The sequence below is a fragment of the Anopheles coluzzii genome, chromosome 3 (assembly GCF_943734685.1).
Source record: "Anopheles coluzzii chromosome 3, AcolN3, whole genome shotgun sequence".
Taxonomy (NCBI): Eukaryota; Metazoa; Arthropoda; class Insecta; order Diptera; family Culicidae; genus Anopheles; species Anopheles coluzzii.
In genome coordinates, this window is record NC_064671.1 from 50,371,547 (window position 1) to 50,493,442 (window position 121,896).

The 121,896-nt window shown below is 39.6% G+C and overlaps 13 protein-coding genes across 16 annotated transcripts in view; 6 read left to right on the forward strand and 7 right to left on the reverse strand.

Moving 5' to 3' along the window:
• Positions 1-21,748, forward strand: part of LOC120957194 (neurogenic locus protein delta) — a 27,876-nt gene extending 6,128 nt beyond the window's left edge. Inside the window, exons 2-6 of the mRNA XM_040379259.2 lie at positions 5,177-5,482; positions 14,815-14,878; positions 15,176-15,424; positions 15,881-15,935; positions 16,278-21,748. Of these exons, the coding sequence (XP_040235193.2) occupies positions 5,177-5,482; positions 14,815-14,878; positions 15,176-15,424; positions 15,881-15,935; positions 16,278-18,618 (3,015 nt within the window). The 3' untranslated portion in view covers positions 18,619-21,748. The remainder of the gene's footprint in view (positions 1-5,176; positions 5,483-14,814; positions 14,879-15,175; positions 15,425-15,880; positions 15,936-16,277) is intronic.
• Positions 21,749-25,140: 3,392 nt separating this feature from the next.
• Positions 25,141-50,369, forward strand: LOC120958020 (protein unc-79 homolog). Its single transcript, XM_040380557.2, has 28 exons — positions 25,141-25,642; positions 25,826-25,945; positions 27,999-28,331; positions 28,868-29,376; positions 29,476-30,601; positions 30,665-30,807; positions 30,879-31,007; positions 31,079-31,174; positions 31,307-31,439; positions 32,371-32,418; positions 33,096-33,175; positions 34,283-34,400; positions 34,490-34,838; positions 35,346-35,518; positions 35,585-36,145; positions 36,285-36,356; positions 36,518-36,663; positions 36,913-37,725; positions 37,864-38,410; positions 46,487-46,890; positions 46,967-47,320; positions 47,439-47,617; positions 47,748-47,902; positions 47,966-48,297; positions 48,359-48,745; positions 48,813-48,991; positions 49,066-49,489; positions 49,559-50,369. The coding sequence occupies exons 1-28, from the start codon at positions 25,588-25,590 to the stop codon at positions 49,850-49,852; spliced, it is 8,259 nt and encodes a 2,752-aa protein (XP_040236491.2). The 5' UTR covers positions 25,141-25,587; the 3' UTR covers positions 49,853-50,369.
• A 51-nt stretch (positions 50,370-50,420) lies between these two features.
• LOC120958025 (probable glutamine--tRNA ligase) lies at positions 50,421-53,085 on the reverse strand. Its single transcript, XM_040380562.2, has 2 exons — positions 51,441-53,085; positions 50,421-51,364 (listed from the first exon to the last, which is right to left on the reverse strand). Exons 1-2 carry the CDS (start codon positions 52,948-52,950, stop codon positions 50,556-50,558), a joined length of 2,319 nt encoding a protein of 772 aa, XP_040236496.1. The 5' UTR covers positions 52,951-53,085; the 3' UTR covers positions 50,421-50,555.
• A 645-nt stretch (positions 53,086-53,730) lies between these two features.
• LOC120958027 (28S ribosomal protein S9, mitochondrial) lies at positions 53,731-70,450 on the forward strand. The gene is made up of 7 exons (XM_040380564.2): positions 53,731-53,915; positions 53,994-54,380; positions 54,448-54,536; positions 54,612-54,856; positions 54,937-55,052; positions 70,026-70,188; positions 70,272-70,450. Exons 1-7 carry the CDS (start codon positions 53,847-53,849, stop codon positions 70,361-70,363), a joined length of 1,161 nt encoding a protein of 386 aa, XP_040236498.2. The 5' UTR covers positions 53,731-53,846; the 3' UTR covers positions 70,364-70,450.
• LOC120958022 (transient receptor potential channel pyrexia-like) lies at positions 60,992-70,018 on the reverse strand. Its single transcript, XM_040380558.2, has 3 exons — positions 66,899-70,018; positions 65,235-65,779; positions 60,992-65,054 (listed from the first exon to the last, which is right to left on the reverse strand). The coding sequence occupies exons 2-3, from the start codon at positions 65,384-65,386 to the stop codon at positions 61,826-61,828; spliced, it is 3,381 nt and encodes a 1,126-aa protein (XP_040236492.1). The 5' UTR covers positions 65,387-65,779; positions 66,899-70,018; the 3' UTR covers positions 60,992-61,825.
• Positions 70,451-73,494: 3,044 nt separating the features above from the next.
• LOC120958026 (nitric oxide-associated protein 1) lies at positions 73,495-75,973 on the forward strand. The gene is made up of 2 exons (XM_040380563.2): positions 73,495-74,228; positions 74,379-75,973. The coding sequence occupies exons 1-2, from the start codon at positions 73,557-73,559 to the stop codon at positions 75,798-75,800; spliced, it is 2,094 nt and encodes a 697-aa protein (XP_040236497.2). The 5' UTR covers positions 73,495-73,556; the 3' UTR covers positions 75,801-75,973.
• A 673-nt stretch (positions 75,974-76,646) lies between these two features.
• Positions 76,647-80,786, reverse strand: LOC120958023 (ionotropic receptor 25a). Its single transcript, XM_040380559.2, has 10 exons — positions 80,529-80,786; positions 80,272-80,421; positions 79,939-80,144; positions 79,547-79,811; positions 79,231-79,468; positions 78,785-79,145; positions 78,118-78,710; positions 77,809-77,994; positions 77,402-77,731; positions 76,647-77,338 (listed from the first exon to the last, which is right to left on the reverse strand). The coding sequence occupies exons 1-10, from the start codon at positions 80,632-80,634 to the stop codon at positions 76,933-76,935; spliced, it is 2,841 nt and encodes a 946-aa protein (XP_040236493.2). The 5' UTR covers positions 80,635-80,786; the 3' UTR covers positions 76,647-76,932.
• Positions 80,787-81,183: 397 nt separating this feature from the next.
• On the reverse strand, positions 81,184-85,161 carry LOC120958024 (phosphatidylinositol 3-kinase catalytic subunit type 3). Its single transcript, XM_040380560.2, has 14 exons — positions 84,976-85,161; positions 84,713-84,901; positions 84,477-84,636; positions 84,264-84,413; positions 83,968-84,090; positions 83,794-83,889; positions 83,640-83,725; positions 83,304-83,567; positions 83,146-83,248; positions 82,980-83,079; positions 82,689-82,922; positions 82,334-82,616; positions 81,797-82,155; positions 81,184-81,711 (listed from the first exon to the last, which is right to left on the reverse strand). The coding sequence occupies exons 1-14, from the start codon at positions 85,035-85,037 to the stop codon at positions 81,266-81,268; spliced, it is 2,655 nt and encodes an 884-aa protein (XP_040236494.2). The 5' UTR covers positions 85,038-85,161; the 3' UTR covers positions 81,184-81,265.
• Positions 85,162-91,936: 6,775 nt separating this feature from the next.
• Positions 91,937-95,008, reverse strand: LOC120960032 (PP2C-like domain-containing protein CG9801). Its single transcript, XM_040383906.2, has 5 exons — positions 94,458-95,008; positions 93,825-94,390; positions 93,641-93,724; positions 93,361-93,576; positions 91,937-93,289 (listed from the first exon to the last, which is right to left on the reverse strand). The coding sequence occupies exons 1-5, from the start codon at positions 94,589-94,591 to the stop codon at positions 92,322-92,324; spliced, it is 1,968 nt and encodes a 655-aa protein (XP_040239840.2). The 5' UTR covers positions 94,592-95,008; the 3' UTR covers positions 91,937-92,321.
• Positions 95,009-95,130: 122 nt separating this feature from the next.
• On the forward strand, positions 95,131-98,396 carry LOC120960031 (myotubularin-related protein 10-B). Its single transcript, XM_040383905.2, has 9 exons — positions 95,131-95,474; positions 95,588-95,639; positions 95,714-95,862; positions 95,930-96,082; positions 96,157-96,281; positions 96,355-96,589; positions 96,672-96,902; positions 96,995-97,717; positions 97,791-98,396. Exons 1-9 carry the CDS (start codon positions 95,412-95,414, stop codon positions 98,208-98,210), a joined length of 2,151 nt encoding a protein of 716 aa, XP_040239839.2. The 5' UTR covers positions 95,131-95,411; the 3' UTR covers positions 98,211-98,396.
• Positions 98,312-103,880, reverse strand: LOC120960033 (pyruvate dehydrogenase (acetyl-transferring) kinase, mitochondrial). 3 transcript variants are annotated; one of them, XM_040383910.2, is made up of 8 exons: positions 103,497-103,880; positions 102,557-102,764; positions 102,277-102,467; positions 102,030-102,191; positions 101,481-101,777; positions 101,298-101,407; positions 101,125-101,223; positions 98,312-98,864 (listed from the first exon to the last, which is right to left on the reverse strand). In XM_040383910.2, exons 1-8 carry the CDS (start codon positions 103,597-103,599, stop codon positions 98,790-98,792), a joined length of 1,245 nt encoding a protein of 414 aa, XP_040239844.1. In that variant the 5' UTR covers positions 103,600-103,880; the 3' UTR covers positions 98,312-98,789. The 3 variants fall into 3 exon arrangements, with proteins under 3 accessions (XP_040239844.1, XP_040239845.1, XP_049466507.1); XM_040383911.2 differs by lacking the exon at positions 98,312-98,864 and adding an exon at positions 100,281-100,619 and having other exon boundaries at positions 103,497-103,878; XM_049610550.1 differs by lacking the exon at positions 98,312-98,864 and having other exon boundaries at positions 100,281-101,223; positions 103,497-103,879.
• A 293-nt stretch (positions 103,881-104,173) lies between these two features.
• On the forward strand, positions 104,174-104,990 carry LOC120960035 (succinate dehydrogenase assembly factor 3, mitochondrial). Of its 2 annotated transcripts, none has more exons than XM_040383914.2 (4): positions 104,174-104,332; positions 104,415-104,524; positions 104,605-104,776; positions 104,879-104,990. In XM_040383914.2, the coding sequence occupies exons 1-3, from the start codon at positions 104,275-104,277 to the stop codon at positions 104,758-104,760; spliced, it is 324 nt and encodes a 107-aa protein (XP_040239848.2). In that variant the 5' UTR covers positions 104,174-104,274; the 3' UTR covers positions 104,761-104,776; positions 104,879-104,990. The 2 variants fall into 2 exon arrangements, with proteins under 2 accessions (XP_040239848.2, XP_040239849.2); XM_040383915.2 differs by having other exon boundaries at positions 104,909-104,990.
• LOC120960034 (dihydrofolate reductase) lies at positions 104,507-106,464 on the reverse strand. The gene is made up of 2 exons (XM_040383912.2): positions 105,358-106,464; positions 104,507-105,288 (listed from the first exon to the last, which is right to left on the reverse strand). The coding sequence occupies exons 1-2, from the start codon at positions 105,438-105,440 to the stop codon at positions 104,808-104,810; spliced, it is 564 nt and encodes a 187-aa protein (XP_040239846.2). The 5' UTR covers positions 105,441-106,464; the 3' UTR covers positions 104,507-104,807.
• Positions 106,465-121,896: the final 15,432 nt, after the last annotated feature.

Sequence of the window (121,896 nt, forward strand, 5' to 3'; positions counted from 1 at the left end):
GCTAGTGTTGGTGCCTAAGGAATTTCTAATATCTATTGCCATCTACTCATTTGGTTGGGCGTATTACCCTTCTTTTTGCTGCAATTTTCCTAACAAAACAAAAATACATTGTTGCATGTGGAAGAAGCAATACAGAGACTCGCTAGACAAAACGATGGTGAAAGATTGGACAAAAAAGCCAGTAAAATCGGTCGGTAGAGAGTTGCATGTGTGAGGTAAAAAGGAAGAAGATAGTATGCGCCGGGTGTGTGTGTTGCTGCAATGCACTACCAACCTGGCAAAATAGGTTTGCAGTTTCTTCGGGCTGTTGCGAACGATGCAAAGGATTATGATGAGCATGTAAATTCAACTCGAGAGCTTTCGTCGAGTTCGAACACAAACACACACAAACATAAATATTCGCTAGACGACCCCCAAGTGGGACCGGTTCTTCCCTTCACTGGCGGCACCAGATTGTGAATTCCATAGCCCCTCGTTCGCTTAGGAATGAATCATCATTTCAAACGTATCCGTTTACGTACTTTATGGCTGCATCACGATGACGATTCTTATCGAAACAGTGCTATTATTCGAATGCAACTACTTATTGTAGTTAGTTCTAATCTCTGAGGTCATATAATAAAGCATCAAGCTAGCAACTTGATGATAGTGTCAAAGTGTCAAAAACGTGTATTGTAAGCAGCCTTTGACAGTTTATTTTGCAGAGTTCCAGTGTGAATTTTCCTAAAAGTTAGCTTCTCGAAATTTTGGATTTAAAACAACTTAACCATCGTTCAATACGCGTTTTTAATATTCAATGTTCGCGGAAAAAGAAAAACAACTGGTTTGATATGTTTTCCGGTAGCAAATACGGAATGTGGTAACAAAAAAAAACAAAAAAAAAGTTAAATTTCAACAAAACACCTTTTGAACCCTGAAGAATTAATAGACAGAGGTAAACAAGCACCGGGTAGCGTGTAGAATTCGCAGAGAATAGGTAGTTATTCAAGTACAGATTAATAGAACGAAATTGATCAAGCATTGATCGTCACATCAAAAGGAAGAAAAAAAAACGTATAACCAGCGCGCGTCCTAAGATCTCAGGCTTTCCTTCATTGAGTGGTTGTTAATGGTAGGAGCCATGTACAACACTTTGGTTGATTGTGTTGCTGCTTCGGGAGGATGCTCTGAAAGGCGAGAGAAGAAGGTGTGTCTTGTGGGTGACTGTGCAAGAACTACTGCTCGGGGCGTCCAGTATGTATTAGTCGGCAGTGTTTTGGTGTTGAGTCTCGATTATACTCAAGCGAAGAGGAAACACCAGAAGAGAAAAGGATGGTGTTAAGTGTGGTCAATCCAAAAGGGAAGGTGTAACAGAAGGTATGCTCCCCAAGAGCCGATGGTTGATTGCGATCGACAAAATTGATTGTATTAAAGAAGATGGTATCTATAGTTTCTGTAGGAAAAGGGTGAGAGAGGGGGCGAAGAATGTGTTTGCGCACATGTGTATTTGTGAGAGAAACAGAGAAATGGCGAGGAAGTGATTTTGTGTACGTTGCTTGCATACTGTTTGTGATACAAATAATTTGGCTCTTAGCGGCGTGCAGTTCGAATAGCAAACTAAACGTGGGGAAAGTTGGGAGCAAGTTGTGAAAATTCGTCTGTTGCTTCTGCCAAATCCATCCGACAAAATAGCAAGCGGAAGGGGAAAAAAACACCGTGAAACAAGCGTACAGAATCGCATTTAAAATAAAATGAAAATACCAATGAACGGCGGAAAACCCCCGCTGCTGCTTCGCCCTTAAGTAGATGTAACAATTCACGTTGCTTTTAGGGCCTTGCCATCCAGCGGAGCCACAGCCTACTATCGAATAGGAGCGGCAGGCAGGGCATGCATGTGCGTGGGAAGATGTGGGGAGTCGCTCGCTTTTTGTCGTCTCCCTTTTTTCAGCCCTCCCTCGCTAGAGTTTCGTTTACCCAGAGGTGGTGGAAGAATAGAAGTGAGAGAATGCTGGAGTGATGGTTTTGGACTATTGATGGAATTGCCATTAATGCGCCTATTGAAATGAAGAGGTTTGTTAACCGACTTGTGCTGAACCGGTAAATTTGATCAGTAAACTCATCAGACAGCGATCGGGCGAAGAGAGATCGACGGCAGAGTGAACAGATAAATGAGGAGAAGGGCGCAGAAGAGCATATGATCATTTATGCTGGGTGGGCGAACGATGTGGATCAAGGAAAATCAACTGTTAGTGTTAATTTTTTATTTTTGTTTCTCATTCCCCCTGGTCTCGCTATTGATGTGGTTGATATTATTACTTGCTTTGTTTTCTTCCTTTGTTGTGTGTTTACACTTGTAGTGAGAAAAGATTAAGGCATAAAAAAGGTAAAGAAATAACCTTCGTTGCTCGACCCCTTTCACCACTCCAGTTTCTGGTGTGAGAAGCGGAGATGGGCCTTTGGCTACTGAAGAAGCAAACTTTTCTTACCGGTTCGCGTAATCATTCATTTGCCAGATTTCATTCCTTATTCATTTGGCTGTTCGGACGTTTGTTTTTTTAATGTGCTACTGAGGATTGCTCCTCGCTCACGTCACCCGCCAGGAGAAGCTAAGGTCTAACCTGGAATCTTACCTTACTAAAACCGTGCATTCCCACCTTCGGAACACAGATTTTCCTATATTCTTCCCTTGCTCCTTCACCATTCTCTTATGGTGTCGTGTTTATTTATCGAAACTATCTTCTTTACCTTCTAACGTCGTCACTGCGGGAGTGCGCTCTTGGTTGAGTGGAATATTGTCTCTGTGTGTATTAGGAAGATTGAAAATCAGGATCACCAAGCGCTTGATGATGAAACATTATTCATTCTTTATCGTTTGATTGAAAGATTTCTGTAATTGTAAGATAATGCTTACATCCGGAGAGCATTTACATTCAGCATGCATACATTCATACAATGACCATATTAGCTATTAAGTTAGAATGTGTAGTTGGAGTGGAACAATTTATTTGTGTAATTGACTGCGTATAAAGCTACAGCATCAATTAGACACGGTTATTACCATTGTCATTGTCATTGTTTTTATTACTTTGGGTTTGGCTGAAATACCTACTTAATTAAAATTATCAAAATAAATTTGCCATACTTACAAGTTTGAGGATGCAAAAAAATAAGAAACTATTTTATATATATATATATATATATATATAAACAAGTATATACATATGTATATGTATATGTATACATATATGTATAATTCAACCACTTGAAGCGCACATCAGTTCAAACCAACACTAGCGCACACCAGCTGTTGTTTGCCGTTTCGTAGATAGTTTTTTGGTTCAGCTCCTTTTTTGTGTACTTCCGGTTGCTTGTTTTGCACCGGATGGTGGTGAAAAGCTGTTGCTGTTTCTGCTGGTGATGGTGATTTAGTTTTATGCCAGATGCATGCGTATTTTAGGGACAGACACAAACACACACACCCAGTGTTCTGCAGGTAGTCTCTGTGCTTGCCGGGAAATAAGATACAGGAACACACACACTTTCGAAACGGTCGCACAGAAAACAGGAAATCTGCCACTTCCGGTCTACCCTGTTCGTGTCCTTTAAGAACAGAAGACCATGAGCACGCGAAAGGAAGGATTCGGGCTTTTTTGTTTGTACAGGTAGAGAGGTATTAAAAAATAATGTTAAGCTGGATTTTTTTAATGGAATAATTTATGAAACGATGTGATTATTAATCACACTCAATTGCGGGATAACTTTGTAAAGAAATTGATCGGCTATTTTTTTATAAACAAATAAAAATAAATCTTATATAATATTTATAGTTTCTTTGTAATTTACATACCAGACAAAAACAAATATGTTCAATTAGTGCAAATATTAATTAAGTTAAGAAATAATTGAGTGTTTGATTGTTACTATGCAACCCTGGAAATGCAGATTCCTGTGGAGGATATTACCTGATTTATTGTGCAATGGAAAAATTGACATTCTAAATTACTTTTAGTTATTACATTACAGCGTTTACATCAAATAGTTACTATTTTGTAATGAAGATGCAATTTGTGTGTAATTAAATGATACAAAATCCCTTTATTATTCTATTGGTGCATTCTTATTTTCGTAATTATTCGATTCTATTCTTCTACAATAAAATACTCCCAAACCTCGAAGGAACCCTTTCGTTTGCTTGTGCACATAAACTTGCAAATATCACAACATAAAAAATAAACCATGTTCTCCGTTTATCGTTGTGCTCACTTTGCTTTGCTGTAGCTGTTTGTAGAGCTTATGCCCGTACCTTGGAATTTACCTTTTGTCCGGTTTAATATGGAACATTCTCATTCGCGGTCGTTTTGGATTTAATTTGGTAGTTTTATTATCTGACAGTAATTGGGATCCACCTAAAAGCGGACGACGGTGAGGTTTAGTTCGATCCTTATCATTACCAGTGCAGCTTAAAGTGTTTATGGTTTTCTCATGACGGTAATTTGCCGTGGCATCTTTTGATTTCTTGTTTTGCTGGATAGTTTTTGTTTTAGCTAGGCTATCAACTCGAAGCTCTTTTTTAAACTTTTCCATTCCTGCTTTTCTATTTTATATAAAATATGAACATGTATAAACGTATGTTGTGAACATATTCTGTTTAAATGCTATTTCCTAATATCAGGTGGCTTAAATAAGATTAGAAACATTGTTTATATTTCTTTTCACTGAGTAGGTGTATGTGAAAGTAGTAGTTGTACGATGTACGATGGTATTGTCCTTTTGATGGTCGTTATGTATCAGCTTGAATGATTAAATCAAGAGAACTTTTTTGTCGCATGTCTTTGAAGTGAAACGTGTGTGTATGTCATTACAACGAGTTCCAATGTGCAGGAGAGAAGTCAAATGTGGCATTTGCTTGCCTCTTCATGTGATGACGGTGCTTGCTGTTGCTGCCGAGGTTCGGATTGCTTCACAATTACTAACGAGTATTACGACCTTTTACACATATGCTCCTTTTATTGTATGCTTCAATTTTATGTTCCTATCTGCATACATGATTCACTCGCTGTTCACTTTGTGGTGATGCTTTTGCGTGAATATATTGCATCTGAAATTTGGTCTTTAATTATATCCTAGCCCTTTTCTTTGTTTCCCATTTTCCATTATTTATCTCTCTCTCTCTCTCTCTCTCTATGTTTTTCCATAGGTTGCCGGATCGGGGCTGTTTGAGCTGGAGCTACGCTACTTTCAAAACGAAAAAAGTATCGACCACAATGAAAAATGCTGCTCCGAAAAGGCGGATGCGCAGGGCCGCTGCATCGGTACCTGTAAAACCAGGTTTCGGGCTTGCTTGAAGCACTACCAGGCCACGATCGATACAACCTCGCCCTGCACTTTCGGTGACGTCATAACGCCTGTACTGGAAGGAACGACACTGAACTTTACAGCGATCTCGGGCGCAAAGGAAGGCTTCACAAATCCGATACGATTTCCGTTTGAGTTCGGTTGGCCGGTAAGTGGTTTTTGAGCTTATTTACAAGTGTTGTTATGTTTTATGATGTTTTTTTTGCATTTAGTGTTGCAGTGCAATTATGGGGATTAGTTTAGCAACATTATATTAACAAATATTATTGAAAATTTTACCGAACCAATGCAATGCATTAATTGTATACGTGAGATGATTGTGGCTTTCACACTTCTCGGACATCTAATTATTCATATGCATTACATCAGATATATACCAACTTTGAGGCTATGTGGACAGTTATTTACGTCGCGTATATGAACGTCTTCACACATGAGAATACTACTTCGCTATGCTGATGTAAAAAATCTTGCCGATATCTAAAAAAACATGGAACAAAGACATTTAATAATTGCTGCCACTGGAAGTACTAATATTTATAAGTAATAACTATCATTATTTATTTTCAGTACCATATTAGCCAATATTGGCAAGCAACCTGTCAATTTTATTACAGAATAAAGACTTTCAGTGCTCCTCATACAATTTACGTTGTTTACTTTTATGCATGCTTTTACAATAATTTCTAATAAGGCACCGATCTGATTTTTTGCATAAGCATAACTAAAGTGTATTCTCATCTTTGTGTGAAGAAAGTATTCTGATATGTGGTTTAAGGAACTGTCCAGAAAGCTTCTAATTCAGAAGATGAGTGAAAATATGACGTGTCCTACTTTGAGATGCCGCCACTGTATACCCAGAAGAAGGGAGAAAGAAGTGGTGAATCTGTCTTTTTTGTCATTTTTCATAAAAAAGACTCACACCAGCTGCTTCCTCCCGAAAATTGAGATCGACACCCGGTAGGATGTGTTTCGACTGTTTCCTAGCTGAGTATATTATTTTCGTAGCATGTTCAATCTGTTTCCATCAGGCCCATCAGGACATGATGTTATTGGTTTCGTTGTTGTTTTTTTCATATATTGCCGGAATTGAATAGTGGAACATGTGAAATAAAAAAATAATTATTTTGTGTTGTTTGATACAGTTTTTATACTGTATTTTGCCGTCTCAAGTGTAGATGCAATTTCAGCAAGCACAGTGGATTGTAGTTAACATTTTACACACCAACAACACGGCTGCCAATTGTTAATGGTACATTAATCCCGTAAGCCGAATCTCACCAGGGTTTCTGTAAGCGCCTACCAAATCAACATTTTGCACATCACGAGCAAGTGAGTAGGTACCGCATTGTTTTGTTTTGATATTCTGACTGACAGATCGATTTGACAGAATGAATTGCTGCATTTTCAGTAATGTTTACTAATATCCAGTGTTGTTTTACTAATATCCAGTGAAACGATTAATTTGACACTTATTTTATTGATTTGATATAGTAAAATGTGTATTACTGAAACGCATTCAGTAAATTATTTTGCTGAAAGTCAGTAAAAACATGGCATTCATGCTGAAAACCTGTAAAATATTCTATTACTGAACCTTTACTGAAGCCGAATGAGAAAATTTGCTGTGTAGGCTCAATACCTGCCGGTAGTTTGATGCGTAGCCTTGTATGAAGTGATTGTAGGGATTGAGTTGCTGAAAATATATCGAGGATCACGACAATCATGATATAATATCAGGTGGCAAGTCTCAAAATCTCATGAAAACTAGATATAATCTAAATTTCCCTCATTGGCTGAAATATAGCTGAAGAAATGACAATTCATTTGTTTCATTTGGGTAACGCTACTCACGCATTTGAAGTTCTACGTTGCATACCTTGGAAATGCTCGATGCAATGCAATGTTTTCTTTGGCTAAGCGACTTTTGTCGTTACACAATTCAATACGCACCCCAACTTAGTAGTCAACCTGCTTCCTCTCAAAGGTTTGTGTGACGGTGTACCCGAGTCTGGGAAATTGTATTTAAAGGTAAATCAAGTGCAGTGTTGGTTGCTAAGACAGTTGCGAGACTCATTTGGGACATGCCGGTGTGTTGTGTAGTGTATGGAAATGCATAAAACACCCAACACAACGATGCGCAGCAGTCGTTCGTTCTGCCCAACTGCTGCACGAGAAGTGTAAGCAGCAAAATGGTGTATCATGTCTGCAGAATGAGAGAGTACACAATGCGCGAAGCGGGAAAGGTCGATCTTAAAATGCGCCATGTGGCAACACAAATACACAAAAAAACTGCTGGGAATAACAAGCGACATAAAAAAACAAAATAAAAATGAAAAAATCCCAAAAAGCACAAGCCTTGTAATAGGGAGAAAATACACAGCGAGAGACACGCATAACGTAGCGGTTGGCGGCGGACTAGTCGTCTGGTTCGTTTGCTCCCAGGCAGTCGCCAAGCAGGACGCAAGGGCCAGGGTACGTCTTGTGTTCTTCACTTTGTTGGGAACATCTGCTATTCAGGTTTTCGAAGCGTCGTTCGTGGTATGTTATACCGTGTGCGGTGTGCCTACGGCTACTGCCAAATGTTCGTCGACATTTACGTTGGTTTAAAGCAGAGGTGGCAAACTTTTTTTTCATATAGATAAGCACCACACTGACATGTGACATGGAAAAGCGTGCACAGTTCAGATTTCGAATCTGTACTTTTTTAGAATAGGTTTCTATCACATACCATTACTTACTACCGTAGTTTGTTGAAATTATGTAAAATAAAAAATAATAAACAGGAAAACACACAGCAATATTAAGCAATTTGCATAAATTTTGTAGGAAAAGAGCGCAACACATGGTTATGCATCTATTCACACTGCTAGAATTTTAATATGTCCGTGCAAATTGCTCTGAAACTCCCAAGACCCGAGACAATCTCGTATGGTATGGTGGTGGCGTGTCGTATGGCACCTTCTGGCGAACGATGCCAGATTCATAAAAAAATGCATACTTTGTACACTAGTGAACGTATGTGTTGGAGTATTGGATATTTATTTTAAACATCATCGACTAATCATATAAAAGTGATTTTTTACTTTGTTCATGGTTTGAAAACATTTTGTTATGCATATAACACGAATATCCATACCATACTGGAAAGAATAAGGACTGCCAGAAAAATAAGCTGACGCCTTTTGATAGACAAATTACGAGTGCGCTTGAAAATGTCCTGTTGATAATAAAACACATAGAGTGTGGAATTTTGTCACCCAACTATCGAGAGTTTAATTAAAAAGCGTTAAACTATTGAATTCTGACTATTTAAATATTCGTACTAGTGCAGTCCTAGGATTGTTATTTCTTCATCATTATAAACTTGTTTGATCTTCCAGGTATGTGTGACTATTTGCACCAATACCGATATATTTGCTGCCTCTATCAAAAAGTTGGTTTCCTTGGCAACGTTAATGTGATCGTGTGCCCTGAGCACACGACATACGATGAGTTGATTTCACTCAAGCCGGACGCACAATGTTGGTATTGTAGTCTATACTGGTATTGATAGCATCCAGGTTCTTCATTGGCGCACCCCATAAAACGTTCGTTTGTACCTTGGGTTGCAAGGAAGGGAAAGTAGTGTTGAAATTACGGTGGCATCGCGCCTGTTGCAGCTGCTCGTCGTACGATGTCCTCTGTGGCGACGTATATATGTACCCTTCTAGGTATTCTTTAAAATGAAAACAAAAATGCACTTATTTAGAAGATTACAATTCGGTGGTATAATTCTAGTACATATTTTAATGCAAACTTATTGCAGCAAATTCAATTTTGCTGAGTGTAACACTACCCGCGATTTGCCAAAAGTTTATTTTTATCACTAATCACAATAATTTATTTAAAGTACAGATTTGAAATATTTGAGATAAAATTATCAATAGTTTTATATGTTTTTTCGTAAGAGAAAATAATGTATAATATGTGCATATTTGGCTCTTTAAATATGTTTGCACGAAAAAGCGTGTGATCAGATATGACAACGACGGGGTTTCTCGAAAGTCACCTCCCTGTGTGATGTTCGGGCACTTATGCGACATTCTCCTTTAAAACCTAGCATGCCGTTTGCGGTACAAAGAAGAATGTGATCGGAATGTTTGTTTCCTTGATTTGCTAAAGTATTAAGTATTTAAGTATTAAAGTATTAAAGTATTAAGTATTTAATGATTAGTATGCATAATCTTCGCATTATTTATATTGTATTATCCTTCGATGCTTGCTTGATGCGGTGAAATTCATCTTTTAGCCAAGTAAAACAGGCGGTCCCGTGGTACATTCGTCGATTCGCACGATTTAACAACATGCCCGTCGTGGGTTCAAAATTCATATGATCCGTCCCCCCATAGCAAGGACCAGCTGCGTGGTACTAAATACTGGGTTTACCACTCCAATAAACAACTGTCTGCTTTGTCGTGGTTTTCATTATTTTTTATATTTCTCTATTGATCGAAAAGAAGATGATTTTTCTAGATTCAACATAAGCAACTTTCGTCTCGTAAATCCATTACTAGACTGATCTAACTTTCATCGATATTTTTCCTTTGTACCTTTACCTGTGTCTACTATATTGTTTTCCTCATTCGTTTCAACCATCTCATTATCTATGCCTACTATTTGTTTTGACCTCTTTTTTTAAACCTTATCCAAATTATATTAAACAATTTCAAACATATAGTTCAACTCACTCTCATTCCCAACACGCTTGTTGGATATACCAAAACGGATGTTTTCTAATTAGTTAGCAACTATGTATGATTTTATGTGGCTCGCCAAAACAATTTTGTTAAAAATGTTACCCGCAGATCGAAAAAGTTTGTTCTACTTATGAAATAGTGTTGCAAAAGGCATCCTTGTTTTACATTAGCAATACGGCTTGGCCGTTGTGAAGGAAACCAGTATAATCGTATCTTTAGTATGTATTTAGTATTCATCTGCAGAATATGTTTATTTTATTGATTCATAATCTATACAAATTCTGGTGATATGAAAGGGGGAAAATAAAGGTGTTGAACGATAGTCTATAGTCGCAGTATATATATATTTATTTATTAAATATTCTATTATGTATTTATCAGTTTCTTATGTTTGTTGCAGTATTAACAATATTAATATTATGTTCTACTGGAATGTATGGTTTATACTGCATTTTGCTTGAATAAAACGAATGTGTTTCAATCCGTTTTGTTTTTATTTTTTCAAACAAAACAAAGCGTGCCGAATCTGACAGTTGTGCAATCGAAGATGACAATTGTGTTATTATTGGAATTGGACAGATAAGCTTACACCATCTGACGTGTGATCAAGTGGTGGACAGCGTTGTCTATTCAAAAAAGATAATTGTTATAAACAAGTGGAAAGTTGTTTATTGGACTAGTAACCCTTGTAAGTCTCGATAGTCTGTATAGGCGGCATGTCTGCGTATGTCGTTACGCCAACAAGAAATCAGATAAAACAGGATTTATTTAGTATATAGTAATGGAATGCATCATGCACTCGGTGAAATGTTTCAAGTGCAGAGGACAATTTTTCAGAACATCGGTGGATTTTGTGAAAAAGAACCCCGCGTGATGTTTTATTAGTTTGGAGCAATAAAACACATGTTTTCAGAAAATAGTAATTGTATATTTGACGCTGTGTGTTTTTTGAACCTTTGTTTTACGTTCCCATTTTGAATAAAGAATGATTGCATTCAAATGCAGAAGGTTAAAAACAGAAAAAACAGGTGATGATTTTGTTGTTCATTTGCATAAATTGCAAAAATAAATGAAATATGGACCAGGCCATTCTTGTGGAATAAAAAATTAAAAAAAGGCAAACACTTTAATTTTTGTTAAGTTACTAATTGTTGTTACTGTAAGAAGAACGGAACATTTTGCTTTCGTATGTCGGAAGTGTTATTTGATGTAGGGAACGGTCCGTGTTTAGTTACTGAAATATAGCGATGTACTATGGAAAATGAAATCAGAGAGAGACAAGCACGAGTTCTGAACATAATGAATTCTTCGCTGTGAAATGAAAAGCCAAGAAATGGATGTACGACTGTTACAATCTCGTCCGGACTTGCGTGCTGCCACAGCCAAGTCGATCAGGTGCAAGGTGCAAACGGCAGCACACGAATGGGCTACAATTACAGCAGCGTCTGAAAAGCGAGCAGTACCAAGCGAGCATTGTAAAAAAGGTAGACAAGACTGCAAAAAAAACAACCAAAACAAATCACCAACAACAAGTAGACAACTGCAACGTCGGCACTGTGTGGCGACATATATTCGATGGAGTGACAACGATGACGACAGGCTGCTTGCGGTCCATCTGTCGCCACCGTCGGCATTGGATTCCAGTCCAAACGGATAAAGGGTTGCTGGCAGCACGGAGGAGGAAAGCCGATGGTCTGGTTGGAGAGGGCGAGTGGGAGAAGATGGAAGATTTCCAGTGGACCAGAATGGTAATTGAAAACAGCAACAGTAACAATAAAAAATCCAATCTCTTTTCCTGTCTAGCACAGGTGAGCAGCAGCGATTTTTTGTTATTGTTGGAGAGAAACAAAAGATGAGATAGAACCAACGAATTGCAAAAATCAGCCACCCATCAAAGTAAGCCATCCGAGCAAAAGAAGAACTAAAACAGCGTTGAGTCGTTCATCAAAGTAACCATCCATCCAGGCAGACCGGTGTGCGCGGCACACGCAGGAAGACGCAGCCAAAGGCAGCCAACCAGCATAATCTAATTGAGCTCGAACCAACCGCTGGCAGCCGTCGGCGTTCCGTAGTCGGTCGGGGTCGTGTTGGATGGAGCCAGATGGAAAAGTTTATTTTTACACTCGTATATACATACACAGTTATGTTGTATGTGTGCGACGTACAAAACATATACAGAGGACGCGAGAGAGAGAGAGAGAGGATCGAGGTTTTGCGTTGTTTGATATTATTTTTCGTCCCCCTTTTTCGGCCAATTCCACACTCTGCACTTCTTTGAGCTTCCCATCCACCCAACATAGTATCATCTTCCATTCTCCGTCACCTTGGAAATGTTACCGCTCCGCATGATTCCTTCGGCACTATCTTTTTCGTTTCCTCTGTTGGCGCTGCTGGCTACAGATTGACAGTGTTAGTGTATATTTAGTTAGGGAACGGACCTTTTTTTTTGTATGTAATTTACCTACGCTCTTTAACTATCCTTACCAGAGCCAGATGTCACGCGCCACATCAACGAACGCATCCACCCATTTTGGATATACCTATCGTGGGCACTGGCATACCTTTTGAATATGTGTACGGGTCATGTTTAAAGGAGCGAACATCATGGGGAAGATTGAACGCAATCAAAATGTAAAAGAACACCTGGGATTTATAATGAACATGTTATTCATAAACATGAAGAAAGAATCGATACATGATTACCGTGCTTACTTCGTATCAATATTTTAGTGAAGGTTATCACTGAGACAAGCTTTATTGCATATCTTAATTTATAGCTTTATACATAAAATGATTTCATTCTATGCTCTTCGTTGGCAATTATAGTTGTCATAGATGCATTTCACACCTCGTTCGAATTCATTGAGTTGTACTGTTGCAAAAATTCACACAACAATTTTGATTATTAATATTTTAAATCAAAAAGTGACGATAATATTTTATAAAATGTTTGTAATTGCTTTGAGTTTGTTCAAACGAAAAACGTTGCGTAATGTATAATCACGTTATTCACTCAAATACGTAAAGTGTGCTTATGAGAATTTAAAATACTTTACTACATTTTTCATTTCTTATATTAAGATATGATATACCTAGGATTGTATAGTCGATGCTCTCATGAGCAATTTTAATATATTTTTTGTATTATTTTTGTATAAAATGTTGTTGGAACTTCTTAGAATAGTATTGTATGATTAAAAATACAATATTGTATCTATTAGGATCGTTCTAATTAGCGTGCGATCCTTAATCAGTATGTATCTGAGTGTATCTGATTCAGATTCGTGAATCTGAATAAATTATCGAAATGAAATGAATCGGAATCTCGGATGAAAAGATGTATACTTCTCAGAGATTGATGAATCTCGTAAGGTTCATTAATCTCAAAGATTCATATACCTTGACCCTCTTCTTCTTCTTTGTGTAACGACTTATGCGGCCATGAAGGCCTATAAGGCATTCGAGACTTATAATAAAGTTCTACGCAATCGGATCACACATCAGTCAATGAAAGGGGGGGGGGGGGGTGTCCATGCAAATTTAGATCCCACGACAGGCATGTTGTTAAGTCGTGCCGAATTGACGATTGTACCACGGGACCCCGTCCCGAAATTTAATATCTTAAAAATCATTCATCTCAAAAATATCATAACGTTTCATTGATTCATGAACGTTTGGAGTTTCGATTCGAGAATTGAATCACTCATCGCCGAAGATTCGCTAGAATGAATCTCTACAAATGATTCATGAAGCACAACACTAATCTCGATGCATTCAGTTTTCATTTTGTGTGTTATAAGGAATGTGCAAAATCAAACAACAATGATGTTCCCGTTAACTGCCATTATATTCCGGTACTGTCACAAAGAGCAGGGTTTTCGCTAAATGTGTTAAAATTAATGTTTGATTTATATAAACCCCGATGAACGTAGCGTTTAGTTTTTCTGTTCAGCTTGTATGGAATAAGCAGAAGTTTTCTTGTTCGTATAAATATTACGCTACTGAGAAACATTCACTATTTTCGTTGTATTTGGTTTCACAGTTTTGTGATAATTTCATAGGTTGATGTAGTTTTTTTTCCAATAAGCTTGTTGCAAATGCAGTGTCAAACCATTATTTGGGGCGAAACATGGCAGCTCCTGTAAAGCTAGTCTTATTCTGCAAAACAGGTCTACTATGGAACATACCAACGGGTTACGGGGTCGCAAGTGTAACCCACTATACGCATACCTTAAGTTTGCTGCTTCCTCTCGCACGAAGGTGCGACGCGGAGTATAGTGCATTTGCAAAATACGGCACATGGAATTTGCCAAACCTCCGTCATTCGTTAGCATGTGCCGGCTACCAAACATTCCATAGAACGTGGGAGAAGAAGTACGGCCGGTTGGTGTACTAGCAAGTGTATTGTGACTTGTTCGCAAAAAGCTACAACGAAGCAAGTTCCAAACGACCTTCAGTGGAAGTGGCCGGCTAGTAGGACGCGCGGTATGTGACCTGGTGGCGGTGGATTTTTAAGCCAGTTTGTCAAATGTTTCGTAAGGGGTTTTGTTAATTGTGTAGCATGTCTCGTCGATACAGAAACGGGGGACCGTTTTACAGCGTTCACGGAGGTACAGCAACCACATGGCCAATAAGGGGGTTAAACAAGGGAACGAATGTTACTTAGTGGTGTTGTTGTCTCTAAGGTTTCTACAAAAATGTATCACTGAACTTAATCCATAATTTTTCTTTCTTCTTTCAGGGATACTTTACACTTATCATAGAAGCGTGGCATGATACAAATGAAACAACTACTCGATCTCCAGGTAAATACTTACATTAGCTTTCGTTAGACTTATTTAATGTAGCGTGGAACCAATTTTTAATTGGTTAATTTCCATTCATTCGAAGCTTCATTTCGGGAGTATTGATGGTTTCTTCCATAACACACGCATGTATCCGCTTCAGGTTAAGGTTGATGTCGTTATTTGATGTAAAAGTTCACAACAACAACAACAAAAAATAATTGAGAGAAAAACAACTTCCACAAAAAGCGGGCTGTTTTGATATGATGCTACTCTTTATAAACTAATAATTATGCATTTCTTTTCTCTGCGTAACAGGCACCCTCATTTCCCGTCTCTCAATTCAACGTATACTGGAAGTTTCGGCCGACTGGATGGAAGACAGTTACAACTCATCGCACACGATGATACGGTATGCGTTCCGGGTGACGTGCGATCCGAACTACTACGGTGCAGGCTGTGCCAATTTGTGCCGCAAGCGGGACGATCAATTTGGCCATTACACCTGCTCACCGATCGGTGAACGTGTTTGTCTGTCCGGCTGGCTGGGAGAATACTGTACCGTTGGTAAGTGCTTTAGTGAAGGGGCACGCGCGTTTAAAGTATAAACCACCGGTTTAAGACATCGCTGCGGGTATTGGGCTAAGAAAATGGGTTTCCCTTTCTCCTTCTTGCACGAGGGGTATCACATAATATTGCTTAGAGAGAATGTAATATACTCGTACAATTTCATAAAATGGCGATTCTATAAATGAGAATCTGATCGAAGATTTTTGGGGGGTTAAACAGAAAGTCACAATTTTTAGAAACAGCAAGATCAAATCAAAAGGATGAAGCATATGCCATCGTTTTTAATGAGACATGATAAAACTTTTATGCACAAATTGTATTGAATAGAATGGCATGGATGTATTTTAATCGTATGTTGTTGTGTTTCTCTTAAAGAAGTTCGCAAAAAATGATCGAGAGATAGAACAAAAAGATTTATCGGTTATTTATATTTTTTTTATTTCATCCATACAGCTCAATGCACTCCGGGATGCCTTCACGGACACTGCAACAAGCCGAACGAATGCATGTAAGTATTGCAACTTGCACCATATCACGACACGCTCACAAAGCATATATTTCTTTACCTTTGCCTTATGTCACCTTCACCTGCAAATACCCTCCTCCTCCTCGTACTCTTTGCCATTTTCCACCTTCTCCTCTTCCCGATACTCCTCCCATTTCTCAGTCACGGGGCGTCGAATGCATGCAAGCTCTGTGTGCAATTAATGTACCCTTCATCTGCGCACTCCCGTCCTCCTCTTTCGTTTGTTCGCTACTGCTGGCATTTTTAATGAGCAATGAGAAGTTTTTTTTTTAATATTTATCTTGCTTTCTCTCTTATATTTCGTTTGTTTGCTACGCTTCTTAGTTGCCAATCGGGATGGAAAGGTCCGCTGTGCGACGAATGTGAACCGTATCCTGGCTGCCTGCACGGTACATGCAAAAAACCCTGGGAGTGCATTTGCAAAGAAGGCTGGGGAGGGCTGTTTTGCAATCAGGATCTAAACTACTGTACCAACCACAAGCCATGCCTGAACGGGGGCACCTGCTTCAATACGGGACAAGGTTTATACACGTGCCAGTGCCGTCCGGGATATAAGGGTACCGAGTGTGAACTGAGCATCACGAGCTGCTCCGATCACCCTTGTTTGCATGGAGCCACCTGCACCTCAACAGTGGATGGCGAAACATCGATGGACGCTGACGGCCGCAAATATCAGTGCCATTGTGCGAAGGGCTGGATGGGGCGGCACTGCGAACGGGAGGCTATAACATGCGCGGAAAAACCTTGTCATCAAGGAACGTGCGTTGATGTAACGCCTTCCTCATCTTCATCGTCATCGACATCAGCTAACTTCCGCTGTGACTGCCCACCCGGATATAGCGGGACAGCGTGCGAGATCAAATCTGGCGAATGCTATTCCAACTACTGTGCCAATGGTGGTACCTGTCACGTGGCAGGATCATCTTCATCATCCTCCGCATCATCATCCATCATGGCTTCTTCGCAATCATCGGCATCATCCTCGTTATCGGCGCTTTTCGGATCGGGAAATAGCAACAATAATAATGACGGAGGGATTGGAATGCTAATGTGCCTCTGTCCGGATGGATTTGTTGGTGATCGCTGCGAGGAAAATGTAGACGATTGCGTCGGCAACCTGTGCTTGAATGGGGGCACGTGTGTCGATGCAGACAATCACTTTAAATGCCAGTGTGTGCCCGGATTCATAGGAACACACTGCGAGGAAAAGGTGGATCTCTGCCTCACAAAACCCTGCGCGAATGGTGGCATTTGTACGAATCTTGAAAACGATTACCGCTGCCAGTGCCGCGCAGGCTTCACCGGTAAGGATTGCAGCGCGGACGTGGACGAATGCCACTCTGCCCCGTGTCGGAACGGTGGCACGTGTATCAACAGGGTGAACAGCTACCAATGTGTTTGTGCTGGTGGCTATCGTGGACACTCCTGCGAGGAAGAATCCGCTACCGTCATCCAACGTGATGCGGACATAGAAGGGAGTGAATTTCATCATCACCACCATCATCCGCAACAGCAACAACGGCACAGTGGAGGAGAAGGAGTTGACTCCAGCAGTCGCACCGCGGATGGGTTGAGCAGTGGTCAAATCGTTTTAATAGCGATGTTCTCCATTTCAACACCACTGTTGGCGTTCATTGCGACTACGATCGTTATCTGTCTCAAGCGCAAGCGCCAACGGGAACAAGAAAAGGATGATGCGGAAGCGAGAAAACAGAATGAACAAAATGCTTCCCACAATCTTTCCGCATCCTCACATCACCATCATCATCACCTGCAACAGCAGCAGCAACATCAGCAACAGCAACAGCTTCACCATCAACAGTCGTCGTCGTCGTCGTCCACGTCTTCCGGTGCTCTGCTCCATTCATCTTCGCAACAGCAACAACAACAACAATACCATAATGGATTTCACAACCATCTCCAGTCCTCAGGCCAGAAGCGGAATAGTAGCAATACACTTTCAAACTTTGACAGTTCGCATCATATGATTAAAAACACGTGGGATAAGAGCATCAACAACATGCCGTCACCACCAACAACTGCAAGTGGAAGCGGCGTCAGTAGCAGTGGAGGTGGCGGAACCGGTGGTTGCAGTGCTGGTGGAGTTGGTGGAAGTGTCGGGTCCGCAGCACTTTTGCTCAGTGGAGCAAATATGGACGATAATGGCTGCCTCATTGCTTCGGCGGCGGCGGTAGGTAGCAATGGCGCTGGAAGTACTGGAATGGGTGGCGTCAGTGGTGCAGCTGGTGCATTATTGTATTTAAGCACTTCCGATGATGGACCGACGATGGCGTCCTGCTCGACATTACAACGTGCCAAATCACAGAAGCAGCTCAATACAGATCCCTCACTGTTGTTACAGCAGCAGCAACAGCATCAAAATCATCATCATAGTGTGATATTATCACAAACGTCGGCTTCATCTCTACATCCGTCAGCAAGCGCGGCATCGGTAGGAGGGGGCACTGTATTATCGTCGCCAGTGGTATCCTCTACGGGTACACCCTGTTCCAATGGAAGTGGGAAGGATATGTTTGACAAACGCATATCGGTTCTATCCGAATCGGGGAGATTATGTCATCCTCGGTGGAACGGTGCAACTTCAGCTGGCGTAGTGGGAGGCAGTCCTTCGGTTGTAGGACCTTGTAGTCCACCACACATTTAACCACTATCGCTTTGTTACACTGTAGGACGCAGTCAACAGCCGTTCTATTTAAGTTCATTTCAACCAAAAGAGATCTAGAAAAGATCAAAAACACATACATACACACACGCACATATATCTTTATGTATATATTTACATATATATCTGTGTGTGTATTTACACACTTGAGTTACTGAAAATATGGGTGTCCGGATCTCAGATACCAATCATGCTTTAAAGACAAAGGACAAAGTGTATAGTATGATTGATTTTATGTCTTTTGCAATCGTAGTATATGACAAGATCAGCCTTCGGGTATGATCAGACGTGACATATCTGCACGAATATTGTCCTATGGTTTCCTAGTTATTGATCTTAGGATTTTTATTACTTTTATTTCTTTTTGTCAAATGCTATATTGTGTGAGGATTTTTTTGGTACTTTTTAACAGTCACTAACTTTGAACAAATGATATTCTTTCATGCTTTCATCGCTCAACGCAAAATATTTGTTTGTTTTTCCATCACCGAAATATTCAATAGAACCGTTGCATAATTATGCAATACCGTTTTTTTCGCAGCGGTGATTTTAATTACAATAAAGTGGGAAATAACTATGACTTTATTGCAATGCTGTTAATGCGGCACTGAGTGATGATATTGTGTGTGTTAAAAACTACAATTATTTAAGTGAAGTTCCTAAACAAAAAAACACGCACTTTTAAAACATAAAAATTCACATTTTAATATTATGTGAAATTACCGTAAAATCTGATAAATTTTTCATCAAATATGTGTATTGGTATATTGTTGCAAATTGCTATTAAAAAATAATGGCAACATTATAAGCAAGAGCGTAATAAAGCTCTAATTTGAATGCAATCAACTAGGGCATACATTTTTGGTTCTCTGTGACACGGCACATCTTTCTTTTCTTTTTTAGTTCGCTCCAATTGGCCAGTAAGTACTTAATGGAGCGAAATCCTTTAACATACATTGTTGTTGCTTTTGTTATTCCTCACAGTTATACAAAAACAGTTAACTATTAGGTTTATTTTCACACCGTCATGGTACAAGAGTTTTGTTAGAACAACTCGTCATGATGATTAATAATAATTATAGTTATGTAATTCAGGTTTATGCCGTCAGTGTTTGTGTGTGTTTTTGTATAGAATGGAACAAAAAGAGCGCGAATTTAGTAGAAGTATTACAATCAAGCTATCTTGATTTGCTTCATCGTCGTATTAGCTTATCTCGATATTTTGCCATGCAACGTGTTATATTAAAACATTTAGAGAAATATCATACAACTTTATACAAAAGAACATAACCATTGATGTTTTCTCTCTATGTTATTCCATGTGTGTCTATTTAAAGATTATCTCTCCCGTTCTGTCTCCCTCTTCCTATCTCTCTATCCCTCTCTCTGTCTCTGTTTGAAACTTACTTTTGTTAAATGAATAGTTATTATCCACCAATTACCAATTTCTACACGAAATGTGAAGCAAGGCTAAAACTGAAGTTTTGTTGCTTTTGTGATTTTACCATTCACATCGTATCGTTTTGTAAACCAGAAAAGATTTTGATGTGAATCATTGAATACATGACAGCACGGTATTTATTGGATGTAAATGCACAATTGTTGTTATTTTTGATGTGCCGTTCATTAATTAATGTACGGCATAAAAACAATTTCCTAAAGAAACAAACATAGATCATTAGTTTTGCAACATCCACAACAATGTAAAAAAAACCCCTCTGATATCAAACGCGGCCACATAGCATTGAGCTGGCTTTATCTAACTCTCATGATCAGACTGGGCACCAAAGCAACAAAAGTTCTTTCAAATGAATTCATCAGTATCATCAACATATCTTTCTTTTTCCTTTTTACACAACTGTAGGATGCTTCAATACGTAAACTTTTGTACTATTAACTTAAAAAAAGTTACACCACCTTTGGTAAATAGTAAGTACCAGGAGTCCACTATGCTTTTTTGTGGCAAAAAATGTGATACAGTATAGTATATAGATAACCATTTAAAGAGAAAATGAGAGGTAATAATAATAATAATAATTACAATAATGTTTCATACGATGAAAATCAAAGGGAAAGTAACAAATTGCGTCATGTGCGACTTTCTCTTATTATACTTAAAGTTTTGAAACAACTAAGCAAGCATTCGTAAAAGGAAGAATGGAACCAAGACTAAGTCAATTATTAAGAACACTCTGAGAATGAAACTATCCTACGCTAGGAGTGGACAATGCATGGCAGACTTGAAAAGAAAACTTAATAACAATTACTAATGCCCATCTCTCCAGTTAATGCCTAAGCCAATAATCCATGTAGAACAGCCAACAGTAAATAGCATTACATCGTTATAAGGCAACGAAATGACTGAACAGAAATTGTACATGTTAGCGGATATTATTATATTACTATATTGACAGGAGATGAACAAGTTATTGATTATTTGACCGATTAAGAAAATAGATGGTAATATTATACAGAGAAAAAAAACATGTAATATTTTTCGAGGGGTGCAACCATTTTTGAACGCTTATTCTATTGAAGAGCGTACGTAATTTCATTGCCCTGCATCATAACGCGAAGATTGGAATTGGCTCTTCATTCTGTACATGGAGAAAATGTATTTGTATCTATTTATTTATCGCACTTGCTTCCAAGTGCGTATTCCGCAAGGAGTGAATGTGAAAGATCAGCAATGGTTTGGGTTGTGTACCATTTGAATCAACATCTTCTTTGTATATTATTAGAACGCGTGAAATAAAATACTATATATACTTAAATATATATATATTTAACGTGTCAAAAATACGAAACGAAGATTGTACAAAATAGGTGTTTGAAACCAAAACAGTCAACCACGCCAAGCAAGGGTGCATTTTTCCGTGTCCTTCAATCGATGTATTGATCAAGAGCAGTGTACAGTAGCGGATTTTTATATTAGTTCGTAAACTAAAATGTAACATAGAGGAATAATGTTATAGGAAAAATGTAATCAAACGATTGAAGTGTAAATTGTAAGAACAAAAGGTCGGATGGATGGCTACACAGTGTTCATGCTGATATTTTGTATTAAGATCTTATTATAATAAAATAATGAAACAAATTGACTTTAATCGAACACTGAATGATTTCAACTGATGTTGTATGTACTGGTCCGAAAATCAATGGTTTATTTTTCCAATTTACAGCGGCAACATACTGAACGAAATAATAGGTTTGTAAATCCCGAACTGATAAGCGAAATTGTAATGTTTTTTCAGCGAGTGCATCCTTATGCGCTCAAAACATTGGAGACGAAATGTGAATTTTGTAATTTAAACTACTACATTTTATTTTCGTTTCATCCGGCTGTCCATATATCTATGCTGTTGAGAAATGACGGTTCAATACAAAAGTGCATTGTGTGTTCAGTAGGATATTTGAAAAAAAAGTTCTCACTGCACAGTGTCATACTAAGAAAGGTACTGACACATATTTTGCCGAACATAATGAACTTTTAGAAACCCACTACCCCATAGGCCACCACATTGACTGTGCAAAATTAGATTTATCAAAAGTTTTTGACAGAACCTGGCGACATACAATTCTTGAACAGCTCAAAATGTGGGGTTTTGGAGGACGCATTGAAGCGTATCTTCAAAGTTTCCTTTCAAATCGCACTTTTAAAGTTTTAATTTTAACTCCATCTTCTGACCTGCGTGTCCATAAGGAGTGGTGTTCCTCAGAGTGCCATTTTCTCTCCCACTCTTTTCCTGATTAGTGTAGAATCCCTCTTCCGCCCTATGCCTAGTAACATTAAAGGTTTCATGTATGCTGATTATATAGTTCTTGTCTCAGCATCTAACAACAGAACTGAATCACGCACAACTTTACAAGAAGGAGTTAATATAGTACAGAAATGGTCACGTTGGACAAGTTACACAATTTCACACTTCAAATCCAAAATACTTCACATCTGCAATAATACAATAACTTAGTAATAACAAACACACGCACACCCGATGTCCTAGGAGTGACTTTTGATCGTCACTTAACATTTAAAGCACATACTACATGGCTCATAAGAGAAGCGACGAACCGTATTAATCTTTTGAGAATGTTTGGAACCGGTCAACTTCGTGCCTCCCGTCAAACACAACTTCAAATCATCAATAGCTGGTTTCTACCAAAACTACTCTACGGCATCGAAATAGTCTCCCGGCAACGGGAAAATTTCCAAAAACAAATTGTACAACTCTACCATACCGCCATCCGCTGTGCTACTGGGGCTTTCGTCACGAGCCCCATAGCATCACTTCTGTGTGAAAGCGGTCTTCAACCTTTCGACCACATCATAACCGACAAGATAGTAGCAGCTGCAGGATGAATGATGGAGATCAAGGTCGATGCCCTTATCCAATGGGCAAACACTGATTTCACCACGCTAACACAACAAACACTCCCCTCAGTCACCAAACTCATCCAAATCGGTAGTCGCCCTGGATTTAGACTGGACCATCAAAAATCAGTTTCGGGCTGGTATAGTGTCAATAGTAGTTCAATAGTGTCATTTTGAATTAGTCAACTTGTTCAGCAAAAATACCATAACCACCATCTGATATTCACTGACGGATCAGTACAAAACGGTTCCACTGGCTGTGGAATCTACTCTAGCATCGACAATAGCGCCATCCGACTACCACAGACCATACCGCAATCTTCACCGCAGAAGCTTCTTTTCTATTTCGCGTAACGTCCTACGCGGACATGCTGCTGGCCTATATAGGCTTTCGAGGCTTAATTCATTACCACGTGTAGCCGGATAGTCACAATCCTTGCTACAGGAGGACGGTCCATTGTGGGCTTGAACCCATGACGGGCATGTTATTGAGTCGTTCGTGTTGACGACTGTACCAGGGGACCGCCCCTATACTGGATGCTACAACCCCTATTTAATAAACCGCAAGGGATTGAAATGCAGTGGAGCGCCGTTTATCCGGGCTCATCGGGACTCGTCATCGCCCGCATTCTCGACTAATACGGATAATGAATCAAAGTATATATTTTATCACAAATCCCTGAATTTTTTGAAATTTAAATTATGTTTCGATAAAAATTAGTAAGTTTTTATTAACTTCAAGTTTATCCAAAGAGAAAATTCTAAATTTGTTATGCATTATAGCATTTTTTGTTATGGCAATGTGCTCTAGTAACCGCTTTTTCAAATATCGTACTACGCACGCAATGTCATCTTTGTATTGAACAACACGAATAAACGGACAGCCGGATAAAAGGTACCCGTATAAACGGCGCTCCACCGTATACTTGGAAACGATTTGTTTTCATGAAGCCGATTCTAGAGCCGATACCAGCAACTGATTCCGTACCTACTAATCAGAAACAATTCCACTAAAATTCGGAGCTAGTCGCAATCGATTCTGACCAAAACTTCATTTTTCTCATCACTAGAATCGTGAAGCCAAGATCGATGCCATTCGACGATATTCGATGAGAAATCCATACATTTGTTTCACGGCAAATATTTTTAAGCGACGTGTGGGTGCGTGAAAAATTTGCCATTTTTTTCGAATATCATCGCTTGTTAATTTAGGCTTCACAACATGAAATTGTCATGGTATGTCTGGGCGCACGGACAATGGAATAAAGCGCTTAATAAAAATAACAAAAAACGATTAACAACATTTGAAACAAAATTAAATTGCTTCTGATAAAGCTAATATTTAAAATAAAAAATAGAGTAAAAAATGTAAAAAATGGCAGCAAAATAAAACACATTTTATTTTATTATACTTATCATATTTTTTTTAATGGAAAGTAGATTTAGACAAAATAGTAATTTGGAAATTTGTTTAACGCATTATCAATCAAATTTATAAAGTCGTGCATTTCTGAATCCTTGTCTGACTCATATAAACATAGCTTAATGGCATATAGTATGGTACATGCAATTGAAACATCTCCATAGTTATTTTCATCTCCGAAATTTGCTAATAAAAATGCAAATTGTCACTCCTCCAACACATTGAAATTGGACCATATTCGCGTTATGCGCTGTGTAAACAAAACACAAAGAGAGTGTACATATTGAAGTATTTTTGTGTGGGTGTCCATGGTATGCAACAGGTTGTAATATTGGGTTGAGAAAAAAAATCTGAGCGTTATCTCAGCTGATGCAAAATGGCTTACCTGAATACGTTTGTCGTCTACGTTCAAAAACATAAAATAAAAAATATACAATACTATATAATATAATAAAATAAATTATAATATTATAACATTCTTACTGTCTTTGTCGAACTTTGAGGTGTAATGATATTCCCCGCCATTCCAATGCATTTCGCAATAGATGCACATGATACACAACTACATACAAATCCCCATCTGGGAATGTGTACATTTTCCAGCATTCGTTTTCCAAATGCCATGTGCGCATGACTGATTGGAAGAAAAGTACAACTGACAGATAACTGGCCATACCTAACAAATTCTGTCAGTAAACAGTTTGGAGATTTTTCACATCCACAGTTTTGTGCGAGAGCTGTCCGTGTTCACAAGACAATCTGTATTTGGGTTGCAAAGGACATAAAAAAAAGAAAAAAAAATACAGACTGCAGGCCCTTTACGTAATCGCAATCAGAAAGGAATCGTGAAACTATAAATGGTGCAAACTTATGGCCACTTTTCATTTATGATAGTGCAGTTAGTTCCCATCGCTTGGATGTGATGTGATTCCGATACTGTGCAAACCTCCAATGGGAGGAATTATGTGGTAATACAGTAAACATGTGTAGGGAGTGGTCGAATCACTGAGTATTATGCTACTATGGCGTTGGTTTAGTTAATTTCGACCTCGGATCTGGAGAGCTCTGGTGCGGCTGGATGTGCTGTGTACAGTGAAGCAGAAGAATTTCTATTGTGTTTTGATATTTGTACACAGAATAGCGAAAATCTGTCCTAATGACGGGGAGCTTTCGGATACAACTAATCAATATGAATACCCGAAATGCAGCTTGTAAGTGCGAGGGAAAAGGAAGAGTTTGCTTTATTTATAGAAGGGAGACACACAAACGCTTCCGTATTATGATTGAGTTTGTACTTGGAAGTGGAAATGTGGATAAATAGATTCCATGATCTTAGTTAGCCATGATCGGACTCAACGAGGAATCATTAACTGACTTCTACTTTTTTTATTTAGTTCAAGCAAAGTTGCGGTGTCTACACGATTTCCACGTCCGACTGTTGGCAAACCAAGCACCGGGACCAACCGGATCGGAAGTTGCCAACACTATCAAATACTTTTCCCAAACTTTACTAAGTAAGTGTTCCTGATAGTTATCTTTTTTTTATAGATATGAAAATAATAGAATATGTAGTAGGCTATGAGTACCAAACAGTGGATTTTGCCTCAGCAGAATTTCGCTTCCTAAGCATAGTAGCCTATGCCTTCTTTTGTAATAAATCAGTTCATAGTTAACCACCAAACGAGCAAGTTGGCTTTTATTTGCTCTCCGTTTGAACTGTAACAGAATATTTGAAATGAAATAATTTATAAGGATTGTACACTAAAAAAACTATCTAACACAGTAGAGCGCTGTTCATCTGTTCAGTACCTTTTATCCTGTTGTTTGTTTATCCATGCTGTCAGAGTCAACAGTACAATAAGAAGGTGACGTGGTGTGCTGAAAGGACGATTAATTAAAACAATTGTCAGACCAAAAGACAAACACTATAATTCAGGACAAATTTAAGTCATTTTGCTTACACAAACTTGAAATCTGTAAATATGTTTCCCATTGTTGTTTTGCATACAAAATCGTCCAACAAATAATTTCCCATAAAAACAATCAATGGGAAGTGCCCAAATTGTGTTTAAATAAGTTTTTAATATTAAAACATTTACTTTACTAAACATAAGTCAATGAATATCAGTATAGAATGCTCGTTTGTAACAAATATTTATTTCAGGCCACCCTAAATCAGACACCTACCTCTTTGCTCTGTATTACACCTGATATGTACCGCATTTTTTGAGGATACTTGTACAGTTCTTTAAACCCCGTATCGGAATATAGTCTTCATATTAGTCTTCGATTAGTATACTCTTCGATACTATTTGTTTCTGGTGCACAAAGAAAAAAAGCACACCAGTATCTGAAAAATTTGTGAAAAACTAAGCATAGTCATTTTGTTTATTTTTAAAAGCTAAAGTAAGAGTTCTAAATGGTACTTACACTAAATAACTAAATTTAATCAATTTCAGCACCATCATATTAGCTAACATTGTGGAGCTTACATGGACATTATGCTAAGGAATGGAGCCATTCCGACTTTCATTCGACGTAATAAATCTCATGCCATTTTCGACATGTAGGCATGGTTTTACGAGATTTTTCAAGTTATTATTGGCCATAGCTAAGTAATGCTCACACACAACGACGTGTGAAGCAATTTGTCCGATAAATAGTCTAAAGAAAGGTCCAGATCCAGGTTGAAAATATGAGGTACTTTAGGTGACCGTCACTGTTCATGAATGAAGAGAAGCTACAGGAAAACATTGATGAGGTTTTATTTGCATCTTATTTGATAGTATATGCAATATGCAAAGAAGTACGTGAAGTTAAATATCTTTTCAAAATTCAGATGTCTGGATTTGATTAAATGTGCCTTGTATTCGATCAATTACAGAAACTCATTTCGTTTTTTTTGTAACATTTGTCACAAATTAGTATACAGGATGCAAGAATGAAAGAAGAACATTATTTCAGACAATTTGTATAATTTACAGGGTTTCCCACGATTTATTGGTTGGTTCCCACGATTTATTGGTGCGTTCCCACGATTTTTTGGTCATTTCCCATAATTTTTTGGTAGCAACCCACGATTTATTGGTCGGTTCCCAAATATTATTGGTCGGTTCCCAAATATTATTGGTCGTTTCCCAAATATTATTGGTCGGTATTATATTATATTATATTTGGGAACCGACCAATAATATTTGGGAAACGACCAATAATATTTGGGAACCGACCAATAATATTTGGGAACCGACCAATAAATCGTGGGTTGCTACCAAAAAATTATGGGAAATGACCAAAAAATCGTGGGAACGCACCAATAAATCGTGGGAACCAACCAATAAATCGTGGGAAACCCTGTATAGATATTCTGAGTTTTATAGAAATTCTAAAAATTTAAATTTAAGATTAGGTTAGAAGTAAAAAGATTTGTGCATTTTCATCAAACATAATGAATCATTTCTCACTGTACAAATTAGCAGTGGGTGAAATTCTTATCTAGTTTTTCGTTAATCATTTAGTAATAAACTGCAAAAAACTCACGAAGCATTGATTTACTTTATTCTATTACAGCCGTATTGAAAGATGTTCCCTGTTCACCGTTGGAAATGATCAAAGACCCATCATTGGATCAAATTCGCATGTCCAGCTATCCTAACCTGGAGTATCAAAACCTCTACAATGCACTTACCATGCTATTAGATGTGGCGTCCAACATCCAGTCTGGGTTGCACCTTTTTGGAAAGGCGTTTCTTCAGTGTTTGGGATGCATACTGCCATTTCTTGATAGAGATCTTATCGATAATCTTCCCTATCTAACTGCATCTAGCATATCTGTCCTGCCACCATCGCTGCACCAGGATATCATCAACTATCTCTGTTACTATATTCTTCCGTTTACCATCAGTAAGTACGGTATTTAATGTCCATGATTTGCTTCGTTCTACAATGCGCGTGGTCATGAAGATAGCACAACCGCGTTTTTCTAGCACACTCTAGAAATATGGTACAGATTTTTTACCGAAGCTATGTTGTGCTAACTTTGCAAGGCCATTCCAGAGGAAGGAAGTGGACATGTTTCTTTCAGCTACCCAACAATGAAATGTTTAGCTGTACAGTGTACATTGCAAAACATTGTTCTTGTCACAAAAAGCTAATTTAAGCCGACGGAAAGTAAAACCTGTCGCTGACCAAGCTCTGTTAAAAAAAACACTTGTTTTCTGGTGATGAAAAAAAGGAAAAATTAAACAAGCGTTTGCATTGCATTGCTAATAGGATGTGTTAAAATTGTTTGTTTTTTTTTTGTATAAAGATACGTTTTTATTAGTTTTTGCTATTCAAAATTTGTATGGCTTTATGTTCGTTAAGTATTTCAATACAGTTTTCAATATGTTTGTCATCTTTATTTTCGCCCCTCGAAATCAACGCATCGTAATGCGCAGCGCGCCAAAGTGACGACGATCAGGAATGCCACGCGTGCCAATCGGTATCGGCCGTCATAATGCTAGTGTTCCAGTACTCCACCAATCCAGCACACCACTGTCAGCTACTGGAATGTTTGATGCGATTGAAGCACAACGTCGCCAAAGACCTTCTGTGTGTGATTGGGTATGGAACGGCGATGTCGCGCGCGTCTGCCGCCAAGCTGCTCTTTTACTACTGGCCCGCCTTCGATCCGAACCTGTTCGATCGGAAGGGTCTGCTCTGCAAGTTCACCAACGATCTGGTGCCATTCGTCTGCCAGCGAGAATCGTGCCCGAACGCGGGCAATGCAGAGGCTGTGAAAGTGTGCTACGATCACTGCATCAGCATTCTGTACGCGTCGGATGCGCCACCGCCACTGTATCTGTGCATCGAGTGCGCCAACGAGATACATCGCGATCATCGGAATCTTACTTTCGGCGACATTTTACATCCGATGCAGCAGGTATCGATGGTGTGCGAGAACAAAGTAAGTAAAACGTGCTGCAAGCCGTTCAAAGCCGTACCATTAATTAGTGAGTAATCTTCACAATAATTATTTCTCTTCACTTTGAAATTGAAATTTTAGAATTGCCGCTCGCACGAAAAATCGGCTGTATCGATCTGCTTTTCAAACGAGTGTGCCAGCTACAATGGCAACCACCCAATACGTTACTGTCTGCAGTGTCACGGCAATCGGCACAATAGCCGCCGGGGCATCGATCACATCGTTCATCGGAGCCTGCCACCGATGATGATGATGGATGCCGAGATGCAAACGTATCTGGTGGAGTCTGTAATCAGTCTTCTGCGCGAAGCGAAACCCCTTAACGTGGACTTTCGCAAGGACTCGTCAATGATGGAAACAAAAGGCAATGCTTCCGGCCAGAATGGAGGTGGTGAGCAACAGGTCGACTATTTGACGCTCGAGGAGCGCCAACTGCTTGGACGGTACGGCATATGGCTGCTGGTGGGGCGCTGTACACCAACGGTCGATACGCCGGTGGAAATTTTGGGCCGACTGTTGTCAATGCTCTTCCACTGGTTCCACGTGACTGCATACTCATACGATGGGCAAACTGAGAGTACGCTGGAAAAGCTGAAGCAAGATCACATATGCAGCTGGCTGAAGGAAGTGCGCATCAACCACTACAAAGAGTTTATTGATTGCTTGCTACCCCATCCACCCGAGTACTCCCGCGTCGGAGGACACTGGGATTCGTTAGCTTCGCGAACGTCCCATCTGAAGGAGGGTCTACAGCGGTTGATTTGTTTGATACCGTACGAAATCATTACGCAGGAGATCTGGGACACGGTAATGCCGCACTGGATGGAAGCAATTACGAACGATGTCCCGGAAAAGGAGCTGATCGAGCTGAAGATCGTACTGAACAAGATACTGGATGCGGAAATGTCACCGCTCGGGTTTGACGCTAGAGCTATGTACAATTTCGTAGCAATACGGTTCGAGAAGACGACAGCCAAGGTGCAGCAGCAGGCGCTCTATTGGTTGCAGAATTTGACCAAGTTGGAGATTGTCATTCCGTTACCGCAGCTCTTTGCGATGTTTGGCGACGGCGTACGTATCATGAAGCATGGAGTACAGGCAGAAATAAACAAATCCAAAGATTCCAGTCGTGGTGGATCGAGCGGTGGCAGCGGTACCAAATTCGCCAAAGAAAGAGAGTTGCAACCACCTAGACGTAGTTCCATTTGTAAGTTTAATAGAATAAAAAAACACTACATGATCGATGTGCCATAATTTTCGTCCTCTTCAGCTCCCGTGGTCGAGGATGAATCTGGCAACACATCGGCTATTTCTGACGACGAAGTGCCCATGAGCAAGTGCATGGAGTTTTCGACCGATGCTGAACACAATCTCACATGTTGTGTACTGATGTTAGATATTCTGTTGCGACAGGTGAGCGCTTGCGCCACACATGGTTATACATTTTTTTAAAATTCGTCTTTTTCTCTGCTTTCTGATTTTAGATGGAGCTTCAGGAAATTGAGATGCATTCGGGCATCTACACGACCGTGGCCGAAAACGTTTGCCGTTTGCTAAAGTGCATGGTAACAGCTGCTAATGTGGGCATGGGCAATCACAGCTGCCGGCTGATGGTAGGTTCTGTTTTGAATATTCGAAAACTGTCTTACAATAGAGTATCTATTTTGTTGCATTCGTGTTAAAGGATTGCGCATACTGCGAAACTTCTGTCATGTGGCATCAGCTTTCGACCAAGCTGGTTCAATATCTAGCACCGGTAAATCCTGTTAACCCGCCCGATGTAAGTATCACGTGCTTCGATGTGTGTGTATGTGTGTGTAGCTGCTTATTAACGCTAAACCGGCCGGCTGTACGGCTGTAGTGTTGGAGATTTCATTTTAAAACGTTTCGATACTTTCCATCTGCTTCACAGCCTCCGATGCAGATGGTGATAGATGATGAAAAAACGCGCAAGAGCCCACCAGAATTGGAAAAGGAAGCTAAATCAAACGAACGTGACATGTCTCTATCGATGGCGCCTTTACATATACCGCTTGGGCCATTAGGTAAGGGTTTATAGATGTCCAATGTATTTACCTTTTTTTAGTTATATTTATTCTTTTTACCTCCATTTACTTCCACACAAAGCTGTTTTTTTGAAACGTTTATGTTTGTACCATAATAGTTTTCAGCCTGCAGTATTGTTCCATTTATTGGAACAAATGGGCAAATTTGTACAATGGTTGAAATAGTGAAATATATAAATGTGTAACCAAACTGCGCTGCTTGCAGTTTGGAGCGGCACATGCATTTGCACACATTTTCACACTTTAGGAACATTTTTGTTCGATACATAGTTTCCTTGTAAATTTAGAGGACCGATCTCTGCTTTCCGCATACTTTGGTACGCCTTTGTAGATGAAGTGATCGAATTTTCTTCATAGAAACTACAACTGACGAATTCTAAACATTAGTTAAGGCACAATGTATTGCTCAAATGTAGAGGTCTACGCTACAACCGCTTTGATTAAAATGATGAGAAATTATTTTTACGTAATAAAATTTAAGCAAAAATTATGTGTAATTTAATATATTAAAGTATATTAAAGCCTGATCTCCAAGTCAATGAAGCGATTACATGAATCCTATCCATTCCATTCAAGTAGTTCTTTTTTACATATAGTGAAATGTGGCCAAAATGTAAACAAAACTGCCCTTAAAATAACATAAATCAAACGTCTTGACTAGTTGTGTTTAGAAACAATAAAATATTCACGATATCGTTCATTCATTCCTAATGTACATGTGTATATGTCTCTTTTTCGTTTTTTTTATATCAACCGACACACCAAAAAAATCATACTAAAACATTACAAACGCGTCTTATCAACACGTACACTTCACAACAACAACAAAAAATTAAACAATATCAAAACAATACAAACATGTACAAAACAAAATACTTCAATTCCAAAAACCAAACCGAAAAAATAAAAGTCATGCCTTCTATTCTTGATGATGCCGGAAAAGTCATTATAATGGCAGGTGAATGTCTTCCATAATTTCTGAACTTTGCTATGCATTTAATTCGTTATTCAATGCCTTTACAATTCAAACGTTTAAACTATTTTATAGGTCGATTTGTATTGCAACTATATTACCGATACATTAAATTGTGTGTCCATCATAAAGGAGTTTATTGTATGGCAAAGAGAGCCTAGTTAATGTTAAATAATTATGGGTTAAATAATTATGCTTATATTTTTTGGCCATTGTGTTGTGTTTGTAGTAGTGTAGTGTTCGGTTTCAAAACATGTAGCACAATCGTTTTGTTGTCAGGGGTTTCGAAATTGAAATTCTCGAATTCTCGCTATTGTTTGTTGATAAAAGAGAGTCAACTATATTTTACCCTACACTACTATTTAGCGATATTTGTTCACAATTAGTATTCGCATAGACAAACGCTGTCTGGTAGTAATAATATGCATGCAACAGTAGGTAGCGTTAACCGGCTCTGGATGCAAGTGTTTGAGCCGTTATTAGAAACATTTCTCGCTTCGCTAGCTTTTAAAGCGCACTGAGAAAAAATTTAGCTTGCAGGACCGCTGACAAATAAAATTGAACCAATTAATAATCTTTTCTTTGTATGTTTCTTTCCATTTTTTTCTTCCTGTTTCTCTGTTCCGATTGTGTGCGTTGATTATCGAAACACTAACATTTAGGTCCAGTACCGGTAGCAGTTCCACAGCCGGAACCTCACTCGGTTGGTGGTGTATTAGTACATATGCCGCATGTTTGTTCTGTATGTATTATATTAACTGTCTTCTATCTTCTCTAATGCAATCATCATCACAGTGTATAAAAAAACACACACACAAACACAACTAGCACATCTGTCGATCGATATGAGACAAAAAGTAGAGTATAATCGTTTGTTAGCGAGAAAATATTATTTGTTTTTGCTCAATTCATTAAAGGGTGGTGTATTAACGATGTTTTCGATTAGATGGACTTTTTTATGATGTTTTTACCATGCTAATTAATGCATACCTGCATAGGGAGGTGAAATGAACAAGAATTGAATTTGCGATTATCTATTTTTAGGCAAAAATATTTCGTTCCCACCACACATTTTGCATTGTTTTGTTACTTGTGGTGGTAAAGTGGTATTCACTACCGGCTCCCATTGCCGTGGCCCACATTGTACCATATGTTTCGATCGACATTATTTCAATCACAACTCTATATCTATAAAAATCTCGTGTTATTATCTATAAAATTCTGAAAAGTTATATTCTGAAAATTGATGAAAATACTAAATGTACTATAACTGCTAAACTTATACAAACTGTGCATGATCTTAACTTAATGGAAGGTCTCTTACTTGTTTGATAAAATAGAAAATATTGAATGCTGTGAATCATTCATTGGTGTTTTTTTATCATATATTTATGTTCATTCACCGAGAACAGCGTTTAAACGCTCGTCTAAAGTTAATACAAAGTTTGCTTCATTTATACCGTTCCACTGTCTCTCTTTAGTCGTTTCGTTATTTCTGTTGTTTTATTCCAAATCATTTTTGTTTATCTCTTTTGCGTCACCTCTTTGTGGCTAATTGTGTCATTTTAATTTCTGTGTTTTTTTCACTTCTGTGTACGTGATGTGTGAAACTTGTTGCGTATAATACCATAACTAAGATCAAGTTAAAACTATGACACAATCAAGCATGTGTCTGTGAGCGAGGAGTGAAAACGAGGTGTTAAATATATTTGAAACACATGTATCTAATCATGATGCAAATAATTGGTACGAAGTATATGTGTGTGTATATATATTTAAATATATATACACACATATAACACGCTCGCTACATGGATTAAGATCGTTTACGACTTTTTATTGTGTTTAGATCATGACCGCCACGGTGGAAACAGTCTCGGAACAATTAGACCTGGCTGCAATAATGCCTTCGGAAAAGGTGGTACCGGCGGTGGCACGATCTGTTACGTTGTCCGAAGCCGACGTCGGTAAGTATAGATTGTACCTTCTCGTACCTGTCTAGCAGTCGAAAACATAAATAATTGCTAACATTGTTTTACCACTGGTCTGGGTCTAGCTACTGCTACGGTGCAGATTGCGAAACCGAATGTGATTGGCGAAAGCAGCTCTGAAGGTGGCGGCCTTGATTCGGAAAATCTGGACGGATCCCATCCATTCGATGGAGACGAGGAGTTTTGGCACACATCGGTTGGAAAGTTCAAGTTTTCCATCGACACCCTGCCTCAGTCTTTACAGTTCATCTATCAACTGTTGAAGGAAATCCCAAACATCGACAAAGCTGATATACTGTACTACGTACTGCAATGCCTGAACGTGATGGTCCTGCATGGCGATGCTTTCGTAAAGGCCGCTCGAGATAATCGGGGATTCTTCATTTGGTGTCAAGAGAATATGCTAATCAAAAAGTACGTATCTGCTGTACAACTTCTTTTTCTTACGATTTATTGCAACATTCTGTACACAGGGGGCGGAATACGCAAACTAAGCGGCCGCGTGGTGCCCCGAGGTCTTGTAGGGCCCCGAAAAAAGGGACATTTCCCCGCTCACAAGTAAATTTGCTTCTCAATCCTTCTTTGGTTTAGAATTCCTTTAGGGCCACCGTTAAGGGCCTTCGCTCGTATTAATGTGCCATTTATTTATGCAGACTTTAACCATTTTTCATAATGTACAAGTTTGGATGATTGATAATGTGAGGTTTGGAAAAAAGCACACACTAAGAGACAAGACTTCTTGTTGATTTCGAGGAAAAAAATGTTATGGAACGGTTGTAAAAGATGATCTTTAAGGATGCTTTTCTAACATTTATCCGTTACTGTAATCTACGTCAAAATGCTGTTTAAAAAATTGGCTAATAGAAGACGAACAATACTAACTCAAAAAAGCATTTGCTTGAATTGTTTATATACTTAAAGCTTGTGGGACCTGTGCACCGCTGCTCAGTCGCACATTTGCCAAGTAACTGTGCCAACTTTGCTGCACTGCATCACGCTTCCGATGGGGTCAGATGTATTTTGGAAAGTAATTCAGGAAGCATTTCATGACGCCGATTGGAGAGTTCGGTTTGAGGCGGTAGAGCGTGTTACTGGTACGTTACAGAAAGGTGTACTTAAACATTAAAAAAGAAGGAGTAAATTCAATGCATGTTTTGCAGTGATCACTCGATTCATGGACAGCACTCCGCTTCGGGCCGAGGTCAGCCTACAAACATCGCTAGCCACTGCGTTTTGCCATCTAATTGCGGCGTGCGACGATATCAACGTGCACGTGGCTCAACGTGCAACCTTATACCTTGGAACCATCCACGATTATGCCATCCAAGCACTGCTGTATTGTCTTGAAAGTCAGTTTGACAAGTTCATCGTAGACCGGCCTGTGGTGTTGCAATCGATCTATCAGCTACACAATTCGCTATCCGACCGCAAGGTACTCACGTGGGATTTTTTCTTAAACCGCTTCGATACGCTATTTGTGGAGGCGCAAGTAAATCTGGAACGGGCGGGAGACATTTCGTATTTACGCGATCTGCGAAACAGTGAAAATGGGAGCGAGATCCTTTCCACGAAGATAAACAAGGCCCGGGAAGCGTTGAGTCAGTCCGACACGACCGGAAGCATGTCAAAAACGCTAAGCGCTTCCTTTGGTACTAAATGGCCCTACAAGCGTACGATGTCCGCGCCAGCAACAATAATACCGCGCCAGGAATCAAAAATCGGTACGTTTGATTATTTTTTGGTTGCATTTACTGCTGTGCATCTTTGCACCCGTTTCGGTGTTGGCGCCAAGATTGTATCCACTTCATTACTAAAAGCATTCACTTTCCTGTCACGTTCCTGTCGTCGCTTCATTTACAGAAAAAGAAAAAGTGTACAGCCGCCAAGTGTCTGCACCGATTTTGAAGAGGAAAAGCTCTCGTTTTGGGCTAGGTAAGGGATCGCGTGGAAGCGCAACCATGGGCGGAAGTGGTAACACGTGAACTGTACTCGTTTATACCACTTCCGATACACCTTTCCGTCTTCATCTGTAACCGTTTCCTGGTTGTGTGTTCGCTGACTAAAATCCTTCCACTGTCGTTGGTCTTTTGCAGATGGACACGTTCATTCGATCAGCGGTCAAAATGAAGATTTTCACATGGGAAGCCTATATCGAGTGATCGATCTAGAAGAAGCGGACAAGGAAACGATCCACCTGCTTGTCTTCCTTCTGATGCAGTTCATGTCCCGGCCTGATCTGGTGAGCATGCGTTCAGTGTTATAGTGCATGCTAAAATATCGTCGTTCTTATTGATTCTGCTTTAGCCGTTTCTTTCTGTTTTCTTTTTTCAATCGTTTTTAATTCTGGCACATGACTTCCTAACTCGATACCCTTTTTTTGTTGTTTCTTGATTCCCTTTCGCCGCATTCGGAACTCGGATTTCATACCCGATGATAAACACACTCACACACCACACCGCGTGTATACGTATATACGGACTGAACGCAGGCTTATCCCACGGATGAGAAACCACTGTTCAAAATTCAGTCCATCGTGCTCCGGCACCTGTATCTTCTTTTAGGCTACAATCAGGGGGAAAAGTTCTTCCATGTGTCGCCTGCCCGCCTGCGCTGCTCATCCGTATTCAACGCATTTATGGCCAATCTCCCGCAGGTGCTTGATCAGAACCATCAAATGGGTTGGCTGCTACTGCCAACCGTTATCCAGCTGCTGCTCTACGCTCCGAATCAGGCAAACGGAGGCTTCCTGCCGCCAGGAACGGCTAGCGGTGCAGATCAAAATCACCACAATAATGTCGTAACGTACAATTTTTCCATCTGGTATCTAGAGCCGCATGTGCGACGGAACTGGCTGATGTCGTTACTGGTCATTTTGTACAAGTACCAGTATAATCAGGCTTCCATGGCCGATCAGGTGCAGAATTTGATTCGCCTTGTTATCAATTCGCTGGATGCACAGTTTCACAAATGTCGTCGTATTCCGACCACCATCATTATGGATTACTCTGCAACACGCTTACGCAATCAAAGTCAACCTTCGCTCGGCGCCACCTCGGAGCTGGGAGATGAAAAACGGACAACAAACGATAGCAGCCCACCGTACAGCCCGCTGCAAACTGCGACACTTTCATTGTATGGATGTGAGGAATCTTCCAAAGGACGCTCATCCAGAGGTAAGGGTGCCGGTGGTAGCAAGGCACGCAAGCATGCTGAGGTCGATGGAGACGACACAGAATCAGAGCTGGTCGTCATACCGGAGAGCGATGTGAGCGACAGCACAATTCAGGAGAGCAGTGTTCAGGTGCGTATGGGTCCTTCGTATTACCCTGATAGTCATGTAGATTTTAAGGTTTTTTTGTTGCTGTGGGATTCACTTGAAGGATACATAGTTTACCAATATTGTAAACAGGTATTCAAAAACGTACTCTCTTTTCCCCAGGGATCGCTAGAGGATACGGCTAGCAATGACGATGATTCCAATGTATTAAAACCTGATACGGCAGGAAAGATGAAGGAAGGTCTCGCTAGTCTTAGTCGAACAAACTTGTCCATAATTTGCGGAGCTCCAAAAATCGCCCCAGTGGCACAAACATCGCTGCCGACAAAATCGAAGAAATCTCAGCAACCTACTTTGTCGCTTGAACAAACAGATGCGGCAGGTAGCAGTAATGCCAACAGTAAGGATACTGAGGGAAAGGGTCCCACTGGTAATAAGACGGAAAAACCGGAGAAAACAAGCAGCAATATTTTCCGTATGCCGTCAGCCTTTCAAATGAACTCTCAAAAATGTTCCGTTCAGGAGGGCGTTCGTATGATGGTTACATCATCTATGCTAGGCCAACCGAAAGCACAAGCAATTTTAAATCCCTTTGCTAATGTGCAGAAAGCAATCGTCGTTACACAAAGCACCACCAGCAACGCTAGCAGTGTACCGAATGGAGCAAAGGATGTAACCTCAAAAACAAGCCAATCGTGTGCTAAACAAGGTAAGAAATGATAAACTGCATTAATATTAGTAGTGAAGCATTACAGGGTTGTCTAATTGCATAAATAACGTTTGCCATTAGGCGAAAGGCCATGGGAGTGACAAAATGCTGACAAATTTTTCAAATCGTGAGCTTTTGTCACTTGAGCTTTTGTCAAAATTTTGTAACCTGGAGTAGCCAGGAAATAAAGTTGACAAAATTGATAAAATGCATGTTTCTAATTGATTTATATACCTATTTAGTATTTCTTAAACAAAATATCGATGATATTCAGATGTTTGAGCTTTTTGTCGTTCTTGTGTATATTTTTGGTGCGGCCACGAGAAAAGCTCATTTTTGAAGATGACAAGCAATTTTGACAAAGTTGAAAACTTTTTCAATATTTTGTCACCTCCGTGGCCACGCGCTAATTGATCTCAACACCTTTGATTTCGATGTTACAGGGTTTTCCAATTGAATAAATAACATGTGCCATAACATTCCGGTTGACTCCGGAGCTGATTCCAGAGTTGACTCCAGAGCCGATTCCGGAGTTGCCTCCGGAGCCGATTCCTAAATCGGCTCCGGAATCGATTCCGCGATCAGAATCGGCTCCGGAATCGGAATTGTCCTGGGAATCGATAACGGAATCATAATTGACTCCAGAATTAGAATTAGCTCCGGAATGTGAATTAGTTCTTGAATTGAAAAAAGAAGTTTTAGAAGCAAAATCAGTCCAGGAATCTCCATGAGAATGGATCTTTTACAAGTAAATTTTGTTTTTTTGCGGTTATCAATATGTAGTATGATTGGACCCAAACGCCTAATTTTATGGCGGTGCAGAAACTGACACCGTTTGGAAGCCGATTATAATTTAGGAGCCAATTACTATTCGAGAGCCGATTTCGATTTTGGAATCGATTCCGATTCCGGAATCAATTCTGGAGCCAATTCCGATTCCGGAGCCGATTCCGGAATCGATTCCGGAAACTGATTCCGGACCTACTATCCTCAACGAACATTTTAAATCTTATCATTGCGATGATACGATATTGCTACAGTTATTGCATTAAGTCTTCCTTTTTCACCTGACTGTCGTGTATGAACTAAGAATTGCCCAATTTACAACTATAGTCTTAACAGAGTTCTGTAGGTGGGCCCTTTCAGCCTTCAGTGAGTTTTGTTATAGTCTTACAAAACTCACTGAAGGCTGAAAGGGCCCATCTACAGAACTCTGTTAAGACTATAGTTGTACATTGGACAATCCTTGAAACAATTTGTACTGATTTGACATTTGATCTGTAAATTTAGAAAACCGCGTAACTCCGAATCTGCGTATGTCGAGAACCGCGTATCTCGGGAACAGACTGTATTGATATGGATACGTTCATGAGATGGTAATGAAGCATCGAATATGAAGTCATGATAACGGTCTTGATATTTTTCTGTGCAAATAGCTCGCGTATGAGCAGAAATCCATGCCAAGAAAATTTAACTGTTGAAATACATTATAATAATGTGAAAAATATCAAAGCACCTCGATAATATGCATCTTTTGAGTTAAAAATAAATTATGTATAAAAAAAACTGTTTGGAATGCCCACAATTTGCACCAAAAGCTTTGTTATAATAAACATGACGTGAAAAGCGTTTTAAAAAATGCCATTTTTCAATTTGTATGTAAACTATGAATTTGTTTATCAAAATATCAACACGATTGACACATATTGGACACACAAATCAACAATCATATCAATAAAAATGGACTCCATTGAATTAAGATCAGAAGGACTTTCTTGATCACAAGTTCAGACCATTTGTAGTGCAATATGTGTGGCTAAGATCGATGTAAACAGCATATAGCTTTGGGAAGCGCTTGTGCAGTCTATCAAGTTTTAAGACTCTCCGCGCACAGGCAGTCAGTTTGAGATACGCATATTTCATAATCGCGGATTTCTCAGTTTTATCCCTTTATTAGATTATTAGAATTAGACAGATATTTAATAATCTTTAAAAGGGGATAAATCCACCCACTGCAAGGAACAGGAAAAGAAAAATAAATATTTTATGGTTCAAAACCGTAAAATACAACTCACGAAGAAGTTAGAAATTCTCGGCTATTTCAGGCTATTTCAGGAATAAGCGTATTTCAGGAACAACCCGTATAGTAAGTTCCATGTTCCCTTCATCCAAGACTTCATATGCATTTAATAAGATCAATTGATCCTGATGCCTTAGTCTCAAATAACAAGTCTTTAAACCGCGTAAAAAAGTCAGATTGGCAAGTCGGATTCGTTCGGACTGTCAGGATAGGACTATGCCCATCCTACATCTATCGAGTTCTCATTTAAAGAGTTTAGATATGTCCCCCTGCCCAAGGTAAGGCCTCTAAACTCCAACGTTTCCAGTAAGGGAAACCTCCTAAAGGTTTCTATGATCGCCTGGACGATCAAGTGTCGAAAAGTCCGCTCGAACGAAGTTTTAATCCACCTCGGCTCATGTCAGTAAAAACTGACCTACCGCGACGGTACTCGAAGTACAGTTGTACGATCATCGCATTACAGTGCTTAAGAATACATTTACAGGTTGATTAAAGTCAGCCATCAAAACTCCAATTTTAGTTTTAACAGACAGTCTTATAAGCGTCTTCAGAACGTTTTAAAGGTTTAACAACTGTAAAAAATGTTAAGCATCTTCAAAAGACATGTTAAAAGTATATGGCTTAGTACACTCATAATAAAGAATACTTTAAGATATGTTTAAGTGTAAAAGGTATGGAAATGTTTCTTGGGTCCGGAATCGATTCCAGAAAACTGCGCAGGTAGACGAAATCGTTTCCGACAAAAACTTCATTTTTCCCATCACTAGTTTGGTGATAATCAATTAATCCACGTAGTAAATCTAATAAGACGTAATGGGTAAATATATTTCTTTCCTGCTGCTAATACCATACCTTAAATTTATTCGTATGCAATGAAGAGATTCGTGTTCTTTTAAAATATCCCAATTTCAACTTCGCAAAAAATTAAACAGCAATTAGTTACAAGAGTAAAGTATCGTTACTAAAGCACCAGTTTAGTACGTTTCTTCTTTTTCTTTGGTCCTACAACTGTTGTCGGTCAAGGCCTGCCTATATCACTAATGGGCTGGATGATGGGCACTAATGGACTTATTGATTACCATAGCAGGATGGTTAGTCCTACATATGGAACACTTGGCCAATAAAATTATTGAAATTATTAAATTAAATTATTAAAAATAATTATAAATTATAAAATAATGATAATTATATTGATGAAGATAATAATCATAATAATGATAATAATCATAATAATAGGTGAGAGCACAGGCTACAAAACTCCTGGGCGTCCATGAAAAACCTCCATGGGGGGATAATATCCTAGGCAATCAAGTGAAAGCTATTTAGCTTTTATTTTTGGAGGAAATGCCAGGGCAAAAACCCGTATGCCTCCGGGAAAGAAGGCTAACGCCAATAATGGTGACACGATCTATGAGAAATAGGACCATGTGATTCCCCGAGGAAGGAGCCCCTACTGGAGCTGGGCCTGGGACGGGGGACAGAGCAATCGTCCAGCGGCTAGAAGATGAAATGGTGCAAGAGCGACTTTTCAGTCAACGGGCTCAGCCCGTACCACGAACGCAAAACAGAAACAGCAGCACTATAAATCACCAAGCCAATGCTGCACCTGCTAATGTTGCTGTGGCTGATAGACTACAGTCACTCACTTTGGCAGGATGCCGACGGCAGCGAATTATGTGGACGAGAGAGATGAACCATTACGTGATTTGTTGCTACTATGTTTGCACGAGGATGGAGACGGACATTTGTATATTTTTTATATTAATTGAAATGATCGACGGACCTCATACGCCCACTCGATATATGTAGGAGTACGATAGGAATATAACATATATTCTTCTTCTTTTTGGCTCAACAACCGTTGTCGGTCAAGGCCTGCCTATACCACTTGTGGGGGGGCTTGGCTTTCAGTGACTTATGGATTACCCCCCATAGCAGGATAGTCAATCCTACGTATGGCGGCACGGTCTATTTGGGGCTTGAACCCATGACGGGCATGTTGTTAGAGTCGCACGAGTTGACGACTGTACTACGAGACCGGCTCACATATATAACCGGCTCATAACATATACAGTCACACGCTTTACACAAAAATAACAAGGACGCTAAAGATTCAGGCGAGATGCGCGAAGCAAATTAATGCGACTGAACACATTTGCTATCGTCATGCCGGGCTCATACGCATCAGAAGCCGCATTCAGAGCAATACATTGTTGGAATAGTTTATAGAGGCTTTGGCTCCAACGGAGTTCTTTCACCTATAAAGAGAAGAAAGATCAGAGCAAGACATGACCGAATAATATGGTAACGCCTGAGCAACTGGAGTTGATCAAGCTGAAGGTGCGGAGGGAATTTGGAGAGGCAAGCTCGCGCAAGTCGAGTAGCATTTCTGTTGGGCTTAACACTATTGACCAAAATACATCAAGTGCGAGTGAAGATCGTGATTTGGATGAACCCAACGCTCCAGGATTGTCAGTGGATACCCAACACAGTTCCATGGCAAAGACCCCTTGTCTCGTCACCGACTACCAAAACTGCATAATTCTTACCGCCTGAAAACTGCAATAAGCATCATAAACCAAGATGTCCTACCTCAGTATTTGGATAGCGTGGAGAACATTGAGGATCTGCAGTTAATTGTGTAGTCGGTTGCGGTGGCTGTTGTTCGAACGCTAGGATTGCGGACCTATCCGCAATGAGACAGCGAAGGTCGAGCATGCTCCAAGGCTGAAAAGCCCGCCTGGATGCGACGTCTGGAAAACCGGATCAACCGGATCAAAATTCCTGCCAAGTATAGACCAATTACCTGTCTTTCTAACTTAAACAAAGTGCTGTCATCAGTGATAACGCAGAAAGTGCAAGATCATTGCGATATCAACAACGTAATGACCGAAGAACAGAAAGGATGTCGAAAAACACGCAAGGCTGCTAAGACTAGGTCATCATTGATACAGTCATAATTGGTCAGGCAGCCAAGAAGCAAAGAAATCGAAGTATGGTATACATCGATGACAAGAAGGCGTATGATTCAGTACCCCATTCATACCTGTAGGTAGCAGTTCAATGTCATCAAGCTGATGCAGCACGCGATGGGTATGTGGAGTACATCTCTACACGTTACCGACGGAAAAGTTGTACTACGGTCAAGATCTCTCAATATCAGGAGGGGTATTTTCCAAGGCGACACCTTTAGTACGCTGTGGTTTTGTCTAGCTATGAACCCGCTTAGCAGAACACTCAACCAGCAATGCAACTTTGGGTATTTACTCAAAAGTGAAGAAATAAGCACGAGAATCACCCACACCTTCTTTATGGATGACTTGAAGCTGTTCGCAGAAACAGTACAGAAGATGCACCACCTGTTGAAGACCGTGCAGGGATTCAGCAACGACATTAAAATGGAATTTGGTATCGGTAAATGTCGATCAATTCATCTACACCGAGGTCAAGTATTGGGTGCCGATAGCTTCCGTGCCAACGAACAAGAGGAAATCCGCCACATGGTTCAAGGTGAAACTTACAAGTTCCTCGGTTTCCTGCAGCTGAGGCGTATTCACCATACAGCAATCAAGAAGGAGCTGCTGGACAAGTTCTTACATCGTGTTAGCTGTATCCTGAAGAGCTTCTTGTCAGCCGGCAACAGGGTGAAAACAATATACACATTTGCGGTGCCTTTGTTGACCTACGGCTTTGGGGTGGTGAAATGGTCTAAGACTGACTTGGAAGCGTTGGAGCGAACAATTCGTGTGGCTTCCACTAAGCACCGAATGCGTCACCCAAAAGCGTCCGTCGAGAGAGTAACCCTGCCACGAAAAATAGGAGGGATAGGCATCATTGACATTCAGGCACTTAGTGTTTCTCAGATCCATCAGCTGCGAAGTTACTTCGTGGCAAGCCAAGACCGACATGAACTATACCGCACTGTGTGTAAAGCAGATCACGGATTCAGTGCCCTGCATCTAGCGCAGCAAGATTACCAACTGAATTGCAACATTAACAATGTGGATGAAAAAGTCGCAACGTGGCAACAGAAGGAGCCCCCCCCCCCCCCCCAGAACAGAAGGAGGCCCCCATCAATTAGACGTGGAACATATCGACAAAGTGTCGTCTAACACTTGGCTTGTGAGGGGTGACCTTTTCTCGGAGACAGAAGGTTTCATGGTAGTCATCCAAGACCGAGTAATTGCGACGAGGTATATATTGCGTGACAGGGCCGGTCTGGTGGTACAGTCGTCAACTCGTACGACGTAACAACATGCCCGTCATGGGTTCAAGCCGCGAATAGACCGTGCATACGTAGGACTGACTATCCTGCTATGGTAACAATAAGTCACTGAAAGCCAAGCTCACTCCACTAGTGGGTACTGGCAGGCCTTGATCGACAGCGGTTGTTGTGCCAAAGAAGAAGAAGAAGATAAATTGCGTGAAGACGTGGAGGACCGGTGCAGAATGTGCAACTCAGGAGGAGAATCGATCGAGGATGTCATTGCCGGCTGTCCCGTGCTAGCTGGATCAGCGTACCTCGATCGCCACAACGACGTTTTCAAAATTGTGCACCAGCAGCTTGCACTGAGGTACAAGTTGGTAGAGCAATTTTGACCCTACTACCGATATCTCCCAGATCAAGTCTTGGAAAATGATTGCATAAAGCTGTATTGGGATCGCGAAATTATAACGGACATCCTCATCCGTGCCAATAGGCCAGACATCTTAGTCTACGAGAAAAGAAAGAAACGAGCGACCATCGACATCGACATTGCTGTAACGTTAGACCATAATGTTCAGACAACATTTTCCACCAAGGTGATGAAGTATCATGATCTGGCAGAGGAGTTGAAGCAGACGTGGTATCTGGAGGATATCCGCATTGTTCCGGTAATCATCTCGGCGACCGGAATTGTACCTATGGCCCTCTTACGTTCCCTGGACGAGCCAGGATTCAGAAGGCGGTGATTCTTCGAACATGTAGCACTTTAAGAAGGTTCCTGAATCCCTATAACTAACATCCGGTGCAAACTCATTAACATTAAGAAAAGAGAGAGGAGAAATGAGAATGAGATTCATTCACCTTTGGCATTTGAATAGCCCGGGGTAGGTGAAAAGTTCCCAGCATATTGCTGAGAAGTGACAAAATTCGGATAATAATAATAATAATAATAATAATAATAATAATAATAATATGCATAATAATATTAATGCTTTCGTTGAGAGAGCCGTATTAGCTATTGTATTATCGTCAACTTGTACGAATGAACAGCATGGCCGTCATGGGTATGGGTAAGCTCCGTATCTGTTGCTGTGCCAAATAAGAAGAATAACGAAAGGATTGAGGAGTCTTAAATTTCATGAAGTAGAGTTTTGCACGATACGTGAAACCAGCAATAATTCGATATATTGACAAAATTACTTCTATTTTTGTAGTCTAAAATAACAGTATAACTTTAATACTTCCATGGACGTGATGGTTGAAGTATTTTGCTTGAGGCAGAGGCACTGTTGGTTTAACCATTCGTATGAACCCGCCTTGAGCTGTAAATGAAAAAAAAGCAGTGCTATACATAATTCCGATTGCGTCAACTCTTTGTTCTTGCTAAAGTATCAAAAATATAAGTAAAATCATTTAACGAGCGCTAATGAAATGCAATGCAGTGAACACACGCATAACGAGTTTAATCTGTTCCAGAGACTCACATATTATATTTATATGAGAAGGAAAATAGATGGTTACATATGCCAAGTCAATGTTATGATTTGAGAATGAAGGGATTTTATTATCACTTTTAAAGCGTGAAAAAGAGTCAAATCAATGTATGAAATAATTAAAAAAAAGAAATGAAACCAGAACTGAATGGATGTTGCTGGTTGCTGGACGACATTTTACTCGTAAAATTTAACACCTGAGCAGTAATTAGATTTGATTATGAAGCAAAACTTTCTCTTAGAGAATACTCTTAAAGGCCCATTGCAATTACAAAAATATGTTTCTCTTTTTTTAGCAGATGAATCTCTAGGTTGCAGGAAGACAACAAACACAACGAACACAAAGTTTGATTCTGAACAAACGAGCCGTGCACCTGGTACAGATCCTCACACATTCAAGTTATCTTGCGAACGATCCAGTGCTACATGTGTACAACCAACGGATATTAATGAGCGCAAATCTCCGGTGTATGATGCTCTAGCAGAAGCGACTAAAACATCAAGCTGCCCTGTTTCCGCTGTTCCCGCTGGATTAGGTAAAAGCTACCTACAACAGATACCAATTCCAACGCCGGAACGATTGTTACCTATCGGGCAGTATGCAACAGAGAGCGTAAGCACTATTGTGGAAAGAGTACGGGAAGGATTGGCGATTCCAGAAGGAACAAGCTCCAATGAAACCACTGATGATCGATCCGATGTAAGTAAATGTTGTGTAACAAACAGCACAACAGCATGTTAGCCTTATTAATTATGATCTTCCTTTCGCGTATTAGAGTGCTGCCAGCTGTTGTCACACACGAGATATATCGTCGTCATCTCCAAGAAAGCTAACGAAGCAGAGTGCCCTAGAATCTCCACCCCAGGCCCTGGATAATGAGAATGGGCCTGCAGGAACTAGTATCAGCAATCCTTATGCTTCGCACGGTTTGCCAGAAAGAGAATTAATGACTTCGGATGGCATTAATAAAGAGATCCAACCACCCCAGAAACATTCTAAAAGAACAAAAGTGTTTAGTGACGGTTCGAAGGACACACGTGTAAAGTATGCTGGCTCCTGGGCTCCTGACACTAAGGATGATGGATCAGAAATTGATGATCCTGAGAGCTCATCGTGTCCGGAAAAATCAGTAAGTAGATATACAAAATAGGCAGATTAAAGATCCAATCCTACAAACATGGTTAAGTTACAAAATTGGAACATGCTGTATTTATACTTACACCTTCTACTGCTTCTTACATTTGCAGAGTAATCTGCGGATTGGTGATGAGTGTATCTGTCACCGCTGTACAGAATGTGGAGCGGTGAAAGAGGAGTATACAGATGAAGAAATGGGCATAATGTTAATCGTGCTTGGTACCTTTATCCACCGGGAACCTTCTCTAGGAGCACCGTTCTTACCGGAAATACTAACTATCGTCTCAAGGTACGTTACATGCATTTTGTGTACAATTAATAGCCTTCGAGCATTAGCTCTGCTTTGACAGAGGAGGAATTATGTTCGTGTTTTGCAACTGTGTTACGCAACGATATTATTGTATGTTTTTATCTTCCAGAATTTCTTTACACCCAACATTTCCGTGGCGTTGTGAAAGCTTAACTCATTTGCCAGGTGGTTCACAATCAGTTGCACACCAGTTCATTCGATGTGTACTGCATCAGCTTGCTCCTAATGGCGTATTTTATCAAGTTTTTTTAACCCAGAAAGATGGTAAGTATGCATTTTCGCGAACAGTCTAAACCTGCCTACATTCAACTTATCGATTTGGCACAGAAACAACTCGTAAGCGATTCTATCGAAGCGTGTCCAACAGTTTGAACGATTTCTCCGAGCTGAACCCAACAAGCCCAATACAAATGCTTGCCGAAACGCTGAATGCAAAGAAAACACTCCCAACGGATCTATTGCCCGTGATCTTCCGCAATCTAGCCGAGTATTTACAGTGTGTTCCGATAGACTGTATAGCAGGCAGCGTATGGTTACCAGTAATACAAGCTCTGGACAGTTTGCTTCGCCGGGTTATATTGATACTAGGTAGTATCAGTGGTTCCGAGCATCTGCTTGACATAATCGTAGCCGTACTAAAAGTACCCCAACTGTCTAAGGTAAGGTCATTCGGGAATACCAAAGATCAATCAATACAAAAACTACCGTAACATTTTTCAGAGCATTTTGGAACCATTTTCTAAAATCATAAGCTACGCCATACAAAATCTTCAATTGACGCAGAGAGTACTCGTTGAAATTTGCAGCTTGAGTGGACGAGCTTTTGCCAAAGAGCGTGATAAGCTGTACCTTGGACGGCAAATCGTTTTTGATCTAGTGCAAGCACTCAAGTTCAAAATCAACGTACCGGATAACAATCTGCTGCTTTTGGTAGGATTTCTACTACAAGACGCTGGTGGAATTCTGCCACCAGGTATTATCGGAGACATTTCTACCGGCGAATCGTTTGTTCATGCGAACTGCAATATTTCTGAATGCATGAGACAACCCTATCTTAACGATATTCTAGAGTTCTTGGCCGATTTTCATACACTGAGTAAAATTAAGGTAAACGTTTGTTTTTTAATTCCATCATTTAATTATGTCTCATTAGCATGAAACGTAATAATTTTAGAATTTGAAAGCGTCAAGCACCACACCTGGCTTGTGCGAAGACACAATAGGTGGAGTACTAAAGGGTGCAATCGCACAGTATCTTGCACTTGAGATGTCGCGTGGCAATTCAAAGGATAGCCGAACCGTTTCAAAATATCTACCATGGTTGAATAATGCGCCATCATCTTTACAGCAAGGGTAAGAATAGTTATATATACTATTTTATATACTGAAAAAATTAAGTGCATTGACCTGTTTGTTGTTCCACACAGTCCAAAAGAATTCACAGAGTGCGTTGGTCACATGCGTTTGCTCTCCTGGCTACTGATGGGTTCACTAACGCACACAGCATTGATCGTGCGCCGTATAGGGGCTGGTACAACAGCACCGCATCAAACTCACTTGCGGAACAGTGCCCTCATTATCCAACCCGTGCCACAAGAAGCCAGTTGTCATATTGCCGATCATGTGCAAGTAATTTTTGCTGGATTTGCAGAACAGTCAAAGACGTCTGTGCTACACATGTCGTCATTGTTTCATGCTTTTACTTTGTGCCAATTGTGGACGGTTTATCTTGAGCAGGTGGCAAGTTTGGCAGCAATTTCATCGGAAGCATATAATACCACTCTCAGTGTTCTATTTGAATTTTGGGCAAAAGTCACTCCATGCATCTTGCAACTAGTGTCGCACTCGAAGGTAAACGAATATTAATCAATGAACGAACACTTTGATCAACTCACTTGCTCATATCTCTCCTATACACAGCTATCAGAGAGCGTAAACCTTCATTTCTTGGGTCTTCTGGAATCTCTGAAGGAAACTAGATCCACGATACTGGCGAAATTGCTGCCGCTCTGGACACCGGTACTTTCGTCTAACACGCAACTGTCCGGTACGCTGCACGTGCGCTTGCAAAACTGTCGCGATGCCGTTCCTAATATTGAGGAACAGGATTTCCACGCATCGGAAGCTCTACTGAAATGGCTACAGCGTCTTCAGTTTAAAATGGGCCAAATAGAACTGCAATCATCTACGGCCACTCAATTCTATTCCATTTAAGGGTATTTTGTTAGTTTGTTTGTATTCATCATATCTTGCTTGCCTAATGGTAGACTTATGTTCCCACATAAACAAATAGTGAGTTTATGCGATATCCGTATCCGGGAGGGAATCGATCCACCTCCGTACTAATATAATGTATTTACAATTGCGTTGCCAATTAAACCACTAATAATTCACGAAAATGTGTACAATTAGAACAGGCCAGCTTGGATATGTTTGTTATTTTTTTCCCTTCGATAGAGTGCTGCCATTCTAATGATATTCTACCGTAATAGTACGCATGGCAGATATTACAAAATGTTAATCTTAAACTTGAACAGAAATTCCGAAACGGAAAAGCGGTGTTGGAAATATAATTCATTCATTAGCATAATTGTCTATGTCACGTGATTGGAAAATTGGTAGTAAACCAATGTCGATATTGTACAACTTGCAAACGATATTAACAAATAAACAATGTGCTGATGAAAGTTTGCAAATGCTTACCATTAAAAACTGACGCTTGTAATATTCATCACTATAATTAATTATTATGCAGAGGGCAAAAAAAACTCCACTCCAAGAATCACTTCACGAACATTTTTCTTTTCTTTCTATTATTGTAGCATTTACCACATGCAAACATCTCCATAACTGGTTTAATATTTCCTCCAATCGTATCATAATGACTGCAAGATTGAAACGGGCTTGATTTGTCAATCTAAATATTTTTACCAGTATCTTCTTTAAGCGTGACGGTACGATTGAAAACAAGCTGGCCGTTTCTGCTATCCGGATCCACGGAGAAGTAACCAATGCGTTCGAATTGATATTTATCGTACACTTTACTGTTCATGACATGTGCATCGACATAGCCGCACTGTGAACGAATCGTGTCCGAAGCACAGTCGCTCAAAAACCCATTGGGAACATCGTTACTGTCTTCTGGGTTCTTGTGCATAAACAGCTTCTCATACAAACGTACCTCTACTGGACAGGGTTTAGCTACCCAGTGTACATACGCTTTAGGTTTTTCGGTTGCAGTACACGGTTCTATGCGACATACTAGTTCCTCGACGGTGCCCGATTTTCGAACAACACTTTCTACTCTAAGCATGGAACCAATGTATTTCAGTCCAACCGGCTGTCCTGGCGTTAGTCGACGGAAAGATTTGTCAGCATTTTCCATGAAATCGGTTCGCTCTATATATACAACACGATCGAACCAAATCATGTGCTCGCCTTTCTCCGGCACGTTTGGAAAATTGGGCACTGATAGTTGAATTGGCCCGTCATGCGGATAATCAAGTATAGTAATCTTCAGAGGTTCTAGTACTGCCATTGTACGTGATGCTGCTAGATTCAATACATCTCTGGCAGACGCTTCCAGTGCAGCAGGGTCAATGGACGTTTGGGCACCGGTGAGACCCATCTGGGCACAAAAATTGTTGATTGCTTCGGCTGGATAACCCTTGCGTCGCAAAGCAGACAGGGTGAATAATCTAGGATCATCCCAGTCGTTAACAATATCTGAAAAAAAAAAAAACAAATGACCATGTCATACACATTATTTACACGTCGTTGTACATCGAATATTTAGTCTTACTTTCAGTGATCAGCTTGTTAATTTTGCGCTTAGAAACTACGGTGTAGTTAACATTAAGCCGCGCATATTCCCATTGCACTGGGCAGTATATATTGAGTGCATTACAGAGCCAATAATACGACGATCTTCTCGATTGGAACTCCTTGGTGCAAAGCGAATGGGTGATATCCTCCAGACTATCGCACAAACAATGTGTGTAGTCGTACGTCGGATAGATGCACCACTTTGTTCCGGTCCGATGGTGTGGAATAAACTTGATCCGGTAGGCTACCGGGTCCATTTTTCCCTCCTCCAGCGTGATTTTCATGCGTAATGTTGCCGCACCTTCATCAATTTTCCCATTTTTCATGTCTTCGAACAGCTGCAGGCTTTCCTCGATTGGACGATTACGCCACTTGGATGGTTCGGTTGTAAATCCCTTCATTTGATCAGCAGTTTGATGACACACGTAAGCCATATCTTTTCTTATGAGCTGCACAGCAAATTCGTACAACTGTTGGAAGTAGTCCGAAGAGTAAGTAATTTTGAATGGCTTATAACCGAGCCATTCGACAATGTCGCGTATGCCTTTAACAAATTTTTCCTCTTCCTTCTCGGGATTGGTGTCATCGTAACGAAGGAAGCAGATGCCATCGTTCGCTGCCGCGTAAGCAAAGTTGATGTTGATAGCTTTAGCGTGGCCAATGTGCAGAATTCCATTCGGCTCAGGAGGGAAGCGGGTACGCACTTTGCCACCAGTTCGCTGTACATGTTCCTTCAAGAGACGTTCCGTATCGGGTGTAATAATATACCCATCAGTTTTGAAATTTTCGCCTGGACGATGGAAATCGACATTACGCATCAGATCAACCATCGTTCGAGGGCCTTCTGGTCGATTATTAGCATTGACGGCTGATGGTTCAACGACAGAGGTTGCTTTGGGTGCAGTATCTGAGGCTGGGGTTTCCCGACGTTTTTTACCCACTTTCTCGCCATCGGCATCCGTTTTGGGGCCAAGTAAATCAAACATTTGCACATCCACCTCACTTTTAAGGGCTTTACCATCCACCCATGGCAAAGCACTTCGAATTTCGCTCAACAATTTTCCGACATTAAAACGATAACGTTGGTCGACGATATCGCTACGATATTTGGCAACGGTTATTTCAACCGCCCGCTCGATTTCTTCCGGTGTCACAACTACTCCCACACCGCAAGCCGCATCGAAAGTAGCTTCGTCAATAGTGGCTTTCGTCACGTTAGCCAGAACATATTCCAGTGCGGTGTCAACACGTAGACTAGTGTCCAAACTGTTATCCAAAATTTTTCTCACTATAAGTTCCAAATGGTGAGCCGTCTGCGGTTTTATCTTTGAGCATGCCTGAAATATCAGCGGTTTTTGTGCTGAACTTAACTCCACACCCGGCGGGACGTAAGAGAAGGCACGTGTAATTGTGCTAGTAAGGGTTGCGTTTTTAAGCGTTTCCTTGATTTTTTGCTCATTTAGACCGAGAGAAACGAGATGTTCCATCGTGGTACACTAATGTTTTAGCTGAAAATAAGATTTATGTATAAATCTGGATTGTTAATTAAAACTAAAACAAAAGGAGAAATTTTGCTAGCGCGAACACGTATGATGAAATAAGTGACAGTGAACGGTATTACCTTTTCTATACGGCACTGCGAAAATCGAAAACCGAAGACATTTTCAGGGTGGCCAGATTAACTGAAACACTGATCATAGGGGAACGCTGATTTTGACGCTCGCTCGAATAACACGGATCATGAGTCGTAGTATATATTTTATCACAAATTTCTGATTTTTGTTTGAAATTTAAATTATGTTTTGGTAAAGCCTAGCCAGTTTTTAGTAACTTCATGTTTTTCCATAAGAATGGGGCCTTTCACGATTCTAGTCAACTTTTTGTATGGAGTTTGAATCAATTGCGGGGGGGGGGCGTCAATGAGGGACCCCAGAATTTTTTTATGCTCGTGGTGGGTATCTCTGCGAGCAAGATTGCAGGTGAGGCAGATATGACAACTGAAATGTTATACGAGAGTACCGCGGCCGAGAAAACCTCGCGTCGTGTATTTTCGGCCTTATATTAACTGCACTTTCATGTTGTACAAAGAAAGCTTATAATTTAAAAAATGTGCTGATTGATTATTGATTTTTCCGTACGCCTTCCCGCACGCCCGTAGGAGCGATTACCGCTACCTAAACGGCGTTCCACTGTAGTTTATCACGCGACTTTCACAAACACAATAGTTGCACGGTTGTGGAGAGATGGTGCTATGCGTTGTGTAGCCGTGAACTGTGCATGAATAAACGTCAACTATCGGAAAATAACAACAAACCAGCAACACAACGTGCACCGGCTGCAAAATACCTGTTATTTAATAACTTTACAGCTTAAACTGAGCGAGATGTTTTCAATTGTAATTCGCGGACTGCGATCTACGCTTCCACGGCAATCTTTGATTATTAATACTTCGGTAAGTACACCAATCATGTTTCGAATAAAGGTCGGAACAGACGTAATATGTGGACAATTTGTTACATTACATTCGCAGTCTCATTTTCATCTTTCGAGTGTTAATAAGGCCGAAGATGTGGAAAGTGTTCAAAAGGCTAAAATAAGTAAAGCAATGAAGGCTTATTTAGAACGAGCCAAAGAATATGAAAGTTGTATGGAAACTGCACGACTAGAGTACAAGCTTGGTAAAAGACATCTTGCCAACATGATGGGAGCAGACGTGGAATCCTTTACCCAAGAAGACATCGACCAGGCGGTGCAATATTTGTTTCCGTCAGGCCTGTATGATCCGGCAGCACGGCCGACAATGAAACCTCCGGAAGAATTTATTCCTAGAAAAAAGGGCGCTGAATTCGATGAAACTGGTCGACCATTCCATCCTTTATTTTACACGGGGCGTCCGAACTTCTTTCAATTGCTGTTTGTAAGTCTTACGGCCACTGTAATGGATTTCGTAAAACAATGCAATGATTTTAATGCATATTTTCTAGGATGTGGTTGAAAATATTAACAAATTGAACGCACTAGAGGATTCAACCCGAATGAAAGGCAAATCTTTGGATTCAGTGGGAAAGAAAATGTAAGTAACAAAGTAATTGTTTGAATACAAGTGAGTAAATGAGTAAATATAATACAAGCTTCTTTTATATCACAGAGACACCACCGGATCTGAATGGTTACCAAAAGAATTGCTGGAAAAGAAAATTGTGGAAACAATTTCCGACATTGAGTACGACAATTTCATCAGTGCAATGAATCGCCTCGAAGCTCATCCACTGTCTGATCGTGTGAAAGATTTTGTGTTTGAATATAGAAAACCACTAATTTCGAAACTCGACAACGATACCATCCCTGTACCGCAACACGACGAAGATGGGCGGCAGTGTGTGACAATATATGGTATATATATATATATTTTCAGTTTCCGTTTGTTCTAATGGATAGCTAATTCAAGTAATACACACATTCCATTCCTGTAGAATGCTTGCGTAAAACAGCACGCGGGGATGTGACGCTTAAATTTCCAGGAACTGGGAAAATTGAAGTGAACGGACAAGACCTTCGCAGCGTAGGAAATACACAACAACGCGAACAGGTAAGTGGTGTTTTTTTTAAATTTTAATTAATTAATTAATTAATTGCAGGATGGGTCAAATGCAGAATACGCTAGAAATGTTGAGCAAAGCATTTTACTTTTTGTTGGCCGCGAGCAATGAAAAATAGTCATTCTTTATATCGTACATAGAGTAAGTGTTCGGTAACTGGATGCTTTTTAACTGAAATGTTTTTTTAACTGGATGTTCGCTAACTGGGATGGATCCCAGTTAAAAATCACTTAAACGTCGTCTTTAACGGCGAATGGAAAAAGAAAAACCATGAGAATGGTTTTTATTTGATTCCATTGATGGTTATAATTTTCATTTCAGTTAACGAACATCGTCCCCGAACTGGAAAGTAAAAATATCCCAGTTAGAGAGCGGTACTCGTTCCGACGCAATGCGTTACGATTTTCCCAAAATGTATGGGATTTGACAGACCTATGCGTTAACAACGCATGACGCAGCGTCAAAGTAGAAAAATTTCTATTTCGACGCACGTCGTGATGTGTCTGTCAACACGATTTAACCATATCGAGTGAAAATCGATATATTTTCATGTTAAATTGTTTCCATCGCAGTTTTGCGTGTAACTGGACTACTAAATAATTTTATAAACAAAAAAAACAAAAGCGACTTCCTCTTTCTGTCTCCGACTGACCCTGGTTACATTGATATACAGTTCGAACTCACTGGTTGAACTTCGATTCCCTGCCAACTATTGAATTTGTGCTTTTTAGTTGGCTCGTTTTTTCTTACAAAAAGTTTCTGAAAATTTTCTCGACAAGCCATGAGATTTTTGTGAACTTTTCAAAAACTGGGATTCGCATACAAACGTATGTTTTTTATTTGAATTGTAAGCCAACTATCGAGCGTTCAACTAAAAATCCTGCCAACTAAAAAGCGTTCAACTATTGAATTCTGACTGTACTTTTTTTGGAACCTTGCAGAAACAGTATTTGGCTGATTAAGGCCATAGAGCGTTTGACCTAGGTTATATAATACGCTGATGACTACCCGAAATAGTCGATGGGTCAATAATATCTGATATTAAATAATTTTGTATCATATAAGCTAATATTGGAAAATTACGAGGTTACAATTTTGCTTCGAAATGAAGACTGTCCGACTTTCAGTGGACCGTATACATTTTACAGGCGGTCCCCGAGATACACGGTTAATGGGGTCCGAAAACGGCCGCAAAATACCGCGTATCTCGAATTTCCGCGTAAGTCGAATCTCGTGATTTCCAGCTAAAATATCATAAATTTTCGTGTAATTTTGCAAGTAGGGGGCGGTTTTAGTCACTTTATGAATTACAGGCGGTCCCCGAGATACACGGTATCTCTTATACGCGGATTCGGAGATACACGGTTTTCTAAATTTGACAATTCTTTGAGCAAATTGTACTGATTTGACACATCAATTGCAAATTGCCAAATAATTTCCGTTTTGATCGAATGTTCAAAACTATTTCAAATGGTTTAAAACAGTTATAGTCAGTCAGAATCATATCAAATAATTCATAAAGTGACTAAAACCGCCCCCTACTTGCAAAATTACACGAAAATTTGTGATATTTTAGCTGGAAATCACGAGATTCGACTTACGCGGAAATTCGAGATACGCGGTATTTTGCGGCCGTTTTCGGTCCCCATTAACCGTGTATCTCGGGGACCGCCTGTATTTGATATGATTCTGACTGAATATAACTGTTTTAAACCTTTTGAAATAGTTTTGAACATTCGATCGAAACGGAAATTATTTGGCAATTTACAATTGATGTGTCAAATCAGTACAATTTGCTCAAAGAACTTTCAAATTTAGAAAACCGCGTATCTCCGAATCCGCGTATAAGAGGTACCGTGTATCTCGGGGACCGCCTGTATACATTTTATCACATTTATGATTGGTGTTTCGAGATTTTAAAAGATATCGGTCTGATTTTTTGCATGTGCATAGCTAAAGAGTGTCTTCGAAGACGTAAGAAGAAAGTTTTCCGATAAGTGGTTTAGGGAACTGTCCATGGTGCTGCAAAGTCAGATAAAAGGTTAAAAACATGAGGTGTCTGACTTTAGGTGGACGCCACTATACGTGTCCTGCGTTAGGTCCGCCACTGTGAGTCCGAATATATAAAAATATCGTGGCAATATTTTTACAAAAAAGTTACTGCAACAAATAACCTTCTTTAAGGTGTAGCCGGTCATGCCGGCCTATATAGGGTTTCGAGACTTATTAAGAACCACGAAGCCGGATAGTCAATATTTGCTTAGGGCTACGGCTCATACGAGGTTTGAACCTATGACGGGCATGTTACTAAGTCGTCCGAGTTAACAATAATACTGCGGGACGTCTTTGTCTTTAGGTTATGGTCTGCATGGGTATCGTCCTAGGGTGAGTTCAAAGTAGTGAAGATTATTTTCGAAGTCCTTGAAAAAGTTGTGAATTTATTTTTTGTTGTGAAAACTGTTGTGAATTCCTAGAAAAATTTTCCCGAAAAAGACGTATTGGCGTAAAAGAAAATGTCAAGTGTAGCTAAGGTGGGAATTAATCAATTTGCTGGAGAAGGTTACGATCTGTGGAAGTTTCGTGTTGAAACTCAGATGACAGCCCATGGTTTGAAGGAGATGTTGAAAGACGATGAGCCAAAGGATGCAACGCAGCGAGCAGTTGAAAAGACATTTGCGAAGCAAGGATTCGCGTGTCAAAACTACGTGCGAAGATCGCTTGCTGTGTTGAAGCTGTCGGAAGGAACGCTACTTATGGATCATTTTCGAGTGTTTGATCAGTTAATCCGCCAGTTGAAATAGGCTGGAGCAACTGTATCAGAAACGGACGTGATAAGTTAGCTGTTCATGTCATTGCTGTATTCATATGATGTTGTGACGACTGCATAGGAAAACATTGAGGAAAACCAGTTGAAGTTGGACATAGTGAAGGCACGGTTATTGGCTGAGGAACAAAAGCGATCCGGAAGTGAAAATGGCGTTAGTGTGGATTCTGAAGCAGGGTTTGCAGCAAAGTCCACAAAAGAAAAAATCATGTTTTAAGGAAAACGTTTTTTTGTGCGGCCATTTAGGGCACAATAAATTTGCATGTCCTAAGAACAGAAGCAAACTTGATAAAGCTCAGGTTGCAACTGTACCGGTTGACAGAGAGGTTGTTTTGATGTCAACTCGAGGAGGAATACCCAGATCAAAGAAGCCATCGGAAATTGAATGGATTTTGGATTCGGGAGCGAGTCGTCATATGGCGTGTGATGAAGAAATTTTTCACGAAACAAGCTAGTTTGATGTACCAGTGGTAATCGATAGTGCCAAGAATTGTGAAAAACTTCTCAGAACAAAAGCAGGTACCGTGAAAGGGAAAGTTCACGTGAATGGAAATGTGTTGATGCTATCGCTGGGACATGTGTTGTTGGTGAAAAATTTGAAATACAACTTGATGTCATTGTCCCATTTGTTGAAATCCGGAGTGAAGGTAGACTTCATGCCAGACCGAGCTATGTTGTTCAAGAACGGAGAACAAATAGGAGAAGCAAAACTGCGAGGAAGTCTGTATTTTTTTAAAAAAGAGCTGTGTAACACCTGAAGCGGCTATGTTTGCAAAGGATGTTACTGGTGAATTGGAATTGGATAAAGTTTTCGAATATTTCAAAGTATATGAGGCAATGCCAACTGCGAAATTTGGATCAAAGATTGAAAACTTGAGTTGCGACTTAGGTAGAGAATATTTTTCAAATGAGCAGCATGCATACTACAGACAGCAAGGAATACAAGTTGAATCGACCGTTGGCTACACACCACAACACAATGGAGTTGCAGAAAGATTCAACAGAACAATTGTGTAGAAAATGAGAGCTATGTTAATTGAATCTGGAGCTCCCAAGGTGATGTGGGGAGAAGCTGTACTGACGGCGGTGTACGTCACAAACCGAAGCCCAACCGAAGCTCTGACGAGAGACAGTACTCCTGCTGAATACTGCCATGACGAGAAACCGGACGTAAAAAAATTGAAGGTTTTTGGTTATCTATGCAAACCGCCATCTACGCATGCCACTACGATTGAATGCGTACAACCATGGTTGAATCGCGTTTCACTACGGTTGAATCATGTGTCATTACGACCGAATCGTGTGCCGCTACCATTGGATTTCTGAAAGGTAGAGCATAGTAAACTGTTTGTTTACGTTTGCAAACTGCTTCCTTCTTCGTCGATGGCAATTCGTTTGTAAAATTCTAATAAAAGTTAATTATTCACTGATTACATGTAAAATCCTTGTTTTCAAGTAATATTCGGTGTTCCATGTTAATGGTAAAATCCTTGTTTTCAATAATTCGTGGTTTTTACCTGTAATCAATGAACAATTACCATTAGAATTGTCCAAAAAAAATTCCATGGGCGAAGAAAGAAACAGCTTTCAAACGTAAACAAACAGTTTGCTATGTCCTACCCAAGATCTATTACCGCGCGGCTACATGAGGTGAAATATACAGCGAAATGAACTATTTGACAGGTGAAATATCTGACAGGTACAGCTAAAGGGTTGGGAGAGACACAACATCCGCTTTCGAAATTCTATTAAAAATAATATCTTCTCAAGCAGAACATTCCCTAATTGGAAGAAATTATAATCTGTTGACTGAAAATTGAAGAAATACTCAATATTGAAGTTATTTAATGGATTTAATTACGATTTTGTACACGTTATTTGTTTGCATTGCACATCAGCTGGTTGCTGTGATGCGTTATCCGTCAGATATTTCGCCTGTCAAATAGTTCATTTCGCTGTATATTTCACCTCATGTAGCCGCGCGGTTAAGGAGAACAGGTCGATGCAAAGCCCGTTGCTAGGTTGCCATTTTCAGGTCGCTTTTGACAGTTTCATGAAAAAGTGTTTACAAACAAACGGGTAATAGTTAACGCGGAAAAGTGGACGAATTTACTATTAGGAAGATTATATTGGTTAAATTTCTTGTGGTCAATCACTTCTGGAGAATTAAGGAGGCGTAATTGCAGTCTACTCTGTGTTCAGAAACGTTGATAATCTTTTTGATTGTTTGCCATTCCGTGACCACAAACCACTACCGTTTTCAACGGTCCTGCTGGGAAAACGAAAAGTTTAACATGTTCCAACTGGGTAAAAGAAGTCCTATTTACTTTCAATGAAACACTGAGAGTAAAATGAAACATCCAATCGACACACACTGATACAATATGCATACCATCCTTTACTTATAACCCGGCGACGAATGATAAATGAGATCCATGGATTCAATCAGCCATGTAATATTCTAATTAGATTCTATTTCTTATAATATTCTAAAAGGAAATGAGTGCAAAATGCTGAACAAAACTACCATTCGCTCCATAGCAACGTCCATCGCTAAACATAAACAATGTTCACTTTAACTGTCAAAATTTTCCCATGGCTTTCTGTCATTTTACTCTAAACGCTTCGACCTGTTCTCTTTCAAGGACCTTGGTCCTACCTTTCAGAAATCAAATGGTAGCGGCACACGATTCGATCGTAGTCGAACGCGATTCAACCATGGTTTGCACACATTCGATCGTAGTGGTATGCGATTGGAAGCAGGCGCTTTGTGATTCAATGCAAACGGCACGAGATTTGAACGTAGCTGGAAACAGGTGTATTTTTGGGAACCCTGCGCGTGGGGATAACATTGGTTTAAAGGATTTCTAAACGGTAAAAATAAGTGTTAAGGATACACGTTCATAATATCGCCATTTTCGAGTCTACAGAAGAATTGTGTCATGGAAATGGAAAACTGTTTGCGAATCTTTTTTTTTTGGTTCAGCTAAGACATTAGTAGGCATTTGAGACTGAACATGTACTGTGTGCGGGCTGGTTATTTATATTAATTTATACAAACTTTCCACAAATTTCGGAAAACAATTGAATGAACAATATCTTAAATGAGTATTCTACGATGCATTATATGCACGATGTTTTTTATTGCAATCACATTTGATTTTATTAAAATACGATACCCTGGTATAGTGCCTTAGGCCCGTGGCAGTACCCATCTGATGCGATTTTATCGGACGTTGCTGTCACATGCTATTTCGGTTCATATTGCGATTATTTGTATAATTCCAATTGTTTCACTATTATACAAAAATTAATTTCATGTTGTTCCTACATAATTACATTGCCAGATAAAATCGGATGCGACGATCCGACGAATTAAAAAATAAAATTATTCCGTCGTACGACGAAATCGCACGTCCTACATTATCTGTTAAATCCCATATAAAATCTGACTGGCCTTCCGATAAATTCACATCCGACGAAGCAATGCCATGGACCTTAATGACAATAAAATCGAAAAAAAAAGAAATGATAAACCGTTTTCGATAAAGGTTGGTCAATCGTTCAACATGAAAACATTTAACAAAGAATGCTAATGTTATTAATAATTTTGACAATAATTTGATGCAGAACAGGTATGACAGTGTAGTTATTATCTGTTCTATTATTTGTGGTAATGATGATACTATTTGTGATTAAAAATTTAAAAACTGAGTTACACTGCTATAGCTATCTACTACATTCTATGGAAAATCACATCTAAATGACGTCACTGCGGATACTGTATAAACGAACGCAATTGCGTCTACGTTTTAGCTTATAAAAAAAATCAAAGAAAGTCCCCTTCAGGTTAGAGAGTAGCGCCATACAACACTATATAGCAGATGCACCTTATATTGGACGGTGTGAAGATGACGTTATCACCACATTTAATCGGTATTATAATTGATTCGATTGAATGTTGTGTGTTTGACTTTTGCTTAGTAATTCGAGCACCTGCCGCAGCATCTGCTGATTCTCCTCGATTGTTGATCGTAGTTCTGCAATCTCTGTTGCAATGTTACCAATATAGTCATTATGTTCGTCTAACTTATTGGTGAGACCATACAGCGTTGGTGTGTCATAGACGTATCCAAACTTTGTTGTATGATCATTATTTGTGCTGGCTACTCCCATTCCTGTGTGAGCAGCTCGGCGACAGTTGGATACATTACAGCTACTATCTGTGCGTTTGTACGTTTTTGACTGCATCCCATTCACTATTAGTGCGTTTTTTTGAGGATCGTAAGACACATCACGACGTAGTGTTGAGAAACTCTTTCTGACATAGTGTTTTTTCTGCTTCGCTACCTCATATGCGGCCATCATGATATCCCGGGGAAGTCTTGTTTCGCCGGGATTGAGAGGTTTGACGCTTAACACAACACGGTAAGCTTGTGGCGAGACCAGCGCCGTGTAGTAAAGTAAATTGCGCAGCCAGTTTGGTAGCCAACCATTAAAAAGAGCAGATTCGATGTAGGAAATCAGTTTCGTTTGCCGGACTAATTTTGACAGACCGGCCGTTTTTTTCAATCCTTGTATATCGTGCACAGCTATACCAATGAGCAAGTTCATCAGAATGACTGTGACAAACAATAAAAACAGCACAAAAGTAATCTGAGCGCTAATTTCAAGAAGAAACGGTGGATCCTTGCCATCAGGATCATTGATCAGCAATTCAAGGTCTTGTTCCCCCGTCATCATCACTAGTACAGTGATAAATCCCATGAAAGGATTAGCAAACGAAGAAGAAGATGGAAAGATGACACAAAAGCTGATTGTGAAGCCAATCAACATACATGAATAGGCCATGAAAAGTTTGGCAAATTCAACCTGCACTTTGGTATACATGGCGACATACGCACCGAAAACGGGTAACTGACCTATCATAAGCATCAGATTCGTCCAACCAAGCAGTACTGCAAAGGCTCCTACATGATTCTGCCAAGTGTAGGTCCTTTTAGTGTAGATGTAAGAGATAACAAATACGCTCAGTATGATGAACCATTCGATCGCATTTTCTGTTTGTGTTACGTAATGTTTTAACGAAGTATAGCCAGTGATGCCATAGATCTTACGACAAATTTCAATTGCTGTGATTGCCACTAGAACCATCCATTGCATCTCAATTACGAATGGGTTATTGCGTAGCATATCTCCAAAGATGGATTGTTTTTGACAAAGCTCCTGTTCCTGAATAGTTTCCTTCATGTCCTTGCTGCCGTTATAGCAATTATGCGCTAGTGCTGTGAGCACGTACAGTGTTAGAAAGAGCACAAATGTGAAACAGAAAAGCAATCGCGCGATATAGTATTTGCGTATTTTGTTCCACTTAATGTAGAGAAAAGCTGAGCAGAGCGGATGTTGCAAAAATTCCTTTTGTCCATCGTCCACAAATGTATTTAGATAGCTAATTTCCCTTGGGTGGCAATGTTGCAGGATACTGCGAAAATCTAGTTCTAATTCCACCTCCCGGCTGGATGAATCCTGGGAGTGTGTCAGAGTGATAGCAGCATCAAGTTTGCATTGTATGACTCCTAGAGATGCCGGAGTTTTACGACTTATAATGTTGAGAGCGCTAGTTCCCTTCCTGGATTTCATTGTGACATCCGCACCGTGGTAAAGCAATGTTTCTACGCAAGGACCTAGTGCATCTAATGCCGCAAGATGCAGTGCGGTAAATCCGTACACATCGCGCTGGTTGACATTAGCACCCCATGCAATTAGTGTCTCAATCATTTCGACGGCAGTATCGGATTTGCTGACTGCAGCGTGTAGTGGCGTACGTTGATCGAAATCGGCCATATTCGGATCACATCCACCAAGTTTTAGTAGGGCCTCGACACAATCTGCACTTCCACTGCGAGCTGCCAAATGTAGCGGCGTAAAACCACGATGATTACGAGCGCGGACGTCCGCGCCTCGTGCTAGCAGTTGGGTAACGCAGTCCAAATTACCCTCGTCTGCGGCAAGGTGCAACGCAGTCATCTGCTTATCCCCTTGCTGAATACGGATGTTGGGATCGGCATTCGGACACTCTAGCAATGCAGCAAGACACTGGGTGTGGCCGAGGTCGGCGGCAAGATGGATTGGGTTCGTTCCATTACGTTCTAGTGCGTTTACATTTGAACCGTGGGCTATGAAGAATCGAAGACAGTCGATAGCATTTGAACGTACGGCACAGTGAAGCAACGATTCTTCACAGTGTTGCTTGTTGGTTGGCACGTCAATGCGAGCACCATTTTTAATTAGAAGCTCAGCGGTAGCTAATGAATTACCGAATGCGGCACAGTGTAATGGAGTGTACCATTTAGGTTGCATATTAACGTCTAGTCCATGCTGAATCAGAAATGCGCAACATTCAGTACACCCACTGAAAGATGCGAGATGGAGCGCTGTTAAACCATTACTGTCGCAAAAGTTGATATCGGCACCGAGTCGGACACACTGATCAAGTAGATGAAACTTTCGTAGAAATGCCGCCCACAGAAAGCAGATATTTTTTTCAAGCTGTTGTCCTCCAACGCTGACACTGTTGTTAGTGGGAAAGGTTGTAGTTGAGGTATTCGTTGCTGGCCCTGATGTTGCGAGTGTTGCTGTTCCATTCAGCAGATGCTCGACTGCCGCACAATCAAGTGTGAGGTCGAGTTCGAAACTTTCAAGCAATGCCACTCGACCACCTGCAAGCCGCATCTGCTCTGTGAGCGATATACGGATGATGTCATTACAGAGTTGGGCACTGGATTCGGAGTAACTTTCGTCGTAGCTATCGTATAGATTCGGTGCGCCCTCGGCAGGAGGGGATGGTCCTACTTCCATGTATTCATAACAGTCAACGTGCGATTTACGACCGTTAGGTTGACCTGTTCCACTATGTGATGCAGTTGTTTTGGTGTTAGTATTTGTGGTGGTGGTAAAGCTTCCATTTACTGTTGCTGCAGACACGTTATGATTGTCTGCTGATGAGCGTCTGATTCCAGCAGTCACATCGCTTATGTTATTTTGTATGTTAGCAGTCTTGGTGCTATTCTCATTACGAGGCCCATTCTCATTCATAAGCGTCTCCGATAATGCTGCTTCTGGATCTATCGGTTGCTCTCCAGTATCCTTTTTCAATGTAGCGTTGAATCTAAAATTCAGAATAAGTAGATTGCTTAACAGCCTGTCTGAGCTACACATTTGCAATGTTTGAATCAATGGGATATTAACTTAAACTCTAAAAAAAGTTGCTAAAACTGTTTTTAATTATTTCAAATAATCATCATTTCTTATACTTTTTAATAAGAAAAGCTCTACGGAAATCACTAACCTGCTACTCAAACGGGGAAACTTAATGGAACCATTCTCAATGCAGCTTATCGTTCGAAATATTCTAGGCGGCCGTACTGGTGGCGTCGATGGTGGTGGAAGGGGTGATGGTGCTGTTGTACTATCACTATCTTTAAAGCCATAATTGTCCATTTTGTTCGTCTGCCAAGAGCTGGTAGCCAGAAGTTGGTGGGCCGGATGATACTTTGTTGATGTTTAATGTGGTTTGTTTAATCAGTTAGTTCAATTTGTTGAGCTCTATTGTTTCGAGAGACGTTATTGTTGCGCTTGGCAGCTTTAAATGGTGATCGTGCAATGGCGTTAGAACTAGAATAGTGCGGTTGTAACATTTCATTCTATCCGTTCCATCTAAAGCTTGCGTGTAGTAGAGGTGTTTGAAGCTGTTTTTGTAGCTGTGTTTTGTATTTTATTTTCAATCCCCTGTGACCAGCTCAATCTGATTTTTACGGGATGATGTCGCGAGAGGTGGACAGCTATTGATCGAATCGCGCTTACTTGCTAGAGGGATAATGATCTGCACTATATCTGAAATGTAGTGACGAAAAAGAGATACAAGGCTTATTTATAAAGGAGCGAAAGAGAGGAGGTTTATAGTTGCGGATATACATAAAACTCGATTCAAAAAAGAAAACAAAATAATGGACAGGGTGGGAGATATAACGGAAGAGCCGACCAATCTTGATTTTGTGTTGACTTGTATTTGAAACGAGTTTTTACACACACAAAAACCTCGCTTTGGTTCGTTGCTACAGTCGGGCATCTAAAGCATCGTCATTCAACAAAAATGTTTTTCGCTTACCCGAACCAAAAAGTTTCTCCGTACTAAATGTTCGATGGAACTCGGTGAAATAAAAAAAAAACAACTGTACATTCAAAACCATATTAATAAATATGGACTACATAAATATATGTATAAATGGACATACAAAAACAATACTATATATATTATATTATTATATATATCATATATATTATACTGGGAAAAAAGGTTTTATTTGAAAAAACACAAATTTCCAAGCTCTATTTTATATTATCAATTTGTGAGTGAGGCTATTCAAAATATGTACATTATAATGAAGGTGACGGTGTATGGGTCCGGGATATATGACAATAGTAGCAAAACATGTGTTGCATCTTTGTTACCATGCAAAAAAGCATTATAATTGATAACCGGTAATACAAGAAAGAAAAGCTTTTAGTTTTACATTTTGAATTGGGTTTTGGCAAATAATTGCACTGGGATGAACTGTGAAAAACGTATGCAACTCAATACCAATGTTTGATTATCACGCCTCTTGTTGTGGGAACCGTCATAAAAAAGCAACGATAAAATTTATGTATTATGAGGGGATCAACAATGGAAACAATCTATTTCGTTTGTGCAGCTTGTGGATGTAGAAAATAAGCGGCGGCAAGGCACGGAACTAAATCACGATCAATTCTTCTTATCACGAACACATACACGCGCACATAGCATATAACTGCAATCAATTTGAAATCTCGTGGCATGCATGCTATGCGATGCACGAGTAGCACACACTGTTAGATTGACCAACCCAAAAATTATTTAACACATATGATTATTTATTCGAGTTTAAGTGATTACTATTTAGGGATAATTGATTCCGAATGTTGAAAACACACCTTTAAGCTAAATTGTGTTGAAATGCATAAACGGCAAGCTATGCACAACTTTCGTATCAAGATCGTACAAATAACACAAGGGACAATAATGTACTGGACGCAACCACCCCTAGCCAACCAGATCACACTGACGGAGCTCGAAAAGTTGACCATCCGTCGTCCACAGCCACACGACGATCGTGCACGGTGGTAACTGTCAGACTAGCGGCCGATTCAAAACAGTGCCGAGTGTCGTCTCGGTCCCACGATTGTTTGATGTTGTATGTGCGCTGTGCTATACAAAATACACAAAACGGCAAGAGATCAGCATATATCATGGCCCCCTCCCATTGCAGGTGTCGTGAACAACGAACTGGTGAGATATAGCAACTGATTTTTGAGTTGTTCTTCGGGGTGATAACAATCCATCCGGGGATGAAGCGTGTCGAAACAATCTAAACCGATCAAATAGAGATAACCGAGTGGAAAGCAGCAGTGCGAAAGAGATCCACAGCAAATGTTTAAGCGTGTTGGTGGATGCGTCTTTCAATAGGATGGATGGATGGACCTGTGGAAACATACGTTTGAGTGTACTAACACACAGAGATAAATATGTTCTCCCCGTTGGGTTCGTCTCTTACGATTCGCTGCCGAAATAAACAGATCGGTAGGAAAATGGGGCATGACGGTTCCCATAAAATATTCAAGTATTGTCACACGTATGAATTTTCATACATTTATGATGATAGTTCTACTTATTATTTTGAATTATAAATAATAGATTAAAAAAAACATATTACAAAAAACATGTCTAAAAAATCAAATATAACCTAGGAATCAGTGCATTTTATGATGGCTAATATGATCAAGAAAATATATAGATCACATTTGGTTGATGGATTTATTTCATTGTAGCTGGTCATGTTTATTTTCTTTATTTTTATAGAGACTTTGAGCCGATTGGCATCATTCGCCTCTTTGGTCATGTTAAGGCTTGTCAAAAACAAGCTTTGAAAATGGTGGCCCAAAAACGAGCTTTCATTTGATTGCTAGGGAGTCCAAATTTACTTAGTAACTAATAACTCATACTTAGCTACTCATATCTGCCAATCTCCATACAAATCTCAATCAATTTCGGAACCTTGGACAGTTTCCAATTAAGGGTTTACGTCAGTCGGGACGAAATCGATAACTAATATACAATACTGAATAGGCTACGAAAACCTTGTAACATGTCCCGCCATCGTATCCTGCCAGCCTTCGTAACCGTCAGGATGTTCGGTTCGCCGTACAACTCAGCAAGTCGGTGGTTCATCCTTCTGCTCCACGCTCCATGCTCGAACGCCAAAGATGATCCAGAGGATGCGTTGCTCAAACACGCCCACAGCCTTTGCATCGTCCGTTCGAATGGTCCAAGACTAGTGTCCATAGAGGAGCACCGGGAATCAATGTTGGATATATCACACATTTCGTGCGGTCTCGAAGTATTCTGGATCTCAGCAGTCAGTCATTAGTAAGCACGATTCCCCTGCACAATGCGTCTCCGGATTTCACTGCTGATGTAGTTGTCCGAAGCTACGACCATCTCAAGATAGCAGAAATCTGCTACCACCTCGAGATTGTCGCCGTCAACTAATACACTACTTCCCAGTTGGGCCCTATCTCAGACTGAGCCTCTTGCAAGCAGGTCCTTCGTCGCATTGATTCTCAAACCAATTCTTGCTGCTTCGCGTTTGAGTTGGGTGTACCCCTCACACAGCTTCACTGTCGTCTTGCCGATGATGTCGATGTCATCCATGAATCCAAGAAATTAGAGAAACCGGTAGAGGATCGTGCCACGGATGTCGTTGTCTAGCCCCGCGCCGCAAATGATACCTTCCAGAGCGATGTTGAAGAATAGGCAGGAGTGTCCGTCACCTTTCCTCAGACCCCTGTGAGATTCGAACGATTCCGACGTCAAGTTCGATACTCTCACCATGCACTGCATCCCGTTTATGGCGGCTTATAACAGCCGTATCAACTTCCCAGAGAAATGGTACTGCTGCATGATGTTCCATAGCTCATTCCGGTCTGTGGTGTCGTAAGCCGCCTTGAAGTCTATGAACGGGTGGTGCGTAGGGATCTGGCACTCTTGGCACTTCTGGAGGATCTGTCCAAGTGTAAAAATATAGTCGGTGGTGGATTTAGCTACAACAAACGGTAGCCGGTAGCTCCATCAACAGTGGTAGCTGCACTCGATCAAGCGCGGATTACCGAGCGTGAACTGTATTCTGATGAAAATAAAAATAAACTAATGTAGTTTCTATTACTTTGCATAAATTGGTTCTAATTGCTACTTTATAATGCTTTAAAGTTTCAAAACCGACAGGATATTATTGACAAAAAAAAAAAACAAATCGTTTAAAACAATGTTTGCAGTACTTTCCAAAATGTCCAAATCAAAACGGCTTTCAGGGTATATAGAACAGTATATTACACGTCTATAGCTTTCTGTAGCTTTCTGTAGTCGTGACCGTTTTGCCATGCTTGGATATGTGGTGGCACATGTTACCACTCTGCACGATGAGGACATGTCGGAATAGGAGTTGGATGGAAGAGCCTGTATTATCCCTCGAGGTACTCCCATCCCATCCCATCCCACACGACTATCCTAACATAATTTACACGTCTAACAAAATATTTTCAGATTTCTTCTATAAGTAATCAAAAAGATAAAGAAAGTTTCGCATAAACCGTTACATTACGACACGTCATGGTAAAAGGACACTAATATCAACAAAGTCACAGGCAACCCGTGTAGCCCGATTACCTGGAATATATGGGTATTGCAAAACAAAATATTCTAAAAAATAGGTATTAAAAAACAAAAAGCAATGAAAATTTTCAAAGTAAGACTGTAATATGTTTACATACACATTCCTAATTTAAAGTCAATCGGTTTCCTAGAATCTGATCAATAAGCAATCAAAATCGATTTTGCTACCCTGGTAGCCGAATGCCAGGAATTGGGTTAAGGAAAGTTAACACACACAGAAGGATTCGTCGTAGATCGTCCAAATGTACCATATATATTCTGGTTTTTTCAAAAAAAAAGTGTTCCACTGAAATCAATATGGTTCCTAATAGAAAATTATCATTTTTTCATTAGGTTCTTTTCCCTCTGCTGTTTACTAAAATGTATGGAAAAATTGATGTTACTGCAAACGTTTCTGGTGGCGGGCCGTCATCACAGGCAGGCGCTGTGCGTTGGGGTATTGCGATGGCATTACGTAGTTTTGTCGACGAGGATCAGATTGCTCGAATGCGTGTTGGTAAGTATTCCCCCTTTTATTTATTTGCCCTTTTCTTTGAAATAGTTTTGAATTATTTACTGAAAATAAGTCTACTTTTTAAGCTGGTTTGCTAACTCGTGACTATCGTCGTCGAGAACGTAAGAAGCCTGGTCAAGCCGGTGCCCGAAGGAAGTACACTTGGAAAAAACGTTAATTTCGTATGGTATTGTGAATGTAAGCGAATCATAGTTTTTTATTAAATATGGTAATGAATAAATTTCGCTAATGTAGAGATAAAAAATGTGTTTCATGTGATTTATAATAGTGTAAACTTTGGCAATTTTTAACTCTCACACGACTATAGTGTCAAATTACAGGGGTTTCGATGATACTATTTAGAGACCATTTTATGAAGTTTTTGCATTTATCGCAAATGTGCATTTTATAAAATTATTAAGACAGGTATTGTAACGGTTTTCATTCAAATCAAAACTCCTTTATCTTTTTTATGGTTCATATAAAAATTCTGAAAAATGTATGCAAAACGTGTAACCTACAGTTTAGTGATGGGAGAAATCCAGATTTCGTCGGAATCGATTACGGCTAGCTCCGAAGTTTTCTGAAATCGATTCCGGATAGTAGGGTTTCCGGAATCGATTCCGAAATCGGCTCCGTAATGGGTTTCGGAATCGGCTCCGGAATTGGTTCCGGAATCGGCTCCGTAATTGGAATTGGCTCCTGAATCGGAAACGGCTCCGGAATCAGAATCGGCTACGGAATCGGAATTGGCTCCAGAATCGTATTTGGCTCCGGAATCAGAATCAGCTCCGGAATCGGAATCGGTTCCGGAATTGGCTTCCCACACTTCTTATTTCAATTCAAAAACTAATTCTCATTCCGGAGCTAACTCCATTTCTTGAGTCAAGCCTGATTCCGTTACCGGGGCAAATTGCGATTCCCATGTCGATTCCGATTCTGGAGACGTTCTGGATCCGATCCTGGAATCGATTTCGGAGCCGATCCCGGAATCGATTCCAGAGTCGACTCCGGAATCGGCTCCGAATTCAACTTCGGAATCGGCACCGGAACCAACTCCGGAATCGGCTTCGGTATTGACTCCGGAATCGGAATCGATTCCAGCATCGGAATTGGCTCCGGAATTGGTTCCGAACATGGAATCGGAATCGGGTATGTCCAAAAAGAGAGTTTTCCATCCACCCTCACCTGGCATGTGACGTTGGTCATAGTCATTCTAACTAGCCTTATCAGTTTGGCCGGGATTCCAAAAGAGCTCATAGCGTCATACAGTTTTACCCTGGCTATGCTATCATATGCGGCTTTGAAGTCAATGAAGAGATGGTATGTGTCGTGTCTGTATTCAGCCATCTTCACCAAGATCTGCCGCATGGTGAAGATCTGATCAGTGGTTGATTTTCTGTTTCGGAATCCTCTTTGATAGTTTCCAACTATCTCTTCGACGTGCGGGACAAGGCGATCCTGAAGGATCAAGGAGAATATTTTATAGGCGGTATTCAACACCGTAATACCCCTGTAGTTGTTGCTGTCCAACCTGTCTCCCTTCTTGTATATGGGGTAGATGATGCCGAGATTCCAATCACAAGGCATCGATTCGCTATCCCACACCTCAGTAACGATTTGATGAATCTCGTTTTCTAGTCTTGCACCTCCATTCTTGACCAGTTCAGCTGCAATTCCGTCGGTTCCGGGTGCCTTGTTATTTTTCAGCCGACGGATAGCCTTTTTTCATCTTGTCATATTAAAATACTTTGATGGAGGGTACGATGGATTCGATGGATGTGTTTTCCATCACTTGCGGGAATCCAGTAGCTCAGTTTCGAAAGGTTCGAGAGGGCCGTTCCGTTCCGTTCCGTTCCGTTCCGTTCCGTTCCGTTCCGTTCCGTTCCGTTCCGTTCCGTTCCGTTCCGTTCCGTTCCGTTCCGTTCCGTTCCGTTCCGTTCCGTTCCGTTCCGTTCCGTTCCGTTCCGTTCCGTTCCGTTCCGTTCCGTTCCGTTCCGTTCCGTTCCGTTCCGTTCCGTTCCGTTCCGTTCCGTTCCGTTCCGTTCCGTTCCGTTCCGTTCCGTTCCGTTCCGTTCCGTTCCGTTCCGTTCCGTTCCGTTCCGTTCCGTTCCGTTCCGTTCCGTTCCGTTCCGTTCCGTTCCGTTCCGTTCCGTTCCGTTCCGTTCCGTTCCGTTCCGTTCCGTTCCGTTCCGTTCCGTTCCGTTCCGTTCCGTTCCGTTCCGTTCCGTTCCGTTCCGTTCCGTTCCGTTCCGTTCCGTTCCGTTCCGTTCCGTTCCGTTCCGTTCCGTTCCGTTCCGTTCCGTTCCGTTCCGTTCCGTTCCGTTCCGTTCCGTTCCGTTCCGTTCCGTTCCGTTCCGTTCCGTTCCGTTCCGTTCCGTTCCGTTCCGTTCCGTTCCGTTCCGTTCCGTTCCGTTCCGTTCCGTTCCGTTCCGTTCCGTTCCGTTCCGTTCCGTTCCGTTCCGTTCCGTTCCGTTCCGTTCCGTTCCGTTCCGTTCCGTTCCGTTCCGTTCCGTTCCGTTCCGTTCCGTTCCGTTCCGTTCCGTTCCGTTCCGTTCCGTTCCGTTCCGTTCCGTTCCGTTCCGTTCCGTTCCGTTCCGTTCCGTTCCGTTCCGTTCCGTTCCGTTCCGTTCCGTTCCGTTCCGTTCCGTTCCGTTCCGTTCCGTTCCGTTCCGTTCCGTTACGTTCATTTCGATCTTTCCGTTCCGTTCATTTCGTTCTTTCCGTTTTTTCTGTTCATTCCGTTCCGTTCATTTCGTTCTTTCCTTTCATTACATCCCGTTTCGTTCTTTGCCGCTTCAATATTGTTAGCAAGGCGCTATCGTTCGTGCGTTCCGTTCTTTTCAAAAACCGGTTTGGTCCGGTTGTTTATTGCTGCATGAAAAATTGTTATTTACTCTTTCTCGCACACAGTCTGTGTTGCCTGCGCTCTGTCACATGCTCACAAGAATATTTATCAGACTTCGTCTCGTATCGTTTATACAAATTGCGGTAAGCGAAACAAAAAAAAACAAATCGAAATTCATTTTCAAAAATGAACTAGTTCTGTTCCGTTCCTTTATTTTAACGTAATTCCCTACACTAGTTCGAGAGGGCTAATGTAAACACACGATAAGAGGTTCCGTGTATCTCGGGGACCGCCTGTACTGTTCACGCTCGGTAATCCGCACCATTTCAATCCGTCCAGCGGCATTTTGTCACTCTCGTGGCCTCGTGCATATTGGGTGTATGGAAGTTTTTTTTTGTTAGCTGGGAAATCGATTTGACAAATGTCAAATTATTCAACAATCGGTGTTTTGATGGATTTTGCTTCTTGGGAATATATTATTTGTTATTGTATCAAATCAAACGCACATGTGAGGACTTGCAAAATGTTAAGAAGTTTTCCAACATTTGATTTGCTCAAATGGAAAAGTGTGGCAGGATTAAGATATTGTCAATTCAATCTAAACCGTAGATTAGTGAATCAATCGAAAACTCTTATTTCGACTGATGCAAATAACACGGATACACTTTATAGCAAGTGGAAAGACAAACTGTTGTATAGCTCTTTCGTAGAAAAACATCAATTAAAATTGGGTTATAAGCAAAACAAGATACTAGAATCTAAGTTAAAAAAGTACGAACAAAATGAGTTCAAAAAAACGTCTGCTGTCAAACCGTTTGCTTTAGTTTTAAAGCAATTGCAAACTCCACTGCGTGATGAACGATCAGATTGCTACGAATCGTGTGTCGAAATTGCAGACCGTCCATCTACACATCAATTGCCTTACCAGCATCTCACCTTACAAGTGAAAACACACCAAAACTCGATACAAGAGCCTAATGAAAAATTATCTACAGGAGAATGGATGTCAGATTTTGAGTATTACGACGAAACTGAAGAAAATGTTACATCATTTTATGGTACACCTGATCCGAATGAACCTGCCTCTACAATTCCTTGTGGTGGATGCGGTGCTTTGCTACACTGCATCGAACCAAGCATTCCGGGCTATTTACCTGGTCAATTGTTCAAAGGAAAATCGAAAGAACAGCTGTTGGTGAGTTAATAGAATCAGAAGATAGATTGTACGGAACACTGCATTGTTTATCTCAAATATACGCCATAGATGGTTCAGGCGTATATTTTTTGTGATGAACATGCTATTTAATGTTTTCGTTCATGATAATTTTGTTTATTTTCTGCACAGACAACTAATTGCCAGCGGTGTCATTTCCTGAAACACTACAATGTTGCTGTAAATGTGACAGTTTCGGCCAACGATTATATAGGAATTCTGTCTTCGATAAAAACAAAGAAAGCTCTTGCTGTGCTGCTTGTCGATGTTCTGGATTTTCCATGTTCCATATGGCCTGGGCTTTCTGAGATTTTGGGAGTGCAACGACCCATCATCGTGGTAGGCAATAAAGTCGATCTTTTGCCACAGGACAGTGCTGGCTACCTGGAGAACGTACGACAATGTTTAACGCGAAGCGTTATTGAATCCGGATTTTCTAGGAATAACATTAAACATGTTTCGCTCATATCAGCCAGCACAGGATACGGAGTAGAGGAGTTGATTACGAAAATCCACAATGTTTGGGGAACCCGAGGAGACGTATATTTGGTTGGTTGCACGAACGTTGGCAAGAGCACACTATTTAATGCGTTACTCCGTTCTGACCTATGCAAGGTTCAAGCAACGGATTTGATTCAAAAGGCAACGGCAAGTCCTTGGCCTGGCACTACCATAAGAATGCTTAAGTTTCCAATTTTGCGGCCGTCTGACCATCGACTTTTCTTAAGAATGAAACGGTTACAACAAGAGCGCTATATAAAACAGGCAAACGAAAAACTGCGACGTGAACAGAAAAATGCTACAAAAGATTCAAAGCAGGCTACACTTCTCGGTCACATTGGTCTTACCTTTGAGAAGGAAAAGGGAGAATTGTTTGATCATTTCTCAGTGACACAAAGAAGTGACGCACCCTTACCGATATTTACATTGAACGAGAAGAATGAAAAGTATATCAATTCCAAATGGTGCTACGATACACCCGGTGTTGTTCAGCCTGATCAAATACTGGATCTTCTTACCACGGAGGAGATTGTTCTTACAGTTCCAAAACAGACTATCCGACCTAGAATCTATCTGTTGAAAAGGGGTATGACCTTACTTCTGGGTGGTTTAGGACGATTAGATTTTGTTGATGGCCCAGATTCGATTCGCGTAATTCTTTATGCTTCTAATATGCTTCCAACGATCATTTGCCAAACATTGGACGCACCGGCGCTGTACGAGGCGCTCCTCGGCACGGAATTTCTAGCTGTTCCTTTCGGAAGTCAGGAGCGGCTAGAAAAATTTCCAGCATTGGAATGCGTTCCTAATATTCTCGTACATGGTACACTAGAGAAGCATCTTACTGTCTGTGACATATTGTTATCATCCGCAGGATGGATCGGGGTTAATTTACCAAAGAACAGCGAAGCCATTTTCCATGCCTGGACGCCTAAGAAAAGGGGCGTATATATCCGTCAGCCTGCTCTGCTACCTAACGGACTAGCTTTGCGTGGCAAACGGATACGTCGATCACTGGCCTATCGAACGGGTACCATTTTCAAATCTCGTTAGATTTATACGACCACGTAATGTAGTCATCAAGTCGTATCCTAGTTGTATGCACGTGAAGGATTTACGGCTAGAGCTCCCCACACAGGGAAAGAAAGAAGATCAAGAAGAATACACATATAAAGTAAAATATGAAAAAAAAAATGTAAATAAAGTAAACATGATGTACAATACGACCAGACTTTTCTTACTTTCTGTGGTTCAACGCAATTCGAGCGTTCTCCTCAACTGGATGTGCCACTCATCGATCGAAATCGTGACCATCCATAGTATTGCAAAATTTTCAACTAAAAATCCACCTTAAAAAAGTCAAAATTTCTCCCTTGTTTGTTTGTTTGTTTGTAAGTTAGATAGGCTTTAGCTCCAATGGAGTTCTTTCGCCTCTTAACATTTCTCCCTTGGGAGAAATTCTCCACCGGTTGAAAACCGCTGGTTTAAAGCTACGCAATTTTGGGCAACGGTAATTGATGGATAACCTATGGATTGTAACGGGGATCCTTTAGCGGTCCTGAACGTGTTGCTACTCGAAATCGTTCTCCGCCATTTTTTCCGCCTTAGCCAGCTCCCGGAGAAAGGCCGCTTCGAGTCCCGGAGAAGACCAAATCCTACAGCGCTTAAATATTGTTTTAACGTAATTACATATCTTATATTTGGCATTACGACTTACGCAAGAGGCGAAAGAACTCCGTTGGAGCCAAAGCCTCTCTAAACTGTTCATACAACAACAACAATTACGACTTACGCGATCATGCCGGCATTCCTATAAAGCTTTCGTGACTTATTTGCAAGTACCACGCAGCCGAATAGTCAGTCAGGATCAGGTGTAAATAAACGTTCAAGCCTCTAAACATTTAAATTCCGCGGAAACAACAGTTATCATTTGTATTTATTATTGCAATTTCATTTAATTTTTAGCGTTTTGTTGCATAATTCAAAGAATTGCTCAAAATGCACAAATCGTTATATAAGATTGGTAAAGATAGTTACATATATATCCCCATTAAATTCATATCATACGTTAAAATTAAAAAAATACAGTTCATAACTATCCGTAGTCGTACTAATGCTCGTAAATCTCACGAGGCATTAGTATGTTTTCGTTGTACTTCCAAAGCGCAGTCAAAAACGCATTACTTTAGAAGCGAGGTTGAAACTTGCTCAAATTCGGCATCAAGGTACGTGTTCGGAGGTTTTGATAATTGTGACCTTTTGTTGAGTCTTTTAACGAATCTTGCTTCATAAGCTTACCAGCGGGACGGACATTTTTTACTATTGTTCCACCGTGTTGCTGGTCCGTTGATTCGGCAACATCGATCACTTTGGAGTTGTTTCGATACTTGTAATACCAAAACTCAAACAATAACGTAATGCACGCCATCCCTATCCCCACAAATATTACGATGAATACGCCTCCGATGTTTTGTATCGAGATGCCATCCGACTGGTCATCTGGCTTTTCGCACTTGTTTTGTACGTCATCATTCTTCCACCATTGTTCTTTCAACTTTTCCAGCTCGCGTCGGTTCAGTAGCATCAGTATACTAAACAGCGAAGAGAAGTGTAGGTTAGAAAACGCAAAAAGGAATAATGAAATTAATACGTACGCATTGTTAAATTGATCCTTCAGCGGTGATCCTTGCTGGACGGCGATCGCGTACGGTTTGCGAGAAAACTCTTCGCCAACCATCTGTAAATCGCAATTTGTCAACACTTGGTAGCGTATGTCGGTTGCGTCGCCCAGAAATGCGAATCCAGAGGCAGATGTCGAATTTCGTATGCGCTGTACGGCTTCTTCGAGACTGTTCGGTAAACCTGCCTCAAGCATGGCTTGCCACATCTTTGTGTATTTATCGCTGACCGGATAGTCCCAGACAGCTAGCTTCGATCGCTCAACCGCCGTCAGAGAGTCATTGAGCGACATCTCCTTCCAAATCCTGCGTTTGCCAGAAAGTAGTAAAATAAGTAAGCAACATATCCTTAGATACTTGCGCCGGTATATGGCACTTCTTACTCGTAGAATTTAGCTTCAATGTCAGCCATTCGCTGGAAGTACGTCATAGCCGATGATCCATTCAGTGGAGCATACAGAATTTTGTACTGCTTTGATAAATCATCCAGCGATTCAACCGGCGTGTCTAGTCGGGATACAGTCAAGAAAGCTGCCAAATTAGCCGTATACGAGGCAATGATGATAAATCTGTTGAATAATGACATAATGACAGAAATGCAATGATAATTACACCTACTGTGTAACCACGCGGGTGGAAACGGCACACAATGGAAACATATTTTTCCTTCTATCAATACTGCTACTACTTACCCAAACAACCACCATGTGGCAGCGACTAAGCGACCGGACAAATTTTTGGGTGCTTCTCCGCCACCTTGCGGTGTCAACGATGTCATGCAGAACCACAGACATTCTTTAATATTGAACTCCCGTTTTTCGTCGTCGTTCTTGTACTTCTCTCGATTATTCTGGTAGCTGTATGGACTATAGCGGTCAAAAATCCACATCAGAAAGCTGGTAAAGAAGTAGGCAGCCAAAATGCAGAGCCACACATTCGTTTCCAGCACGGTTAAAAATTTAAACAGCGAACTCGGCGTGCTTGGCAATTGCATCATAATACTAATCCCAACTAGATCATAGTACGGGACGGTAAAGTCTATAACTGTTTCCCGCTCGGCCATTACAGACATCGAGCCGAGTCCGATATCTGCTTGCTTGTCGATCAGCTTCCGTACGATACCATTCCACTCGCCGTTTTCATTCATGTTGCCAAACTTTCCGTCCTCCACTTCGCGTATTTCATAGTCAAATTCGACGATCTCGGCAATTTTGTTGAGCAGATCGATGCAGTATCCCTTGAAGCCCTTTGGTGCCGTTGGGTCTCGCATTATGAATGGCGCTTGCTGAAATAAACGGGGTTTACGCTGGTTAACATTGTTGTCGCTTACAATATATTATCTTATCCACTCGCACTTACCACAACCGTATAGACACGATAAACAACATCGGCAGTAAGATTTTTTATTTCCGCCTCATTTGCTACAATTATCGGTGCATTTAAGCTCGCTTCCCATGTTCCGAGACTGCGCGTATTAACGGATGCGCCGCTACGGATGGAAACGGCGTTAATGTCCATATCAAACTTCATGTAAGTGTTACCGTTGAATTGCATTTTTCCGCCTTTTGGTATTTCAAACGGTCCGAAAGTGGTTGGCTCGGTCACCTCAATGAAAGCCGTTTTAAGGTCGATTGTGTGATTTGGTGTGTTTGTCCCGTCGTAATCCTCACACGTGATGTATTTCATGTTTGATGGCCAGGATCCGGACTGCAAAATATTTCTAGCAAATGAAAGAAAATAATTTAAAAAAAACAACTCAGTTCAGCATCTAATGCTAGCCAACCATATAAAGCTTGATATATTACTTAATTGCAATTAACGCGCGCAGTGTCAGGTCGAAGTAGAAAAATCCGGTAATTTGAGGCTCCTGCTTAAGATTGTATGTTGTGCGTATACTGCCCAATCGATCTTTGCTTGAACTATCAGACATCGGACGAAGAAACATGATAGTGGCATTTTCAACATTGCACGTTAGATCCTTTTGCTCTTGCGTTATTACATGCCAGGCAAAGTTACGTTCAAAATACTCATTTTTAGCCGATTCTGTGAAAACAAGTGACCAAAACAAGAATAGCGTTAATTAAAACGCGCACCTCCGACGACAACTACTAACCCACTTACCCAATACTTGCTTGATCGATGCTAAAGAACCTAGTATAAAGAAATTGTTTATGTCCAAATTGCGAAGCTTTTCAATCTGGCTGGCTCTATCGCGATCGTCAGCAATGGTGGTGATGACGTGGCGCGTGGGTATATTTTGTAGTAAAGCTTTATATTTGTGATCCATTACGAATGTGTTGTCGTACAGAATTGCAGCATTCGTTATGTTCATGTAAATGATGATAGATCGAATCACTTGCGGAATCATATCAGCCGGGGGCATAACCTTCATGGATAAAGAATGTTGAATCATAACGTTCTGGCTTCATTTCATAACGATTTTGATTGCAGCCTAAGCAAGGCACTGAAAACTACCATTGCAACCGCACCCTGCAGAAGACATAATGATTTACCTGAAGCAAATAGCCGCGTTTGGTTGGCGTCAAGTCTCTCCACTGGCGTAAATCTCCTTCCTGTCCAAACGAAGCCGATACGGTTGGTATGCCAAGTGCCAGACTGAACGATTTCACCGTTTCCGATGATACTCCAGTCAGCGTGGTATCCAGTAGTAAGTGTGGCGGTCGATTTTCGCTCAGAGACTGGCCATACTTCGAGCACACTTTCTCATTTACCAAATTAGACATTGAAAAGGTAAAAATCACACACAATTTAATGGTACGTTCTGTAACCTTAAGCAGTAACACCAGAGAGATAACAACAACGACATAAGTGTTCATAGTTCTTACGCGCTTGTAGCAGATCCTTGGAGTCGGTGCGGTTCCCTTCTACGTACATCATATCAACGGACAGCCCCAGTTGAGGATTCTTTTTAACATAGTTCAGTGCGACTTCAACAGCAACATTAGCCAAATTGTTATCGACCTCATTGACAAACACTGGTAATAAAGTGAAATTTACGTTTTAAAATAATTTGAGCTTTTTCTAATGTTCACAACAATCTCTACTTCCAGTGCAAAAGGAGTTAATTAATGAAAATGCTTACATATATTAATATTTTGGGTAGTTTGTCCCATGATCGCTATAATTGCATATGATGCAAGCTGAATAGGGATTAAAACCAGCCAACGCCTTCCGTTCCTAGGATCCATGATATTTTTGTAATACACACATATACCCAAGCCGAACAGTATAGCGGAATCGGTCTATAAGCGACGGTCGGTTCCCGACATACTGATATGAAAAGCCTTTTACTACAATTATCTTTCTCATGAAAAGGATCTGTTGTTGCAAAGCGTTACCGAGGAGATCCTAGGTATACCTAGGGATGATGAATGCGATGGTACATTTGGTTCGCACAAGTGCATGCGCAAATATATCGATTCGTATAAGATCATTGTCACACGTGTACTTACGTGATTGTGAATGTATCTATATGAATCAGACTGACATATTTCGATTTTGCTTACATGCATGCATTAACTCAATAAATATTTCAATGAAGTTCGATTTAAATATAACAAGTAAATAATAATCAGTGGAATGGTTAGATGTTCATGTACAAACGAATGCCATTGAAAAGCAATCTTTTTCATCGAATGATAATTAAATCAATCTGTGTTAGATGCAAAACCCTGCCAAAATGACCGAAATTGAATTATGTATTTCTTTCTTACGGTCCTTTCTCAGATAAGACTGGATTATTTAGAAACTCAAAATAAATTTGTATTTAAATCGTTTTAGATGATACAGAAAAAACAGCCACATATTGTAACACCATGGTTACTTTCGCCAGTACTGAGCTAACTTGTGTATTTGTTCTACCAAGGCAGGCATTACGGCCGTTATGGAGATATCCAATAGATTTTGCAAATGCTGTACAGCTTCCTCATCGGATAAATCGAGTCGAAGATTATCCTCCACCTTTTTAACTGACTTATCCGGCTCTAATGCAATGTCGGGGACGGATGCATCAACCATCAACCCAAACAGGTTGAGCATTACATTTGCATGACGACGCAAATGCAGGAATGCAGTGTAACACAGTTTCCGAAAGGTATTGTAATATTCTGAGTTAATTCCACCCATCGCCTCGACCATCTCCTTGCTCAGCTTCATCGGTGGAGGCATAGGTTTCGGGTCACGGCCTAGTATATATCCAAAATCGATATGAAACAATTTTCCGCTGGACGTTAACAACAGGTTATCCAGATGCCGATCTCCAATTCCTGTAATTTAATCAAATAATTAAATACGATGCAACATTTTCCAGAGACGTTTATCACAATACTATCCTTCGGACGACACACTTACCCAGCAGATACGTTATTACGCAATATCCTGCACAGCTTTTAATGTACGTGTCCATTATCTCTGGCATGATACCAAATGGGCCCGTTTCGCAAGGATTAAATTTACGGAAGTAGTTATGAATGCTTCCTTCCGTATTGAGCACCTCAGCCACCGTTACCGAATCAATGTACTGCATAAATCCGTGTTTAGAACTGGTTGCTAGTACGCGATATGGGGTTAGCTTTAGGTCAAGATTTTCCTTCTGCAGCAACTTGTCCATTAGTGTGATCATCTGCAAAATAAGTTGATCCTGTCGAAGATCGTCTCCGTGCTTAAAGATTGCCACATAATCCGTTCCGCTGGTGGTGCGGAAGGTTAATCTAAATTGAATAATTAAAAAAATCGATGATACTTATATTGTAAACATACTTGTGACGACAATCTACGCTATTCCATACAGCAAATAAGGTAAAATTGAAGGGAAAATGCAAAAATAGCTAACAATTCCAAGCGGGCACATATAACGAATGTTTTTGAATACTTATACATCTTACTTACTTTGACGGCATTAAGGCACTTTTAAACAAAGACACCTTTTCGGCCGCGATTCCTGTTATTTGGATGCTGGGATCTAATGGAAAGACTATGGGACCAAAATTGTTAAAGTTGAACTTTGTAACGTTAGAAGAGCTTGACTCAGCCAGAAACTGCTGGAATTTTTCGGTCTTGCGTTTTCTATTGCCCGACTCTTTTGCAACTATCTTCACTAAAGTTACCAATCGATCCACAAAGTGTTGCTGCTCTTTCAATTGCGCGTGTGTTGCTTTCATTTCTGCAGTGCCTGTAAAATATAAGTGTAAACATGAACATATGTACATAATTACCAAAACACTCACGTATCCACTCAAATCACCTTTATACAAGCAGTTCAAAAACATCCGCAAAACATTGGAGTACATTTTGCTTATTTTAAGATCCTTTTTGCTGCTTCGTTCGTCCTCGCATTCTATCGTCAAATACCAGTACAGATAATTGGCGAGAGTTGGATTTTGACACGCCCGGTCAACAAGAAAATTTGCCAAATTGTTGACACTACTACACTGATATCGATTGTTTATCACTTCTTCGACGTTATTGTCAGAGATACCTGCAATATGGATTAAAGTTGTGCATATATATCAAGATGCATCTCATATTAATTTACCTGTGCTATCTGGTTGTAGATCATCGAATTGAGCGTCTGTTGGTTCCTCGTAAGATTGAAAAATCTCCTTTCCTTCGGTTGGTGAACGAGTAGCAGAGTTCTATGGAACATAGACAATCATTTAATAAGCTATCCTATAATCAAGCATTTTCGGAATTGTACATACACTGGACTCATCAAATGGCTCGTATTTTAAGGCTTGTACAAGTTGTAGCAAATACAAAAGTAGATATTCATCGGAAGCTTCATTGAGACGAGTGATCGCGTACCTGAAGGAAAGAGATTTTCAGTTGAAGTACATAGTAATACTCTTACTCTCTATACCATCTAACGATGGGATGGCGGAATGTAGAATTCAACAATTCTAGAGCGTCTTCCACATCCATGGGGGACCAACTTTCAAGTAATGCTAGAGCCTGTCGCACTTCAGCAGCGGTTTCCCAGTTTACACATTTTAAAAATTTGGTTAACGCTTTCTTATGACTGCTAAGGTAGAAACGATACTTCCAGATTATATCTTGTTCCTCGCTACTTAAAGGATAGGTAGAGGAGTATCGATACACGATCGAGTTTAATGTATCCCGGACTCTGCAAAATCAAACAATAGGCAAATTTAAGATTATGTATAATTATATCATAAGAAACGGGAAAACTTTATACATTGCATTAGGCTTAACATCTCTATCGGATGTTCCAGAACGGTCCGATCTGGAAAGTCTATGGTGTTTGCGTTCAACAAGGTTTTCCTGTGCCATTTTTGAACAAAAGAAAACATTATTTTTTATCCAAGCGCAATCGACTGATCGACCTTTACCTGATGAATTTCGCAATCTGGAACCACTACTATTTTTGGCTTCGCAATAAATGTTACCACGGAGTTTGAATTTTTCTCCAGGTGAATCACGGAATACTGTTTTTGGCCAACAACAAAATCAACGAAATAGGGATTACTTTTCGTCCCCTAATGTTACTGGAGCAAGATACTTACTAGTTTTTCATGGATGTATACCTGTGGAAATTCCACCATCAGGTAAAGGAACTGGGAATTACGTTTCTCCATTTCATTTATAACCTCAAGTTCGCGGAAAGTAAGACGATCGAGCCAATCAATCTGCCATAGTGTTTGTTAAAAAAATAAAAATAAACATTATAAATACGCCTGTGCTACAAATGATCTTCTTCTTTTAGGCTCAACGACCGTTGTCGGTCAAGGCTTGCCTGTACCACTACTTATGGGCTTGGGTTTCAGTGACTTATAACAACAAATGATGCACATAAAAATACCTTTTCCATCTGGCCATTTCTGTGTTTCTTTGCGAGTTTGGATAATCGTTGCATTTGATGAACGCCGGTAGTGATAGCCTTGCCAGGGGTTATTGAATTACATGCTCCATCCGGTTCCATCTGAGGCCACACTTTCAGATCGTACAAACCCTAAAAATATAGAATATGTTGTTGAAAATAGGCAATTTTGAAAATTAAACTCTTTCTCTTTACCTGACGGAAGAGACCGTTTGTGCTAAAAAACGATATTGACGTTCCACCTACAACTGTTAACTGTTCTCTTCCTCCTGCACAATCGTAGATGGTTAATCCAAGTACTGCTGTGCAAGAAATATCAGTGAAGCGCAAAGGTAAGGTAACCCATTCATTCCAGCTGTAATTATTTGTAGAAATCAATTATTATTCACTGCTCAGTTCCAATTTGGTGTCAAATATTTGCAGCAACAAACCTCCATCGCGTTGTGAAATGTTTGTGGGATGTGCACACTGGCAATCCCACTGGTTCTCCGTTATCAAAGATTTGCAATTTCACTTTCAGTGGCGGCGTTTTCTCCGTATACATTCCGGAGAACTTTAGCAACGGTTGTTCGATCAGCTTCTCATATGAATATCCTACATTTTCTCCCTCCAGTGTTCCGCTGAAAACATGTATACATAAGTGTATTCTAACTCCAAATCAAATAAGAACAATCGAGGGCACGAACAAACTTACATTTTGATGGAAATTTTTTGGAGTAAAGAAGAACTACCAATGTATCGTAAAGCGCTTTCCATATTTACTGTGACCACACTGTTATCTATGAGATTTTTTTCTAGAGTAACGCAATACTTTCCAGCATATGTTCACAACAATGATGTTTTACCAAAATGCACCTCGATGTCATTTGGTTTGTTTATGATTAAGGTATTTGGTACGTTGGACAAGGCGAGGGTTTTTGACGTTCAAAAATCGCTGCATCTCGCTCATTTTCTCTACCCTTGCTTTACTTGCCTACAGTGTCCCCCGTCATGCAATGCGAGGGTTTTTGAGGTATCTCTCACTCTAATTCTTTTAGTTGTCTCGTATCCGCCTAGAGCAGTTCGGTCGAGCCATGCTTTCAGGCCCCTTCCCACTGAACTTCTTCCTACCTCGTTAATCATTACAGGGGTTGTGAGTACCCAAGCTTTCGACCACGCTGGTTCTCGCTGGTCGTTATCCCCGAAAAGACCAGCGAAAACCGGCGTGGTCGGGAGCTTGGGTAATTATGGCTCTGTGGACTGCTATTGTTTTTTTGGGCTTATTTTGGTGTTTCGGTTGCAGATGCGTCGGATTATGTTAAGTTTTTTTCTGGTCTTGTTTTTAAGTTCTTCAATTTGTTTTTTGAACTTAAAATTTTCGTCTATCCATGCTCCGAGGTATTCATACATTGTTACTTTTTCGATATTGGTGTTATTTATTTTTAGCGTTATTGAGTGCTCATTTTTTCCAAAAACGGTTCATCGGTAGTTTTAGTTTATTGACTTTTTCTATCAATATATTTTATTTTTTTTTATTCAGGAGTAACGGTTTATCTATCAATATATTTAGAGTTTTTATAAATTTTGTTTGTAGTTCTTGGGCAGTTTTGGCATTTTGTATTATGATGAACTCATCTACTTATTGTACCAAAGCGCCACAGATTACGCTTAAACGAATAAAAAATCAAATATCCATAGAAAAAAAAAAAACAAAAGGTCAATAGCTTCATTGGTTTGCTCAATAGATTACAACTCATCATTATATTGCTGTACTTTTCTTGCAATGTGTTTCGACAAGTTTCATCTAATCATGAGCTATCCCAAGCGCCACAATAAAAAAAATTAATAAAATTAAACTTAAACGACTACGACTTAAACGACGATTAAGCTTAAACGACTGGAAAATTGAATATCCATAGAAAAAAAAAATGAAAGCTCCACAGCTTCATTGGTTTGATCAATAGATGGCGTATTACAACTCATCATTATATTGCTATCCATTTCTTGCAATGTGTTTCGACAAGTTCCATCTTATCATGACTTATATAGCCTTCTAACTTTCTGAGCAAAATTCTATATGAATGGTCGTGTGGTAAGATACGTGGGTATCAACCCCAAGCGCTACAGATTAAGCTTAAACGACTGGAAAATTGAATATCTATAGAAAAAAATGAAAGCTCCACACAGCTTCATTGGTTTGATCAATAGATGGCGTATTACAACTCATCATTATATTGCTATCCCTTTCTTGCAATGTGTTTCGACAAGTTTCATCTTATCATGACCTATTATATAGCCTTCTAACTTTCTGAGCAAAAATCCATATGAATGGTCGTGTGGTCAGATACGTGGGTATCAACACCAACGACCATTACTCAAATCTCACTTGCTTCAGTGCTGGTGGTTTCCGTTGGAGTTTAGTATTTAAACAATCGTATCATCGTTCTAGTTCTAGCGATGCATAACTTCAATGCGAAACTATACAACAGTACAGAGGAAATGAGAAAGCTCTCCTCCAAGCGATGAAACTCAACTGGTTGGGGTATCCAACCAACAGAGAGCGCCACCAGCTTTTTCGCTATTTTTAGAATGCATGAGTCGTTTGCCGTCTGCTAAACGAAGTCTTTCTATATTCCGTTTAGGTAGAGAACTTGAGTAGTTTAGAAGCCGTTTAGTGGTCGTTTAGTGGATTTATGGCACTTGGGACACCAACGACCATTACTCAAATCTCACTTGCTTCAGTGCTGGTGGTTTCCGTTGGAGTTTAGTATTTAAACAATCGTATCGCCGTTCTAGTTCTAGCGATGCATAACTTCAATGTGAAACCATACAACAGTTCAGAGGAAATGAGAAAGCTCTCCTCCAAGCGATGAAACTCAACTAACTGGTTGGGGTATCTCACCAACAGAGAGCGCCACCAGCTTTTTCGCTATTTTTAGAATGCATGAGTCGTTTGCCGTCTGCTAAACGAAGTCTTTCTATATTCCGTTTAGGTAGAGAACTTGAGTAGTTTAGAAGCCGTTTAGTGGTCGTTTAGTGAATTTGTGGCACTTGGGATATAGCCTTCTAACTTGCCGAGCAAAAATCTATATGAATGGTCGTGTGGGTCAGATACGTGGGTATCAACACCATCGGCCATTACTAAAATCCCACTTGCCTCAGTGGTAGTAGATTACATTGGAGCTTAGTATGTAAATAATCGTATCGCCGTTCTAGTTCTAGCGATGCATAATTTCAATGCGAAACCATACAACAGTACAGAGGGAATGAGAAAGCTCTCCTCCAAGCGAGGAAGCTCCACTGGACATCCCACCAACAGATGGTGCCACCAGCTTTTTGCTATTTTTAGAATGCATGAGTCGTTTGCCGTCTGCTAAACGAAGTCGTTTTATATTCCGTCTAGTTTGAGAGCTTAAATCGTTTATAACCCGTTTAGTGGTCATAGTGAATTTGTGGCACTTGGGATGCATTTGATAGATCCACATATATGTCTCCGGTCAGGGTTTTATTTCGTTTGTTGTTGTTTATTTCATTTACTAAGTAGGTGATGCATTGGTTTATCGAATGGTTTGCTCCAAATCCAAGAGAAGTTATTGGTATTACCTTTTTCATAGCACATGTTTATGTTTATGTTTATATTTATTTGTCTATCGATGGACAGTAATGCCCTCTCGAACCATTCTAGCAATGTTTTACAATGAGTGTTTTACAATGTATTACAATAACATAGAACATAAAAATGTGCACTATGGAACCAAATTTAACACATAAACACGATCATTAAACTCAGTTGGCGAAATCCTCGGCTCAAAAGCGTCGCTGACGGCGTTGAAAGCACGGCACATGAGTAGGAACGGGTCAGAGGAGCCAAATTGCGTTCTACGGTCGTCGAGGGCCAACATTGCCCGAGTCCGGAGCGGCCTGGCAGGAACGTACAGGTTGATGGCAGCCAGTAGTGACGGAGAGTCAATACGGCCGTCGAGAAGTCCCGTGATGAACGACAACCTGGCTTTTCGTATTCGCTCACTTAGGGTAGGTAACCCGAGTAGTAAACACCTAGTCCGGTAATCGAGCCTTTGGTTCCATGAGCGAAGTGCAAATCGTGTAATTTTGCGCTGGATTGATTCCAATCGAGCTAACGGACGCGCTTCAGTTGGCCACCATACGATATTTGCATATTCCATCAACGACCGGATAAGTGAGCAATAGAGCGCCTTGGTGCAAGGTATATCATTAAGCTCGCGAGTCATATTGATAACTAGTCCTAGCATTCTATTGCTGCTGGCTACTACGTGATCCAGCTGATCCTTAAAAGATAGTTTTGTATCGAGCAAAACGCCTAGATCTTTAACACATCGTTTTCGCGCCAAGGACTGTCCATCAAGCGCATATTCATATAATGATGGGCGGCGAAAACGACTGAAAGTGATGGCTTCGCATTTATCTGTGCATAGGGTTAAAGCATTACGGTTGCACCAACACTGGAACTCATGCAAGGAAGTTTGCAGTCGGGCGTGGTCTTCTGGTTCACGAATAACACGAAAAATTTTCGCGTCATCTGCGATGATTATCAGCCGGAAGGATCAACGCGTAGTTGATGAAAAGAGGGAACAGCAAAGGACCCAGGTTGCTGCCCTGCGGGACTCCAGAAGATGCATGCACTGGACTTGACATGTACGGGCCTAACTTTACAGAATATTGACGATCTGTAAGGTACGATCTAAGCCACATTATCATAGGGTTTGGGAGACCAAATAAGTCGAGTTTCGCTAGCAAGATGGAGTGCGATACACTGTCGAATGCTGCCTTGATATCCGTATAAATAGCATCTAGATGTAAACCGGTATCGATAGATTTATGGCATTTGCTAACAAATTCTAGAAGATTAGTCGTTGTAGATCGCCTGGGTACAAAACCATGTTGATTCACACTAATATAGTTGCAGGTCGAGGCCAACAATGGCTCGTAGATTAGCATTTCGAACACCTATGCACACTCTCTGAGTCATTCATGTAGTATTTTTTTTAACACCGCCATATTTATTATTTTTGTTCGTGTAGGGAGTAGTGAGATCGGTCTATAGTTTTTTTGTATCGTTAATGTCTTTTCCCGGTTTGGGTATCGTTATCACTTTGTTTTTCTTATAATTTTTTAAATTTATTTTGCCCTTCTTCCACATTTCGTTTGCTTGCGCTATCATTACACTTCGGGATTCTGCATTAATGTTTTTTTTTTTAAATTTCATATGAAATGTTGTCAGAACCGGGGTCTGAATTTTCTTTTCTTTTTGAACAATTGTTGCGATATCTTCATTTAGTATGTCCTCTGGCGTTGGTATGTTTTTGTATAAATTTGTATCCCCTTTTGTGTTATTTTTTAAATTGTCGTTCAGGAATTTATTTGAATTCTCCATGTGACTTTCAATTATATTTTCTTTTCTGCTGCTCTCTTGTTTACTTTCTATTCTATTAGTCATTTTCCATAGTTCGTCAAGGCTGGTGAGTGAGTCCATGGAATCTAGTTTTTCTTCAAAATTTGTAATTTTGTCCTAGCGTTTTTGGAGTCGGAATTGTGCTAGTGTGTTTTTTTAATTCAATCTCGTTATTCGTTGTTTTATTTTGATTAAATAACTTTCTTTTATCATTTTTTTGGTGCCATACCTTTTCGGTGGATCTGTTCCACCAGATCTTTGACTTTTTGAAGGTCATTTTTGTATTTTTTTTAATAATCTGCGATATTTTTTGCATATTTAGTGGCTTGTATTGTTATCTTTTATTTTTATAGCTGTTATTTTTTGAAATGCCTTTTTTTGTAAATACGTTTTATTTTTACGGGGGTTATATTTTCTTGGATTGTCGTGAGTATCGTTTTGTGGTGAGTTGCCCCCATGTGGTGTTCCAGTACTTTTCTTTTACATTTGTCTATTAATTTTTCTATAATTATGGTAAGATCTACTGCTGTGGCTCTTTTATTGGGGTCTGTTGGTATGAATTTTATTTAATTTTCATGGAGCAGAACAAAATTGGATCCTTCGATTTCATCGATCAACATTTTACCTGTTCGGTCGTTGTAGTTTGTGGTAGAGGATGCGTAAATTAATATAATGTTTATTTGGTTTTGGATTATTGTCAGTTCTGTGATGTGTATTTCATTGTCGTATTGCCTTTGTTTAGTTTTATATTTGTGTTGTGTTGTGTTGTGCTCGAAATCATTTATTTTTCCTATTTTCACATTTATTCCTCATTATCTACGAGACATATGGACGATTTAAGTGAGATTGGAACTGTTACTCACACGATTTTAATTTTCGTTATTCGCCCTTGGCGTTATGCCAAATTCAATGAAATTCGATTATATTCGATAATAGGTTCATAGAAAACCAAACTGTTTCACGGTGCATATTCACGGCATGTAAGGGTGCGTGAAAAATTTGGCATACACACACAGGGCACACAGTGGTGGAAGGGGCCACCAAAAAAGCAGTTATATACGATCTGTGCAATGATTCGGCTATTTTGGTTTACGATTGTGTCGTTTATACAAACCGGAACATCATGCTTTAATTTAAATAAAAACCTATCACAAAAATTTCAAATTATCTTCCTCTTACTCTGTGCCACGCGTTGAAAAAGAATGATTTGAGAAATTGAAAGAAATTGGGAACAAGAAGAATAACAGTTGAATGTTATTTTTTTTACCTATATGAGTTGCATCTACACACACGCTTGTGACTGATCCGGAGTGATCCGGACTGATCCGGAGTGATCCGGAGTGATCCGGAGTGATCCGGAGTGATCTGGAGCGATCCGGAGTGATCTGGAGTGATCCGGAGTAATCCGGAGTGATCCGGAGTGATCCGGAGTAATCCGGAGTGATCCGGAGTAATCCGGAGTGATCCGGAGTAATCCAGAGTGATCCGGAGTAATCCGGAGTGATCCGGAGTGATCCGGACTGATCCGGAGTCGAATCCAGTTATGATCCGGAGTCGGAGTCATATTTTGCGCACCGGAGTCGGAGTTGATCCATGACTCCGCTCCGGATTACCCATCACTACTCCCCAACACACATGAAATGTAGGACCCCGTGGGGTCAATGAGAAGGAGATGGAGGAGTGGTGAAGTGTATTTATGTTTTTGACCATTTAATTTTGTCCATCTACACAATCGCACACCAGCGCGAGCTTTTTGGCGGCTATCGTTAACCCTCAAAAACCCTCACAACTACTTTCAAAAACGCTCGCCCGCGAGGGCAATCGAACCGATTTGGAGCGTTGGCGAGCTCGCGAAACCCGGTTTTTGCCCTGCGGGCGCATTTGCATTTGGTGGCGTATTTGCGGCGCATGGGATTCCTAGGATTCCAAGCAAAGTGGGAGTATAATATACAATCAAATAAAATGACGTACACTCTACATTCAAAAGAATTCATGAAGAAAATAATTAATAAATTGCTTAACTAAATTTAAAAAAAAAAGTATAATAAAATATACATCTGTTGGTTGATAATTTCTATATTTCATAATAATAACATATCAGATGTATTCGTTTATTTTCGTTTATTAATATTCGTTCTGTAAGGAACGCAAAAATTCATCGTAAAAGTAACATACTTGCTCATTGCTGATATTGAAAACGTTGCATTATTTTTCACGCAACACAAACATACCTTAAAAACAGGGGTTTGTTTTAAAGCCTTCATGGCACATATTTTATTACATTAATATTCTTTCTTCGTGTTGTAGCTTGTATAAAATATTAATTGCAGCAAGATTTCATTTATTTTTCTTTTAAAAAAAGTCTTAGCGCCAGCGGACAGATTTTTGTATAGTGGCAATAATTGTCGACACTAGTGGTTCAGCACGAAACACTAGTGGATCAGCATGAAGCAGAATTCGCACAAGTAATGAAGCTTTTGCGCTCTTGAATCAAATACTCTGGATGAATTGAATTCATAAATTATAAGTTTACATACTATACTATAGATAGAAAGTAATTTTGCTGCAATTTGCAAGCAAATTCACAAATTCAATATTACGAATGTGTTCGTACACTGCTAAACGGGTAATTAGATAATATGTTCAGCCGTTGGTTTATCTTCCGATCTTCGTCTGCTAACGGTATACGCTACAATCGAAGCATGATCCAGTTTTCCAGGGAGCAACGAAAATGTAGTACCATCTACCATACGCTTTCGTATCGCTTTGTGCTCGTGTGCGCTGTGTGGAACTTCCTTTCGGGTTCCGTCCGGAGAGCACACTACCTTATAATATAACTCGCGTTGCTCCAGTAGCTTGCGTTTGGCAGCCGTAATACAGGACACAAAGTCGATCAACAGCTGGCATAATTGTTTAGCATTCGTACAAGGCCGTAGTGAACCATTTATACCGTAAACGAGCAGGTCGGCTATCCTTAACAGAGTTAGAACGTGTCTTTGCTGTGCTGTCACCTGAGGTAGCACTATTGCAGTGTGTGGCTTTGCAACGACATTGTTCGATCGCCTTAACACTGCCGCCGGTTCAATGAACGTTTTCGATCTAGTTACATATTTCGAGTTATAGCTTTTGTCCTGCATTCCAGCGATCGGTGGTCCTGTTTTTCTCACCGGAACAGAAATTTTTCGTTCGGCACGCGTACTACCAGCATGATTCGCGTTTCCTTGCTCGGGATCCGATGCACCACTGCTTTGCGCTAAAGTAAGCATAGGTGCACTTTTGTTCTGTCTTTTAGGGGCTAGACCTGCTTTACTTTTCCGTTCGTGATGCTGGTTGGAGGTTGGAGGTTTGCTGGTGTTGACAGCGTTACTGCTACTATTAGAAGTACTGGTAGGTTTACTGCCGACCGCTTCCGCAAATTTTCCGACCACTGGATCAAAATTGTCACTGATGCCATCCGATGTAAGAAACACAATGTCTCCTTCATCGACGTATGACATAGATAGTGTGAGATTGCTCATTTCCGGTTTATCGCCATACACGGGACCTAATGCACCTAAGGCATCTCGCATATCGCGCATAAGACTAACATCATGTGAACCTACGAATAAGCGATTGCATGTTATTCACTGTTAACTACTCCGTTTAAATTTTGTTTCACTTAGCGCTTACCCATAGTTATCTCCCGTACGATATTGTTTTTCGAAAATATATACCCAAGAGAGTCTCCTACATTGCAACAGCAAACAATACTTTGGTCTGATGACTCAATGGGTAATACGATGGCGACGGTCAACGTGCTCAAGGCTCCTCCGACTTGAAGTATGTAGTTGTGTGCCTCCCAAAAGCTGCGAATCAAGCTAACAAAAATGGCTCTGGTCGAAGTTACTGTAAAATGAATGCATCAAATGTTGAAAATCAAAATACAAACTGTTACATTGCAAAACATTACCTTGGTGTATGCCAAAAATCGCAGAACTCAGATATTCTATTGCACCCTGAATTGCTGATCTCGCTGCAATCCGGGCACCTTCCCCTGTGAAATGATATCAGTAAATTTAAATCCATGTCATACATTAATCGTGTAACTCAAGAGCATACAAATATTGGAACGAAAGATGGGTATGGTCACCTACCCCAGTTCACACCATCAGCCATTGCCATTATGCAGGAATCAGCCCGGGATACGATACCAAAACAATCTGCAATCGGATCACCAACGTTTCCGGATGTGTGTAAATGTGTTTCGTACAACGATACAGATATACCGTAGGCATCTTCATTTGGACGGTTCCAGTCAGTGATGTTTGCTATAGGATCGTCACTGATTTTTTTCGTCTCCGGATTCTTCTCCCCGCTCGTCAATTGACTTGAGACAATGGAATGCTTTGCAGGAGTGAACGGAGCAAACGATTTTGAATTTGAATTTGAGTCAAATGCTGGAGAGATTTTCTTTGATTTGTCCTGTTGCGATGTCGAAGCTTGATCTTGCAGAACGTCGATGTAATCAATATCGTCTTCAATTCCTGCCGTAAGATGCGATTTGGCACGTCTCACTCCCGTGAGACCTTCGAATGGTCCTGTATAAGCAGCGTCCTTTTCCGTTTGACTTACAGCATACTGACCAATTCGTACCTCCGGCAAGTCTTCCGGCAATTTACCGCTGTAAATAGGTGCCATCGAAGCTTGCGGGTCCCATTCTCTACACACAAGCAGATAAAACGATAAATAAACGTAATAATGATTCCTTTATTACGTCTTTGACTTACCCTTCTAAATATCTGGTCATAAAGCTCCCGCCTGCCATCGAAGAACATTGCTGCGTTGGGCCCCGCTGGTCTCGTTCGGAAACGAAACTCAGTTGCCGGAAGTAAGTTGTAACCTTCTGGCGGAAAGATGGCATCGTTCTTGCTGTACGTTTTTCGCCACTTTGATTATGGTATGTGAGTTTGTACGTATTCTATTAATGACTTATCATTTTATCATCAAAGATTGCGTTAAAATGAATAGCTAACACCATCGAGTAGCTCTAGAGCTCCATTTCTTTAATTACGACATGACAATTATTTCCTTTGTTTGAATTCATTCACCATATCTTTCGCAACGCCACACGCACATATAGTGAACAGTGCACAACGCACAGCACTTTAGAAAGCGGAACAATTGTTGGATCCTAATAGTAGTTATGCTATAATTGTTATTTCGACTTTCCTCGTGCGTGAACGCCTTGGACTAGCTTTTCCACTTTACCGAGCTGAAAAAAGTGTTGACAATCGGAGCTGTCGAAATGAACAAGCAAAAATAAAAGACACACACAGATAAAAACACACACAGTCACACTCAGTACAAAAACAAAAAACACACACACACACACACACACACACACACACACACACACACACACACACACAGCTCATTCAATTTGACAGATTTACTGTCAAAATATTCACATTGAGCCAACCCCGTATTCTGCGAAGACTTCGCTAGTGGCGTGTCAACTGTACGATAATTTGTTTTCTCATCTGTTGTTTATCATGTGTAAAAAATTGTTCGGTTAATAAAATTTTCCAATTTTTACCGTCGCCGACACAAGTTGTTCAAGTATTAATAAATTCAAGTATCCCGTGATTGAAGCAATACAATAGTACCGCTTACCATTTCCGGGTTCTTTATCCGATGCGTACGGCAAATTAGTTGATGTGTAAAAACATTACACAAACCAAATGCCAACAATGTCCGAGGGTCGTAATAAGACGAAACAGAACTTTACTAGCTACGTAAACCAGGTATGTTAGTGCGTTCAATCCCACGTATTGTCTGCCAAGCGAGGAAACCGGAGGCGTATGTGTTTTGTTGGCGCTGAATGTGTCGTAATGTTTTTTTTTTTTACAATTTTCAGGTTCCAGACGAAAACTTCGTAAACGATGACTATAAACCAAAGCTACTATCAGGTCAGTGGCAATGGATGAATTAACACATGCAATCAGTTAGGTACAGAGATCTTTAATAAGATGCATCATTACAGGTGAACTAGAGGCTGCTCGGGCGAATAATGTATGCATGTACATTACATCCTACCTAAAGGATGGCAAAGTGTGCGGCGAGAAAATGGGAATCTTGCTGATCACTAACTTCCGGCTATCGTTTGTTTCGCTGGACATGGATGACGATCAGGTAAGCAGGAAACCTACGTTGATACCAAGTTATTTTTCCTCTAACATTTGGTTGTTTCTCCCGAAAGCTTTCTTTCCAGAGTAATCGATTTCTGGGTTCGTCAGACGTGTCACTCTCTAATATCGACAGAATTTACCAATACGTTGATAAAAAGAAAAGAATTATTAGTCCGCAGGTGAAAAACAGCAGTAAAATTGATAAAATACGTATTGTGTGCAAGGTTTGTAGGATGGATGGATGGAGTAAATGATTTTTAGATGAACTTTCTAATTTCGCTTTCTTGTGTCTGCGTAGAATTTTAAAACCTTCACGTTTGGGTTTCAACTGTCGGAAATCGGTAAAGGGAAGTATATCGCTGATGCGCTAGTAAAGTTTGCCTTTCCAGCGCGACATAATCTACTATTTCTGTACAGATTCAAGTAAGTGTTGGAATTCATATGTTTCGTATAATCCACAAAACCAGTGAATATGCTATCGCAATACCTGTTCTAGGGAGAAATATTACAGTAGCCCAATGAGTGAAGCCGTGAAGATGTACAACAAGAAGTCAGATTGGTTCCAAGAGCTGGAACGTTGCAATGCAACCGGAGGTTGGCGTGTATATTCTAAAGACTGCCGTGTTTCCAGTAGTTCCCTGCCGATGCATTTCGTTGTTCCTAAACATTTGAGCGACGTCGACTATGATAACATATCAAAAAGCTTCCGAAATAATCGTTCTGCTATTTGGGTAAGTGGTCATGAAAGAAGTTTGTGTACGTGCCAATATTATGATTATTCGTTCCTATATTTTTCCTTGGATTTTTTTGTAGGTTTGGGGTCTTAAGGATGCTTCGCTGGTTCGATTAGCTGAGCTGAATCCAGACATTACCAACACAACAGTGGAAAACATTTTGCTGGAACACGTGCGCCGTTGCGATCCGCAAAAACGACAGCCTAGGCTTTTGGAGTTATACAAAATTTTACCCAGTATTCAAGATGTCAATTTGAGTTACATGAAACTGCGAGATCTGTGCACTCCCGATAACGATCAACAATTTATGGTCAGTTTAAGTTATTCTTCACTGATAACACCACATGTTTTGAGTGCACAAAGCGTCCCCATCAGTGCATTAATATTAACGCTTTATTGCAGGTGCAGGATGGAAGATTCTATTCCCTTCTGGAAAAAAGCTACTGGCTACTCTACGTCTCGCTGTGTTTGAAGCATTCGGATATTGCTGCGAAGTTGCTACGCGAAGGTCAAACTGTGGTGCTCCAAGAAATCAATGGTCGTGATATGAGCTGTGTGATATCGAGCTTGGTGCAATTGTTATTGGATAGCAGTTTTCGTACGATGCGAGGCTTTCAAAACCTTATTCAAAAAGAGTGGATAATCCTAGGACATCCATTCAGCGACCGGTTGGGACACGTGTCTACTGTAAAAAGTACCGAACGCAGTCCGCTGTTTCTTCTATTCCTTGACTGCACATGGCAGCTTTTGCAACAGTTTCCCGATGCATTTGAGTTTTCGGATGTGTTTTTAACGACGTTGTGGGATTCATTGTTTATTCCAATTTTTGACACGTTTCAATTCAATTCCGAAACCGAACGATACCAAGCACTGCATGCCGAGCATGTTGTGCTGCGACCGGTATGGGATTGGGAAAAGCAATTTGAAAGTAAAGATCTTGCACTTTTTATAAATCCACTGTACCAAACAAAAAAAGCGCATGCGGCGCTAACAGTACCGAGCGCTAGTAGTAGTTCTTCAAGTCCGCAAAATCCTATCCAGAATTCTTTGTTTAATGCGCGACGTGCGGAAGATTCGAACGGGCAAACTATAGTAAACGTAGTTGGCAAATTACAACTGTCACAGGCAAGTAGTACTGCTTTTTTCCTTAGCACAATAATTGAGATATTTTTTCCCCCTTAATCTTGTTTTCAATCAGAATAACGAACAGTTCCTGGAACCGCAATGCTGCCTGCGAGACATTGAATTGTGGCAGCAGTGTTATTTTCGCTGGATGCCGCATCTCGAGATCAAATACGGTGGTATGGCGCAGTGCGATCTATTTAACAGAATACTGTTGAACAATATATGTAAACTTCGTCAAAATCTTGACCAATCGGTACTTTCCGAGATAGCGAACGACCATATGGATGTACTGGAGCAAATACTATCAGCAATGGTAATACAAACCCGTGATCCCGATGCCGCAACTGATGCTTCGCTGGCTATCAGTTCATTTTTTCCATTTTCTAGTATAGTACCAACAGCGCAGGCAGTATGCTCAGATTTGTTGATTGCGAGCAACGATATAAATTTCTCGCATGATTCGATGTATGAAACTTCTTCGTTAAACGATTGAGCATAACCATCGTTTTAAGAAAGCAAGTATCAAGCAGAACGTGATTGAAGAGTATTTAAAAAAAGGTAAAAACGATCAGGCAATAATTGTTAGAAATAGGATCCGTGATTAATCAAATATTTTTATTATGTTTACTTCGAAACTAATATTAATGAATAAATATGAATAACTATTTTATTGCTAGTACATTTGTGTTAGTTTTTTTGTGTATAATAAGTTCAAAAAAAGTATAATAATGTTGCTTTTGTAGCTAAGGTGCATACTAAAAACGGTAGAAACAAAACTTGTCGATTGATGTTACAGATATCGCCATCTTCAAATCTTGCCGATAGCAGAACATTATAGAACAGAGCAGAAACAGTTTACTTAATATTTTCATTCATTTACATTAATCCATGATGAAATTGTTGTCAAGATTTCGCGAAATCATAACCACTATTTATGATATTGAATCTAATCCCCTGTTGCTATCTACTACTATGCATTGCTTAAATGACATCTTGCACTTGAAATTCGATTCTGTTGCTGTTACTTTAGTTCTCTAGTATTGCCATCTTCGTCGTCTGTTATCGGATGAGATCATGATGTGTTCGTGCCCAGAGAGCCTGCTCGTCTCGTTTGAGCGTTCATTTGTTTCGAGTTCATATCAGAATTCTGTAAAATGGTGACAAAGATTTTGATAATTATACTGTAAATACTATCTCATTCGTGTGTAATGTACTGTTTTTGGAAATACATTAACCAACAAAATAGCAAACAAACAAACGCCACAAAAAGACTTATGTTATGATATGATGTGCATGCATTTTTTTTCTCACTTCCCCATCTTTTCATTGTTGTAAGATACTAAATTTTGTATCAAAATTAAGTTCAAAATTGAGTTCATTCACCACTTATTCAAAAGATTTTTCTCGTAGTTTCACATGTATCGGCATCAGCAGCCCAAATAAAGGGAGGGGGTTTATTTATAAAACATTTATACATATAAATCACCCGAAATCGTAAGGAGTTGTATGAGCTAGTTGCGGCTACAGACAGGATCGCTTTGTTACAAAGCTAAGTCGAAATGAACTACAGTATGAGCTAACTGGTTGGGATACGATTGCGGGTTAACTAGTGCATGTATTCGCACGCGATGGTTGGAATGCCGGCGCTTCCGTGGCACCTAACAAAATTCTTCAAGTTTCAAGCCTCATATGGGGCGTTTCTCCATAACAAGGACTTTGACCGGATTGTATTCCGGCCGAGTGGTTCTAATACAGGGTTTTCCAGGGGTTCTCTCATAGTAGTTGTGGGACACCACTTCGTTGACTCTTTCTTATAGGAAGTGAACTTCATACGATGGAAATTGGACTCTATGACAACCTTTTTGAGCAGGTTCAATCCCATTACATTGAGTTCAATTCACGTAAGAAGGAGTCAATAAAGTGTCCCACAGCTAAGAGAACTCCTGGAAAACCCTGTAAGCCTAGCATGATAGCGTAGGTTGTAACGCCAATAAAAAGAAGAAGAATATTGTTCAACTACCTTTGGTTCAAAATCGGAAATTCAACTTTATAATTCATAGCTCCATTGACAACAATGCCGGTGCGTCTTACTGGCAAAACAACTTCGTTGGAAGGATGACAACCCAACTATTGAGATGTGCCACTAATTAACAACCAACAAAAAGACCCACTCAATTACATGCCAACTATTGAATTTGCGCTTTTTATATTTCGATTCACATTATTACGGCTTCGGCCGTATATTATATTTGCGCTTGTTAGTTTCCTGAAACATAAATCTGAAATTATTGTTGTTTCGAATAAAACAGATTAAACCGTTGTATTCCGACGGTACTGTAGTTTGAATTATTTGTTGAAATCATATTTGTTTGCTACGCCTACCATCCACCCACAATGCCGGACTAGCAGAGTTTTCGATTCGATTTCGGTTGGCTCTGACAGTTTGCTTGGAGTCGACCTGCTCAATACTATAGGAAACTTATCAAAAATCATATGAATTAAACGCACACAACTAAAGATACATTAAAACTTATTAAAAAAATACACTAAAACGCAACAATGCTAGAATGGTGTAAATATAAACATCAATATATTTTCATAATTTTTATATAATCTTATAACGAAAAAGATACATTTAATAAAATAAAACAGAACATTGAAGTAACTATCATCAAAATAGCTAAAAACGTCAACAAAGGTCGTTAAACCAAACATTGTAGCTCAGCGACACGTAGAAGTAGTAGTAGTAGTAAGCGGGAAGAATAGAGTTCGTCAAATTGGGACAAATAAAGGGCGACGGTCAGTTGAGATCCATCGTACTGTCAATTGAGCTCTAAACATCACATTCGTACAACAGTCGTTAGTAAAACGGCTACAACAACCTGTTGGTAAAGTTCTTGCCCTAGTAGAATAGAAAAGAGACGGAAATGCCCGCAACAATAAACAATAAGAAGATGCGAAGAGGGAACAAAAGAAAACTATTCAAACGTATTCAAGCTAGAACGCCACAACATAAAATACTATACCTACAATATTACCGCCTACAAGTAATGTATTTTTAATACTACACCTAAGATGTTGATAAGGTGGGCTGCAAATATTACGTACAATGGTGGATGATCCAACGGAAATTATATAGTGAAAGCTTTAAGATTTACAATCTCTTACAGCACATAATTTTATAATTAACAAAATATCCATAATAGTTCATAGACATAAAAGTCCATGAAAGCCGATAAAATGCTTATATTACTTTAATTGATATATGTTTATATCTTTCATCAATTATTTGATCCTGATGTTGCACAATTCTGATTAACCAAAGGGTTCAATTATAGTAACGAACATAACAACTGATGAAGTAATATTTATATAACTATAGGAGGTTTGATTTTTTTGCCCTTTACCTGATTGGACCAATCACCAGTTGGTACGGTTGCTTTATAAAATCTGGTGCTAGTTTTATTGAATATTGGTAACAATTCGTTTGCTTCATCTGAAAATGCCTGTTTGAGTAAATGTAAAAAAACGAATGGACAAATTAAAATGCATTATTGACGAGCACTGTATAACTATGTACCTTGAGATAAATTATTGCATCGGAACCGTAACCTTCACAGGAGAACAGGACCAGATCACCATGAAAGTATCTAGCATACAGTCTGGAAATGGGCAACCCGTATCCATATCCTATAAGTATTATAAAAAGAAAACATCGTCATCAACACTATCAACACTACGCCGTAACGCATTCATAGCATACCAGCCAATGGAACTAACGGCAAATCTGTTTTAGATTTCGGCGGTTGAGGTGCAGTACTGTACATGTACTTGAAAAGTTGATCCACTTGCGATCGTGGAATACCGCCCCCTTGATCGGACATCTTAACACATATATCCTCTTTACCCTTTACGATAGTAACCTTGATCGGAGGCACATCATTTTCTGTTCCGTGATGCTCCATTACAGCACGCATTGAGTTCTTGAATAGCTCAAACAGCATGTGATACAGATGCGATGGTACATACACAATTTTTATGGGGTTTCCCTTATCAATCTCTGCGCAGACACAACAAACAAGAGTTTTATGTACACATTAATTACATTTATCTCGAAAAGTTTAGGTTAGTAAGCATATTTGTCTATTTTTATTTTGATAGAATTGATTTTCCGTGCTGATCCTTCTTATACTTCTTTTAAATGTTCAGTAAATTGTAATTAGATCTAAATATTAAGTCATTATTTTGTGAAATCCTTGAGGAAGATAAATTTATCAATAAACTAACGACATTACCGACATCCATTACTTACCATTATGCTCTATTACTTCGAGTTCTGGACTTGCAAGATAATATTGATCACATAGAAAACGTGCATTTTCGTAAGCATCCCGTACGACCATGTGCGGATCACATAGAGGATCTATGCTACCGATATGGCGTCCTGTCTGCGGTATATCACCAAACAGTATAGCTAAAACAATGCGAACAGTGAAGTGTTAAAATCAACAACATAGTACATCACGCACCCTTCTAACCAGCCTCCAACCGTTACTTACTGTGCTGATTGATGAGCATTCTTATACTGATACGGGACATGTACAAACGATCCAGAAAGTACTGAATCGAGAGCTCAGTGGATGGCTCAATCGCTCCATCTCGGCTTTCCTTCAATTCCAGTATCCCTTGAGCCATTGTTTGCACAACATCGGAGTGGCGGTCACGAATCTGGGTGAGCGATTTGCAGAATCTGTAAATTGAGATACGCGCCGGATTGCAAGAGGAAACCAATCAAAAGATGCGTACTTTAGTTTTAGCGAGCGCTTCTCTTCCCAGTACTTCTCTAGATTGTTTTCGGTAGGATCCGTTTTTTCGAATGCCAGCACTTCCTCGAAGCTTTTCACATACCAGGCGCTGACCAGACCGACTGAAGGCATTCGTAATAAACTTTCTGGCAGCAAGGTGATCTCTTTCATTATATTCGCCAACCGTACGGGCAGCTCTTTGCGAAGGAAAACAAACGACTTTCGAGGACATGCATTAAGCCCTAAACGGAAGCGGAATGGAAGAAAAAATAAAAATATACGAATTATACGGAATTCAGTATTTTAATTTGTTATTAAACGTACGTTTGCATCTCTATAGACACATTCTAGTTTCCATAAAATCATCGATTAGAGACTTTCAGTTTTCAAGACACAACAACAGAGACACACACAAACGTCTCCTAAAACCCAGGAATAATGGAAGCAAAATCAAGCAAGAAAATCTAATATTTTGTTGAGACGTGCGTCAATCGCATCCATCAAAGTCAGTGTTGTTGCCGTGTGTTGGCCAAGTATTTTGACCCACTCATGGGAGAGAGGAAGGGCAGACACAGTGACATCCGCCGGGGTCAGTATTTAAGATGGCTTAGCAACAAAGAGTTGAAGAGTCGACGAATTCTCTGTATGCTCACACATGTAGTTGTACTATGTAGTCGTACATAACGTATATTCCAGCTATTTTACATGAATGTTTTATATAGTTGTTAATCGCAAATCCAGCATCCAACAAAAAAAACATTAGATTTTTCTATTAATACGTTGCGTTATTACGATATTATACGACACGGTCTGAAGCATAGCCATATGTTTATATTTGCTTAATTGTTACACTCATTCAAATTTCGCACTGAAATGCACCAAAATTCCGGTTTTTTATGAATCGTACGTTTATGAGCGTAAAAATCAATGGTAAAAAGTATCAAAGAGAAAAATATTGTTGATGTAATACTTACCGAAGTCGATAAATTGCTTAATGCTCAGGGGTGATGGATTAAATTGGGAGTAAAAATCCAACATCTTATTGATGTTGGACAGCCGCACGGGAAACAGCTTCATTTTCACGGGACAGTATTTCCTAGATGTCGTAGTCTCACAAGGTCACTGATAGAACACAGTCACCAGACGAACTCATCTAGTCTCTAGATCTAGTCAAGAGTTGTTGCGGTACAAGTGGAGAAGGTTCCGCGTTGGGAGTTTTTCACTTCTTTTCGAAAACGAGTGCCACTTTGGGTAACACACACCGCTTTATGCGAGGTGTTAACTTGTCACTGTGCGTACTGATAATTGCTGATGCACTGCTCGATATGTATTTATTTTTCTTTCGATATTGTGGTAACTGATTCAATGTTTACTGATTTCGTTCAATATATGTTGATATTGAATGTTGTGTCTATCGCCTAAACCAGATGCAGATCATTGGGAAGTTTCTGACACTAGAGATCAAATAATGTGGTGGCAGTTTTTGAAGTTGTTCAAATCATTTAAAAGAAAACTCAGTAAAAAAAGTGCACAGTGCAGATATGTAAGCAAATGTTCTTTAAACAGATGAAATAGACAAAAAAGAGCCTAACTACTGCAGTAGTGGATATTTAATACGAAATAAATGGTAGATTTCTCATGGATTTGAGATGTGTAAAAAATGTGTATGATTGATTCTGGCAGCACTGGTCATGTTTACGTAACTTCATTTGACAGACACGAGCTGAGCGGAATTAAAACAATTGGATAAAAATGAACCACGTACAGAAAGTGAGAGTTTTGTACAAAACTATTCTTCGTATGCACCGTGGTTAGTAATGCAATTTCGTGTACAATTTGTTGTATTAATCCTGCTAACATGAATTGTACGTTTAATGATTTCGTTTCATCAGGACTGCCGGTGGCGTTGCAGGAGCTCGGTAATAACTACGTGAAAGAAGAGTTTAAACGCCACAAAATTTGTTCTCCTATGGAAAGCCAGAAATTTATGAGCGAATGGGCAGTAAGTTACTATTTACCCATAGTTTTATTTCCATGAAAGTTTTACATATTTAAAACGTCGTATTTTCCTTATTCTTACAGGGATATGCGATAAATCTTGCTGAGCAACTGGGTTTGCGAGGGAAACCCGGACCGATTGGAATGATTGGAGAAGATTTGACTGAAACTCAATTAAACCATTTTCGAGATGAACAGATAGCTCAGCTGTATGAGCTACTGCAGGAAGCCAAACGATAATAGATGATAAAGGACCGTAAGTTTTGCTTCGACCTATGATATCCAACCTATTGCTGTTTGTTCTCATATATCTTGTATACATACTGTATTCCGTTTTCTTCTTGCACACCACTTGGAGTGTCTGGATCATTATCAATCACCATAAAAGAATTGGGTATTTCTGGGAAGAATGCATCACAATCGAATTGCTTTTTGATTTCCGTCAAATAGATTCGATGGCAACGATCGGATTCCATGGCTTCCTTATATACGCTGTTACCTCCGACAACCCAAATGTTCTCTATGTGTTCCCCATGGTCAGTTGAATCCAGCTTGTGCAATGCTTCCTGCAGGCTGCCACAAACCAACACATCCGGCGGAAAAGTATAGGCAGCCGCATTTCGCGTCAACACAATATTTAGACGCTCCGGCAATGGACGTTTGCTTTCTGGGACCCCGAAGTACGTTTTTCTTCCCATGATAACCGCATTTCTTTTGTCAGCATCATTAACTTTCTTCGTAGTATGTGAAAAATATTTTAGTTCCTGCCTGTAAAGATAACCAATACACAAAGTTCAGAGTCGTTGGGGATGGAACAGACCTGTATGCTTCATTCACTTTAGTTTCCATGGTAAATCTCCGTTAATGCCAATACCACGATTTTCACAAATAGCAACAATGCAGCTAAACTTTTTCGACATAGCTTAGTTCAATGAATTTCAGATTCAGTGAGTGGGTTTAAAGTAGGGTCTCGTGCTTGGTTATTAATCAACAGGTAAATCTCAAGCCGACATCAACGCCAGGATGGACAAGCAACTAAAAAACCTCGACAGTTGAAATCAACCATGTACAGGCAGTCCCCGAGATACACTATTAACCGTATTGTCTACGACCAAAAAAATACATGTCCCGCAAAACAAATTCGAGCAGTCTGCGAGGTCGCACTACAAAACACCACAGATTTAGTTTTTGATAGATAAAATAGGATGCGGAGTCCGACGAATCGCACGTCTGATTTGATCTGTGAAATCCCGTATAAAATTTTTAAATGCCTTCTAAAAACAGGCCTATCATATACAGCAATTATCCGCAGTACGCGATTTCTCTAAGTTTGACAGCTCCATGTGTTTTTTGCAAATATTTTGATTCTTTGAAATATTTTATGTTCTTTTTGAATTTCCTTACTGTTCTTAATGCATTTTGCATTAAATTTGTGCAAAAGATGCTTGTTTTATGACAAAAAACTTTAATGCAAAACTCTATGGCGATATATTTCAACCCTCGAACCGGTAGTGTAAACTATTTTTCCATAGGAATCCGCTATACGCGAAAACTCGAGATACGCTGTTGCGCTCAGTCCCGTACGATAGCGTATATCGGATAATGATTGTACGTCGAACGACTCTCGAATCCGTCGGAAGCTCCAGAATCGAACGGGAGAAAATTTGGTATCATATTCGCCGTTCGAATCGATTAAAGTTTCGTCGACTTTTTTTCTAGTTCCAGTGTGTTTGACACTTGGTCGAAGCATCCGGTGAACAGATTAAGTGTAAACAAACTGATTGAGCGCTTCATTCAAATCAATATTTTCCATGTTTTGGTTACAACTGGGTCAAACATGAGTGATAAAAGTGTTACTAGACTTGTGTTGAACATAATTACAAATGTAGACAGCGGTCACAATTCGTTTAACGCCAGGACTCCACAGAGCATAACACGGAGCGCAACATAACAACTGACAGCTGCCAAACGCTTCAGAAAACGCTTGGGAAAGCAGGTAAAGCGTTTCATTAACTGTCGGTCATCGTAGTAGGTTGGTAGCTTTTCTATGAGCAATGAGCGGCCTACTAAGGATATTCAAAACATGTTACCATCAAAGAAGCGTTTTCTGAAGCGTTTGGCAGCTGTCAGTTGTTATGTTGCGCTCCATGTTATGCTCTGTGGAGTCCTGGCGTAATGGTTCAATTTGCGTGTTTCCGACAGCTTCAGCTGTCGGGAGAAAATCTCTTCAATCTGCCTACTCGATCGACATACATGATACCAATTTATGCTTCATGAACTCGAAACTGCCGGCAGAAAAGCAACATGTCAAATGATAGCAAAATGAACAAAATGAACGCTCGAGTGAATTTTCTTGAATGCTGAACGCAATATGATAGGCCTGAAAATCCCCAAATAGCCAGCTCGAACTCCATTGCTGATTTGGGGCTGTTTAACGAAAAATCGTTCCGATGTCGTACTTTATGGGTGATTAAGAGATGAAACGGTACTTGGTGGAATCCTACAGCTTTTTAACAAGCACACGGTACACTTTGGAACTTTGCGGCTGAATAGTACTATCTGTAGGGTTGACGATGGAACTTTAAGGCTTTTTAAGAATGTGTACCAAACTTGGTGGAACTTTATAGCTTTTTAATGCATGACATCGTTACAAGGTGGCTCTTGTCAAAGACAGACGCCGTCTCGTAGTTTGTGCTCCAGATAGATTAGTTATTTGAAGTAATAATATTAAGTGAAGTGGTCTTGACTTAACTGTAAAGTATTTAAAAATCTGTAAACGTTATGAACAATTACAGTTCACAAATAAACATGCACGTAAAGAAAACATAAAATTGTGTTGTTTATTTCAATGATGACGTCTTGCTTGAAAATAAAACACAAATAAAAATAATCCTCGGCATCCTGGCATAAGGAAGCTGCTTAGGCGCTATTTAGAAGGACCACCTGGTACTTTGACGCTGTTTATCTACTGCAAAGGGCGAATTCATGCAGCGATCTTTAGCATGCCAAAATTGGCTGCTTAAGCAATTTTGGCTATTTGGGTAGTTTGTGTTTAGTTTTAGTATTTGTTGCGATTTTGTACTCGTCATTTGTTTACATTGCACATTGGCTGGTTGCTGTGATGTGTTACCTAACAGATATTTTAGGCTGGAAATAGACGAACCGAGATCATCGCGGTACCGCGAAAATCGCGTATGACTTGAGCTGTCAATTATGTTATAAAATCTGACAGATAGGCGAGATAATCGCGGTTCGTGTATGGAACCATCCGAGGGCTGGTGACGATTGAATGTGCCAAGAAGAAATATTTTTCTATCAATTTGCGAATCAAATTATTTATTTCACATAGTGTATGCAAAATAAAATACAAAACTCATTTCTCGACACGAGTTTTCACATAAATCCGCCAGAAAAAGTAAAAATAATCGGTTCGCGCTACCGCGAAAATCTCAGCAATACCGAAGTTGGGTATCTCTGCGAAACAGCAGGCGCGATTGGAGGCGCGGAAGATTTGACAGCTCTACTGTTATACAACTGTTAATAACAAGGCGCGAATTTCGGGGTACCGCGACGATCTCGGTTCGTCTATTTCCAGCCTTACATGTAAGGCTGGAAATAGACGAACCGAGATCGTCGCGGTACCGCGAAATTCGCGCTTACATGTAAGGCTGGAAATAGACGAACCGAGATCGTCGCGGTACCGCGAAATTCGCGCCTTGTTTATAACAGTTGTAGAACAGTTGAGCTGTCAAATCTTCCGCGCCTCCAATCGCTCCAATGTACACAAAGGTTATCCGTGTAAAAAAATATTGGACCGCATGTCCTCGGCGCGGACCAGTGTGTTTCGAGAAATGTGCCGCAGATTCAGCATTGCATCCGATGAATTCAGGTATCATCAACGTTTTCAAGCATCATACCGCAGTCTTGGCTTTGGCTAAGACAGATTCGGGAAGGGGTCCCGCGGTCTTGAGATAAAGTGAAACCCTGTAAGAGGTATTTTAAGGTATTTACAGCGGCACCCACAGTCTGATGACAGCTCCACAGTACACTTGCAACATTCCCCTAATCGATTGCAAAACTCCCCTAAGTGATTGCAAACATCCACAGCTTGCATGCAATATTCCCCTACCGATTTGCAACATTCCCCTAAGTGATTGAACTATTCCCTTGTATGATTCGAAACCCTGTAATAGATCTTGCTACATTACTTGACCTCGTTCCTACACAGTCCTTGCTGTACAGTAATGTAAATTCTAGCAACGACTAACGGTACGTTACTACAGGGTTGCTTGGATCGTTTCGCTTGAAAAGCAACGATTGTTGCACACGTGTGCGAAATATGAAACAGTAGAGCAAACTCTATAACCAGACTACTTGGATTGCACACTTTCGTTTGCACACTTCTTCTCTCGTTCTACATACTGTTCTATATTTTGAGGTAAAAGTATGGACCCTCTTCGTTAGCGTTAGCGTTACGCGTAACGTCTGTTTATGTCAAACCCAAGCAGCATTTTTATTGAACATCTGTTTTAATCGTTGTGGATGGGAAAATGGATAGATGATTATGTCTAAATATTAATTATTATTATGTGATAATAAAAAAAGCATAATTTTACAAAAAGTTCGATGATGGTCCGATCTATTGATAATTTATGAGTATCAAATATAGTTGTGATATATATTACAGTGGAGCGCCGTTTATTCGGGTACCTTTTATCCGGCTTTCCGTTCATCCGTGCTGTTAAGAAATGACAGTTCAATACAAAAGTGACGTTGCGTTATGAGGAGGATATTTGAAAAGGCGGTTATAAGAGCACATTGTCATAACAAAAACACTATAATGCATGGCAAATTTTAAATATTCTTTTTGGAAAAACATGAAGTTAGTAGAAACTGGGTTATTTTATCAAAAAATAAGAAAAACTTCCAAAACATAACCAGGAATTGGTGATAAAATATATCATTTGACTCATTATCCGTGTTATTCGCTTATCCGGGCGAGGTCAAGTCCCGAGAAACCCGGATAAACGGCTCTCCACTGTATTATTATTTTATTATTTTTTACATCAATTAAAGTTATAACATCTTTAAGAATTACCAAAATCATAAAAATTGCAATAATAATAATAATAATTCTATTCTATTGTATATTTTATAATTCTGTTTACTTACTAAGTTTATTCGTATTCATCGGGACTCGACCTCGCCCGGATACTCGAATAACATGGATAATAAGTCAACGTATATGTTTTATCCCAAATTCCTGATTTTTTAAGTTTATCTCATGTTTTGATAAAAAATAGCCAGTTTTTATTAATTTAATTTTTTTCCAATGATAATATTCGAAATTTGCCATGAATCATAGTGTTTTATATTATGACAATGTCCCCTGATAACCGTTATTTTTTTCTTCAAATATCCTCCTCAGCACTCAATGTCAACTTTATAGTGAAATGTCATTTCTACACAGCATGTATAAACGGACAGACGGGTAAAAAGTACGCTCAAAAGGTAGCGTTAATCGATACTGCTGGCGTGCGGGCGTGCGTGCGAAAAACTCAAAATTGTTTGATTCTGACGCATGCGGTTTCAAACTGTCACCCGCTGCGGGTGTCAAATTCCATACATTTTCAGAAAACGCACGCCCGCCCGCATAAGGGATTACCGCTGCCTAAACGGCGCTCCACTGTACTTATTTATTTATTTCTTTTTTTATTTGTCAACCTATTGGTAAAACTAGGATATTGAGATCATGATCAATGTACTTCTTCTTCTTCTTTCGCACACAACCGTTGTCGGTTAAGGCCTGGCTGTACCCACTGGTGAAGTGAGCTTGGCTTTCTTTGACTTATTGTTACCATAGCAGGATAATCAGTCCTACGTATAGCGGCAAGGTCTATTCGGGACTTGAACCCATGACGGGCATGTTGCTAAGTTGTACGAGTTAACGACTGTACCACAAGACCGGGTATTCCTCTTAGTAAACAGTTTCCTTAATGACCTAATTCCTGAATGACCATAAGCTTGCTACCATAATTCCTTATTATAATTCATTATTCCTAGGAGTTACATAAATACCTATCTATCAGGCGTGAGAATGGTATTATGTTTTTTGTTGATGTTCTAATTGACAAACCGATTTGACAGAATGGATAAATAGGTGATTTTCTTTTTTTTACTACTATAGTAAAACGACAAAAATGATGATGTTTTTGCTGATTTAAAATACAATATACATACTGAAATCATTCAGCAACAGTAAAAATCATTTTATAAAAATTCAGTGGAAAAAAATAATGCTAAAATTTAACAAATAATCTATTTCTGATCGATGTCTGTAAAAAAACTTTACTGAAGCACAACAAGAAAATTTGCTGTGTAGGTTTATCAATGGTTTATGGGGCGGTCCCGTGATACAGTCGTCAACTCGTACGCCTCAATAACAAGCCCGTCATGGGTTCATGGGTTCAAGACTAGAATGAACCGTCCCCCATAGCAAGGATTGACTATCTCTATGTGTGGTGATGAATTAAGTATCGAAAGCCTTATTGGCCGGCATGTCTGCGTAGGACGTTACGCCAAATAGAAGAAGGTTTATCAAAAATCGGTAGATAAAGCAGTGGTTTTAGTCACTCTTTATTGAATGCAAATATCGCAGTTCGTGGTGTTCGTGGACGCTGTAAGTGTGAGGTTGTCATGGCGGTCCAATCTAGACTTGAACCCATGACGGGCATTTTATTGAGTCGTTCGAGTTAACGACTGTACCACGGGACTGCGACTCCAATTCTGGTTAAATCAAGCCGACGATTCCGTCCCAAGGTGTCGGAGCCGTCCGAAACCACTAGTAGCCAATCGGAGCTGTATCAGGGATTGTTTGACTGTGTTTATAATGTTAAATTTAATTAAACTAACAATAGCCAAATGGTACCGGTCCTTTGAAACAGTTGTTAATTCGTACGACTTAACAACATGCTCATTATGGGTCCAAGTCCAGTATGTGAAACAGATTGAAAATCTGTTGCGATCATATTGGATTGAGGTAATTAATTCTATTCGAGGTAGGTCCAAGTTAAGGGAGCAAGATGGCGTTGAGGCGGGGCCAGAAAGGTAGCAATAACGGAATTGCAGACGAAGGCGCGAGACAGTGAGCGGTTACGGACACTCTTGGTCAATATAGTATGTGGATTGTGGGCTGTATTCTAAATCAAGACAATTTAATCGTCTTTTTGGCGGAATGAGCTTACGCGGCGATGGCAGCCTATATAAGCTTTCAAAATTTATTAAATACCACGTAGTATAGTTAGTCGTTGCTACTAGGGAAAGTCCATACGGGGTTTGAACCCATGAATGGAAACATTTAAAATCGTGATTATATAGTTGACTAAAACAACTCCAGCAATCTTGTTTACCCTTTTTTAAAATGATTAAATTTCTTCACACTAGCCTTAAAGCTTGTAAAGATTCTATACGAAATACGGAACTAAAAGCAATGTTTATAGCTCAGATCAATAACGCAAACAAAACCATGCCCAAGGATGTTAAATGGCTATTACTTTGATCAACAGACTTATTGCAGGAAAACATCAGATCGAAACAAAAGTCTTGCAGATTGATGTTATAACCCGTAATATTAATTCTATTCTTGATTGTTTTTAGTGAGAGCTATAGCTGTTCATTTCACTTAGAAATTGATTCATTTGTTTCAATATACCGTAAAATCAATGGACTTTATTTGTATTGTAAAACCCGAAAGAAATGATGTGCTCCATTAAGATGATCAACATTATAGGCTGGCAGAGAAATGGTATTTCAATGTGATCGTAATTTTACAAAGTTATTAAATGTAAGAGATATATGGTTTAGATGTCATTTTAATGTAATATTTTCCTCAAATTGAAACATTATTTTCTATTATCATTTTAAACATGCACTCTTCTTTACTATTGAACGTTTCTGAATTGCCGTACGAGGTATGTGTTGTAGTATAGATATTTAACGTTAACAATTGCGACGCATAAAATAACACACTGTTGAACTCAACAGTTTCGGTAGCAATAAATGCGGTTTGGAAAAAGTTTAACTTCTCCCGCTGGCTTAAGTCTATGTTATATGACAACACGTTAAACCATGAAGCCATTAGTGAAGAATCAGAAAACTCAGCACAGCTTGAAGGTACTTTGTTAGTGGTAATCAATGTACCGAAGAAAGCTAACCGACTCCAGGGTAGCAATGAAAGAACCAACAATATACTGGGAATATCCTGACAGGTATACGTATGTTATAGGATGAAGAAACGTTATAGGATTTTTTTGAGTATTTTGCCTTTTGCCCCTCCCTTTTTGGGTTAGCACAACCAAACAGAGTGGTTGAGAAGAGAATCTTGAGGTACCATGATTGCAATACAAGAATGGCCTGGGATAGCCAATAAATGATAATTGACAGGAGTCCAAGTACAAGGCTTTGCCAATAGCACCATATAAAACCCTATGAATAAAACAGCCTTTAAGGACACTAATTCGTCATGGTCTGCGAAGATTTTCATCACTAGTGGTAGCTTCAATCAATCCGAGCATAGCATTTTTTTAAATTTTCTAGTTTATGTTTTCTCACCCTCACACACAGAGCACTGCCGAGTTCTCACATCAATACGAAATTTTGATGTCTAACTTCCAGAGGTTGATGAAGTATGAATATGATTCTTTTGTTATTTTCTTTGAATATACTAAAATTCATCAATAATACTCTTTTTTTATTCAGGAGGAACGGTCCGAGAAGGCCGTATTACTTTATAATTCTCAGTTATTAAATGAGTTGCGTTGTCTGAAAACGCAATATTCGAGATACACGCATGTCTTTGGAATGCATTTACCGTAAAAGCGTGAACATAATGTACTAAATGAGGAAAAGGATTAAATTGTATAGACAAGCATCTACTTCTTCGTATCAATAATCACTAACGCATTTATAAAGGTTTTCTAGGCTAATCTGAACACAACCAGACAGTGTATTGGAATTTGGTTAATGTCTTCTAAATTCAATCAAATTTAAACCAAACAACGGCTAGGTGACGATAGATTGAGATAACATAAAATTATTTAATGTTAGATAGATGATGGATGGGCTCTAAGCAATTTATTAAATTTGTAAAACTTTTATTTATTAATTTTTGTTGTTGTTTTATTTAATTTACGTATTGAATAAATTAGTTAAATAAATCATTTAATGAATTAACTCATTCACTAATAATGATAAATGAATGATAGATATACATGCAACTAAACAGGTTCAACTGAACTCAATTGAACGTAGTTTATAAGTTATTTTAAGCTATACTGCTTAAGTAATTTCTTCTGAATAACAAATGCAATGCCAAAATGGAATGGTAGAATTCATCTTTTTCGAACATTTACTATAACATTATTGATATTTAGCTGTTTATTACACGTTATTTCTTCAATGCTATAAGAAGATGTCGACTAACATGAGCTTAATTGAATGTAGACCTTTTTTAGGATGACATTATGAATCGAAATTTTCTTTCTAGATTTAAATTTCGCTATTATTGCATGACATTTCTCTTTGTACTTTAATCAATAATTTAGATTTCCTGTAAAAGAACACCATTAGACATGTCTTTTGATGTCAATATAACTGTAGGTTAGTGCTAACACCTAAAGCAGGGAAAAAGAAGTAAATGTCATGAATTTGACCAAACAGTTTATTTAGCTTAATTGGGTCGTTGTGGCCGATCAGGCCGTGCAAACTGACCAATGTTATAACAGGCGCAAAATTGCCAGTGGTTATCGGATTGGCAGTTAAATGTCCATTGAAGCAATTATTGAACCACGATTGGGCGATTTCAAATTATTTCACAGATGACCACGGGTGTGCTATTTGTTTCCGTTACTGGTGGCTTGATATATTGGTTTTGAACCCTAGTTTCCCAGCATGCGTCCTTCATTGTCGGAGAAACATTTCGCACTGCCGGTCTTTTTTTTGCTAATGCTGTAAATATGCCACCTACGCTGTTCCTATTGCAATTACCAGAAGCGGTGTGAGAATTTAATTGTCATCACAGTCAAATGGTTGCTGTACGTTATGGACAGATGTGAAAATTGCCTTCAACGCCGGTGTTTAGAGCATTTGATTGCTTTTTATTTAGCAGTAATAATTTCACAAACACATTCTGTGTGTCTTTGTACTGGTTTAATCGATGTACTGTTTCAATTAATTCAAAATAATAAGCCACGAACCATGGTAGAATCATTAAAGGGGAGTATAATCATCAGTACTGTTTCGCCCAATTCAACGAAATAGAAGATAATTCAAATTTAATAGAGAAAACATAAGCACATGTATTACGTGATATGTATTAAATTGGGCAGAATATTTAAGCGTTATTATTTTAAACAAAAAAAAAAAGAGAATCAGTGGATGAATTATGGAACGCTGCAATTCTTTCCATCGACTGCAATGTAATGTTTGAGGTGGTATATTCGACCAGAGAGTAGATGGTATTTTATGCTCTACCATACTGCATGTCCATACGAATCCCAATCAAGGTTGCGACTGTGGTGATATTTCGACCGTTGATCGTTGAATCGAGAAAACCTTGCACACTGGTATCGTAAGGGTAAGTAAGCATGGAACAAGTGACGGTAGTTTTTTATTCATTACCCTTCTCACAGTATCGAAGATGTGCTGTTGCTCTGTGCACGGATTGAAGCGGTGTGTTTGTGTGACAAGCAGTATGAATTTTCCTGTCCTCCGTTGGGAAATCAACTTTAGTCGGTATTTATATCCTTCGCGTTTCCTTTTTATCTAACTTATACCTAGTCGGAAGGGAGCTTGTGGTAGGGTTAGGCAGTGTTATGATAGGTTTTTAGGGCCATGATAAAGATATATTTTCCAACTTTTTGCTGATACATGATTATAAACGTAGGCACAAATGGTATTGTTTGCGTAACATCACCTTTTGTAGTAAGGTCCGCATGACAAGCGTTGAACAATATCTAGTTTAGAACTGTAGTTAAACGTATTAATTTTGCAAAGGTGTTCTTGGGAAAGAAATAATAATTTAATAAAATCATCAATCATTCAAAACTCTTTGCGCTTGATACAGTTAAAGCATATAATTTGTGCATATATTGCTTTTAAAGTGCTAGCGCTATTTTCGTTCATACTACTTCTACCCAACTATTGTATAACGTGTACGGGGCATGTTAATTCATACGAACCTTTAGAATGGTTTACTGTTGTACACACTCGATATCCCGGCTCCTTTACCAGTACAGGTGCTAATACATAACTAGTCCCAATTTGATATTGTTTTAACAACAATGTCTTTCATAGACGAAAACTTATTGCTTTCCTTAATTTCATGTTTATTGCTGTTTAAGACATTATAATTTATACTATGTCGAAAAGATGTCATGTGCAGATTTGGCTGTACTGTATGTATATTTACATATTGTATTTGATGGGAACTGCACATTATTTGAACGATGAGAAGGTCAGCATCAAAGAAGATATACGGATACGGAGCTGTAACAGTTTTTGTGCTTGATTGACTAATTATGTTATTGTTTTACAATAGCCATATACTATTACAAAACAGTTCCTTTCGTCGATGTTCAGAAGGGAAATTTAGAACGTTGAAAAGAAAATAGGACGAAAGCTGCAATAAAGCAGATCCAATGAAATTTTGAAGATTTTCGTTACCTTATGAACAATTATAGTATTGTTCTGTTGTATTGTATTATATTGTATTGCAGGGTATTGTATAGTATTGTGTTGTATTTTATTGTATTTTATTTTTAAAAAAATATTATGGAACTTTCATGAAAGTCATGGAAGAGAAAGAAACCTTGTTTGCATAATAACTAACATTCATCTTTGATAAACAATCCAACGGGTTTGGCATTCATATTAATCGAATTATTTAACAATCTAAACTTGATTATCAATTAAATTAACAACTCAACAATTTAATATTTGAAACTTTTCCAATTCGATTATGTTGACATTGCTTGTATGGGTGTTTTAGAGGTACCGGCATTGTATCATATAATAGAGGTACAACTGATTTTATTACTTCTCCTGCGCAACACGTTATCTCGAAGACATTAAAACATTAAAAATAGCAATCATTACTCGTGGGATTAAAATAAAGCTAAAATCTCTAAAAACATACTTCGAAAGGTAAGTCTGTTGCATGTTTGTCTAGCAGTTATAAATGCAAAAAATGTAACAGAAAATCATCATTCTGCACCCTTTCGTAAACACCAATCCAGTGTAATGCGATGCTTTTCCCCTAGTTGAAAAATACTTTACTGTCGAGTCAAGTGAATCCAAATTGTAAAATAATAAACAAATCGCATTATAAATGGTTGTTTTCATTTATTCACAACCTGTTCCACTACTAATAGTCAACGGGTCTTTCGCCTAGAACTGATAGTTGAGGGGCAATGCATCGTGGATTGGGATTTTTTTATCCTTAATTTTCGTGTCTCGGGTCAGCATCAAACTAATCCCCGATAATTCTCACCCTCTTGCTTGCAGTAAACAGCATTTTAGCACAGCTACCTACGGAGATCCAAATGATCAACACAATTCCCGTGCGCACGATTAGGATTGAATTTCCGTGCAAAGCATCAAGGATGCAGGGATAGTTGTCGTTTCTAATTTCATCCGGTTCGGTGTGCGTATAATTGATTCGTTTCAATATGGGAGTCATTTATAACTAGTTAAGCCATGAAATTAATTATTTATAAACACGCGGGGTGACCGACACCAACTGCTTTCGAGATATTTGTATTGCTGCACTTCGTCCTACTGCATCCCGTGTGGTTTAGGGTCGATACAGTGTGAACAACGTGTTGTATCAAAACACGCGCCCAGCATGACCGGTTGCAATGAAAATATGTTTTGATTTTCCCGATTAGGGGCATGATTTGATGCGTTGAGCTCAGCACAAGAAGGGGTTCATCCTGGACGCGCATACAGTCATGCCCAATTTGCCAAGGTAATTTACGACCATAAAAACATACGCATGAACACAAAACATTAACGATGATTCGAGCGATGGTAAAAGAAAAAAAAATGTATAACCATGTACATTATCTCTTGGCTTAAATCTCGGCACGCTTTCGATAGATGTTCACATTTGACAACAGTTTATCATATCCTATTATCGTGCCCAATAAACATACCTATCAGTCGCGTGTCTTTCTGTATCATGTTTTAGAAAATAGAGACAGAGAATACAAATATATGTTGGAATTTATTGCGTAATATTTTTTTAATATGATATCCATATGAGTAATATGAGCACTACCTCAATTTGTGGAGAACATAACCGCCCAGAAATTGTTTATTCCAATTAGCTACACAATTTGGCAGTTACTTAGGATGCATAAATGTGCAAAAAATTTATTCTCAATGTTAATTTACTTAAAAGCGTTCAACAATCGATGATTGACCCAAATTTTATAAAACTATCGTCGTTAGCATCATTTTAACTATAAAGCAATTCTTAAGATGTAAGAACAGATTTCAACGTGGGCTAGCACTTCACAACACTAGATTTATACTCATAAAAAGAAAGAATCTTAGATTGTGGTCGAAAGTTACACAGAAGTGGGTGGATTTTTGTATTTTATTTTCATTTCAACGTGATATTGAGCTATACGCATAGGAAGATCTTCATTATGAATTCAATGCTTGGGGTCAAACATCTTTCTTTCAAATGTATGAAACAATGAATAAAAAACTAAGTTTAAAATACCATTGCAACAGTTGGTAGAGTAAAGGCTTCATTTTGACTATGTTACTGTTCAACGTTATGTAAATGATAGCTCTTTCTGTTCCATTTGTTTTTTTTCAGGAGGAACGGTCCTAAAAGGCCGTAATACTGAAATTGTTTTTAAAAAGAATATCTAAAATATAAACGTGATTTATTGAGAATATAATTTACTTTTATGATATTTTTGCTTTAAGGCGACTAATGTGGCAAAGTAAGGTAAATAATTAACATTTAAGTATCTTCGAATTAAGAATGTGTTTAATCTATGCAAAGTAAATCCTGATTTGTTGTTAATTTTAGTTGTTTTCTACTCGGTTAAATAGTACGTTTATATTTGGTCGGTGTTTTAAGCAAGTAAAAAATTAATTTTATTTCATAATATTTGGTTTTGCTCGATAGGCTACAGAAGTCAATACAAAATGGGTAGCATTTTCCAATAATATGATGTTCGTCGTGTAGCTTTACCTGCCTCAAACCGCTGCCTGAAAGAAAAACCTTCATCAAACGATTGGTTGAAAAACAAGCAACAAGAAAAAAGTGTAATAAATTGTGTGTCTGTAATCGAGTCAATAAATTCATCACATGATGCCTGCTTAATATATTCGTTATTTCTAACTCGATGCAGAAGGGACTGAAACGATGTCAGAATAAGTAAGATTTGAAGGCAAGGATGTGATTACCAACTGAGGCCAATAGACAGATTTTACCCATCGTATCACCCATGTGTTAAGGAAGCAAACGAAATAGTATATGGGTATATGACTTCCTAGCACATAAACCCAACTCTGTTTTTCTGGGATAAATAATGGCATCGCTACCGTTTCTGCTATCGCTTATATACTTAAACGATCGTTCCAGCGCCATCATCGCATCTCCCCTCGAATCGATGTTGGAGAGTTGTGACTGGCTTCAACGCTCATCGCTTTTTTAGGGATGTTTCTTTCGTGTGTTGGTATCGAATTCTTCGTGTAGGGCCAGAAAGGTACCATTTTGATTTGACATTCCAATCACTGTGGGTGCTTGTGATGTACAACAAGATTCATTGATTATACAGAACTGGAAAAAAATGTCATAAATCGTACGTAAATAATAGAGACAATTAATTTCTTCATATGACTGTGTTTTTGTTGCCTCATTTGAGGCCCATAGCTTGAGAAAATCGTTGTTGGATGTTTGTCTTGTATCAAACATTTGTTTATGCAGAGATATTGGAAACTGTAATCTATTCATTTTGAATTGCGTATCATAATGTTGTAAGTATGATATTTTATCTATGTAACACTAGTTTAAATGCTTTAAACAATGTGCTTAAAGCTGTGTTTCCTTAAAATGAATGCTGCTAATATCATGCTTGGAAACATGCATACAAAAATGACTGTCAACCTCTACTTCCAAACAGCGGAAGTCATGGAACCTGGTTTGCATAGGCATTCAATCTGCGACAATTTGAGGGTTTTTTTAAGAGCGTCCTTAGCGTCAGTGAAAAAATGTGGCATTTATGGCGGAATCTTTAAAGAAAAGGGAAAGGAAGAGACGCTCCCTTTGTACATATAATAGAGGGCTATCTATGTTTTTCTATGTGTTTGTTGTGGTAGAATTAGTTTTTTATGTTGTTGTATCTACGGTTCCAGAGAACGAAACGAGGAAGTGGGCGAATAAGAACTCTTCACACCCCCTGCAAAAGATTCCCAGATTCCGTGACAATGTTCCTGCGCTTTGAGTGGGCGCTAAATATAACCGATGAATAATCGTAAGCAACAGTAATCACCAATATTTACTTGTATCTTCCGTTCCGTTTAGGATCATTAGGCGGTTTTAAATGTAAACCTATTAACGCATCTGTTTTGAGTGCTACTAAGTGGAAATACGGCTGCGATGGGACTGAATGTACATGTCATTGGTCCATTTATAAACAAATATCAAACTGATTGCTCAATCTTGAAACCGTAAAATAATTGAAACTGCATGTGGAAGTTGCCGTGGATATTATCTTTTTCCCCAAAATTGTTTTGAAAACTTTCAATGTTATGGTCTATTTTGCTAATAAATATCAATATCAATAAATATCAACTAAATGTTGCCTACAAACATGCTTTCAAACTTGCAATATAAACAATAAAACAATATTAACATGCTAGGTATTATAGTAATATCTACTATCTAGGCCATATTTACACATTTAAATTATTTTCGTGGATTTTTGTTTCCTTTCAATTGGTGCTAGTAGCGAATTAACTATTACATTGATAAATTTCAAGGATTGTATAAGAGTGTCTGAAACAAATCCCCATTTATCGTGTATGCTATTGGCATATTCAAATCATTTACGTTACATCGTCCAATTATCTTGTTATTATTTTTTGTGTGGTGGTAGTGTAAACAAAACGGTTACCCACACTATGATGAAAGCTTTAGGAAAATAAACATATGTTTTGGGCAGAGAATGATAGGTAATCCAACGTAGCAAAGCATAGGGTGTAAATTGTTCACTTGTTAACAATAGGCATTAGTTTTTCCCACAGGGAGTAAACCCGATGAAGACAAACCCTTCTTTTGCTTAACTAGCTGTGTAAGGTGCGTTAAGAGGGATTTCAACGGGTGAACAAACCAAACCTTTTATTCCGGTGCCAATTGAAGTTTCTATTGCACCCTCCGAGCATGGATGACGTGTTTACATGCGCAATCAACACCGGTCTAGGGTGGATGCGGTATATTTCATTATATTGCTCATGCGATTAATTGAAACCTCTAAAACAAAGCGTTGTAAATATGTTTAATTTTTAAGCAATTGAATGTTTGTAATAATGTAAGAATTTATGTATTGGCACTATTATTCACAATAAAGACGATAAAGGATATTAAGAAGTAGAAGTAGAAGTAGAATATAAATTCCCGCTTTCATTGTAATAGATTAAGACATAAACGTACACTATATTTATTCTTTTGAGATTCTGTAAGAACTAACTCTTAATAAGAAGCATTTTTATTGCCTTTTTTAATCTTTTCTGTATTATTAAAATGTAGATCATATACAGTCTTTCCCCTAGCTACCCGACACTCGAGATACGCGAATTTTTAATTCTAACAGCTCAGTTGTCCAATCAGTACAATTTTCTCCGGCAATTAGAAATAAATACGTTTTCACAAACCTAATCTTAGTTTGCGAATCTTTCCCCTTCAACCAGAAACAACTGCAAAAACAGATTCGCCAATATTCATATTCATATTCACACACCACGAATCTTCGTTGGGTACAATTATCATAATCTAACTACCGCTTGGGCTAGGGAGCAATAGAATATAGGAAAATATGTAAAAATAACTTTAAATACGATAAAGTGCTTGGATTGCTTGAAAGATTCGCCGAAGGCTGCTAAACTTTCCTTACCCCAATGAAAAAGTGTGTTTGACAGATATTTTCTAGAAGAATACGCCGTATTGAAACGCGGCTAATGCAAAATAAATTTCATGTTTGCTGAATGTTTGAAATCGCTTAAAAGTCATAATTTACCTAATTTTCTGCATGAATTGTATGGAATAAGTAATTAATTGCATATATGTACAAAATTAAA

Bases quoted from the DNA above. Each gene is read 5' to 3' on its own strand.
- LOC120958020 (XM_040380557.2), top strand. From the start codon at position 25,588: ATGACGGGGAGCTTTCGGATACAACTAATCAATATGAATACCCGAAAT. The intron at 31,008-31,078 runs GTAGGTTCTGTT...TTCGTGTTAAAG, and splicing joins ATCACAGCTGCCGGCTGATG to GATTGCGCATACTGCGAAAC. The intron at 32,419-33,095 runs GTGAATGTCTTC...ACTAACATTTAG, and splicing joins AAAAGTCATTATAATGGCAG to GTCCAGTACCGGTAGCAGTT.
- LOC120958025 (XM_040380562.2), bottom strand. From the start codon at position 52,950: ATGGAACATCTCGTTTCTCTCGGTCTAAATGAGCAAAAAATCAAGGAA. The intron at 51,365-51,440 runs GTAAGACTAAAT...TTTTTTTTTCAG, and splicing joins TAACAAGCTGATCACTGAAA to ATATTGTTAACGACTGGGAT.
- LOC120958027 (XM_040380564.2), top strand. From the start codon at position 53,847: ATGTTTTCAATTGTAATTCGCGGACTGCGATCTACGCTTCCACGGCAA. The intron at 53,916-53,993 runs GTAAGTACACCA...TTACATTCGCAG, and splicing joins CTTTGATTATTAATACTTCG to TCTCATTTTCATCTTTCGAG. The intron at 55,053-70,025 runs GTAAGTGGTGTT...TTTTTTCATTAG, and splicing joins ATACACAACAACGCGAACAG to GTTCTTTTCCCTCTGCTGTT.
- LOC120958022 (XM_040380558.2), bottom strand. From the start codon at position 65,386: ATGGACAATTATGGCTTTAAAGATAGTGATAGTACAACAGCACCATCA. The intron at 65,055-65,234 runs GTTAGTGATTTC...TCTGAATTTTAG, and splicing joins TTTCCCCGTTTGAGTAGCAG to ATTCAACGCTACATTGAAAA.
- LOC120958026 (XM_040380563.2), top strand. From the start codon at position 73,557: ATGTTAAGAAGTTTTCCAACATTTGATTTGCTCAAATGGAAAAGTGTG. The intron at 74,229-74,378 runs GTGAGTTAATAG...TTTTCTGCACAG, and splicing joins AATCGAAAGAACAGCTGTTG to ACAACTAATTGCCAGCGGTG.
- LOC120958023 (XM_040380559.2), bottom strand. From the start codon at position 80,634: ATGGATCCTAGGAACGGAAGGCGTTGGCTGGTTTTAATCCCTATTCAG. The intron at 79,146-79,230 runs GTAATATATCAA...TTCATTTGCTAG, and splicing joins CGCGCGTTAATTGCAATTAA to AAATATTTTGCAGTCCGGAT. The intron at 77,732-77,808 runs GTAAGAAGTGCC...TGGCAAACGCAG, and splicing joins ATTGAAGCTAAATTCTACGA to GATTTGGAAGGAGATGTCGC.
- LOC120958024 (XM_040380560.2), bottom strand. From the start codon at position 85,037: ATGGAAAGCGCTTTACGATACATTGGTAGTTCTTCTTTACTCCAAAAA. The intron at 83,568-83,639 runs GTATAAAGTTTT...TTGATTTTGCAG, and splicing joins GATGTTAAGCCTAATGCAAT to AGTCCGGGATACATTAAACT. The intron at 82,617-82,688 runs GTGATTTGAGTG...TATATTTTACAG, and splicing joins TTTGAACTGCTTGTATAAAG to GCACTGCAGAAATGAAAGCA.
- LOC120960032 (XM_040383906.2), bottom strand. From the start codon at position 94,591: ATGCCATCTTTCCGCCAGAAGGTTACAACTTACTTCCGGCAACTGAGT. The intron at 94,391-94,457 runs GTAAGTCAAAGA...GCTTGTGTGTAG, and splicing joins ATGACCAGATATTTAGAAGG to AGAATGGGACCCGCAAGCTT. The intron at 93,577-93,640 runs GTAATGTTTTGC...TTCATTTTACAG, and splicing joins GATTTTTGGCATACACCAAG to TAACTTCGACCAGAGCCATT.
- LOC120960031 (XM_040383905.2), top strand. From the start codon at position 95,412: ATGCCAACAATGTCCGAGGGTCGTAATAAGACGAAACAGAACTTTACT. The intron at 95,640-95,713 runs GTCAGTGGCAAT...GCATCATTACAG, and splicing joins TAAACCAAAGCTACTATCAG to GTGAACTAGAGGCTGCTCGG. The intron at 96,590-96,671 runs GTAAGTGGTCAT...ATTTTTTTGTAG, and splicing joins ATAATCGTTCTGCTATTTGG to GTTTGGGGTCTTAAGGATGC.
- LOC120960033 (XM_040383910.2), bottom strand. From the start codon at position 103,599: ATGAAGCTGTTTCCCGTGCGGCTGTCCAACATCAATAAGATGTTGGAT. The intron at 102,192-102,276 runs GTAAGTAACGGT...GCATTGTTTTAG, and splicing joins AATGCTCATCAATCAGCACA to CTATACTGTTTGGTGATATA. The intron at 101,408-101,480 runs GTATGCTATGAA...TAATACTTATAG, and splicing joins GCCGTTAGTTCCATTGGCTG to GATATGGATACGGGTTGCCC.
- LOC120960035 (XM_040383914.2), top strand. From the start codon at position 104,275: ATGAACCACGTACAGAAAGTGAGAGTTTTGTACAAAACTATTCTTCGT. The intron at 104,333-104,414 runs GTTAGTAATGCA...TCGTTTCATCAG, and splicing joins TATTCTTCGTATGCACCGTG to GACTGCCGGTGGCGTTGCAG. The intron at 104,525-104,604 runs GTAAGTTACTAT...TTATTCTTACAG, and splicing joins AATTTATGAGCGAATGGGCA to GGATATGCGATAAATCTTGC.
- LOC120960034 (XM_040383912.2), bottom strand. From the start codon at position 105,440: ATGTCGAAAAAGTTTAGCTGCATTGTTGCTATTTGTGAAAATCGTGGT. The intron at 105,289-105,357 runs GTGAATGAAGCA...TTATCTTTACAG, and splicing joins GATTTACCATGGAAACTAAA to GCAGGAACTAAAATATTTTT.